Genomic DNA, 109,881 nt, shown 5'->3' with positions numbered 1-109,881 from the left:
TTCCTGGAAAAGTTTAATAAAAAACAAGTGATATTATGTTTTATCCAAAAACGCCTTAATCCCCGCAATCCATACGATATTTTATTTGTTTAGCCTATCTTGTACTTTGATGTACATAAAAACCAAGTATTATAAAGTAAAGTAAAGCAAAGTAAAATAAAGCTAAGCAAAGCAAGGTAAAGTAACATATTTTTAAATTTAAAAATATTAATTTAAAAATATGTAGTATCGCTCGCAGACGTTTCTGCATGATAAAAAACAAATTTAAGGTAAAGTAAAGTAAAGTAAATTTATTAATTAAATAAAAACACAAAATTTTACATACAGGCAATGTCCGGTGGACTACTAACTAGGCTAGGCCTGTATCTTGCAATTATAAAACATCAATATGAACCGAATATTGATTATTCAATAATTACCTACACCAAATACCTCCACCACTTCGAGAAAACTTGCTGCTACGGGCTACGAACTGCGTGCTCTATAGCGTAAGTAACTAATATAGGTAAGATATCTATTAAGAATACAGTTTCAAATTACCAATAAAAAACAAGTACACGTGGACACAGGATAGAATCATAGAATTATGTAATAACTATCTAGGACAACATACGAGGGACGTTAAAAAAGTAATGAGAATGGATATGTTCCTGTATCTTGATTTAATTTTTCTTAACTTGTCCATGTAGCAGTACTCATTAAAGTGAAATTGCATAATTCAAATTTTTACTACTTTCATTTGTTTTTCTTTGATATGTAAATAATTGACACAAGGTGGGGGATGAAAATTTTCAGTAAAATAAGAGCATGTTTTCATGAATATTTGACATGTCGTGAGTTCATTTCTGACATGAATATCAAAAATAATCATACTTTAAATTAAAGCTGGGTTTATCCTTTGTTAGTAACAGCAATAAAAAAAGTTCGTATAGATACATTTTCAAACGGTATGGTATCCAAAAAATAAAAAATAGGTGCTGTTTTGGGTCATGTTCACGATTTTTACAGATTATCACGAAAATTGAGAATATAGATTGGAAACAAAATGACGTTAGTATTAAAGAAGAACATACAATCATTTTAATATAAAAAAATGATTAGTTACAATAAGAACATTTTAAACAAACAAATAATAATGTTTTTGGCCTTCAGAATGACAGTCGACAGGGCCGAACCCTCAAATTGCCGAGGGTGCTGCTCAAGTTAGTGTAGTTAAAGCTACAAGTGACATACCTAATATTGAAGGCAATGTAAGGATTATTAATATTTTATACCCGACCTTTAAATAAAATTGTAAAATAATCGCTACTCTGAAGTATAATGAAGTGAAGTGCTTACTGACATGGTATTTAGACTATCGTTAAGATTTAAATTTTAAAGGGGGCAAAAAAATAATAATTGAAAATATTAAATATGTAAATAAATCACAAAAGAGTTACTTTTAATTATAAAAATATAAGGATACTTACATTCTTATGTTTTAATACTCATTATCATTACTTATTGAACGCCCTTCGTAGGTATTCGGAGTTTTTATGAACTTGCACTATAAGTACGGTATGAAGCTAATGTTTAGGTAAACGGGTCAAATTTTGCAAGTTACTTTCATTGTCATTTTTAAAGTCTCATTAAAATATAATAACCTGGCCTTCACATTTGACCCTTTTATTTACTTATTATCACAGGGGATTTTACGAGTTCATACTTTTGATACTTGCTAACCACCATTATTTGTAAACGTATTATAATCTCAATAAATACTGATTATTGGCTTAAACAGGCCAAATGTGAAGGTCAGACGCACTTCTCCTTATGGCATACTTATCCGTATTGACCTTACGAAGAAACTACCATCCTTCCTTGTCTGTTAGTCACTAAAAGTACGCGATTGCATTAAAAAGCTGAAATATTTGTCCAATAACGGCCACTTTTGCAGTACACGGTCATGTCCAATATAATTAATCTTGTACCGCCCGTGTCCGATCATAGTTTGAACTCTAACGAGCCAAGGAAAATGTAACAAAATACATTTCTAGAAAGCACATACATTTCCCCGTGTCACTCGCAATAATCTGTGACGTGATCGCGAACGGACGTCTAACAGAAAGGAAATAGAGGGAAAGCTTATTTTTATAGTGCAGGGGAAATGGAATCCAAACAGCTCGCCCTAATAGACGGATTGCGGAAATTGTTAAACTAATATTGGATATTCTGTATTGCAGTATTTAAGTTTAAGTCGTTGCTGAGTTTTCTTTGGTCTAATTAATAGGTGATTAAAGAGAAAATTCCGTTTATTTAGTCAATTTCTGTTCAGTCCGTATTAAAGGTGGATCAAACAATGCTTGAGAATTGACTAGGTACCTACATTAGTTATAATTACTTTGATATTTCTGACCGCAAACTGTACAGATTTATCTATATATTTATATACTAGTTATTCACGATATCGGATACTTTCGGAGTGTTGTTTCATTGATGCTGACATTGTTGACTGTACCCTCTAATTAGTTTTGTGAAGAATAATCTTCTTAATTTGATTATCCAGTGGATTTGCGGTAAATGAAAATTTACCATAATATGTGTAACATACATATTATGAATTAAATACGAATTATCAATGAGCTGTTTTCTTATTAAAATATATTGCATACTTAATGATTAACGACATCTAGGAATAAGAAAAAGATACAAAATAAGATATAGATATTTTCACCCCATGACACAAACGCACCCGCACATATTGGTACCTAAAATGCAAAAATCACAACCCTTCCAAGTACTCGATAAAGGCTTTAAGAACTAGACAGCCTAAGAGATAAATGATGAGAAATGTTCCTTCCACTCTCCCTTTAATATTACTAAAAACACGACTCTCTTCTAAAGGAAGATAAGTAATTCAATTTCGTTGGAGCTCTAAAAGATTTCACTCTATAAAGAGACTTTCTTTCTCAATCCACCAATATTATCTCAAATAACCTTAACCATTTCGTTTCTGACAAAAAACTGGGTCATTCTACTTTTTGGTGACCATTCATTTATTGTCAGAAAAAGAATGATAGGTTTTTCTTTTTATATGATATAGGCAGCAAATAATGGGAAAAGGGCAAGGGAATGATGATAGGCAGCAAACAAGAACAAGGAAGCAGTCATCGTAAGTCAGGTATTGAATTTGTATAAAAATGTAGTAATAGTAGTAGTATTAACTCTTTATTGTACAAAAACACATTAAAAATAACATTACATTGAGATGTGAAGTACAAAGGCGACCGTATCCCTTTGAGGAATTTCTTCCAGTGAACCTTTGAGTGAATGAGAGAAAAAAGTTAAAGAGGGTAAGAAAATCTAGCAATTTGTACAACAAGGTACAGTCACGAGCTTTAATTTGTGACCCATTTTCGTTAAATGTCGTTAGAACATTCATAATGCAATAAGGTCGAAACTGCAATAATGTTGAATGTCAAGCTATGACATAAAATGTCTTATCTAATCGACCCTTGAAATGATAACCTTTTTGCAAAAAGCTATTATTACCCTTAGGATCGGTTGCACCAAACCGTCTGGCACCATTAAAGCGTTCGTTAAATTTTATTGTATGAGAAGTTCCATAGAAATCTGCTGAGTGACGATGATGTGTCTGTCAAATGTGGTTGGTGCAACTGGCCCTTAGTCTATGATCATTACGATTTTCTAATTACGAACATATGTCGTGTCAGTGTCAGTCAAGAAAATAGTTTATTGTGACATTTTAAGAAAATATAATTTTGCAATTAATAAAATGCTTGCGGCTAATCGTGACCAAATACGACTACAAGTTATTGATTTGCACGAACAAGGAGTAGGAATCCGCGAGATATCACGACAAATAAATGTGACAAGGAACACAGTTCGCCGTTGGGTTCGACGTCACGGGAACGAGGAAAATATTATAGACTTACGTCGAAACAACCATCGCCCGCAAGTTATAACACAAGAGCAGAGCCGCCTGATGCAAATGCAATATATTATGGATGCCTTTACGCCAACGAGGCATTTTGCAGAAGCATTTGAAGTCCACCCTTCAACAATTAGAAGGCACCTTCACGCCATGGGCGTGCATCACAGGCGGCCTGCAAAAAAAATTGCTTTGACGGATGCCCATAAAGCTGCTCGACTTATTTTCGCACGTCGATATCTAAATTTTGATTGGACGACTACGGCTTTCATCGATGAAAAGACTTTTCAATCTTCCCAAACAGGCAGACTGCATTTGTGGAGGATCGACAGGACGCGATACACCGAAGACCACGTCTTAGCTAACAACGCGTCTGGTCGCATTACAGTTAACATGTCTGGCTGGATTAGTTCAGCCGGCATTGGAGAACTTGTCGATTTACCACCCAGGGCCACTGCTCAAGAATATGTCGATTTATTAGACGAGAGTGTCCTTCCAACATTGCAGCTATATTATCCACAAGAGGATGTTGCTCCAATAAACTTTGTTCAATATAACGCAACCATTCATACGGCAAGAATCGTTAGAAATTGGTTCCACAATAATAGAGCAAATATAAATCCTATTCCGTGGCCTGCAAAGAGTGCCGATTTAAATCCAGTCGAAAATTTATGGGGCTTAATGGTCCAAAAATGGTCAAATCGAAACGAAAGAACTAGAGAAGCACTTATGGATCATTGCCACATGGTCTGGGAAAGTTTTAGGGGTACTGACATATGTGTGAAATTGATTGGATCCATGCGTGACCGGCTCCAGGCTGTCATTGATAACTACGGTGGATATACGCGATTTTGAATATTTGGTTAAACATTTTACTGAAAAGATGTAAATTAATTTCGTTGTAGTCTTGCGTCATGTCTTAATAAATAATTATAAAGAATAAAAAAGTTTGTTTTGACAAAGATCTTAATATGTCAATTGATTTATATGAATATTATATCAATTGAAACTTTATTACTTATTGTTTATTTCCGTATCACAGATTTAAAAAAAAATAAACCACCGGACCAAAAAGTTTGTTGTTCGTTTGCCCTCGTTCCGGTTGACGTTTTTACACGGTTGCCCCTAGAAACGTAAAGAGTTGTCGATGGTAAACATTATGACATTGACATGATTGAGCTTTAAAATGTTAGCTCTAAATAGCGAAAGTTTGCTACACGATATTCAACCTTAGGTGGGTCCCAAATTAAAGCTCGTGACTGTACCATACCTAGTGAGATTAGACAATTAGACAACACACACACACACAGTTACACAATTGAGGACCATTGAGATACTGTTATTCATAATGTTTACAGTCGTTCAATTATTAAACAACATTGTTGATAGTTTATTAAAACCCTTTTTCGTCACAATATAAAACGAAAATAATGGCTATTCTAGTTACATGCCGATGAAAAATAGAATGACCCAAAATAGGACTACGTAAGAAATCACGGCCCATGAAACGTAAGAGCGGGCTTTTAACCGATGAGGAAATGTCCGCTTAACAGCCGCGAAGATGGTCACCCTAGTGTTTTGTCCCTGCTGATGAGGTGAAGATGGCCACTCTCGCGGCGCGGAGCTTTTGTATTTATAAGGACATGTTGAGAGTAATAGTTACGTTTAGAGATGTGTCGTTCGCGAGTGAGTGATTTAAAAGAACTATATCTTTTGACTGAACTCGTTCACTCTTCAACTCACCTATCTCAGAGTTACTTGCGCGCTCTTTCCCACTCATGATTCGAATGGCCGAACCAAAAGAGCGAAACGATGCAAATGTTTCGAATGACAGCTTTGGAGCGATTCGGAAGGATTCGCGGTTTGGCAATATGGCGGTATCGTATCTCACGATTCGCCATCTTGCTCAAAATAGTCTGACAGATTCACTGAGCGAAATGAGCGGAATGAGCGAAATGAGTGATATATATCACCGCGAGCGAAAGATATGAATCAATCTTTTCATCTCAGTGAAGCGTTTTGCGCATCTCTAGTTACGTTATGTTACCATAAAATAGTAACCAAATGGTAACATTAAATAATATTATGATCTATTTTCTGAATTTATAAATATAGTTAAAGGTTATATTGATTTAACTAACACGATCTTCACTCATATTATTAAATTAAAACGGGACTTAATCGCGTAAAAACTTACGTTTATATTTAACCCGACGTTTCGGACATGACATTATGTCCGTGGTCACGGGTAGACTGGCTGGGAGTTGTATCAACATCTTCTAGCTGTACGAGTTTTTCGAACTACCCGCACTTGATTGTCATCAGTCACTGTTACGCTAGGGTTGCCACTCTGCCTACATACAACACTCACGACATCCGACGAATAAATATAAACGTAAGTTTTTACGCGATTAAGTCCCGATTTAATTTAATAATAGTGAAAGGTTTAATGTCACATACAGGTCGAACGCGATTAATTAACATTATTTTTACCTTTTTTTCCCAACGTTTCGGCCAGGTTGCTGTTGCTGTTGCTGGCCGTGGTCGCAGAAGACTGACGTCCCAGCAAAGTGTCACCGGAGATGTAAACAACACTAAAACTACCCGATATTTATTTATATTAAATGTTACGGGATAAGACCTGTTTTAATTTAATAATAGTTAAAGGTTTGTACATAAGGCGCGAGAATTAAGTGTTATAGTTAAAGGTTGTTGTTAATAAGCTAATTACTATGATATTTAACTATGTATTTTGTTATCATTACACATTATTTAAATAAAATATATGGTATACATAACATCAAGGTAAAGTTAGGTCGGTCAAATAATAATAGCGTCTGCTTTAAATCTATATAGTACCAATTATAAATCCACTTTTCACTGCAAATACTCTTTTTAATGTGAAATATATATTTATGAATACATAGAAAGTAATAGATATATGAATACCGCGCCTTTTTTCCGGATAAAAACAATATGCTAAATTACATTTTAAAATCATACCTTAAATATTTTAATAGAAACAGTAGCGAGCAATATTTAGTATGTATTTCCGGGTATTTACATTATTTAAATTCAACATAATTTAGTAGAAACTTGGAACTAAAACCCGCTGTTAACCCTTCGTCGTGATTACCATAACAACATGTTTGAATAAAGTTGTATACTAATATTCACTTAAAACAAAGGGCAAGGTACAGTCAGCCAATTTGAATATTAGACTGATGTGTACCTTGGCTGTATCCATACTAATTTATTTATTTTATTCCAATATATTACACAGCATAACAGTAAGAACCAAAGCACTGTGTAACTAAAAATACATAACAAAATATTAACTAGATTTAGGTGACGACGTAACGTCGAGGCTTCGTTGCGTCGTCTGTCCCAGCGTAGAATTCGGCAGGTTGCCCCGGAACCCACCCTTCGGCCAGAAGTCTGCGCTTGCGATGCTTGCTAATATAGGCGTTACTAAAAAACTATTTAGTCAGTTAGATTATTTTAGTTAGTATTAAAAAAAAAAATAGACACAAATTTTATAACATAAATAGAATATTAAAACACCCGCGTAGAAAGAGCTAGATGTAATTGATAGTGGATACACCCCTCCAACTGAGGGGGGACTGAAATCTTCTCGAGGCTGAGGCGTAGGGTTAGAGCCGGCGTAGTTTTATTTGACGTTCATAAGCGCATTGTAATATGCCTAAATATTTCATTTCATTTCATTTACAATTTGAAATATAAATTCCCTAAGTAAAACAAATCTTAAACCACCGTTGTGCTGCTTTTACTAACATTGCCATTGGTCCAGAAATAGGTATCACAGACTTTTCTTACAGCTTTATTTGTTTTTTGTGCTTAAACTTCAAAATGGTCGTCAATGGTCGTTAGATTCACTTGTTGACCAGGGTACGTATAGCCGAATGACACAAACGCTCACGAAACGCTCACGGAACGAAACGCGAAACGATATCTATCTCTATCGCTCTTGCGTATTGGCGCGACAGAGCCATTGAATTAAACACATGTTCACTCCTTACACTGTAAAGACGTAGGTACACACATTACACTCCACAAATCATCACATGCACATATCACTCTCCTGGATCACACAAACACACACTCAGAAACAAAGCGTATACCGATAGCGCCGAGTTTCTGGTAAAAAACTACTACACAGGGTGGAGGGCTTTAGTCCGTAGGCGGCTAGGAGGAAACTTCCAGCATAACCGAGTCGGGCACATGCTATCGAATACCGGGCCAGCCGTATCCAATGAGGATTACCTCTACCTCTGAAAAGAAAAATACTACCTTTCGCGGCGTTTCATTTTTGTTTCGCGTCGCAGAAATGCCATTCGGCACCGGGAAGGAAATAGAATTGGCCAGATTTTTTTTTATTTTATTTAAAAGGTCATCTTATTTATGATAATGTTAAAGCCAACCAGATATAAGCAGTTTGAACTACTTTATTCCAACTTATTTCATAGAAAATACGAAAATACTTTTTCCCTGACGTAATACTATACTATAAAGTGGCTTTTTACTTTCAGACAAATTTACTTATTCCTGAAAATCTTTATCCGTCTATAAAAATAGTCCAACTTCCAACCCAAATTTAAAGTGCGATTACAACGCGAAACTTACTGCGCAGCAACCGGACTGTGACAAAATGAACCCGCTGACATTTCAATTTTGTATAAAATAATAGGCACCATTGCGATTCCGGGCCCGTCGAGCAGTGTGCCCCGCATACTGAGCACGACCAATTTGCGTACCAAGGAGGTGTGCCGAATAAATATACTTTACGTGTCGAAGCTGTGTTGAAATAGTGGGCGAAATTATTTTACGTGTTTAGCGGATATGGGTCTTCAGATGACAAAATGTACAGATGTAGTGCGAAAAGATTTGCCTTCGTATTGTTACGGAAACGTACGAACGTGTCATGCTATTTCAGTCAGTATCAGTACAAGATGTACTGACATAGACTGAACTAGCATGACAAAATACGAACGTTTCCGGAAAAATACGAAGGAAACCCTTTTTCACTACATCTGTACCTAATGTGCAACGTGCGTGACAGAATTGCGCTAATTATCACAAATACACGTCATCTTATAGTCGGCGGCCATTGTAACTAATATGACACCATACAATTTATAATGGAAAAGCCCACAAAATAAGGGCAGCACCAGTCAAGCACGTAGCGAATCGATGTTCATAAGTGAGTTGAGTTATTAATGAACCGCGATTAGTTTGGGATTGAAGTAGTTGTCACTTCACAAACTTTGACGTGTGTTATGTTTATAGCTCACCTGTCATCGCTAATCTCATTCTAATCACGATAGTGTAATAAACTTAATGGTTGAAAGTTATGTTGCCAGCCGGAAAACACAATGTCCTATACCTACAATGCACGGTAACAGTGGTATATTGGTAAGAATACTACATACAATACACATACACCATATTTAAAAGTAACTTAACCAAATTAGTTGACATGATTACAGTAGTTTGAATGTCAGGAGAAAACATTGTCATATCGATAATTGTGGACTGTAAAATCTTAACGGATTTTCACATAACCTTGTACTAATATGTATTCTGTGACATAACTAAGAAATTCACGAAACACAAGATTAATGTAGTTGAAGGCGTAATTAACTCTAAATCAAAAGATGGTACAGCCATGCTGCTTTATTTAATTTTGACAAGACAAAAGATATAATTATTGTGTAAAAGTATACAATTAAACCTGTTCATTTGATTTCCCAGTAATTACACACACCACAGTTTCAATGTTTTTAGATGGGCTCGGTTTATTGAAGATATCAAGAATTGACAATTCGTTAATTGAAAATACCGTGTTATATAGGCTGGGCTGGCAGAAGAGTAGAATTAAAAAGTGGCAACATCGTACTGTCGTCCCTTTCAAATCTATGTGTGTACAACCACAAGACCACACTCCGATGTTGCCACGTTTTTTATTTCTACTCTTCTTGCCTGTAAATGTAAGTAGGTATATAATGTCTTGTTTCCATTTAATATGGACTTTTAAAGGAAAAAAGCACGGTCCATATATCGCAGTCCTCGGTCCACTCACGTAATAACTCACTGTCCGGCGCTGGCACGGTAATCCCGGTGGCCAATGTTTGACGAATGTTGGTCCTGTGCCAGTTTCCAAGTGGACCTTCTGGTAAAATCTACTCTGTGGTCCCCGTATTATGAATTGAAAAATGAGTAATTATTTTAGGTCACTTATAAATCGAAAACGCGATTAATTAAGATTATGCTTTTTGTTGCGTCTTCTAGATTAGATTTCAACAAAATGTAGTTTCACGAAATGCTGACCTGTATCACTGAATTTGACGGAATAGATAAAGAAATGTAGAACTTAATTTCAGGCAATTCGTTTAATTATTCATTATTTTCGTGGTAGTGGTGGTATCTTTCGTGAGCACGGCTAGTGCAAACTTATTGAAACGTCAAAAAAGGTCAAATAATGTTTAATTAATCACGTTCAACCCGTAGGTTACATTAATTATAGTATGTGTATTGACTATTGATATATTGCAGCCAACTTTATTAGTTATGTACAAAAAGAAGAACATTTTATTTGCAAAAACACAAACGAACAACAATAAATCTACTTAAGTGTGACAACAAAAAGGCACTATAGCCATATGATAAAGTCTAGCAGAGCCATGTGATTCTAACAATTTATCTTAGTAATTTTAAATTACAGACAGAAAATCCTAAAAGGATATTTACTAAAAAGCCTAATAATAGAAAAAATAAAACTGATTAAACTATTATAATTAAAAATGTCTACTATATATCTGATTCTAGCAAGATTCAGTAAGTGCATAAAGTAGATACTTACAAAAAACGAATTAGTGCCTTGTTGCAAAGAAATAACCTCATAAGTAAAGCAAATTGAAATTCTCAAAGTTAAGACCTACATTTACCATTTGATCCTTCAAGAAAAATGATCTAACTTAGAAAACCTTAAGAACATGCAAACGATTTGAGACACTGGTCCAACATTTACATAGAGAACCCTTTGAGCGTTTCAATGTCAATGTCAGTTAAGGCGGCTCATATTTTCAGTCTAGTTTTTTAAATCGAAAAATGACTCTGAATAATTCTTTTTAGCTGGCAGTTAATTTACAATTGACTAAGGGCCCATTTACACGGTGCGAGAACGGAATTTTATTACATTGCGGTGTTTGATAGGTGTTCTAAATTTGAATGAAGCTTCAGCAGTTCGCAAAGTAACTAAAATCGCAGGCGATGTCGCGCGCCTTCTCATGAGTCCTTATGGTCAAAAAGTGTTTGATGCATGAATTGGCTCGTAATTATGTGTTTTAAATTTGACGACCGGTCTGGCGCAGTCGGTAGTGGCCCTGCCTGCTACGCCTCGGTCCCGGGTTCGAATCCCGGTAAGGGCATTTATTTGTGTGATGAGCACAGATATTTGTTCCTGAGTCATGGATGTTTTCTATGGTATTTATATATTATATATATCGTTGTCTGAGTACCCACAACACAAGCCTTCTTGATCCGTGGGCCTCAGTCAAGGTAAGAATGTCCTATAATATTTATTTATTTATTTATTTATTATTTATTTAAATAGAAAGTTATGGCTAATGTATGTTATATTGTTATAAGTAGGTACTACAGTCAAATCCGTAGGCGTAGGTAGTTGTTACAATTGTATGATATTACATAATTTCGCGTAAAACTTGCGTTTATATTTAGCCCCATAGGAGTGAAGATCCTGTAAGTTTAAATCAATTTACATAATATTAAATAATTTGTCCAGAAGTTTCATTTATTTTTGGAACCAAACTTTGTCCGAAATAACATCTGAAATTAATTTACATTTCCTTCCATTGCTCCAAACGAACAATAAAAAGGTAAGTAAATCAATGACCGCAGTAACATGAGATTCTTGACCATCGCCATTGCAATTGGAGAATGCACTTCATGTCAGGTGAATTTTCGTCGTCCCGTTTCCGATTCTCGGTAACCGATTGAAATGAAACCTCTGGAACACTATCACAGATCACTATTAACCGTATAACCCAGCATTTTTTAAGTTGACGGTCCTCGCTTCCGGTACTGGCGGCCGGTAACTGTTAATATTTACCTACTTAATTGAATAATAGTTTTACTCTTTTATGAGGGTTTTACTGGTTTGAATATTATTTAGATAAATGTATATGTAATATGATAATGCATAAGTTTTTCTGTCTTATGTATTGTATTTTTTTACTTCTAAATAAATAAATATTCTGTGATAAACAAGAAGTGCCCTCCGATAATTTAATCCCATAGTTCAAGGATTTCAAGAGATCGCTTTTTTAAAAAGAATGCGGACTTGACAGGAATTATTGTCAAGTTAGCCATAAAAGATAAATAATGTTGTGTCTACAAGTAACTGGGTAAGTTTTTCAGAAAAATAAGTCGTAAATCTTACAACGCGGATTCTAATAAGACAGTCTATGATCTTTTGTGCAAACCAAACAGTGGACAAACAATCACGGGGATCTGATTCCAAGTGTCGAGATAAATGTGAGAAATAGAAGCCATTCTTTGTTTTGCTCATTTTATGGAGAACTTTCAAAGAGAAAATTAATTTGTTTGAGACTTGACTTTTCCTCCGTCTAAAGTGCCTTTTATTGAAGGTTGCGAATCCGGAAAAAACATGGACTTGTCAATTTCACAGTTGTGTAATCTGGTCACCTAGACAGGAAAGACATCGACGTATTAACAGACTGACAGACGTAGGTATTCACTTAACTTATGAAATAATTAACGCAAAAATAAGTAACTGATCGACTAAGTACCTATACTATCCGCAAGTTTCCACAAACCGCTAAAGAAATGAGTATCGCCGCCCTTCGTATCATGATTAAATAAATTTAAAATATAGACCACGACTAAGCACTATCGGGGTAAGTTATCTACAAGGACACATTTATTATTAGTGGTATTAGATTACATAGTACTTTCGAGTCGAGTTAATAACGACAGCCGATACTTATTTACCATAATGAATTCATAATATTAATAAACAACGAGTTTTTCGCTATTTGTGCCGTTAATAAAAATACCTGACGTTTTTCTCTGAAATAGCATCATTTTAATATTCAAACAAAAGGAAATACCCATATCGAAACTCAACGATTCGGTGAAATTTTTGATTTTCATTAAATACCTATTAAGGGTCAAAGGCATTTCGTTCAATCATATTTTTTGATCATGATTCCTCGAATGCATGTGAATTGTGAATTTTATTTGAAAATGATATTTTATTTTCATCATTGAAATTGATAACACAATTAAGTAATCAATCCATGTATATGTCGCCGTAAAATAGTAAACACCGTTAGTTTACAATTTCACTAGCGAGATTATGATTCTTATGAACTAATAAATCTAATAATATTGTGAACCGTAACGGACAGTTCACAATTAGACGGATTATTTTACGTTAGTTCATAATCTCGCTAATGAACTTATAAACTAACGGTTTTTACAATTTTACGGTGACATATATATATTTATATTCGCTTCGTCAAACTACTGTTGAGTTTAAAGTTCAACATTTGTGGTCCAGTGTTGTTCAATTAAGTTATTCCTGAAGTATATTGACACTCATAGCATACGATAGTAGTGTCCAACAGTTCATAAGAGTGTCTTGTTTTATAAAGTTGATATTCATTTATTTTATTGACGTCAGGCTGAAACACATCAGTAAGAGCTACAATCCGCCGTGTATTTTTATTGGTGGTGAGCTCCAGTTTCTTACCTGTCTGTGTATTTCTAAATAATAATGAATACATCCTCTTCACATAGGTACAAATTTGATAATGCTGACAAAATGTTGACTTTCATATAAATATGACAAAATCAGCTGTTTCAATCAATGTTTTTTCATTATTCATTGAATGACCTCGACAAGAATTTCTAAATATTAACTTTTACAGCAAAATTAAACATTTTCAAATCCTCGCTACTCTCAAGTTTTTGAACTTATTTCCAAAGTTCAATGGTTTCCTTATACTGTGTATATTTAACAGTGATCTCTATAATTTACTTACCGCAGAAATTAATTATTAAACGAAAATTAATTTATTTTGGCGCATGTTCAGGATTGGAAAATACCCATTTAAGCCCGAAACTTAAATGCCAAAAACTTTGATAGCATCCACGTGTACCTACGTACAATCAGCCTCAAAATTAGCGGACCAAACTACGCGTCGAAACTATCTACCATCAAGGATGATTTAAATAAGGTGTTACCAAATTAGTCACGGATATTTTAAGGGACGTTAATTAACATAAAAAAACTTTCGTTATAAATTAAAACAAAATTTTCATAATTATGATTTTTTGCTATCATTTACCTACCGTAAAAAATGGGTTTAATTATTTTATCCGCTAATTTTAAGGATATGTTAGGAATACGCCTTTGTACCTTTAATTATGTTTTTACAATAAACAGATATTACCACTAATACTATTTATACTGACTGTATCTACTAAACAACAATAACTCTTCAGGGAATTTGTAAACGGAAATTAACTTTTCGGAGCATTGCCTATTATACCTACTGTTTACAGTAGGTATACCCGTGTAGTTTACTAGTTTATTTTGTGTTTAAGTCGCGGTACCTAGAAAGGATTAAGACGCTACGATACCCCTCATTTCTCCATACAAACGCTCTCGCCTGTTTCCTCTCTGGTTTTTGAAGCTAGATTAATGGTTTTTTCAACACAGACTTTTATTATCAATATCTGTGTCGGACCGTTTTGCTTTTTTTGATATTTTTGTTTTAAATCCAAATTTCGTAACGATTGGTTAAGTTTTGGAGGAGGAAACAGTCGAGAGCGGAACCTCGATTTTTGCAGTTTTTACGCGGGATTTCGCGCCTGAGCTGCAGTTGTCCCTATCGCACCAAATTTAGGGGCGGGGCTAAGTTTTTATATACGTACACTGAAATAAAGTGATGGGAAATACTCGACATCTAATGTCGATAATCTAGTGATGTGAAAAGTTATCGATATACTACGTCGAAATATCGACATACCGTGTTTGACGAACTTTTTAGTTAGAAATACGTACTATTATATGTTCATATTTAAAATTGGTGGTCCAAAAAAGACCAGTCTGCTCCGAGACCACGGGGACAATGCCGTCCTTGAAACGTCGGAGGTTAGTGTTTAAAACATAGTAATACGCGATTAACTCCCGTTTGCAATTTTAAATATGTGTAAAAATCGTGAAAGTTTGAATCTGTATTATATATTCTGTGGAAATACTAAGTCCATATTTTTATAAGTATAGGTACGTAACAATTGCATACAGGTATAGGTTTATTTTATACATGCATAACTTTTCTCGTCATTGGTTTACTAGTAACAATTATAAAGTTATGCTGTATTTTACGATAGATTCCACGAATATTAGGCAACTATTTGGTATTCGGTCTTTTCAGCCATTTTGCCGAAAATTTGGTATTCGGTCATCATTGTTTATTTATTACTATTCTGCCGAACACCAATTAGGTAAGTAGTTATATTAGTCATATTATATGTACTTATTTACACACAATAAAAACAGACATAATATTAATAATTTAAGTCATGTTTTAAAATATTTAAAAAAACGATGGGCCTTATTTAGTAATACATAGTTTGTTCAGGTTGGTACCAGTACCTGCCCTTAATAAGGCCCAGTGCTTATATTTCTTCTAAGTTTTATCAATCATGCCGTTTTGTATATTTTATTCGCAGACATAGAATCAAAAAATGCCCTAAATAGTTACTTCTCTAAATAAGGCCCATCGCTCGCTTCTTAAGTTTTATAACTTTGTGTAAACATTGTGTTCATGAATTCAATCATCAATTTTTGTGATAAGTATTTATACTACGGTCTGTCGTCTAAAACACATTTAGAAAGAAAGAAAAGAAAGAAAGAAAGAAAGAAAGAAATATTTATTAGCGCAAAGGTAAGTACATAGTAAGGACGATCAATATTTACAACACAACAGTTAATTGAGCTAATAGGTCCTCACTCAGCTTGATGTCCCGATGTGAGTCCTAGGACACACAACGTGACGCTGATTTTCAGTGAGGCCTGCTAAAACTAAAACTACAACTAAAACTAAATCTAAAGCTAGACAACACTAACATCCAAGATAACATAGCTAAATCTTTTTGTAATAAATAACTAAGTATTGGTACTTTATATAAATAATGGCAAACTTAACTTTATATATGTAGAACGTACTCTGTGTATTATTTTGTGTGTGTAGGAGTGTGTGTGTATGACGTGTGTGTGCGTTGGCACGGTTGCCTAAGTGCTACGCTTTTTGTTTATCCAGCAGAAAAAAATTAAGTTTGGCTTTGAAAGAGACGACCGACAAAGAGTTTCTTACTGGATTTATTCAGGACTATGCATTTAGGATATGGTACTCTAAATTAGAGGGGTTCAAGTCTTAACAAACAGTGCGTCAAGGTCAATGTGGTCAAGATAGGCAGACTTTATTTCATATTAAGTTTAAAGGGACAAAATTAGGTACTTAATTAAAGTAGTGTGGGGTAGCCTGCTGTCCTACGGGGCAATAAATATTATAATGTATTGTGTATCATAAGTACTGGGTGTTTGCGGGGTCACCTTCCACTCTGAGGCCACCACTCAAATACTGGCGCTGTTGATAGCTCATCTTTGAAGATTATATCCGATCCATCTCTATTTCCGCAGCGCTACTTCTTGGGTATCGAAGGTTGTGAACATGTGGACACATGTTTTTCATAGTTCATAGTTTTTCTGTTTAATAATACTTACTTTTTACTTTTTTACTTACTGCACGAAATTTTTGAACCATTTACACTTATCAAGTTATAAAATGTACATAACATTTCGAAACTTAATAGCCGGGCCTTGTTTGCATTGACATTACATATGCCCTTAGTAGGTAGATGAAATGAGTATTACCAACGTTTTAATTCTGCGGTAACAAAAATGCTTTGCCGAAAAGTATAAATAAGATCTAAATAATAAAAGTATATAAAGTATCTATACGTTTAAATAGCCTAGGTTTAAATTTAGCTGGCAAATTAGTTAAGCATTTTTATGGTTGGTATGCATGTTGGTAACCACGAAAAAATGCACATTTTATTACATTATGGTAAGTAATTAAATAATTAAATAAATATTGGGGACACCTTACACAGATCAACTTAGCCCCAAACTAAGCAAAGCTTGTACTATGGGTGCTAGGCGACGATATAGCGCAGGACACCATCGCGAGCGCAGACTTCTGGCCGAAAGGTGTGGTTTTTCGGCGATTCCGGGGCAACTTGCCGAATCCTACACCGGGGCAAACGACGCAACGGAGCCACGCTGTTACGTCACCGCCCAAATAAATTGTTTAGTTTTAAACTTTATTGTTTGCTTCTTTTTTTCATGTTTACAGTTACTTACTGTTTTTTTTTTCTTTTTTGTTATCTAAGTTTCGTGACGCATTGGTTTTACTGTAATGTCATGTAAACATGTTTTTACTAATAAATAAATAAATAATACATACTTAAATAGATAACATACATACATACAATCACGCCTGTATCCCATAAAGGGGTAGGCAGAACACATGAAACTACTAAAGCTTCAGTGCCACTCTTGGCAAATAAGGGGTTGAAAGAAAACGAAACTGTGACATTGCAGTGACAGGTTGCCGGCCTCTCGCCTACGCCACAATTTAACCCATATCCCATAGATAAATACAAAACCATACTTAAATAGATAAATACATACTTATATACATAGAAAACATCCATGACTCAGGAACAAATATCTGTGCTTATCACACAAATAAATACCCTTACCGGGATTCGACGAACGACGAACGACGACGGGAACCGAAGACAACATTAAAATTAGGTAGTTAATTAAAGTACTTTGAAGTAACCTGCTGTCCTACGGGATAAATATTATAATATATATAGGTATCCATATATTTTTATTCTTTTCCTTCCGGCGACCGTCCTTTGTCACCCATGTTTCACAACTAAAGAGTAAGACGAAATTGACGAGTGAAGATGCTCTGATTGAAACAATTACTTTTCATATTATTAATGTTTACCATTACACACAGAGCACAATCTCATCGGTGAATATTGCCAATTTTACTTTATTTCGACGTGCGTTTATCATAGCGCTCTTGAACTCAGATGTCATATATACCATAGATCAAGCAAACGTATCTGTGTTATTTACTCCTCCGTCTCAACACATATTTTACATGGCGCAGTCGGTAGGATAAATCTACGTGAAATTGGAATTAAATTGTACTAAATTACGGTCCGTGTCCGGTTTTATAAAAACAGTTAGTGTGAAGTTCATGCGAGAAGTGTATTATTGATGTGAAATTTAACTAACCTGTGAACAATGGAAGCCGTGTTACAACCTGTACATGATGGGTCTCCGATTCTGGTTTTATTGTACTGGCTTGTACTTGCGACATCTGGGTAAACATTTTAATTATTTATACATACTCGTATTTATTTAGATGTACCATCTATATCATTGGAAGTACTCTCCCAAAAACCACCTCCTCCGTCTCAACACATATTTTACAGTATCTACTTAGCGTGTCAAATGAACTCAGTGAAATCCACTGAGTTGTCCGTCTTTCTTTACTCGCAGCTTGCAGCTTTCGGTCGTCAATTTTTGTAAGTTGAAGTCAACCAAAACATAAAAAATGCCTCGTTACGTGATATTCAATTGCAACAACACAAAAATTATGAACAATGAAGAGCCTGAGAGATATTTAAAATTACAGGCAAGAATCAACTTCAGTACAAAATTGGACACGCTCGGCCCCTATACAAATATATGAATTTGTTTCTTCTATCTAAATTAAGTTCTGTGCTCTTGAATAAGACGATTTTGTAAAGAAAATATCTCCTAGATACATACTATCAATTGTGTCGCTTAGTTTCAAACTTGGGTACTTAAATCCATTCTGCTTTAAGATTGAATATATAAAAAATATATATTAACCTTGTAGCAGAATGGATTTATCCAGGTTTGAAGTTAAGCGACACAATTACGCTTAATTCGGTATGTAAGAAATACCTTATTTTTTGTTAAGTTACTGATGGGCCTTATTTCATACATGCAGCAATTTGGGAAAAGTGCACCTACTTAATGCACAATTGCACATGGACCCAATTTTTTGACCCATTTACACTTATCTAATTTTATAAAATGTACATAACATTTCGAGACTTTTAACCGGGCCTTATTTGTATGTAGATTACAGGATGCCCTTAGTTGGTAGATGAAATGAGTGTTATATACGTTTTAATTCTATGGTAACAGAAATGCTGATATCGATACCTTTGGGTTCAATTGGCGTAAAGGACAAAATGCAGGTTTTCAGGAGAAGCAAAAAACAACTTTTTTTTTAGAAAAATGTTTACCTATATCTTTTTAGTTTTTTGACCTACATTTGTGACGTATATAGAAAAATATGTAGATTTTTAGTATCCTTCACCTAGTGTAGCAACCGTAGTGATAAACTAAACGGTTTAGAAGTTAGATGGTGGACGTCCTTTACACCCACGATTTTTTTGAACAATTAGAGTTGATAGGGTCGTAAATGACGGTCTTAGATGATTTTTATACAAATTCGGGGCGTAAATGTAACCGGAATGGTACAAATGGCAACTGTTTTTAGCTTAGTTTACAATTGAGAAACTTGAAAAATGTATCAAAACGTAGTTAATATGGCATAGAATAGCCACATTAGTGTTACAGTGTATATTTATCTAAATATTTAGCAGAGACGAAGAACAAGACTATTTTATATCCAGTTTTGCAATAAAGAAACAACATTTGCTTAAAAACTATCTAGTATTTTGGAAAGTTATTATTTTAGTACTCGCCGCTGTCTCAACTCTCAATAAGTTACGCATTCAGTATTTAATTCTAGCAGGGAAACGCTTTCGTAGTTTAAGTAAATATAAAAACACTAATGGTAATCACGTAAACTTTAATCAGCAACTGTGAACAGTAGACTATATTAATACGACAGTAATTTTAAGTATAAAGTAGAAAGAAGTTCTAAGAATAACTAAGAGTTAAGTACCAATTTATAAACGCAAGTTAAGACGCGTATACAAACTGTGACCAACTAATAAATAATAGTAACTTTAGTCAAGACTACCTACTATGTTGATGCATATTTTTGATAATTTTAAAACAGAAGATTGTTATTTAGTCTTTAACCTGTTAAGTAAGAATAATCTTAATTATGAGTTCAATCCTAGAAATATTATAGTCAATGCTTTAAGTACCTGTGGGTACATAGCCAAGTCACCAAACGCTAACGCTCATTCGCTAGCGAAACGCACCTGTTATTGTCGCACTAAATGTTAGTATAGTCTACTGTTAAAGTTTACTGGCGGCGTAGCTGAATGGCAATCGTCGACGCCAGACGCCGACAAAAATGCAGTCTGGTGCAATACGCAAGAGCGATAAAGCTATAGCTATAGCTACGAAAAAAATATATAGCTACGAAATAGATATTATCGTGAGCGTTTGTGCATACGTTGTGGGTACGTACCCTGATTACCATAGTGTTTTTTTTAAATTACCTACATCTCGTCGCAGTATAATAATACTACGAAAGCGTTTCCCCGCTAGAATTAGAGGCTGAATGCGTAACCTACTGACTATTCAACAGCGGCGAATACTAAAAAAATTACTTTGAGCTTGTTGCCAAAGTATTAGTAGATCGTTTTTAAGCAAATTTTGTTTCTTTATTACAAAACTGGATATAAAATAGTCTTGTTCTTTTTTGTTTCTAAGATAGCTTAGATAAATAATACACTGCATTAAACTAATGTCTATTCTATGCCATATTAAGTACGTTTTGACACATTTTTCCAGTTTTTAATTGTAAACTTAGCACATTTGTACCATTTCGGTTACAATTACGCCCCGGTTTTGTATAAAAATCATCTAAGACCGTCATTTACGACCCTATCAAATCATGGGTGTAAAGGACGTTAATAGCTTTTGACGTGTCCTTTACAACCATCTATCTTCTAAATCGTTTCGTTTATCACTACGGTTGTTACACTAGGTTAAATATACTCGTAATCTGCATATTTTTCTTATACACGTCACAAATATAGGCCAAAAAAACAAAAAAGTGGGTTTATCTTTCTCTTGGAAACCTGCATTATATGTCCTTTACGACAATTGAACCCAATGATATCGATTACAGTTGCGGATAAAATATTTTTAGTGCTGGTCGTAAAGGACGAAGAACAAAAAAACTTGTCCTTTACGCCCAACTTTACCACACTACTATAGAAAGTGATCCTTAAAAAGTAAGGGCTTAAAGGGCAATAATATATATCAAGGTGACTTACGACTATATTTTTATTTGTAGATTTCCTTTACGACACAAATAATAATTTATAATTAACGACTTGATATTTACGCCCCTTCAGAAAAGCTATTTTTGCAAGTCCATAGTAGAAAATCTTGGTCGTAAAGGCAACTTTTTAAGAGATATCGAAATTTTAACTACACAGATCGATAGCGCTTGAAATTCTGAACAAAACTGTATATATAACTCATTTTCGCCAAAATGTCCTTTACGCCAATTGAACCCAGAGGTATCGATATGTAAGTATAAATAAGTTTTAAATAATAAAAATATCAAAAGTATCTATACGTTTAAGTACCGATACCTAGGTTTAAATTTAGCTGGCAAATTAGTTAAGCATTTTTATGGTTGGTCTTGTTCTGTGCTAAGCATTGTATTTCTAATGCTAGGTAGGTAATATGTATACACAACCCTAGAAAATTAGAAATATAAGATGCATATGTAGCTTTCCATAAAGGTCCTTATGCTTCATATGCAATAAGATTTTGTTTGGCAGATTTTTTGTTAGAATTCTGCTAAAAAGTTCTAATTACCTTGGAACATAATCCGGTGTCTGGTAAGTATAATAGGTACCAAATTGTTACCTAGTTAAATTTTCCTACGCTGTCACTTCTGTCAAACATGTGCAAAAAAAAGAATAAGATTCACATACATTTTTGGTAGGTAGATACTGTCAACCAATTATGTAGAATCCTAGGCCACTCTAGAACCCTGTCGTATTGACACCGTCCTTTATTTGCTACAGAAGTCAGTTTTACTTTTACTGTGAAAGGGTCTAGATTGGCCTATGACCTAGGATTCAGATTAATTGGTTGATTGTACGTACCTACTCCTATACTTAATATGGCTTCTCTTTGAAATCGAAAAGGTTTTAGCTTTTTACATACCGAATAACTTTATTTCGCTAACAATGTGACTATCTTAAAAGAAATCATCTTTTAAGATAATCACATTATGTATAAGATAAGGAATTGTTTCTACCATTCCTTAAAACATTACAAATTTGCATTTTAGTCAAATCAGTACACTTAATATCTTCACGGAGTCCAAAACATTATGCATCAAGTCCGAAACTAGACAAATATAGAGAGTTGAGCGCGAGTAAGTACTTGCGCCGACGGCGGATGTGGGTGTGTGCGTGCGCCACGCGCACGCACACAGGGCCTCTCTGTGGGTGCCGCCCCCGTCAGCGCGACGGCGATAAAGACCTAAAAATCTCAAATTTGAATTCGTGCTTCGGTATCGTATCCTCTTAAATAGTACATTACCTTCCATTTAGTCCATTTCTTTTTCGCATGTGTATCGTACTGTACCTACTGAAAAACGTCGCACGATACACTTGCGAAAAGGAAATTCGTATCGTATTTCAGTACAGATGGTACTTTTTTTACGCACTAGTGCAAGAAGTGGTTCATTTCATGTGAGGTTGAAACTTCGGAGGGCCATCTGTAAAATGTAAAATGAGGAATTTCGTAACTCGTATCGATTTAAAACACTCTTTTTAGGGTTCCGTAGTCAACTAGGAACCCTTATAGTTTCGCCATGTCTGTCTGTCCGTCCGTCCGTCCGTCCGTCCGTCCGTCCGTCCGTCCGTCCGTCCGTCCGTCCGTCCGTCCGTCCGTCCGTCCGTCCGCGGATAATCTCAGTAACCGTTAGCACTAGAAAGCTGAAATTTGGTACCAATATGTATATCAATCACGCCAACAAAGTGCAAAAATAAAAAATGGAAAAAAATGTTTTATTAGGGTACCCCCCATACAAGTAAATGGGGGCTGATATTTTTTTTCATTCCAACCCCAACGTGTGATATATTGTTGGATAGGTATTGAAAAATGAATAAGGGTTTACTAAGATCGTTTTTTGATAATATTAATATTTTGATGCCTGTGTGGTGATGGGTTAAGAATTTCACCACCCCCTTTCTTCCCGTGGGTGTCGTAGAAGGCGACTATGGGATATGGGTTAAATTGTGGCGTAGGCGAGAGGCTGGCAACCTGTCACTGCAATGTCACAGTTTCGTTTTCTTTTAACCCCTTATTTGCCAAGAGTGGCACTGAAGCTTTAGTAGTTTTATGTGTTCTGCCTACCCCTTTATGGGATACAGGCGTGATTGTATGTATTGTATGTATTAATATTTTCGGATATAATCGCTCCTAAAGGAAAAAAAAGTGCGTCCCCCCCCCTCTAACTTTTGAACCATATGTTTAAAAAATATGAAAAAAATCACAAAAGTAGAACTTTATTAAGACTTTCTAGGAAAATTGTTTTGAACTTGATAGGTTCAGTAGTTTTTGAGAAAAATACGAAAAACTACGGAACCCTACACTGAGCGTGGCCCGACACGCTCTTGGCCGGTTTTTTTTTTTAGTTTTAATACAGATGTACTGATTTTATGAATAAAATAAATTGTATACTAGTTTTTAATATGTATTTACACAAAATTTCCCACTCTATCCTCAATTCCTCATATGCACAATTTACCAATGACCCTCAGTTTAGCAGACATGGTCACTACCGACCACGCCAGACCGGTCATCATATATACCTACACATCAAAGTATTTTCCTAAAGGTGAAAGACTACTTCTTTCCTTATACTCTGTTTATTTCTCGGCTAATAAATCGTCTTGATTTCCCCTGGCCGCTCGGCTCATTATAATGTTTTCTCTTGTGATCGGGATCAAATCGTGTACCACCTGAAGACTTAATGTACCACTGCGTTCATCGGCTTGTTACAATGATTGAATATGTCTGGATGAGTACAAGGTCTGTGAATAAAACTTATCTTTCTTAATTTGAACTGTAGGTAAGTTTATAATTCTGTCCTAGACTAAGAGAATTTTTAGCTTTCTGCTAGTCGTTCATTTGGGAGTTAAGTAAATGATTAATCGTGCAGGTATCTTATTTAGTTGTACTTTACTGCTTAAAGTCGTTTTCTTGGAATTTAAATAAATTATTGACTATGTATTGAGGCTTATAGTCATAATTTTATTGTGAATTTCAAAGGCAGCAATTACACCGAAAATATTATCTACTATAATTTTTAACGTGTTTACTTCATAGGTGTATTCCACGTAAATATTCATTTTATGCTATTCTTTATTAAAATATTGGTTAAGGATATTTTTTGCAACAAAGTAGATTATCAAGCTAATACTGCTCCTGTGGCGTATTAAGATACGATCTCGTCTACGTCTTCTCGATAGGTCTTCGAAGAGACTTCGAGCGCAAAGGCCCCACGGACCAAGGGTTTGAATGGAATAAAATTATATTCTGTACCCTGTACCCGGTTTCCCTGGTTCTTGCCATGCCTTGAATGAGCCATGTGACGAAGCATTTAAGCGCAAATTGAGAATTCTTTTGATAGATAACCTTCTGTACTCTGTAAATGAGTAGGTACATGGAATTGAATTGTGATAGCATGCATTTGATTACACAGACTTTGGATTTTATTTCATTTGTTAATTGTATTGTGCTTTGTGTATTTCTCTTTGTAAATGACGATCCTTATTGGGAGAAACTATTCATTTTATTATTTTCAATTTATAATGTAACTTTTGACTATCATGATGAGAAGATAAACATAACTTTGGCATGTAAAAAAATTATAGAGTAATTTTCTAAAACCTAAATCTAAATCTTGCTGCTAAGAGTTTGGTTCATCCGTCGGTATTGTCATCAGATTCTTCTAGAAGGAAAGTCACTACCGTTATTTTACATACAGTAGATACCAGACCTTGTTTTTTTTTTCTTTATCGTGGTTGAGGCGCCTCTCTTTGATACAAAAACATTTTACGTATAATACGATCACAACAATGCTAATAAAAAGTTTTAAAAGACAATCAAACATAACATAGGCCTAACATTTTGAACAAGATAAAAATATCGCATTGCAAACAAATGATGCCATTAAAATGCGATTTGAAAACTTTTCGCAAACGGTTCGTTTTACGAAAAGAACGAACATATCGCAAGGTGATTCATTATTTTTCCTCGATTACGTTTCAACAATTTACGTTGTCTGATTTATCTAAGAAGATGAAAGAAATGGTGGCCAATTCTGTTTCCACAATTTGATATGGGTTCCATATTATTTAGTAATTTATCTAGGTACACTAGATTTAATACGAACTTGACCGTTATAATAGGTGATTGGCGCGCACCTATCGCGCGACTGTTACTTTTTCAATATTTTAAAAGCGGAAGTACATGTGTCTGTTTGAGTGTCCGTCTGTCACGGCAAAACGGAGCAACGAATTGACGTGATTTTTTGAAGTGAAGATAGTTGAAAGGATGAAGAGTGACATAGGATACTTTTTGTCTCTTTCTAACCCTCCACTTCCCTAAAATGGGGGTGGAAGTTTGTTGCATTCCGCAATTTTAGAATTTAACGCGAACGAAGCCGCGGGCAAAAGCTAGTAAAGTTCATAATTGTTACAGTAAGACCTCACATATCAGGTATCCAATCAACATATTATACCGTTACTACTTACTTACGACCGCTCGCCACTGATTGCGATCTGCGCATGCAGCTCTCTACAGGTTTTTACCTGGAGCTCGTGCAGAGCATCAAATCATTATCTAGGCCTGACACAGACAGGCTGACTGTTTCCCTTGAACGAATCTAAACTGTGGTTGTTTATGTGACTAACTGTGTGTAACTTTAAAAATTATCCTAACAAACATCTTTTTAAATCAGTTTCTCATGGCATAACAAAAGGTACTCGGTAATTATAACAAAATACAGTAAGATCAAAACCATATCGAAATCTCGAAATATAACCTATTTTAAGGTATTTTTTTGCAATTCCCTCAACGACCCACTTCGAGGTATTATTGCATTATTCAAATTGGCATCAAACGTGTTTGCAGAGCCGAATAGAATTTCATTCTGGAAGAAATTCAAAATAAATGCACTCCATTTAAAGATATAATAACCATTGGACTGAGTTTCTTTGGCGTTTTAGGAGGGATTTTGGTACTTCGAAAAGACGTTAATATTTAATTATTTGTTTTTGTGTTTAACTTTTACAAAGTTATATTTTTGAAATAAGTGACATTTGGAAAGCTTATTCCTTACATGTACCTACAGACTGAAGTCGATTGAAACAATAATCAGGAAATGTCAATAAATTGTTTTTTTTTTTACGAACGGTCTGGCCGATGGTCCTGGAAACACTTTACAATAATCAATACTTAGCTATGATTCAGGGTGGTTTTCTATGTATACAGGATGTATTTTGATATTGGGCGAGGGCAGCTACCATATCTCTTGCTGCTAGGCGAAAACGGAGTTCAAACTTTGCAGTTTTTGCATAAAATACAGGGTGCAAGAAATTTGTTTCTGTTTAATTCGATGGTTAACTGGTAAATAGAGAATGCCATTTAGAAGTAATTCCGCCATTTATACTTTGTATAAGTAGGTGCAATTAAAATAATAATAAAATAAAAATAAAATAAAATTTGTTTATTTCCAAGAAAATACAGTCATGTATGTATACAATAAACTGACCTCCAGTCTAGGCAGATGCCTGTCCCGTGGAGGAGATGGTTCAGTCTTAGGTATCAATTAATTATTAAAAGGATCACCTTTTAATAATTAATTGATACCTAAGACAGGCATCTTTCGAAGATAACAATGAAAACAACATCAGTTGTTTTCATTGTTATCTTCGAAAGATATTAAACCAAGAGGCCTACCAGGTCTTCCAATCCAAAGTTCTACAGGAGTTGCATTAGTAGTAAGTGAGAGTAACTGAGAATAACTTCTCATCACTCCGCCCATCCATAACACCCATCAGTGCTAACTGTACATCATCATTGCGTCCTGTCAATTTTTTTTTTTTAGTATGGATAGGTAGACGTTTGACCACGATCACACCTGATGGTAAGTGATGATGCGGTCTACGGTGGAGCACGCTTACCTATGAGATACCTATTTACTCTTGCTTTAAAGATACCTGGATTGTACTCGTGCGGAAACACAGACTCAGGCAGGGCATTCAAATCCTTGGCGGTTCGCAAAAGAAATGTTGAAGCGAAACGCTTAGTGCGTATTTTTGGAATACTGACCATGAAGCGATGCCGCATTGCCGATTGTCTGGTGGTCCTATGGTGAAATGGGGACGGAGGAACAAGGTTGTACAGTTCCTCAGCGCACTCTCCGAAATGTATCCTGTAAAATACCGATAAACTGGCAACCTTCCGACGATGCTCCAGGCTATGTAGTCGAGAATTGGTCAGCTCGTCGTCATTGATGATTTTCTTGGCCCTCCTCTCGACTGACTCGAGCGCCGCAAGCTGGTATTTCGCTTAACCATCCAGCAGGTGAGAACAATATTCTACACACGACCGGACTTGCAAGTTTTTAAACACGTAAACATGTTTCTAGGGTACCGGGTACCCATAATCCTTTCCACTTGTCCGTTAGCTCTACTCGACCCTGTTGCTATTGTATTAGTTACAGAATATCATTAGTTTGACCGAATTGCTTGAATTACTTGTAATTCACCTTAAACACCTCCCTTGATCCGCAGTCAAACGAGCAGGCGCTCCAAATAAAGTTACACGTTACTGTACTTGACAGCTTTTAGGCATATAGTAAAACATATTTCGTAAACGCGTCGATTAAAACTACTTATGACGTACTCTTTAGAATCATTTTTCCCGCTGAATTTTCCGGTAATATAGATATGTGATTTGTTCCAAGGAACATTTAATTTTATTTTGGGTATAGGATCAGTTCGGTCTTAACCTTCTTGAGTTACACTTAGAAACACTAGAAACTAAAAATCCTAATAAAACATCATCATAATATCATTCGCTTGCCCACACTAGGCTGAATGATTCGCTCTTACTTTTTTTTGTACGCCTGCTGGAAAGCGGTCACCGTACCCTATGGACGCTTGCAACTCAAGGTGTGTCTAGAGATGGGTAGGGGTGAGTAAATACTGAGTATTTACCCGTAATTTACTCAAAGCACCGAGTAAATACTCGTATTTACTCATTTGGGTGAGTAGAAACTGTTGCCTAAAAATAATTTAAAAAATGACATTTAAGTACTTAGTCGTGTTTATTTTAACTGTGTGGACATGTTTAAATGATATTTATATTATTAGAAGCTTATGGGAGTCTTAGTTTGTCTAAAAAGAGGTAATCATTGTGAGAAAAAAATAGTGATAATGTTTACCCAACAAACAAAATATCCTTATAAAATCAATCTATAAGGGCTAAACACTCATAGTAGTTTTAAAATAGCATTTATTATGCCAGAGTTCCTTATAGCGGCTCATTATAAGAGAATTTGGCCTAATAGTACATTTACTCTTATAATTTGGCCATGTACATGTTAATAAGTCAAATTTATATGACTGCAATAAGGGTTTAAAAATATTTACTCTTATAGTAGCTCATTATAAGAGGATTTGGCCAATAGTACATTTACTCTTATAACTTGGCCATGTACACGTTAATAAGTCCAATTTATATGACTGCAATAAGGGTTTAAAAATATTTACTCTTATAGTAGCTCATTATAAGAGGATTTGGCCAATAGTACATTTACTCTTATAACTTGGCCATGTACACGTTAATAAGTCCAATTTATATGACTGCAATAAGGGTTTAAAAATATGTATTCTTATAGAAGCCATTTAAAATGCCTTTTCGCTGTATAATATTCAAAGCACTATAAAAGCTTTTGTTATGGTCAATTATTCTTATAAAAGTAATGCATAAGATAACTATGATGCTTTATGCCTCATAGGAGCATATTATAAAACGACTATCCAGCAAACAAATTATAGCATTTTATAAAGTGTTTAAAAGAATTAAAGCAATACATTTTCTCATATACAATAATTATAAAGGCATTATTCTTGAAAGTGTCGTATTAAAAGTTTTTATAAAACTTGATTCGTCATTTTGAAAATCCAGCGAATGTGAACAATCTGATCCCAACTTATCGATTAGTGGTTCCGTAGAGGATGCCATTATGGAATAATTATAAGAATATGCAGGCAAGCAGCAGTGACAGTAATACAGGTATATCGTTAAATGATGAATTGAGTTTGGATTTAGCTTAATAATTATATTTTTTTGTTCTTATTTAAGGTGTCTGTAGCTCTGCGGTGAAAAATGTTAAGGTATATACAGCGGGGCCGCGGGGCAGATCTCGACTGGAGGGCAAATGTAACTGGTCCATTGTTTCCATGTTTTACAATGTTTACATTATTAAATAGAGTGTCCACCGGTTATATCAGACTAGCATGCACTCGGAGGTGGCCAATTATACATAACTGAGCGTATAAGAGACTACTAGCTTTTACCCGCTGCTTCGCCCGCGTACTAAAAGTATTTTTATTCAAACGTATACAAAAATTAAGATTTTCATTTGGATCCGTAGGTTTCTCTGTAGGTACATTTGTCTGCGATTATTTCGATTACACATAATACTATTGTTTTTAAAGAAATGCTTGCAATGATTGTAGAAATGTTACCACAGCGTAGGTAGTAGGTATGAGTAGGTATGTATTCTATATACGCTGGGGAAACCTTTATAAACAACCCACATAGCCCGTATTTCGACACTAATGATCGGTGGGTAAAAAGTACTTTCTTGCATTATCCCTTACAACAACGATCCCTTCCCACTGAGCCGCCTGCTTTTTGCACTGCGTTTTACACTGCCTGCATATCCCTCTAACGATACCCATATTATCCCTATCCCTATCCCTGTCCCTGTCCCTGTCCCTGTCCCTGTCCCTGTCCCTGTCCCTGTCCCTGTCCCTGTCCCTGTCCCTGTCCCTGTCGCTGTCCCTGTCCCTATCCCTATCCCTATCCCTATCCTTATCCCTAACCTTATTCCTGTCCCGGCCCGTCCCGTCTCGTCCCGTAGCGACTACATTATATAAGGAACCTACATGCCAAATTTGGAATCTCTAGGACCAGCGGTTTCGGCTGTGCGTTAATATGTTAGTCAGCCAGTCAGTCAGTCAGTCAGTCAGTTTCTTCTTTTATATATTTAGATTTAGAATGTTCGGGAAAGTTCTTATATTTTCTAGAATGTTCTAGAACGTTCCAAAACGTGTAAAACTTAATGTTGTTCATAAGAATGTTCTGGCCTGTTCTAAAAATTTCTGAAATGATCTATAATTATGATCTATGATCTAGAACATTCCAGATCGATTGAAACATTTACACAAATTCTGGACTTTTATAGATCATTCCAGAAATTTTTAGAACTTTCCAGAAGTACAGATGCACTTACCCACATTTTTTATATTGCGTGACACATTTAAAATTATATTGCGTGATACAGAAGTAGAGATGTACAGTACAGAAGAAGGACAGATATATATATTTTTTAACATTTTCGCCACCCACAGCCACCCACTTCCACCCACCGCGACCAAACTCCCTTACTTTCATCTAGAGACCAAGGCGTATTTACCACCCCAACAGGGGGTTGATTGGAATTGATCGTGATAGAGAAAACCCCGGACATACGTACATTAGCGTTAGCATTTTATATATGTATATAGATTACCAAGGCACTCAGTTTTTTTATCCATCAGTACCTACTAATATTAATTTTTAAGATTAACTTTATTAGAATAAGTTCCAAAAGTGTATTCCTTACTTTATGGACTTTGGTCTGAAATAAAAAAAATCTTTTATTGCGGATTATCATTGTGAATGTTGGACGATCTGAATAAGTGAATACAATGTTCGGCTATTTTAAAAGAAACCGATTTTATATGTAGTCCTTTTGGGACTAAGACAGATTAAAATTGAGGACAAATAAAGACAAACTCACTGTTTTTAAGATATTTATTTATGTGCAACGAAACCAAACCGATACAAGTAACTTTATAAGATTAATATTTTCAGTTCTATTGCTCACGATGTTGCTGTTTCAATGAGTCTACATACTTCAAAATATTAATATATTCTTCAGAGCGCCTACACGGTGGTAGAAATTGTCATTAACCTATCAGTATATTTCTAAAATAATAAGTAGTTTCCTTTATCGAGGTCTTCATCAAATTCACAAAAGATATATTGATTTTCGTTTTCTTGTTTTGAATTATCAGCGCCATCTTTGCTTGGTGTGATTTTCTTACAACCTAAACTATTTCCTGCGTCCTCTTCCATTTTGCATGTTTTTTGATCCACCACTCCGGGCTTATTTTTGGGTGTAAGTAATGATTGTGACTGATTTTCTCCATCAGAATATGTGCCGTTTTGTAGTTCATCTGTAATAAAAAAAAATATTTGAAGTCTTAGGCTAGGCTGTTTATAGTTATCGACACAAAGTCCATTGTGATGGCGGTACTGAAATCGTCTGTGGTTTTCAGTAGCACTTACTTATTAAGAGGAGGAGAAGAGTTGTCATCTTCACGTCACTAAAAACGGCTGACTATGTATCTCATCCACAGATTCTGTAACAATAACCATAATAATAAATATCAAATAGAGTATTTGACTCAGCATTTACAATAAATCAATAGGAAGTAAAATAAGGCACCAGAAGATTAAATATTCCGAAGCACAAGTTTGTTTTAAATTGAAAATTCTAGGTATAACTTCCTAATGAAATATTGAAAATATCAGTATTACCTGACATGCTGCGGACTACACGGTTTTATTTTGTTCTATGCCGGTTAATCAAACCAAACCTTTATCAAAGCGTTCCCCAAAATACCGGTTTAAAAAGAACGGTCTTTCGAACAAAAATGCAATTTCAAAGTTTTGCGCCAAATACATGATAACTAGACAGCGGATTTCAGGTAGCGATTTAAATATTAATATGGATATGACTAGTGCAATTTTTTAAATACATGTCATGTGGTTTATAATCTATTATTATTACCTACATCGCACACCACAAACTTCACTGAATAATTAGATTAAATTAATGTTATTTTTTCAACAAACTACATTTAAAAAAAAGTATTTTATTCTAAATAATGGACTTTCAATTTAAATATATATAAGAAGCGAATTATTTTCATTTTTATTTTCTTTGAGCCATAATAGAAGTTTTTACTGTGCAATGCGCAGAAGAAATATTAAAGAAATAAGTATAAATAAATATTTTTTTTATTTTTATTTATTATCATTATAATTTTTGCCCAATATTCACAAAAGCATCCAAAAAGGGTTTTACTTTTATGTTCCCATACATTTTTTCGTGTGTAGAAAAAATAATAAATATTGTATGCGAGTCATATTCATATTAATATTTAAATCGCTACCTGAAATCTGCTCTCTAACGATAACGTTATGAATTTTTAACTGGTATCCGTTACAAATATTTAACTAGATGGTAAGGTTCGGGATTTCACTAATTGTGAGAAGGAACCCTAAAGATATATAAAATGGCGAATCTTAAGTAACACCGGTGGCTATTATAAAGTGTTTACTCTTATAGAGTATTTGTAAATGATGTGCTTACTGCTTTTACTCTTATAACAGCCTTGCTTAAGAAATGTCAAAATTAATTAACCGCATTTTTAGTACAAAACCGTTGAAATACAAGGGCGCATTAATAATACAACACATTTTATATCACATTTCACCATGAAATTGGATTCCCACACAGTTTTCATAATAAATAAGCAAATAATTGTAATATGTAAAAGTTAACTTACCGTTTACTAACTTGCAAAATGGATGACTTTATGATGATGTACACATAAATCACTACGAAAAGCACAATAAACTTTTAAAACAGCATCCTGTTTCGCCGTTATGAGTTTTACTCCCTTATATCTGATGATCACAAAACGTGTACAAGAGCTATTGCCCTTATAAAAGCTTTGAATATGATTCTTACAAGTATAATTGCCTTTATTAAAGCTTTAAATATGATTCTTATTAGTACATTAGCCTTTTAAAAGCACTTTTCTTGCCATTATAAGGTTAACTTTCTTATTGCATGCCATAATAAAGCACGTACAAGATAAGAAAGCTAATAATATAGCAACTACAAGGGGGATATAAGGTTTTTGGCCTTATAAGGTGTGCCCAAATGCCCTCTTGTAAAGGGTTTACAAGGTTATTATAAGAGTACTATTTTTGGCATTATAAGCCACTATAAGACTAATTTTTGTTAGTTGGGTAGTTAGCAGTTCTGTTTTAAAAAAGCAGGTGTTTACAGTAAAATTATGAGACTTAAATTAAATTGATGTTCTAGTTAACGTCATGACGTTCGGAAGTGATTGTTAATGTGGCACTTACGACCTTTTATTAAGGGTTTTCTAAAGAAAACTCAAAAATGGCTCAGCTGATGACGTTTTAAAGTACTAGTTTTGTGTTTTGTGTTATATGGGAAATAATTTGACGGTTTCTGGATATTTTTCCAACAACGAATTCGAAAGTTATAAAGGTATAAACATTATTTCGCCCTTAATTATCGTTTTATTCCAAAACTGTTCATATTATTAAAAAACTTTTTTAGAAACATTCAATTAATTTTTAAAGACCTATCAAATGATGTTTAACACACTGGTAATTTCTGAATTTTATTTTTGTGAAAAATAGTTACATGTATGGAGAGCACGTCTTTAAAATAAAATTCATATAAATTTGATTACTTAACTTAGTAGCCGATAACAAAATACACCAATATTTCTAATTTGTATTTCCATTTCAGCACGCTAAATAGTTTATACCCACCAATTTGAGTAAAAACGAGTAAATACGGGTATTTTGAGTAAATACTGAGTATTTACTCGATATTTACTCTTGAGTATTTACTCAGTACCCATCTCTAGGTGTGTCACATGCGCGTTGCCGACCTATTAGAAACTTGTAAGTACACTCCTTTTTTGAGGAATCACTACTTTTTCTACTAATCTCAATAAAACATCATTCATGTCAGAATGAACTTAAACTGAAGTTAGTTAGATTGTTACTGCGATAGGCTTAGTAGGTATTCATTCGCTCTTTAGTCGAGTAACATTAGAATTCCAACCGCGATGTTACTGCTTCTCTGAGATTCAATTGTCGGGAGCTGGCTGCTTTTAAATTCAGTTTAAAATACTTTAGCAGCTCGATTAATCTTACTAACTGTGACGTCACGGTTGAGTAAATAAGCTAGTTGCTGGTTTATTTTACTGTCGACGATAGTACTCTTTGAGGCAAACGATAATAATATACAAATACTTATATGTATATATGAAGTTGATGATGTCGTCCGCGCGGTCCCGGCCGCTTTACTCTGAAACGCTCCCAGAAGTTTTTTCATTTATTTATTTATTTCATTTACTTATTCAACATTACACGTCATGTTCATTACAAAAGATGTTAATAATTATAGGTAGTCAGTACATGACACCCTGTCAGGGCACAAAATGTTGATAAGTAAGAGGGTACACTGGTACAGTCACAGACTTTAATTGTTGATCCACTTCTAGCTCATTTTATACTGGAACGTCATAGCTTAACTACGCTTAACTGTGATATGTCCAGTATAAAATAAGCTAGAAGTGGATCAACAATCAAAGTCCGTGACCGTACAACACCAACACCCATAATAGGGATTATTAATTTATTAGTATGACGACCGGTCTGGCGCAGTCGGTAGTAACCCTGCCTGCTGCGCCGCGGTCCCGGGTTCGAATCCCGGTAAGGGCATTTATTTGTGTGATAAGCACAGATATTTGTTCCTGAGTCATGGATGTTTTCTATGTATATAAGTATTTACATATTATATATATCGTTGTCTGAGTACCCACAACACAAGCCTTCTTGAGCTTACCGTGGGTCTCATTCAATCTGTGTAAGAATGTCCTTTAATATTTATTTATTAATTTATTTATTTATTTATTAGTTAACACGTACCTACCTATACATAATAAACATCACACAAATAAATTCCATTACCGGGATTCAAACCCAGGACCGCGGCTCGGCAGGCAGAGTCACTACCGACTGAGCCAGACCGGTCGTAAAAAAAAATAACTATTATACATATTTATTTTTAGTTCTTAAACAAATACAATCATATAATGAGTGGGTGAGAAGTGGCATCTCAGAACATTTTACGATATTCCATTTTGAGCGTTAATCGATAAAACTAGCATCTTTAGTAAAAATAGTCCATTACAATACAAGACAAGTGCGTAAAAAAGGAAGTTCGAAACGAGTGGCGATAAATTAAACCCATCGTAGGTATCTAGTAGCAAATAAATAATTCTACAGGACGAGTTTCCAGACATGTTTTTTTTTTTTTGAGCTTAAATCAAACATATTCAGTTTTAGATTCAATAACAATACGAGCAGTTACTGTACCCATCAATGACACGTCATACTACCTATATTTTTAACCCCCGACGCCAAAACGATGGGGTGTTATAAGTTTGACGTAACTGTCTGTCTGTCAGTCAGTCTGTCTGTCAGTCAGTCTGTCTGTCTGTCTGTTTGTCTGTCTGTCTGCCTATCAGTCTATGTCTGTCAGTCTGTCTGTCTGTTTGTCTGTCTGTCTGTGTGTGTGTCTGTCTGTGGCATCGTAGCTCCCGAACGGATGAACCGATTTAGATTTAGTTTTTTTTTGTCTGAAAGCTGAGTTAGTCGGGAGTGTTCTTAGCCATGTTTCATGGAAATCGGTCCACTATGTCGCGGTCGGGGGTTTTTCAAAATTTTAATTATGTGGTTAGGTTATAGTTTCTCTTTTTAGGGTTCCGTAGTCAACTAGGAACCTTTGTAGTTTCGCCATGTCTGTCTGTCCGTCCGACCGTCCGTCCGTCCGTCCGCGTATAATCTCAGTAACCGTTAGCACTAGAAAGCTGAAATTTGGTACCAATATGTATATTAATCACGCCAAGAAAGTGCAAAAATAAAAAATGGAAAAAAATGTTTTATTAGGGTACCCCCCTACATGTAAAGTGGAGGCTGATATTTTTTTTTCATTCTAACCCCAACGTGTGATATATCGTTGGATAGGTATTTAAAAATGAATACGGGTTTACTAAGATCGTTTTTTGATAATATTAATATTTTCGGAAATAATCGCTCCTAAACTTTTTAAAAAAAAGTGCGTCCCCCCCCCCTCTAACTTTTGAACCATATGTTTAAAAAATATGAAAAAAATCACAAAAGTATAACTTTATAAAGACTTTCTAGGAAAATTATTTTGAACTTGATAGGTTCAGTAGTTTTTGAGAAAAATACGGAAAACTACGGAACCCTACACTGAGCGTGGCCCGACACGCTCTTGGCCGGTTTTTTTCTTCTTATCATGTACATTTTCTTCATAATTAGTACCTAAATTTCTGCAAATTGTGAATAAAATATTTATGTACCTACTTACAGAAATGGAATTCTGTTCTGCCACATACCATTTAATGGATTTTTTTAACTTGTTCTTAGCCCCACTTAGCAACGATTAAAGATGGTAACAACTCTAAAGATAAATATTTTAGTGTATTTAACTTTACTTTCAGGTCTAAGTGCCATAAATATTTTATTCATCACCATTAGACGACATCTTAGCGCATCAATCCTCATTAAACAGCCTGTTGGAGAAAGTCTGCGATTTTTCACATCTTTTCAGTGCTAATGTCTATTTGCAGTCCCAAGTGACTCTTCGTCCTTCTTGGGCAGCTTTTGGGCTTTATAAATCTGACCTTGGTTTGATATTCAGTCGTATACTTATTAATTCGAGGTAATGGGCTGCATAAATATTAAAATTTCGAGAAAATAGCGAAGGTATAGCTACTCAAAGGCGCATTAATAACCCAACTTTTGAGTAACCTATGAAAATGTTGTATGCGGGAGACGTTACTAAAGTACGTTATGGTAGTTAGGTTAGTTAGGACAATGTCGATATGGACGAGATGTAAGACAATTACCTACTGGTGAGCTACAGCCGTGGTGTTGCGCTGTAGCCGATAACATGGATTTCCCCGTATGTAGCGAATATCCTTCATAGAGGCAGGACGACAGCGTGTGTCAAACTTGGACAATTAAAAAACAATTTTTAAGAAAAGAAAAAGCGCCCCTTTTGGATTACTACTCGCGGAGGTTTTAGTATCTGAGCCTGTCACTGCTTATTCCCAACACGCTTGCTCTGTGTAACAAAACCAATTTCGCATCTAAATCATCTAACCCATTAAATTAAATGCCAGAACAACGAATATTGCATTAAATTTAACTACGTAAGTCAACGTGAAACTTCTCAGATATGTGGTTGCAGTTACAGTGAATTCAGATTTCAGTGTAGTAAACAAACCCAATTCATAACGTGTCGTGGAATCTAGGGTTGGAATAGGAATCTATACACTTGGGTCGTCTCGTTCGTTTTTCGTCACGTTCCTAAATTTGTCCGATTCTGCTTTCGTCCGCCTTTCTTTATTCGTCACGATCGTCGATGGTCTTTCTCAACTACGGTTAATTTCGTTTTCGTCTTTATCTTAATCCGTCTCGTTCTTCACTCGTCATAATCTTGCTGTTAAATCTATGTTTTTCGTGTTTTTTCGGTCTTAGGTCGGTACCAACTTAGGATATTACCAAATACGAAATTACGAAGAACGATTGAGTCGAAATAAGAAAAAGGTCAACAACGCGTTATGGTCAAAGACGATAATGACTGCAGACTAAGTTGACGAATGAAGAATGGCTGGCGAAAGCAGAATCGGACAAAAGGACGTGACGAAAAACGAACAATCGACCCAAGAGTATACCGAATCTAGACGTTTTAGTACGGTATAAATATCTACTGGTAGTTTTGTGAGTATTTCGCGGAATGACAGATTGCCCAGCAGAGCTAAATGGACGGTTGTCTATCATTTGTCACCATGTCTGTCACGTTCTAACAAGTGCGAATGTGATGCATAATTGACAAATGACAAAAACACGACCATGATACGGCCACAGCACTGATTCCCTTTCACCGATGTGGTTTTCTTTACGTTATTTACCAATTTCAAAAGCCAGTAGATGAAAGAGCAAACAGGTCACGGGAATCAATCACCCTTGATATGCAAATTAGAGGACGGAAGGGCCCGAGTGGCTTTCAAATATTTCAGATTTTGATTTTGATAGGTTTCATATCGAGTGGGAAAACAACTAAACAGATTGATTTCCTGAGGGGGCCAACAAGCAGACATCAGTATGAAGGTAAGTCATTTCCGATGCCTATGAATACCAGCCACAACGGAGGGGTTGTACTTATAAATGCGCTGCCGGTCGTTAAACAGTTTAATAACTTGTTGCCTTCATTATTAGATGAACTACGTGTTAGAAGTTTTTTATAATGTAGCATTTATTTTATCTACATCCTTAGGTACCATAAGTTCTCTATAATAAGCTTAAGAGCGAAAAGCAAAAGGCCTATATTAAGTAATCTGTATCTGCTAGGGCATCTTAATTTTTACTTTATGTGACTGGTGCACAATGAGAGGCATTTTGTAACTCGTGAATGCATAATTATTAGCTCGGAAAACAAGGGTCAAATGTAATTTGCAATATTTGATCCGTAGCCACTTATAGATAATATTGTTCTCAGATGTCCATGCCCAATCTAAACTCAATAGCTAAAATAAATGCTATCCTCCGTGTGGTGACGGGTTAAGAATTTCACTACCCCCTTTCTTCCCGTGGGTGTCGTAGAAGTCGACTGTGGGATATGGGTTAAATTGTGGCGTAGGCGAGAGGCTGACAACCTGTCACTGCAATGTCACAATTTGGATTTCTTTTAACCCCTTTTTGCCAAGAGTGGCACAGAAACTTAGTAGTTCATGTGCTCTGCCTACCCCTTTATGGGATACAGGCGTAATTATATGTATGTATGTAATTTTGAAAAGCTGTCAATAGAATCAAAAATTCATGATGCATATACATCACTATGCGTTTAAGGGTTACGGTTGATATACTTTTCAAAATTGCAAGTGAAACAAAAGCTTGTGAAATCACATTTGTGAAGTTCTAAAGCCGCTTCCGAATTAATCCAGATTTGTTTGACTTGAGGTTTGTCCGTGTTTTGTTTACGGATTCCGATGTATGATTAAGTCGAAATCTAATTAGTTGGCTTCGGGATAACTTCATTTGTTGCGGGTTTCGTTACATTGACCCACTTCAAATCATGCTGACTGGGAAATCAGGTTGGTAACTATACACTGAAGTAGATATATTTATTATTAAATATGACTTGATCGCCTTTAATTTAGTTTTAAAATTTATCTTAGACGTTCTTAGAGTCGTCTCCGTGGTCTCGGACAAGCCATGAAACAGTTGAATCTTTTAGCTTGCGGGAGTTTCTTGAATCAATCAATCAATCAATCAATTATTTATTCGTGATAACTACAAAATACACAAGTAAGAAAACAGAAACAGCAAATAAAAGAAATTAATAAACATACAAGTTACCACGAAATGGTCCTGACTCAGCACAAAATGCTAACCCGAGGATCAGCGCTGGTCTTCCGTCGGGACCATTTTGTTGGTCACGAACGCAGCTGTACGACGCGGACCTGTGACACAGTGAACGCAGCGCAAAAATAAAACTAAACGCAGCGGCGAGCGCCATCTTGTTGCCGCCACAGAATTACAGTTAAACCAGAATGAGTAGTTAGGTCAAAAAGTGTGTCCACATGAGAGGTCATTGTTTGGGCTGGTGTCCCTCTCGCACTTACTGACAATGTCAACATTATTCAGTGACGTCATCAATGTCATACATTGGGGATACCAGTCAATTTTCAAAGTTACTACCAAATCTACTAATACCCATTTGAACATATTTTTTAATTATACAAATCTTTGATTTATTGGCATCATTATAATTATTTTCCAATTCTTTGAAATATATCGAAACCCTACTTTGAATATAACCCTCAAATAATATAAGAAGTTATAAAGTCAGGTAATATACAGATAAAAATACTACTACTATGGTAACCTCATTAACACTGGCAACACTTTAACTTGGTTCTGTTTGTTTTGTTAGTTTTCTGCACAAGTGGTCAGGTAGGCAAGACTATTTAGTCATGTAGTCATAATATCATCGAGCGATTACCCAGGCTGGAATCGAACCGGCGTCCTCATTTGCTATTAATTAGGTGCATTGTACGTTAGTACCTACAATTTATAGATCGTTTCCTACCCTACACCTCATAGTTAGGTAACGTCTTATTTAGTCTTCCTAAAATATTATTGGATATCATTATTTTGGCCGGTGCCCATAGTATTTTGGTATTTTTCAGCGTGCTCCTGTTGGTATCAAGGTCGTTTGCGTCAACTTATATTTGCCTTTAAAAGCAATATTTGTATAAATTTCAATCAAATTCCTCATAAAACAAAGACAACTAAGACGAGTACCAATTTAAAACATAAATATAAGACGATATGCCAAAGTATACATTACAAATTAAATACAAAACACTTAAACTCCTCCAACAAACACAAGCAATAGAAGTTTTAACCTCGTAAGGCCCAACGTCCTATTTTTAGGACTGAGAAAAGTCGTCCTTCCGGCCCAAGCTAGTATTTAAATCTATCAATTAGCGGCCCAAGGTCCTAAAATTAGGTCATACGCTTCTAACACGTACCGATCCCTAATATTTGCGTGAAACGAAACGTTTGTGGCTTAAATATGGCGGAACTGAACGCAGCCACTTGATGGAGCTGTCAGTTTGACATTTGACAATCAAATGTCAGTTCTTTGACACGCGGAAGTTGAGAAGATGGCATCCTCGCGTAAACGTGGTAAGTAAATCCGTTTTTTTCATCATAATCTTGAGTTATTTTAACTTAAATTTAATTAAAAATACTTATTTAAGCTTTATACTATATGAATGACTTAAAATTTATCTCCGCTGTGGTTTATTTCGAGAAGGAGATGAGAGCAAACTTCGATGTCCTAGAATTAGGTCGATGGGTCGTTATTGCAATAGTAGTATATTATTGCTATGTCATAAATTTAGGACTTTGGGCGGTTATTCCTAGTGTTGTATTGTTACAGGTTTGATGGATGCAGAATTAGAAAAATATTTAAATCTAAACGAGTCCGACTTAGAACTTCGTGATTTTGATGATGATGCGGATTTTCAACCCTCAAGCCATTATCTTCAGTCATTTCAGCCTCATCTTCGTCATCTGAAGATGAAAATGAAGTAGTACCTCCAGAGACTCAGACAGTTACTAGTCCGATTGGAAACAGAAATGTTGCATCTGCAGAATCTCACATTTCACGCCGTTCTCGTGGAGTTCCAAGGACTCGAAGCTGTTCACGTGGTCGTGGTCGGGGAAGGTCATCGCGTGGACGCGATGTTTGATGATTTTTTGTTGATGTTTAGATACATATATAAGTTTTGATTAGTCATTGGTTAAGTGCAATGTACTACCTACGTTTACTTAAATAAACATGATTATACGATAATGTTCGTTTTTATTTCATTATTTCTTTAGTTTAAGGAAATGTACAGGAATAGACTACAAAATATTTCAAATACTTGCTACTTTTATGTATGTAATGTTTACATAAAAGTAACACACATTCATAAAATACCGTCCCAGTAACCTAAAAATAGGACATTTCTTTTTCGACTTATTTTACATTAATATTGTTCATAATACTTACCTTTAAAGTATACAATAAGACTTTACCTAAAAACATGCAGGTTTCAGATTTTACAGCAAGTGGAAGGTCTGGGCCGCTAGTATAAGTGCCTAAAATTAGGACACTGGGCCGTTACGATAAATGTCCTAAAAATAGATTGGGCCTTACGAGGATAAATACACTTAAGGCGTGAAAATAAACATTTGCTTTTATAAATTAGCTGGAAGGAGCAAAGTCCTTGACACTTACAAAGACAAAGTGCGAGCGAGCCAATCCATTAATCCGATTTCCACCAGCCAATAGGAACTGTTTACTGAAACTGCAACCGTGTTGAAAGAATATAAAGTCTACGGTCAGTTAAAAGTGTTGCTAATACTCGCAATAGGTTGCATGTATGAAAAATATATTTTTCCGTTTAAATGGTGTTTTTTGTCTACAGTAGTGTGCAAAGTGGTTGATTTTTTGTCAGGTCGAAACATCAGAGGGCCATCTGTACAAAAAAAACGCCGTACGATTACGATACATGTCGGAAAAGAAAATTCGTAACTAGTGTAGATTTTATCATTTATCGCTATACGTTTCGATCTTCCTCTTTTCCGCAGTTGTATTACAATGTACTATTTCAGTAGGTACCGATGGTGTTTTTTGCCCACAGTATTGTGCAAAGTGGTTTAAGTGATTCGTTTTTGGCGGGTCGAAACTTTAGAGGGCCATTTGTATTAAAAAACGCCGTACGATACATGTGCGAAAAGAAAATTCGTAACTCATGTAGATTTATAACACTCCCTTCGGTCATGTCTTAATTTATCGCCACACATTTCGATTTCGACCTTCCTCTTCCGCAGTTGTATCGTAATGTACTATTCCATCGCACTGTCGTATCTTTATATTGGGACAGTTCGCTAAACTGGGAACAGTTTGTTAGCGAATAAATGACTGTGCTCAAAAATATTATGAGTATTTCCTTTACACCTACATTACGCTTGACGAGTAAAATTTATTAACTTAATCTAATAATTGATTTTAACTCGCTTGGAATTTTTACTCTAATATCTTATACTATTAAACGAGCAATTCTTGTATATTTATTTATTTATTTATTTATTTATTTATATATTTATTTATATATACCGACGATCTTGGAAACCGCTCTAACGATTTCGCTGAAATTTGTTTTGTGGGGGTTTTCGGGGGTGAAAAATCGATCTAGCATAGCCTTAGATCCCGGAAAACGCGAATTTTCGAGTTTTCATGAGTTTTTCTTTCGCATTTGTAAACGTAAAATATGGTCCTTAATTTCGCCGCGCGCGCATCGATTCCGCTTAGCTCAGTCGCACGAGGTCGGTCTAATGTACGCAGATAGATCGTAGGTGTCAGGGTTTCGAATCCCGGTCAGAAATTAAGTTTTTGTTTTTTGTCTTTTTTTTTGTTTTTGTATTTATAAGAGTTTTTTTTTTATCTAAAGATGTGATATATTAAAATAGAACCGAGCGAAGCTCGGTCGCCCAGATATTTTTATACATATATAAGCAAGTGTTAACACAAAACTGTGTTAGTATTTATGCAATACTAGCTTTTGCCCGCGGCTTTGCTCGCGACAGAAAGAGACAAAAAGTAGCCTATGTCACTCTCCACCCCTTCAACTATCTCCACTTACATCACGTCAATTCGTCGCTCCGTTTTGGTATGAAAGACGGACAAACAAACAGAACAGACACACACACTTTTCCATTTGTAATATTAGTATGGATTCAACACTTTAAGTTCTCGCGCTTTGTATACATATTTAAAGTCACACACAGGTCGAACGCGATTAATTAACGTTATTTTTACCTTTTTCCCAACGTTTCGGCCAGGTTGCACTGAACGTTGGGAAAAAAGGTAAAAATAATGTTAATTAATCGCGTTCGACCTGTGTGTGACTTTAAATATAGTATGGATTCAATTTTAAAAGAATATTTTTTTAAAGATCAGAATACTCTGCATGTGTGTAATTAAATTACGAGCCGTGAACCACGAAAGCGCCTGAAACAGCCCATCATCGCTTTCAATTTCTAACTCGCTACTTCGGAGTAGTTCGGCCTAAGTACTTAGAAACTCGCGCCCGTAACGAAATCATAACTTGGGAACTAGGTCAAGTTTGATGAATATCGATACTTGGCTGAAATAACACGCATTTTCACCGTATTTCAATGAGATAAGTTCAGAGGGCTTATTAGGATTTTTTTGCAAGATACCAATACATTTTCCCGTGGATTTTAAGAATGATCAACGCACTTTCAACTCTTCTGCAGGCAGGCAAGTATGGTCGCGCGATAAATGATAAGAGACATCAGGCCGTCCCTATCGCACTATTTTTTTTTTACACTACGTCGGAGGCAAACAAGCATACGGCCCGCCTAATGTAAAGCGGTCACCGTAACCTATGGACGCCTGCAACTCAAACAGTGTCACATGCGCGTTGCCACCCTATTAGAAACTTGCACATTCCCTTAATAAATGCGATAGAGACGGCCCGATATTTGATCATTAATTATCGCGCGACCATACTTACCTGCCTAGCCTATCACATGATGCTTGTAATTTTATCACTTATGTATCTATCTAACTTGCGACTTTCGATCCGGAGGTCGCGGGTTCGAATCCCGGCTCGTACCAATGAGTTTTTTGAAACATATGTGCGAAATGTCACTTGATATTTGCCAGTCGCTTTTCGGTGAAGGAAAACATCGTGAGGAAACCGGGCTAATTCCAATAAGGCCTAGTTACCCTTCGGGTTGGAAGGTCATATAGCAGTCGCTTTCATAAAATAACTAGTGCCTACGCCAAATCTTGGGATTAGTTGTCAAAGCGGACCCCAGGCTCCCAGGAGCCGTGGCAAATGCCGGTATAACGCAAGGAGGATGATGTATCTATCTACCGTCACGCTCCGTCACGTTCTGGCAAGTATGTCAGTGTGAGAGTGACAGCCACATTCAGACTCTCACACTGACCTGTCACTGGGTAATTCTCAAAATAGTGGCATCGTACCCTGCCATCACGTTTTTGAATAGAAAGTATGCGAAATATATAATTTTCACATATAATTAAAATTTTCATAAGTAAGCATTAACGTGACACATCGAGGCCAACACATATTTTTTCTATAAATATAATACTTTTGTAAAATAAAAATAAAGAAGACCGTTTTCTACTGTACCCTGCCTTGTCACAACGCGACACTGCTCAAGTTTTCGCTCTATAGATTATTAAATTGCAGTTTTATGATAATAAAATATCGTTTTTTGTAGAGAATAGACTACTATATTCTTAAATATACGTTGCACGGGATGTTTCGATTACTTTTGAACACTAATTTTCACCTTCAAAGTTTGTCCAGCGATATTTTCTCCATATCCTGTGCGTCCGCGGTATTGCACCTCACTCACACACAGAAAGTCTTATTGAGGCCCTAATATACGTAAAACACGTAGCTAGTATGGTTCTAGCCGCCGGTGTAAAGGTTTGTGTGTGAGGTGCTGCGGTCTTGTGGTTAGAAGTTTTCAAAGTGTGACGTTCGGAGTTTGTAACAGGTATGTCCACTTTATTCTGGCATGATTATTTTAAAATATTAATACGGCAGTTTTTTTACCAATAACATTTTAATGTTGTATTGAAGTATAACTATGTATATTAAAATTATGACAGTTGTATTATCAACAGTTTCGGAGATAATATCTAGTTAATCGGATTTTCACTACACCCTGTGTAACTTTATCCTGCCATCACTCTGCAGGGTAAAGTGACTGTTGACAGGATAAAGAAACACAAGTAAAAAAAAAGCTATTTTGACATGGTTTTTACTAACTTGCAATGTATGTATGTATGTATGTTTGTATGTATGTTGAGGTCAAATCTTACAACCCAATTTGAAGCAGAAATATTCAACCGACTGAGCTGAAATTTTGTATACACGCTGCGGATGACGTTCGCATATAAGCGCCGACATGGGGCATTGGGTCCTTCGATATTGGGCAATAGTCTGCTCAGCGCCGAAGCAGTCCCGACGAGGCTAGGAACCAATTTGATAAAATGTTCCTCGGAGTACCAATTTTGGTTTGAATTTAAGCCCAAGTACTAAATTTGGGGCGTAAGAGGGACCGCCTCACCGCCAATAGGCGAGGCAACATCCCTATCGCTCTTGCATATAGGCATTACAGAACCAGATTGCATTTCTATCAGCGTATAGCGTCAACGATTATCATTTTGGCTAGGTCGGCAGCAATCACTTTCTTCGGGCAAAAGCCAACCTTTCCTTCGAAAACCACGTCATCGGTCGTGGCAAGTAACACCGCAAGCCCAAACAAATTAATGCGCCTAACTGTGAGCTCAGTTGCCACTGTGGCTCTCCTTATTGTCCTGGTACTTTCTTCCCCTCACGGCTACTATTGTGTCATCGGCATAACAAATGGTGATCATGCGGAGAAGTTGGACTACTCTGATAGCCAAGTCAAAGCCAATGCTCCAGAGCAGGCGCCCAGTACCGACCCCTGTGGAAAACTGTGGGTAGGTTATGATTATTATGAATATGCATGTGGGTAAGAAGAAGAATAAAGAAGTCAGTCTTGATTTGAGCACATAGTCTCATTGACCTGTCCCTATACGTTTATATGGCGCAGCCGGTAGGAACACCACACTCCATTCGTCTTTCTAGGCATCTTCCTCCTGATTCATTGAGCAGTACTCTATCTGCAAGGTAATGCCCTATGGTGAATGATGATCTTCAAACAGAAAGGCGCATCGTGGAAGCAATGCGCCTATTTTATTACCACATAAGGAAGAAAGCCGAAGTAATTGGCAATGTCAAGAGATACTGCGATAGCTCCCTGCCTTTTCTCTGCTACCAGACCGCTGTATTTATGCAGCGAATCAATTGCGTCTATCGCTCCTCCCAGAACCCGATCTCTGATGTTTGGGCACGTGTCTTTCAAAATGCGTGCACAGCAGTAGATGAGACTTACGATGATGCGCTCAACATCGTGCCAGTTTCATCTAGGAGGGCAATGGGACGGTATCCTAAGGGACAGTCAGCTGGACTATCCTTTTTTCGAGAGGCACAGTCTGCCCACCTTCCAATGAGAATTTATACCCTCTCGGAGGCAGTCGTCAATGTGGCCACGTAATCTACTTCCAAGATGTTTAAAGAGCCAAGGCACACCGTCCGGCCCTAGAGTGGCCCTCATTTAAATACTGACCTCATTATCTCGACATCTGTTACCAAGGAGACATCAAGGAGACGAACCAACTCTTCCACTGGGGCAGCCATTGCAGGCATTACATGCACAAGTACAACTCACATTGTGAATCATGATATGTGCTTTGTTGTTTTACAAGACTGTGATTGTAGGTACTTATTTATTTATTCTTTATTGCACATAAAAAAGTACAAAATGGTGTACATAATGCCTTAAGGCATTCTCTACCAGTCAAACACTGCAGGCATCGTGACTGAAAATAATAATCAGATATCACTTACTGTACTTCAACTGTTTTGAATAAAAAATAATGGATATTGTTTAAAAAAATACTTTTTTTTTGCTTTTGTTTCTACTTAAAGAAAAAAAATTGAATCCTAACGAAATCATAATAGTCGATATACGTTGAATTATTAGTGGTAAACTTGTTTTTTTATTCAAACTCTCTTTATCCTGCCAGGTTTTCCCTGCTACCATGTCTATTCACTTTCTCCTGTATGTCTAAAATTTCAACTCGCTATAAGTTCTACGTTTTTACGACTATTTCGTTCCCTCCTGCAAATTCCGTATCATTGACGCACTCAAAAACATATTTAAATCCAAAAAGGTACAAAAAACCATTTTCATTTTTTTTCATTCACTTTACCCTGACGGTGCCACTTTTTTGAGAACGAACCCACTATGACAATCCATACTCCATACTATACTTACTATACTATATGTCTGTCTGTCTGTCTGTCTGTCTGTCTGTCTGTCTGTCTGTCTGTCTGTCTGTCTGTCTGTCTGTCTGTCTGTCTGTTACGCTTTCCCGCTTAAACCACGCAACCGATTTTGATGAAATTTGGAACAGACAATCTTTAGACCCTGAGACAGAACATAGGCTACTTTTTATTTCGAAAAAAAGGGATGAAGGGGTTGAAAAAGAGGTTGAAAGTTTGTATGGGATTTCTTAATTTTAAATGATAAAACCATGAAACTTTATATTTTAGCACTTGATAAGAAATCATTAAACATATATTTAAAGTCTTTAAAATAAACATGGTGGGAAATAAACATTAACTAAAAGCGGGTAGATTATATTTATTTGTCTACCCCGAACATTTATATAAATTAAAATATCGGGTAGTTTTGTGTTGTTTACATCTCCGGTGACATTTTGCTGGGACGTCAGTCTTCCGCGACCACGGCCAGTGCAACCTGGCCGAAACGTTGGGAAAAAAGGTAAAAATAATGTTAATTAATCGCGTTCGACCAGTATGTGACTTTAAATATGTGTACAAAGCGCGAGAACTTAAAGTGTTATTATCATTAAACATCTTGATAAGGGATAGGGATAGGGATAGGGATAGCGACAGGGATAGCGATAGGGATAGCGATTGGGATGGCGATAGGGATAGCGATAGGGATAGCGATAGCGATAGCGATACGGATACGGATACGGATAATATGGGTATCGTTAGAGGGATACGGATAATCGGTCGGCGGTCTCTTACAATCAAGGTGCTCTAAGACGATCGTTGTTTGCTTGCTTGAAGATTACGTTTGCGATAAGTATAAGCAAAATGTAAAAAATTGTAAGGGATAATAGAAAAAAGTACTTTTTACCCACCGATCATAGTGTCTAAATACGGGCTATGTGGGATGTTTATAAAGGTTTCCCCAGCGTATATAGAATTACCTACGCTGTGGTCGATGTGTAATATTTCTACAATCATTGCAAGCAAAAGTATTATGTGCAATCGAAATAATCGCAGATAAATATACCTACAGAGAAACCTACGGTCCCTACGGATCCAAATGAAAATCTTAATGAATACTTTTATTACGCGGGCGAAGCCGCGGGTAAAAGCTAGTAAGTGATAAAATTGGAAGCATAATACTCCGCCGGCTGGTGTCCATGCGCGGTCAAAAATGGATCACGAATCTCTCTCACCGCGATATCTGATCGGATAATGTGAAAACGCACTTACCACCGTCAGGCCAGGCAGGCAGCACATCGCGTGATAAACGATATAACGTCGTCCTTTTCGCACTATTTGTAAGTGCGATAGGTACACGCCGATAAAGTTTATCACATTACTATTACTTAGCGTATGGATGGTTATTCTGATTTTAAAAAATATGCCAAATATACTTATGCCAATCAATTTTATTCATAAACACAATCGGCGTAAACAGTATCATGCGAACTTATTTTCGGACAAAGTAATATTCGTATTATTTTAGATCATGACAAATATTTTTCTGCCAAATGACCATTCGTCTAAAACTGATTATGCGAAAATCGTTTCGGACAATCAAAGGTGTGTCAAATAGAGGAAACCCATTTTTAGAAGGCGTTTTAAATAAAGTTAGATAGATAACTGATAAGAGATAGATATCTAGATGTCGAGGTACGGTCCTGATTGGGAGCGTCTGACTTAGATGAAGTTAGTTACTTAGTTCCGATCCACAAAGGACGGCTTAATTAATAATATATTGTGGTAGAACTTTGTTGGAGCATATAATATTCTAGAGTTAGTTCTTATCGGAGCTGGGCGTTAACATTCATTGTTTAACATGAACATTGAACTGTGGTAATATTTTTTTTTATTAAATATTACAAATATTAAATGCAGATGAATATGATAAGTAACTATACAAATATATTAATAACCTAGCCACAAAATTAAAATTTTGAAAAAAACCCCGACATAGTGGACCGATTTTCATAAAACATGGCTAAGAACACTCCCGACTAAATCAGCTTTCAAACAAAAAAAAAACTAAATCTAAATCGGTTCATCCGTTAGAGAGCTACGATGCCACAGACAGAATACACACACAGACAGACAGAGAGACAGACAGACAGAGAGACAGACAGACAGAGAGACGGACAGACAGAGAGACACGTCGAACTTATGACACCCCGTCGTTTGCGTCGGGGTCGGGGGTTAAAATGGGTACTGTTGAATTCACCATATAGGTAGAATAAAGAATTCCTTCTTAATAAAACAGCCGAGTGAACTTACAAATTTAAAGTTTTGTAAACTGAACGTAATATTATTAATGTCAGTTTAATTAAGAAAATATATTTTTATATAGGTAATAAGCATACTGAAAACGAATATACAAATTGTACAATGCCTCAAGGGCCTATTTTAGATATAAGCTAGCTTTTAGTTTTAGTCTTACTTTCTTATAATTATGTAAACAAATAATTATTTTAATAATAAAAAGCAGAAGGTACGATGGTCTATCTATAATTTTAAAAAATGTGAACTTTTGATATTCAAATAAACAAACTTTACGATTAGTTCAAATTAGCTTTAAAACGTCTCTTAAATTGCAGCTTAAATTTGAATACAAACGATATCGTATATTAATTTAATTTTCTTCCCAAAACATTCACAATTCAAAAATACGGCTTCCAAAGTAAACCGAGCCCGTAGGGAGCTAAAGTCCTTAAACGCTTCCCGCTGCAAATATTTCATTGCCCGGTCACAGGTTCCCAAACTGTAACTTGAACCCCCGAGCGTCGCGGTATTGTTTTCAAGACGTTGGAAACCTACATGGCCTTTTTACCAACCTTGTATACTAATAAGGTGCATTCGTATATCATCTTTTTTTTCTTTTAAAAATTTTGCAACGCCATCATTTAATGATAAGCATACAAATTAGTGACACTGTGAGCTGTAGACCTCGCGATATGCTTTGAGCACGTAAAAAAGAAAAACATAGGTAGTTCATCGACTTCGGTTATTAGCGCGATAGTTACTCATGAAATAAAACTATGGATACGGATACTGGTTCGTGACTGAAGTTGACCACTAACGTCAAACGAAACGTCGGGATGTATTGTTAATTCGGATTTATACGCGATATAATCCGTTTCCATAGTTTTATTTCACAGTTCATCGAGTCATTTTCACAGTCAACTCTCGATGGCCGTAAGATAACATACTTTTATTATACTGACGCTAAAGTCCTTTTCACGAATGCACTGGCAATTCAAGCAGTTGAAAAATCTCTTAAAAGTAGGTAGATAGTCAAAAAAATCACGTCTAGAATATTTACGAATTTTGGTTGTGATTTCCGGACATCCGGACATTTACAAATCGAGGTAATCTGTAAACTGCTATCGCAGTCAAAAAAGGGTGTTGCATTACGTAAAAGTTTAAGAACCACTGGCCTAGGTCAAACAGTGCCTATTCATTTATAACTGCAAAGTCAACTGTGTGGAACGACTACTGCTTGACAACAGAACCTGGTATCTGGATTTGGATGGCATTGTTCGCGATTTGAAACCGCCGTGCAGCAAATATACTTGGGTTATTGACATTTTGTATTCGTTACTCGTAGTTCAAAAATATATTTAAAAATATTCAAGTGGATAAATTTAGTAGAATATAAAAACAAACGTATTTTTGATTCATTTGGCAACAAAATAAGTATTAAAAAAAATCCTATGTTTTTCTTAGGGACTCTTACTTCATGATAATATTTGTAAGACCTAGCTATTTTTATTTGATTCTACCTCTATGTTGCCTGAGTAGCCCAAAAGTTGATAATTTAATTTACAGAAAATAAATATTACACGTGTAATTTTAGTGAAGTTACACTCAGTTGGCCTAGTTCAGCACAGAAGGACAGTGCCACCATGATGTGGCCATACATTTATTAATTGTTATTTTCAATCGAATTATATAATTTTTATGTGTTTTTTTTTTTAAGAAATTGTCAGGTAAATGAAATTCTAATTTTAGTCTCTATCACACCCATCGTTACCCATCCAACCCGGTATTTACTAGTTAAACTTGTCATATACCTACTTCTAGCCCAGCACAGCACAGAAGGAAGGCGCCATAATGTGGCCATACATCAGAAAGCGCTCCTCACGGCCCCATTCATAAGTCGCATGATAAAAAGCTTCCAAGTTTACCCCTTCAAGGAATCGAGGATTTTGAAGTTTTGCTTTAACGCCGATTTTTGTTCTGACTAAGGAGTGGGTATATACAGGGTGAATTCCTACTTAAATACTTTTAAAATACCTAGTAGTTCTTGTAGTCACTTTACCGTCAGGCCACGTATTCTTTTTTGGTGTTGGTACTAAATTACTACATGGCCATTTTGTTTGCAGTTGAGAAGTGGAAAGAGAAGAAGAGAAGAACTTGCAGAACATGCAAGTTATGGAATGAGCTACCTTCTGAGGTGTTCCCCTTGCGCTATGACATGGGGTTCTTCAAGAAGCAGGTATTTAGGGTTCTTAAAGGTCGGCAACGCATAGGTGACTCCCCTGATGTTGCTTATGTCCATGGGCGGCGATGACTGCTTTCCATCAGGCGGCTCGTCTGCACGTTTGCTGCCTATTTCATTAAAAAAAAAAAGTTTTTAATTAATTTCCTGTAAATATGTTCCTTTTTCATTTCGCATGCATAGATTATTTTATATAGCCTAATAATAATACTCCAGTGGATATAAAGTTCTCTAAGAAAATTCACAAACTCTAAAAACTAGGTTTTACCCTCAGGCATTTCAAAGTGGGGCCTAACAGTCAAGTTTATTTCAACTCAAGCCAAGTCAATAACGACTGAGTTTCTCGCGAGTTTCTTTAAGTAAAAGTTACTTTCGAGAGTTTTACTTCGATATTTATGGCTTAATAAACGATGAGAGTTTAAGAAAAATACGAGGTGTATTAAGCCTGAGGGTGGCACTTAAGCTTTAAATACTGGCTGTTTTGGTGCCATGAAATGTATTTTTAAACTTTGTCTACGGAAAAACGTAGTAATAATAATGCTACCTTTTATAACACTTAGTTTTCTCGTTTAGTACCTACCTACACATGTTTAAAGTCACTAAGGCGGCCGTTGTATAACAAAAAAATGGGTGCGCCAAAGTTCATATAAAATTGGTATATAGATTATTGGTAGTCCGAAAATGTTTCTCATACAATTTTACATTATAACGATCATTATTTATAACAATTTTATGATAATAACTATCGTAACTTCGAATGACGTATGTTCATAATGTCATTCATCATAAATACATTTTATACTAATGTTAATGTTTATATACTTATTGATCATAACGATTACGAGTAATATAATTTATCGTTATATGATTGTTAACAGAACAGAAATCACATGTGACAGTCCAGGCCCCGTAGCCGAATGGCATTTCTCCGACGCCAAACGAAAGCGATACGCCGCTGGCTCTGTTTCGTGAGCGTTTCGTGAGCGATTGTGCCATTCGGCTAGCCACCCAGTTAGGTGCGACGACGAGCGTAGCGAGGAGAAGCGTGTTAGGCTGACCGTGAGCAAACCAGAAACGACTTTTTAATGTAAATTGTATATTATGTCACTGTAAAAGCTCCAGGCGCGTTTCTATAAATGGCACAAGTTTTTCATAGAACTTCCCCAAAACTTTTTAAATAATTTTATGATAAATAATTTTCTTAAACACAAATTTATGAATGTTATTAAATATTTGTATAGAATTTATGATTAAAAATTTTCGGCTAAATGATTATTATGAACAGTGATAGTAGTACTATTGATAATAATGAAATAAAATTATGATAAGTAAAATTATGAGAAATGATCATTCGGAGCACAAATCGGTATAAACAATAATTTTATAACATATAATTTTATATGAGCCAATATGGACCCCAAAAAAATACCTTAAAGAAAATTTAACAAAACAGAAATTTAAGAAAAGTCGTGTCACCAGTCGTGCTGCGTGCGTCGCTACCGAATAGATAAGGTTGCTATAGGTCTGATCGAGGTTTTATGAAATCTGGCATAGATATTAAGGTCAGTGTGGGGAAGACCGTCTACCCGGAAAGACCGTCTATTGACTATAACTTTTGTGTTTATATATCTACGTCTCTCACACCTCCGGAGGTATACCAGTTTTTCATCCTTAATCCATTGGTCTTCAATACCTATCTCTAGGACGAACACTAGTTAACATAAAACTTGATTCGTGTTTCGAACTCGAACATCGAGTTCAACAAGGTTCCGCAAAAAATTAAAATAAAATAGAAGCAGTCGGAATATTTGTATATTGTGTATGTAACGTAGTCATTTAATAACCGTTCTTTCTGACTACTACTATTAATCTACTGAAAACGCGCTCAATTTCTAGTTTTATGTTCTGAAATATGTAACTTAGAAATTGTGCCTACTCAGAAAGTCCGGCATAAAAGAGAAAGGCAAGACCGGCATATGATAAACAAGGAGTTGCCAACCTTTTTTAGGCTTTATTGGAAATAAGTCGAGTGTAAACAATATCAATATATAAGTACGTTTTTGGCTTATGATAGTTGTGCCATTTTTGATTTTAACTTCGAAATACAGTTTTGATAATGATTCGTATGGTGTTACAAAAATCATTCGAAAGCATTAAGTAAAAAAAAAATATATGTGACATAGTTGTGAAGAATAATAAGAGGTGAAGAGAAGTAAGCCTACACTGCATTATTCATCATCGTATTTAAGTTGGTAGAATTATCGTAAGTTCTACCCGTTTTTTATTATTTTTGTTTAAGTATAATTATGTAGATTGTGCAACATGCGACGACAAATATTTCCAAAGAGAGTAAGGTTTCGAGTTGGTCATTATTTTTATGATCAGCATTACCCAACAGGGACCGTATGGGTACCCTTTAAAACGGTTTTGACCGAGTATTTTACGGCTACCCGACCGTTAATTGACATTGCTGACTGTCACTTTGACATAAAAGTTGTCATACGGTCAACGGGTAATGGGTCAGGGTGTCATGGGTCAATTATCGTGACTAAATTGGATTCGAAGGTGTTCGTTGGAAAAACAGTATTATGCAATATCTGGACCTGAAAAGAAAAGGTTATGAACCCCATCTACTTGCCTTATAAATAGAAAAATGCTTATATGTTCAAAATTTCAACGTTATTTTATTAATTATCTAGCACATTCTGCTCTGTTATTACGTAAAATAACAATGATCATGATTTTGGAACCTAGTCTCATATGAAATTACGCGACAACAAGCACTAGACGGTCTTTCCGAGCACATCGCGGGAGGACGGTCAACCCGCCGAGCCTTAAAAAATGTGATTTTTATCACTTAAAAGTACCTTAATTCACCAAAATGTTGTAAAAGCTTTGTAAAATATAATATTTGCTATCCCATAGGACCATGCGCATAACGCCAGACTACATTAATTATAGAGTTTTATCCACTCAAACTTTAATTCAAATAAACTATGCCGGTCTTGCCCGCACTGACCTTACCTGCTTTTTATCGAAGTTTCATCTCCTAGCCCGGAACATACCATGAGGTTGCCAGGTTTTCCTCATTGTAAGAGACATGCACGCATGAGGCTGCAGACCTCCATCTAACCCCCTACCACCTGGGCAAGCATACACCTGCCGCGTGTGTGGACACTCACGCATTGGGCTATACAGCCACGAACGCAAGTGTGTTTTGGACGCTACTTAAATCATCTGACATAGTGGAAAGGCCTGTTATTGTTATTGCTTGGAAAGGTGTTTCCTGAACAAACATTTCACAATTCTGCATAAAGCTGCGAAGGCAGAAGTTGCGAATCCTTTTATTTCCAGCCGGGATTGGCACGGCCGGCGTGAGCCCGCGGAGACAAAACTGATTTAACTTTAGCTGTAATAGTTTCTGCGGCCCAGCTGGGGGTATCTTGGGGAACGATAGTTCCGGTTCCGGGAGATAAACAAGACATTCAAATTATTAAAAATTCCAAAAGAATTCCTTGCCAGTAACGCCTCACAATGGCATGATTACATAATTATTTCTGTTACCTATATAAAAATATACATACTGTGTTTTTGTACTACACAGTGACAATGAAGCATACTACCCGTCTGATGGTAAGCAGTCACAGTAGTCTAATAGAGGCCTGCAATACCAGAGGTGTAAGCTGTTTATTTAGCTAATGCAATAACTTGTAGGGTGGCACTTTATTTACAATGAGATCAACCACGAAATCTAGTTTAAGTTTATGTCAAATGTAGGAATGACATTTTCACCACCGTGACATCTGAGTATCATTATACCAGCTGATAAAATGTTACAGTAACTGACCTGTAGTAATGGTTCCCATTTATCACCTTTTTTAGGGTTCCGTGAGTTCCGTCACAAAAAGGTACAAAAAGAAACGCTTATGACGCGACTCGTCCGACTGCCTGTCAGTCACATTTTTTTCCTAGAATCTTAACAGTAAGTTCTCATATCACCAAGCCCTTGTCCCAATTACTTATGGTCAGCGCTGCATGTCTTTTTCTTCCATACCTCTCTATTGGATCTTATCATTCACTTGCGCTCGTTTCATATAATCTCTCACACAGTCCATCCACCTTTTCTTCGGCTTTTCTTTCCCATCCCCAGCTCTATAAATACAGTATTACGATAGCGATATAAATAGGTAAGTCAACGATTCGATTCAGATTATTTTCAATTAAGTATTTCGTCGTCTCTCTGGATCTGGCTGGTTGCCGTCCGGCGCGTCGACCCAGGCATCGCTGGGAGGACAGTGTGGTGGCGGATCTGCGTCGGCTTCGAGTCAGTGACTGGCAAGAGGCTGCGCAGGATCGGTACAGGTGGCGATCTCTCGTTTCGGAGGTCAAGATTCACTTTGGATCACAGCCAAAATATTTAGTTAAATATTTCGTCGACTTTAAAACTTTAAACTCCAACATCGTTCCTCTCCATCGCCACGGTACTGCAGTCTCAGTGGAACGTCGCGGCAAAGATTGCTACAACAAGTTTTTGAGACTTGCACAAATTAATCCGGATAAGTGACGTTGATGAATCACCCTGTATAACTTAACCGGCAATACGAAAATGTAATCGCGATAATTGTTTCACCAAAGTTGTAGGGTAAATACTTCCCGGCAAATGGATTGGAAGATTTAAGTAACAACTGTTTGAATAAAACTTTGTTGAAAAATGAACTACGTACCTACTTATATTCAAGTCTTAAATTTTTTTGGTCAGTAAAGAAACTGCAATAGAGCTGCCCTATATTATCTACTGTTATTTAGCCTACTGTCATTTTAAGAGCGACTTTTTAGGGATGTGGCTCACAAGTTTAAGATTTTAATCTAAGCAATAATACCTACACATAGGCAATAATTAAGTATCGACTGAAAATTAATCTACAATATAAACCTACTAGGTAAACGCATGAATTCAAAAATTGTCTTAATGTTAAAGGATTTTGATCAATATTTTTAAAGAAATATTTACCTAGTCTACTTTTATATTTTCTCAACACAACTGCACAATATTATTTTCCATTGTACTATCTCAGGATAGCAACTGTCTTTCAACTACAAAACTTCTCGGAGTCACCTACTTCTTGACTATAAACAGTTGCTAATTTTCACAATGACAAGTCGCTTAGACTTCCGGCTCCGTTCACCGGCGACCAAAAGTCGCACTTACAATTTAATTTGGTCGCGAAGCAGTAAGCTGAAAAGCTGGAATTAATCAGACGGAAGTGGTCTAAGTTATGAGCTGTAGGCGTTTTTCGCACTCACTAAAGATAACACCATTGAAATACCTCTAGAGGTTCGCGCGAGAGGCGCGTGAATTGACTCAAGATAACGAGATTATTTATAGTGTTGTACCTACTCGTATGTAACTATGTACGAATTTTTAAGTGCGGTAAAGTAGGTAGCACATCGAACATATGCGGGCGTAGCACACTAGTGGAATAAAGTTTATCGCATCGCTGCGCCCCTATCGCACTTACAAATAGTGCGAAAAGGACGGCCGGCCTGACGTTATATCGTTTATCACGCGACCGTACGTGCCTGAATGGTTCTCGGTAGGCCCTATGTTTTATGAAACTATTTGTTTCTCAAAGGGTGTGTTTTCTCTACATCTGTCGCTGGAATCGCTATTTGTATATATCTCTTCGCTCATGCCTTGTACCATCGGACTGTGAATAGTTTGCACTACTGAGACGTCGTTACAAGATGTTCTAATTCCTACTTCGCTCCTGAATTAAACGGTACGCGTTTTATGAAGACAATGACTCCTGAATTCACTTAACAAGTTAGTCGGTAATAAAAAAAGACGTTTTATCTATGATTGAAATCGTGTTTTAGTACAAGTAAAGATTGATAGGAGATCAAATTCAGGAGTGATTTGTAGGAGATGATGTTTGGACTTATGTCGAGTCATTTGCCAGTGGGATATGGGTTAAATTGTGGCGTAGGCGAGAGGCTGGCAACCTGTCACTGCAATGTCACAGTTTCGTTTTGTTTCAACACCGTCCCTTGTCCGCCATTTTTATAACATTCCAAGAGTGGCACTGAAACCTGAGTAGTTTCATGTGCTCTGCCTACCCCTTCATGGGACACAGGCGTGATTGTATGTATGTATGTATGTATGCATTTGCCAGTAAATTCAAGCAAGTTTTTATGTATTTGTGTTAAAAGTTGTAATTTGAAACAGATATCACTAAAGAAAAGGTGGCCAAATCCACAAACGGAGCCTAAGCCGAGAATCAAACACGACATATTACCCGGCTAGCGTCCTTACAACTGGACCACTTAGCCAGGGTACATATCTTATCTTATACCTTTAAACCAGCAATTCTTGTATATTTATTTAAACCGACGATCTCGGAAACCGTTCTAACGATTTCGCTAAAATTTGTTATGTGGGGGTTTTCGGGGGTGAAAAATCGATCTAGCGTAGCCTTACATCCCGGAAAACGCGAATTTTCGAGTTTTCATGCGTTTTTCTTTCGCGTTAGTAAACATAAAATATGGTCGTTAATTTCACCGCCCGCGCCCGCGCATTGGTTCCGCGTAAATCAATCGTACGAGGTTGGTCTAATGTTCGCAGACAGATCGCAGGTGGCAGGTTTCGAATCCCGGCCCGCAATTAAGTTTTTGTTTTTAGTTTTTTTCTCTTTATAAGACTTTTTTTTTATCTAAAGACGTGATATAATAAAATAGAACCGAGCGAAGCTCGGTCGCCCAGATATTGTAAGTAAACCAAAGTACCTACTTATTATTTATAACATCATTTTTTAACAGATGAGTTCGCGTATAAAACCGCAGGAGTTCACGCAGAAAACTGTAAAATTGTGTATGTACGATTCGATTCGTAGCAAAAATCGAAACCACTGCAGTACGTAGCAAGTTTTCACGTCGTTTCATCCATTTGATTCCGACGCGCGGTACAGTCAGACTTGCAAAACTGCCCAGCTTCATGCTCCAGCTATGAAGTTCCGAATTTGAATTTGAAAGAATCAAGTTCTGCTACATTCGTGTAGACTTCATATTGAATAATACTTGTGAATGTTAGACGACAGCGACATTTAGGCATATTGTAATACTAGCTTTTACCCGCGGCTTCGCCCGCGTAATAAAAGTATTCATTAAGATTTTCATTTGGATCCGTAGGGACCGTAGGTTTCTCTGTAGGTATATTTATCTGCGATTATTTCGATTGCACATAATACTTTTGCTTGCAATGATTGTAGAAATATTACACATCGACCACAGCGTAGGTAATTCTATATACGCTGGGGAAACCTTTATAAACATCCCACATAGCCCGTATTTCGACACTATGATCGGTGGGTAAAAAGTACTTTTTTCTATTATCCCTTACAATTTTTTACATTTTGCTTATACTTATCGCAAACGTAATCTTCAAGCAAGCAAACAACGATCGTCTTAGAGCACATTGATTGTAAGAGACCGCCGACCGATTATCCGTATCCCGCTAACGATACCCATATTATCCGTATCCGTATCGCTATCGCTAACGCTATCGCTATCGCTATCGCTATCGCTATCGCTATCGCTATGCCTATCGCTATCCCTATCGCTATCGCTATCCCTATCGCTTTCCCTATCGCTATCCCTATCGCTATCCCTATCCCTATCCCTTATCAAGATGTTTAATGATATAACACTTTAAGTTCTCGCGCTTTGTACACATATTTAAAGTCACATACAGGTCGAACGCGATTAATTAACATTATTTTTACCTTTTTTCCCAACGTTTCGGCCAGGTTGCACTGGCCGTGGTCGCGGAAGACTGACGTCCCAGCAAAATGTCACCGGAGATGTAAACAACACAAAACTACCCGATATTAATTTATATAAATGTTCGGGGTAGACAAATAAATATAATCTACCCGCTTTTAGTTAATGTTTATTTCCCACCATGTTTATTTTAAAGGTAAAAATACTGTTAATTAATCGCGTTCGACCTGTATGTGACTTTAAATATATGTTTAATGATTTCTTATCAAGTGCTAAAATATAAAGTTTCATGGTTTTATCATTTAAAATTAAGAAATCCCATACAAACTTTCAACCTCTTTTTCAACCCCTTCATCCCTTTTTTTCGAAATAAAAAGTAGCCTATGTTCTGTCTCAGGGTCTAAAGGTTGTCTGTTCCAAATTTCATCAAAATCGGTTGCGTGGTTTAAGCGGGAAAGCGTAACAGACAGACAGACAGACAGACAGACAGACAGACAGACAGACAGACAGACAGACAGACAGACAGACAGACAGACAGACAGACAGACAGAGTTACTTTCGCATTTATAATATTAGTATGGAGTATGGATGTCATGTCACGTCGAGCCGAGTATAAACGTTAGTGTCACGCGATTAAGTTACGTTTTCTTTTATAATATACGTGAAAATCGTGTTAATTTAAATGAAGAAATATTGCTATGCTACATAATTATGGTAACTGGAAGAGAACCCTGAAAATAATAGGTTTTCTTTTGTACTTTACTACTAATTGTATGTTATTTTCAATCCGTTTTTGTATAAAAAAATGATACTACTGTGAGTGTGCACGGGATAACGCCCCACTTTGTCGATTGCTATAAAGCCGCTTTGTCAGTTTATTCATATAAAGATACAAGTAAATCTCGTCTTAATGGTAACCGACAAAGTGGGACGTTTTACTAAACACACTCACGTATAAGTTTTAGTACTTATAGGTACTGTACAGAAAAATACAAGTATTAAAAGATGATATTTTTTGAAACCGTTGCCCTAAAAGTGTTAAATATTATTACTGTATTCAATACAAAAAATATTCTCTCCCGTAGGTTACGTCAATATTTACACCGTCAGATGATTACAGCCATGCGATAGAACATCAGTTACAGCCGAGCAATAACAAGTAAGTAACATTAAAAAATTTCAACATTATATACTGTCCCGTTTTTAACCGCCTTCCAAATCTCAAGGGAAGGGGTTCTTAATTCGTCTGTATTTTTTTTTTGTTTTTTTTTTTTAATTTTTTAATGTTTGTTCCTCGATATCTCCGTCGATTTTAAAAATTTTTTTTTTGATTGAATGTATATGCATACAGATTGGTCCCATTTTTCTCAGAACCCAGTTCTGGTGGTGGGATCCTGGAGAAATCGAGGGAACTCCTCAAATCTGAAAGGCATATATATGGTTATTTTTCCGTTTTTAAAGGAACAGCATGCATTTACGTACGGAACAGTGACATTTGGTGCAGTGGAACTCCTGATGATGGTCAGAATGGAACTCCTCAAATCTGAACGGCACACTTATAGTGAATTTGGTATTTTTATAAGAACAGCATGCACTTACGTCCAGAACAGTGACATTTGGTGCAGTGGAACTGCTGATGATGGTCAGAACGGAACTCCTCAAATCTGAACGGCACACTTATAGTAACTTTGGTATTTTTATAAGAATAGCATGCACTTACGTCCAGAACAGTGACATTTGGTGCAGTGGAACTGCTGATGAAGAGTGAGCCGCCCCTGGTTAGAGTTCCGTTCTGATAATCATTCTCATCTGTAAGTAATTTAGAATCATCCAAATTTCAAAATTGGTTCAGAAATGACGGAGATATCGAATAACAAACATTAAAAAATATACAGACGAATTGATAACATAATCCAACATTTGAAAGTATTTATCACCAGAACCCCAAAGGAAGGCGGTTTTTTTTTCTTAAAAATTATCTTACAACTACTTACTATGTTGTCAACTTTTTAATTTTTATTATTTTTTTGCCAAACATTAGACCTCTCCACACTATAGAGCTCTCCGAAATTTGTAAAGTAATAATGAATATTGCCAGCCGTTTTGTTTCACAGGTACGAGTAGGTACTGTACCTACACGTAGGTATATAATTAGTAAAACTTGGAACATTTCAACTTCGAAATTATCAAACTCATTTTAATTCTAACTTATGACCGATTTAGAATTTATGATAAATTAAGTTATTTAAGTACATTCAGCCTGGATAAAATTCAAACATAGCCTAACATGTCCAGACTTGATTCACAGCACTAAAACTCAAAAATGTGGGATCCAGTAAAGGTAATCTGCAATTCTGCAGCATTGAAACTCGTACCAAGGGAAAAACCTCCATTCTCCAGTGTACTCGCACTTGGCGCGTATGTTATGTTATGTTTTCCCCATTTCCTCAGGTAAGATACTTATCTTTTTCCTGTGACTTTACCGCCGGTTGTTTGAGGAAAAGTTGATAATGGTGTTTAAGCAGCAATTGTTTGGATTTACCGCTAACGGAGTACACGTTATGCTGGGTGGGAAAAATAAATAGGCCCTGGAGGGAAAGTGACTTGAAACCTTAAGGAAATGTATTTTTCAGTACAGATGGTGTTTTTTTTACGCACTAGTGCGAGAAGTGGTTCATTATAAATGTCAGGTCGAAACTTCGGAGGGCCATCTGTACTGAAAAACGTCGTACGATACACGTGCGAAAAGGAAATTCGTAACTCGTGTCGATTTAAAACACTCCCTTCGGTCGTGTTTTAATTTATCGCCACTCGTTTCGGACTTCCTTTTTTACGCACTTGTATCGTAATGTACTATTTTTCAGCACATGACGGGAGATCGCCGCGAGATAGACTGTCCTTATGTCATTAATACAGTTAGAGGAAGACGTGTCATCTATCTCGCGGCGACATACTCTCGCGGCCATCATGTGCTAGGCCTACTGATGGTGTTATTTTATCGTACTAGTGCGAGAAGTGGTACTTTATGTGCCTGTAGAAACTTCAAAAGGCTGTACTGAAAAACGTCGCACAATACACTTGCAAAGAGGAATTTCATAACTTGACTTGGACCGTGTTTTAATTTATCGCCACTAGCCATATCGACATTCTAACTTCCTCTTTTGCGCATTTGTACCTCCATTATAATGTCATCATCATCCTCCTTGCGTTATCCCGGCATTTCGCCACGGCTCATGGGAGCCTAGGGTCCGCTTTGACAACTAATCCCAAGATTTGGCGTAGGCACTAGTTTAACGAAAGCGACTGCCATGTGACTGCCTGAAAAGCGAATGGCAAATATCAAATGACATTTCGCACATAAGTTCCGAAAAACTCATTGGTACGAGCCGGGGTTCGAACCCGCGACCTCCGGGTATTATAATGTCCGGGTATTTGTATTGTAATGTACTACTTATTATTCATACCTACATTATTTTTTATTGGTTCCATTTTTCATTGACGCAACGAACTAAAAAAATGCAGTTTTGTTTTTAAGTATTTAAAAAAAATCCTATAACTAAAATTAACTTAAAGTTTGAAGGCCATTGTTGTCCAGGGCCTTGTTTTATGGCCGCCTTTAAAACATCACACAAAATGTGTTAAAACCGATTGTTCAAAACTGGATTTTCTTCGTCGCTGACTGAGTGATTCTAACTAAAATCCTAGTCCTTGAAGATTCTTGACGAACGAAACGCTAATGGTTTTTATAAGATAGAAAGCTATTCTACTCAACTAGAATGAACTTCATATGTTTAAGGTAACGAACCCAATCATGGACAGTTTAAGAAAAAATTCACCTGTTTTTGATATTTCACTGATAAATGTAAAAATTCTACCGCTAAGCGTGTTAAATATTGAATGTCCTATCCTTCTTTTACATTTCAAGCGTATTGCAGAACGGATACTCCTATTAGTTTCTTCATACTTAACAAATTAAAACTAGGTGTTTTTTCTCCAATTATGGGCAGTTCTCCAGTAATGGATCCCCCATTATGGACAGTGAAATAAGTTTAAAATTTTACTTTTAAAGCCAATTGATACTTAATTAGTCAATTTTATATACCCCAAATAAAATTAGTTTGTGTTATTTTAACACAGGATTGTTTCTTGTAAATTTTGGTTTTGTAAATTGTTCCTTGTCCATCATAGGAGGTAGGCAGTTTTTCGGTTCCAGTAATGGACACTCGCAAAATAACGCTATTTCTTTATATCTTTGGAGCAACAAACTAGTATGTTTTATACCTTATCTCATGCAGTTGATGCAGTAAGTGTGCATTCAAGTTTACATAGAGTATTATTTTTTTATTATTTTATACATGAACTCAACTCTCTTAGCAACATTACTAAGAATTCGTCTTGATATTTTTTTCAGTAAACTGATGAATTTTATCTTGTCGCCAAATCCTTCAGAAATAACCGAATTAATTGAAACTTCAAAATGAAACAGCTCTACAACTCTAGTTTATGCTACATAGCCGTCAGTTTTTAGAAACTAATTTTAGATACTTATTTTTAAGGATTTGTGTTTTTTTGTCCATAATGGCATCACCGTCTATTATGGGGTATTTCACCTTATAAAACATTTGGGTAATATTTAGCCACCATCCCGCCGCGGCGAAGGCAACAGGTATTCTCCACGGAGGCATCTCACGCCGTCCTCCTGCTATAAACTATGGATGTGCGAGACGGGAGCCCTGAGGGGCTTGCGGTGTTACGTAGTTTACTGTTATTAAGATGGGGATGATAGAATCTTCATAAAAACGTACACATATTTTTCTCTAGGTATTGATAAATAAATAAATAAATATTATAGGACATTCTTACACAGATTGACTGAGGCCCACGGTAAGCTCAAGAAGGCTTGTGTTGTGGGTACTCAGACAACGATATATTTAATATATAAATACTTATATACATAGAAAACATCCATGACTCAGGAACAAATATCTGTGCTCGAACCCGGGATTGATATAGGTACCTAGCTTTGCCCGCTTACGTTAGATTTTTTTTGAAATTTCAATTAGGTATATAACTAAGTAATTTTTCAGTACAGATGGTTTTTTTTACGCACTAGTGCGAGGAGTGGTTCATTATAAGCCAGGTCGAAACTTTGAAGGGCCATCTGTACTGAAAAACGTCGTACGATACACGTGCGAAAAGAATTCGGTCGTGTTTTAATTTATCGCCACTCGTTTCGAACTTCCTTTTTTACGCACTTGTATCGTAATGTACTATATTAATGCTCCGTATCATTAAACATTTGTATAAAATCAGGTCATTAATAATAAAAAAAATCGGCCAATGAGCGTGTCGGGCCACGCTCAGCGCAGTTTACCGTATTTTTTTTCAAAAACTAGTCATCCTATCAAGTTCAAAATAATTTTCCTAGTTACTCCTTTTTTCATATTTTTGAAACTTATGGTTCAAAAATTAATTTTAATTTTTTTTTTTTAACTTTAGGAGCGATTATTTCCGAATATATGAAGATTACCAAAAAATGATTTTAGTAAACCCCTATTAATATGTTAATATCCAGCCAGAAACGTAATCGTAACGTTGATGACCAACAGCAAGAAACGTAATCCAATTACAGTAGACGGGCAGCCCATACACTACGTTGACGAGTACATCTACCTGGGCCAGTTAGTCTCTTTCAGCAACAGGCAAGACAAAGAAATTGAGCGCCGTGTCGGAAATGCCTGGAAGAGCTACTGGTCCATGAAAGAGCTAATGAAGGGTAACCTTCCATTGTCACTGAAGCGAAAACTCGTCGACATGTGTATCCTGCCCGTCCTGACTTACGGTGCTCAAACATGGTCACTTACAGAGAGTCAGAAGTCCAAATTGAAGGTTTGCCAACGGGATATTGAGCGTAGTATTTTAGGTGTGAAGAGGACCGATCGTATCCGGAACACCACGCTGCGTTCAAAAACCCGCATTGCCGATGTCGGCGAGAGGACTGCCAGGCTCAAATGGGACTGGGCTGGTCACGTCTGCCGCATGCACCCTGACAGATGGGCTAGTATAGCCACCAAGTGGATGCCACAAATAGAGCGCGGACGCGGCAGGCCCAGAAGAAGATGGAGGGACGACCTAGACACCTTCCTCACCAACTGGCCGGAAGAGGCACTAAACCGGGAGTCATGGAGGTTAAGGGGAGAGGCCTTTGCCCAGCAGTGGGACACCATTATAGGCTAGATAAAAAAAAAAAGAAAAAAAAATATCCAGGGAGAAAAATTAAGACTTTGTGAAGAAAACAGAAGATTCGTGTGAAAACTTGGCTTTTGGTTTCGATTTCGGCTTAAGTGAGATAAAAATATACTTACATATAAAAAAGGTAGCGATATCTTTTAAATCGAACGTAGCAGATACAAACCTTAGCTCGATCGAATAAGTTTTTCAGAGCGCATTTGAAATAACCTCTGATATTTACCAGATACCTGGCAGGAAAGCAATTTGATAATAACGGACTTTTTCTTATACATAAACTAGAACGTTCCCTTTGCTAATCCGCGAATTGATAACGTGCAAGATTGACTTGCCCTTCTTAGCCCTTCACCACACAGGCACACATACTGTAGGTAAATACATATGTAATGAAAATCATATATCACTTTAGATAAAACAAGCAGATTTGCAATATTTAATTTAAGTAGGTACTAATACAAACAAATAAGTTGAACAAACGAATGAATTTAATAATATTAGAAAAGAAATAAACAAGGACAAAATATATACATTCTTAGTTATTATTAAACTTTATTTACTCAACAACCTTAATCTCTTTTTATATACAATCATTCTAATTATTTTATATTACAAGTTTTATATCGAGAAATACATCACACGCTTACCTTTCTAATTGTTATATTTTAGAAATAATAAGATATCTCTTTAATTTATTTTTAATACTAACTTATATCCAAAATACGTTTCAATTTTTTTAACGATAAGAAGGTATTTCAGTTTTACAATAGTTTGATTGTTCATTCATTATTATTTTAATTTACTGCATGATTTTACTTGTAAAATATAGAATTAACAACTAATGTTTAATTTGATACATTGTTAAAACTCATAAAATAATTAAATGTACACATTACATACTAAATAAATATGAATCTAAAATCGGTTTATTTAATGTGCTACGTATGTTTTAGAAAGGTCATATAAATTTAATTATTGCACATCCCTCTTTATTATTAAATTACAATTTGAATGAGATTTTGAAGTTTCAACAAACAATAGTATTTATAAATTGTGATTTCAGTAGCGTTTCTTTTACGAAAAATTTTAATAAACTGAAATTTTTGCATTTTTCAATGTGACTGAAGGATATGCGACCGCAATGCAGCTAAAATACATGATAGGCTCCCGCTCTGATTAATATAGTTAGAAAAGGAAGAGTATAGGTATCTCGCGGTCTCGCTTTCGCGGGACAAAATTCGCTCGTTAGTATAAACATGTGTACAAACGCGTTTTGCGATGACGACGCGTAACGGCCCAGCCACGACAGCGGTGAGCGGCAGCAATACGTGTGAATGAAAAATCCCATCCCTGTGTCTCGCTCCAATGTATGGCCGCCGCTCACCGCTGTCGCGCTTAGACCAATGTCGTGGCTGAGCCGTAAGCGTCTTTATACTAACGAGCGATTTTTGGTTGGCTAGAACCAATTCCTTCGGAGAAACCCATACTGTCGCGCCTACCATATACTAGCATTTTAGAGTGTCAAAATTGTCACCAAGTGGTTTTTCTAGATACTGCATTAGGCCTTAGAACGGACGCAAGCGAGAAAAGGGTATCATTGCACTCGATTACATGAACATGAGACCTTGATGCGCCACTTTCGTCCAATCGGCGGCCTTTAGCTACCCACGGGTTACCTTTACGCCGGACAATCTTGGACTGTCAATATTACTTTTTTTGATTAACAGGCTTCTCTGGCCGGGATGACTACAGAAACGCCAGTTGCGCTAGAATAATTTTTATACTTTATACAAACCGAGTTTGCGATCGAGTTTTTATGCTTTGTAGGAAACTAATATCGTCCGGCGAACTGATAATCTGTATTATATAGGTACCCCTTTCCTGATACTCGAATCCGATAGAACAGTCTATAGAACCAACTTCTCCTTATCAATCTTAACAGGATAGACGAAGGCTATATCGTTAGCTGGCTCAGCGCGGGCCTCCTCCAGTTCACGCTCAAGATGGACTGCGTAGATGTAGTATACCAGGATGAAGTAAGCTGCGAGACCTGTGGACAAGAATGAAGTTAGGCGATTTCTAAAATATCATTTCTTTAACCTTTTTGACGCCATCTTAAACTTGTGTTACTTGCACCAAAGAGGATCGAGTATTATAGAGAGTTACTGTCGAAGTGAAATGTGTAATCACAGTGCATAGACTGCCATCTCTTGACACAGAAAACTTTTGAACCTCAGTTTTGACAATTCGGCCCATATGTATCTCGGCCCAGCTTAGTATGTGTTAAAATGTCAAATATTAATATTAGCGCCATCTAGCTAAACGCGTACCCCAAAGGTGTAACGCCATCTAGGCCAACGTACTTTTTTCTGTGTGGTACTGAGGTACGTTTTTTTTAGACTTTATCTGTCTATGCGGAGTTATATATGTGTTATATTTGTCTTTGCTTGCACTGAGACATCACGTTATCGCAATGTCATAACTGACTTTGAACTTCATTTAGGACGTAAGTCATTCAACTGCTAATAATTAAGTTACATCTGCTCTTGGTTTTCCAATAAAAAAAATAGACATTCAAAAATCAATAAAAACAGACAATTGACATTTTGACGACGTTTAAATTGAATTATAGATTATTTAATTTTAATGAATATTTTACAGTAATCGAGCAGGGGCTGTTTGGCGTGGCAGTGATGACTAAAGAGCTCGCTTCTTCGTTTAAAGTATTCAAAATTCACAGAATTGCAATGCAACGAGGAAATGCTGCCAGTATCTAAGGATGCTACATCAGAAATAAAAGCCTAAAAGGGCGTATTTTAAATTTAAGACGATACGGTAGGGGTCAATTCTCCATACAAACGCTCTCGACTATTTCCTCCCTGGTTTTTGAAGATAGAGCAATGATTTTTTCAACACAGATTGTTATTATTTTTATGTGTGTCGGACCGTTTTGATTTTTTTGATATTCTGCTTTTTAAAGACTCTAGAGCCAATCAAAAATTTCCAAAAACGGCCTTTTTCATTGTGGCGCAAAAAAGGTGTGGTACTCAAGATTGGTAACAATTAACCAAAAAAGCTAAACGGTCCGACATAGATTATTTCATTGTTATTCAGATTCTCAAATTTCGTTCCGATTGATTAAGTTTTGAAGGAGGAAAGAGTCGAGAGCGGAACCTCGATTTTAAAGATTTTTTCGAAATATCTTTTGACTGAGTTGTTCTTAATGGACAATTTTTTTTCGATAAATCTAGTTAATAACACTTGTTTATTTAACTAAAATTCCCAAGTTGAAAGGGGGGGCTCCTTTCCATTTTAGCATTTTCGCTACCGTATCATCTTAAGATAGTTATTATATTGTACATTCTTAGTTTATCGGTAATGTGTAAATAAAAATAAGCGCAATTTAAGGGTTGTTGAAAAATAAAACATATTTCTGAGTTATCCAACCCCTATGAACCAATTCCCAGTGAATTTCTTGGTGATCAATATAACGAACGAAGTTAAAAGCGTTTCTAAATAAAATAAGCATTAACCATCAACACATAAAACATCTGCCACGAAATGCGATTCCAATATACAATGTAAGAGATCATAACTTGACCGGTCAATTCGAACTTTTACATTCATACAGTCGATCTCTTTAGGTATTAAATACATAAATATAAACAACAATCTACCCTTGAAAGGCTCCTTAAATCTCCGATAAGATTACATGACCAAATAAGGAAGTTAAAAACAGGTCGCTCAGAAAGTGCTTTTGGCGTTTTTTGGTTCTCGTCCCCTAAGAGGGTAAAAAAGAGGATGAAAGTTTGTATATGGATCACTTATATTTTTGAATTAGGAACTTGAAACTTAGTGAATAGATAATAAATACAAATAGAAGAAAAGTAATTAATCGATATACATATTTAAATAGATAAATACACACTTATATACATAGAAAACATCCATGACTCAGGAAAAAATATCTGTGCTCATCACACAAATAAATGCCCTTACCGGGATTCGAACCCAGGACCGCGGCTCAGCAGACAGGATCACTACCGACTGAGCCAGACCGGTTGTCAATTAACTAAGATAACGTGTATTTGTGACAATCAGCGCACCGTCACACACATAGCAAATGTAAGCTGGTGGAAAAGTCTTACTACTCAATTGCTGAATTTATGGAGGATAAGAATGTGTAAATTGTCCCCTAAATATTTAAATAATTAAGTAGATAAATGATAATAATAAGTAGATAAACTATTGATGTTATTACTTTCACTAAAATAATATATTTGAACAATTTGTAAAATTTGTCGTTATTACTAGTAATGTAAGATGTTTGTAAACAATGTTTTGCTACACCCTTTCCAGGGTCCATTATGTATATGCCCATGTAACATATTCGAATGCAAATAAAGATCTATCTATCTATCTCTATCAATATTGTTTTGTCACAGACATAATATTGAAAGAAAAACAATGATTAAAATATCATCCTGGTATCAGTCCACTTTCGAACTGACTTATGTGAGTGTGGACGTTATGACCATCCATTAAACGTGCTAGCCGAGTGCGAATAGAAAACAACAAATACAGAGAAAATATATTTTCGCTTTTTACGACTTTAAGTACTATAGTTTGCGCTCCGTTTCAAACTTTAACTTCTGTTACCGAGTTGTATTTTTAAACTTGTTCGCAATTTTGTTATGTAGTTTTGCTAACACTATTTTCTTGAACTGTTAATGTATAATGGTAAATGTTAGCAGTTTCTGTCGTTATATGCCAATATCTTGCTGAAGCGTAGGTAAGTCATTTGAAATAAAATTATTCCAAAAATAACAGATACGGTGATACATCAGTCCATTTTGTATACTTATAAGCAAATGTTGTATTAAATAATACTTAGCAAATTGTAAAATTATTAACATATACTCTGTCCACCAAGTCTGTCAGTAAATAAGAACAAAGAAAACTATATGCATCCTTTTCTTTAGGGTGCTAGAGAAAAGGATACCTACAGTTATCTTAGTTCTTATTTACTGACAGACTTGTTTGCCAGAATATACATATAGACTTAAATAAATACATAAAACAAAAGCATAGCATAGCATTTTAAATACTACCGATAATACACTATTCGTTTAATTAATTCCAGATACTACCCATTATTTACCAACTTGTTTTGAATACGAAAATATCATGTTATTTATTTACAAAACATTTTCGGACAGAGTGTAGCCCTGTAACCTGTATTAAAAATAATTACAAATTGAAAAAAAAAACGCAAATAACGTAGATGAAACCGTGCGCATTTGACCGTTAAATCGCATTTAAAAATACCCGTAACAAAGTTTTTTACGGCATTTAATACGTAAAATAATAACACGCGACAACATCCTGTCATTAAGAAATTACTGTAGAGTAATGTAAACCAGTTTAAAAAAAACTTTTGTTTCACAACAATAAGACATTTAATGCGTTGTTTTTATAAAGTTCTTTCAAGGATAAGAATAGGTAGGTGTAACAGTATATACTTCACACTCTTCACAGATTTGCTGTTTTGAAAAGTAAATAATTATAACCATGGCATTAGCTTCGTATTATTAAGATACACCGTGACTGTAAAATTACCGGTGATGAAGATTATTTATGAGATACGTAATTTATTTTGAACCGTGACTGTTTCCAAAATTAAAAACCAATTTTGTCTCACCTTGTGATGTTAAGAGGTTTTGAATAGTAGACTAAAACTAATAGTTTTTTTATAAAAAAATATTAAAGTTTGCCTATGACTTATTTAAATTTCAATTGAACCAGTTGATTAGGCATATAATACCTCACCTTTGTGCAATTTGTTGTTTATTTTCTCTTCTCTTCGTCTCTTCTACATAAGGAGAAATTTATGTATTTTTATTTTTATGTTTTCATTTTCTAATTCGGGAATAACGCCGTATTAGCACATGAAACCAAAACAGAACGATAGCTTACACGTGTCTTTATAAGCCATATTAAAATCACGTGCTAATTCCGCGTTAATCAAAAGATATCATTAATTTAAGTTTTAATTCAGGGCTGTCACCCTGAATACCCGGATGCTACTGAAAGTTATGATCCAGGTCTATAATGTTAAATGTTCATTAAATTACGTGTAAGAAGGCGTACTTTCTATCACCGCTTGTCACTTCCGTAAAAACTAGTGCCTACGTCATTCTTCGTTTTTATTTAACAAGTTGATGGCCATATTGTATAGCATTTCATTTTTCACACTGCAGTGTGTTTCTTATAAGAACATAAACTCAAGAAAAATGAAAACGGGTCACTTTGTATGGAAATCTACATTTATCAAAAAAGTGTAAGTTCTAATGAACATTTATTAGTAATATTAGTTTTATCACATACAGTTACAAAGCATTAATTGAAGAAAATTGAGATTAAACATGTGAATTATACACGATTTTTAGGTAATTTTTATAAGATAAAACAGTTACAAGGAAATGCATTACACAAAACTTAAAAAGATCAAGGACGATGTGATAAAGGAATTGATGTACCTACTACTCTTCATTCACTGAGCTTAAATTTTCTGAAGTTTAAAATTCGCGGCCAGACAGTTGCCCGATTTTGAATTATTTATTAATTAATTTCATTACTTTTTTTTAAATTAAACTGTATTGCAAAATATAACGTGTACAAAGGCGAACTTACAAAGGCATTCTCTACCAGTCAACTTTTGGATTATTGTGGTAAGTAACAAATTTTAAAAGTGATACTGGAAAAAAACAACAATGATCAACTGTAGTATTTTATAAAAAAATTGGTTCAGGTGGGATTTTAACCCACGACCTCCACGCTATCAATTCAAAAGAGCCGACCCTCCATCGCAATGATTTCAGTGAGTGTTGATGTTTCTGTCAAAGTGTAAGAATTATTTAAAATTGTAAGGCCTTATTAAATAATGACAGTAAATCGATCTACAAGCTTCAAGATTTTGAAACTGAGTTTGAAAAGTTAATAATCGAATCCGGATATAACTAGCCTAAAGTAACAACCCTAGTCACAAGAAATCCGGTTATAACTAATATCAGTTCTAACTTTTGATTAACGCGGAATTAGCACGTGATTTTAATATGGCTTATAAAAACACGTGTACGCTATCGTTCTGTTTTGGTTTCATGTGCTAATACGGCGTTATTTCCGAATTAAAAATTATAAACATATTAACAGAAATTCGTAAATTTCTCCTTATGTAAAAAGAGAAAATAAACAACAAATTGCTCAAAGGTGAGGTATTATACGCCTAATAAACTGGTTTAATTGAAATTTAAATAAGTATTATGGATTGTTAGAAATTATTATTTTTATGAATTTTATGTCCCGGGTATAGGCAAATTTTAATATTTTTTTATAAAAAAACTAGAAGCCGTGGCACCGTCGGAGTTTTAGTCTACTATTCAAAACCTTCTTAACCATAGAATTATATAATAAAAACAAGGTGAGACAAAATTGGGGTTTTTAATACACTGTGCATCACTGACTGTACGTTCGAATGGGTACGTTGACCGACGCTACGAATACTAATTCTCCGCGCGTTTGAACCCGAATTTGTACGCAAACACCTCGGCGGCCCGGAAAAAACGTCAAAGGCGAGCTTTTTGACGATTCACACTGAAATAGTACTATCAGGGTACATAGCCTAATGAACAACCGCAACTATAAATTAATATTAAAATAAGGTATTCCGGCCGGTGTTAGCCGTCGTCCATTCAAGAAAATTGTCTTTTTAGGGTTCCGTAGTCAACTAGGAACCCTTATAGTTTCGCCATGTCTGTCTGTCCGTCCGTCCGTCCGTCCGTCCGTCCGCGGATAATCTCAGTAACCGTTAGCACTAGAAAGCTGAAATTTGGTACCAATATGTATATTAATCACGCTAACAAAGTGCAAAAATAAAAAATGGAAAAAAATGTTTTATTAGGGTACCCCCCCTACATGTAAAGTGGGGGCTGATTTTTTTTTCATTCCAACCCCAACGTGTGATATATCGTTGTATAGGTATTTAAAAATGAATAAGGGTTTACTAAGACCGTTTTTTGATAATAATTATATTTTCGGAAATAATCGCTCCTAAAGGAAAAAAAAGTGCGTCCCCCCCCCCTCTAACTTTTGAACCATATGTTTAAAAAATATGGAAAAAAATCACAAAAGTAGAACTTTATAAAGACTTTCTAGGAAAATTGTTTTGAACTTGATAGGTTCAGTAGTTTTTGAGAAAAATACGGAAAACTACGGAACCCTACACTGAGCGTGGCCCGACACGCTCTTGGCCGGTTTTTTAAACTGGTGCTTGTTAGAATTGTTATAGAATTAAAATTTAATTCTTACCATAGGTACTCGTCAAAAACAAATCCAAATATCGTCACTATTTAAAAAAAAACTTATATCTTCGTCGGCCAATGAAAAGAAAATTGTAGTAATTAAGTATTGTATGGAATGCATATAACCTTACTGCGTTTTAACTTTGAAAAGCAGCGTGATACGAGATTTTTCAAAGTAGTGACGCTATGTCCCAATGAATAGTGACCTAAATATAATTAGAAGTCATTTGTACCACTGTTAGAACGGTGGGACGCCAGAGATTAAAATGGCTTCTATTTGCAAATCGTCTTTATTCATAAAGCTTTCTCATTCCAGTGCTCGGGCATCATTGTGCTCATGATTCATTGCATTCATGAATGTAAATTCTCTATTAGGGTTTCATTTTGAAAGTGGTTTTTAAATTACTGTATTAAAGTATTTCTTCATCATCAGTACCATAAATACATATATTATAAGTCCAAAGGGCACATGATTTTAGCTACCCTGCCGTAGCATGTTGCACTAAATTTTTTTCAGGTTTCATAACCGTATTTCCCTTTCGATACGCAATCGTAAACATAAGAATATACTTAAATTATTTACAGGATCATAAGTTTGAGAAACGTAAATAATAAGAATTCTCGTTCTCTGGAACCCTTTCAGAAAATCTTTGTGTAATTTCACCACGGACTAAACATTGTATATAATAATTAAAGATGATTTGAGTGCACTGTGCGTGTGCATACTTAAATAGCGGAAGACGAAGTTAGTACTAGCGAAAAATAAAAATATCTTTTTATTTTATCTTTTTTAGATAGCAAAAACGATGTGGATGCGAATCGAATCCAGACCTTTCTAGAATATTTTCGGCAAAATTAGATTAATGTAAAACTCACCATGGTCCAATCTATGGATACTGATGTTCTTAGTTCCAGCACTGCAAGACATGACGATAGACAAATGCAGCAAGAAACATTAGCAAAAAGTGGCGTAACCTTGAATCGAGTCCTAAATTAAATGTTAAAAATTGTGTTCCTTGAAAACTTACCGAGATCCATGCTGTGGATAATGATAGTTTGGGTACCAGCATTGCAAGACATCACGAGGTAGACGAAGCCAGCGAGAGACAACAGCAGTCGGACGGTGGCGAAGCCGATGTAGACGCGGATGGGGCCGAGACTTTTCTAGAAATTTAAAAATAAGTTTGTCATTACTTTAACGCAGGTTAACTTAGTCCCGCTGTAAGTACTATTATTACTACACTGTATTAGATTACTTACTTATATGAAAATACATAGCTGTAGGTACTTTGAGAAAAATAAAACGAAATGGGAAAGAAAACTCGTAATATACGACCTGGGTGGCTAGCCGAATGGCACAAACGCTCACGAAACGAAGCGCTAGTAGATATCTATCTCTATCGCGCTTGCGTATTGGCGCGACAGAGCCAGCGGCGTATCGCTTTCGTTTGGCGTCGGAGAAATGCCATTCGGCTACGGGGCCTGGAATTTTCTTCTGTTGTCAGTACGCTCCACTCGGGTGTATTCGGTGTCTAGCACGTAATTTGAGACCATGGCAGTATAAGCACAGTATAATAAAGAGTACTATCGTACAGTATGGCCACTCCCGCTCCCCGCTGAAAGTGCCGCCCACCCCCTCTCGGTTACCTCACAGTTACCGCCTGTCAAAAACGCGAACAGTCGACCTGTCATATTTCACTCATACAAGCATAGTGCGCGTTCACCTACACGAGCTTAGACTGTGTGCTAGGAACGCGCCTCTTTCATATATTTGATCGCCAGTGTCCGAGGTGTGGTATAAGCCAAGATCAATGTTACAGAAGATATATAATTTGTGTGGTCCAACAAAACACGTCACATTCATCATCATCACAGAGTACCACCGTAAGCAGATCCCCCACTTGATTGAGAAACGGTCTCTCAACCAGATTCGATGTCTGAAGCTTGGTATGAGACCATTGGGAATACAAACACAACAAAAACAATGTTGTATGTATTCGGAAAATTCACCTTATGTAGTACAACAAGACACGCCACATTGATTCTCAAACACGCAATATTAGCGCAGAGTACCACCATAAGCAAGACTTCCACTTGGTTAAGAAACGGTCTTTGAACGGACTCGATGTCCGGCACTTGATCTGAGACCATTGGAAGTTTAATAAAAACAAAATCAATGTTATGATTATTTGTAATTCTAATTACCTTATGTAGTCCAACAAGACACGCCACATTGATCAGCAGCCAAGCAATATTCGCGCAGAGTACAACCATAAGCAGAACTCCCACTTGGTTGAGAAACGGTCTCTCAACAGACTCGATGTCTGGGACTTGGTCTGAGACCACGCGGGGGCCGTCGGCGTCAAAGTGGTCGAAACCGTGGGTCGTGATGCCGATGTAGGTGGCCAGGGTTAGCAAGGCCAGGGTATGGTAGGTGTTGAAGACCTGGAAGGAAAGAAGACAAATTAGAATAGATTTTATCCAAAAGTAAGCAAAAGTCACAAATTCATTTCATGCTGATGAGTAACTCAACGCCCGAATATGACACTTTTTGGTCAAAACTCCTCATTAGTGAAGTTTCATGATTTATTGAAAAGAATACTAACCAGATTCAGGTATCCGAGGATGAAACATCCAAGCCTTAGTGGAATGCAGCAGCAGCATTTTGTAAACAAAGACTCCGTTCGTGACTGCGAAGCCGTAGAAATTCTGGAAATCACAAAAAAATCAAGTGAAAGATTTGTGCAAACCAACCCCAATAGTATTTTGCTAACCAGGAGGGATTGGTTATTTCCGATTACAACATGTTTGTATTAATTTAATGAACGTTTACCGAGTTTGCACACATTGTCTACTCGTAATCTAAATATATAAAAGAAGAAGCTGACTGACTGACTGACTGACTGACATATCAACGCACAGCCGAAACCGCTGGTCCTAGAGATTTCAAATTTGGCACGTAGGTTCCTTATATAGTGTAGAGGAGCACTAAGAAAGGATTTTCCAAAATTCACCTCCTAAGGGGGTCAAATGGGGGTTCAAAGTTTGTATGGGGAAACAAGATTAGTTTGACTATTTTATTCGAAACTTCACAGGAAGATTCCTTAAGACATATGACTGAATACGTGTTGCAGGTTTTTTGAAAATTTAACCCCTAAAAGGGTGAAAAGGGGGTGATAAAGTAAAAAAATCAATATGGGTATCGTTTTTATGGTTTATCGGGTCGCTGATCACGATAAATACAACGTTTTTAAAATCTAACGAGGCGGAAGTGAAATACGAGTACCTTCTCCCCTGTTGTGGTGCAATGGGGTTTAAATATATAAAAGAAGATATTGACTGACTGATTGACATATCAACACACAGCCGAAACCGCTGGTCCTAGAGATTTCAAATTTGGCACATAGGTTCCTTATATGGCGTAGAGGAGCACTAAGAAAGGATTTTTCAAAATTCTCCTCTTAAAAGGGTGAAATGGGGGTTCAAAGTTTGTATGGGGAAACAAGATTAGTTTGACTATTTTATTCGAAACTTCACAGGAGGATTCCTAAAGACATATGACTAAATACATGTTTCAGGTTTTTTGAAAATTTGACCCCTAAAGGGGTGCAAAGGGGGTAAAGTCAAAAACACAATATGGGTATCGTTTTTATGGTTTATCGGGTCGCTGATCACGATAAATACAACGATTTTTAAATCTAATGAGGTGGAAAAGAAATTTTCTCCCCTGTTATTGTGCAATGGGGTTAAAATATCCAAAATAGCCATAAGTATAGCTTTAGTTTTTATCTTTACTTCTGGTTCAAGAGATTTCAAATTGACACGGAAGTTCCTTAGAGGAGCACTAAGAAAGGATTTTTCAAAGTTCACCTCCTAGCATGATAATTTGACAGGGGCAAGGACAGGGACAGGGCCAGGGCCAGGGACAGGGACAGGGACAGGGACAGGGACAGGGACAGGGACAGGGACAGGGACAGGGACAGGGACAGGGACAGGGACAGGGACAGGGACAGGGACAGGGACAGGGACAGGGACAGGGACAGGGACAGGGACAGGGACAGGGACAGGGACAGGGACAGGGACAGGGACAGGGACAGGGACAGGGACAGGGACAGGGACAGGGACAGGGACAGGGACAGGGACAGGGACAGGGACAGGGACAGGGACAGGGACAGGGACAGGGACAGGGACAGGGACAGGGACAGGGACAGGGACAGGGACAGGGACAGGGACAGGGACAGGGACAGGGACAGGGACAGGGACAGGGACAGGGACAGGGACAGGGACAGGGACAGGGACAGGGACAGGGACAGGACAGGGACAGGGACAGGGACAGGGACAGGGACAGGGACAGGGACAGGGACAGGGACAGGGACAGGGACAGGGACAGGGACAGGGACAGGACAGGAACGGGATAGGGATAGGGATAGGGATAGGGATAGGCATAGGCATAGGGATTGGGATTGGGATTGGGATTGGGATAGGGATAGGGATACGGATAGGGTTAGGGATAGGGATAGGGATAGGGATTGGGATTGGGATTGGGATAGGGATAGGGATATGGATAGGGATAGGGATAGGGTTAGGGATAGGGTTAGGGATAGGCATTGGGATTGGGATTGGGATAGGGATAGGGATAGGGATAGGGATAGGGATAGGGATAGGGATAGGGATAGGGATAGGGATAGGGATAGGGATAGGGATAGGGATAGGGATAGGGATAGGGATTGGGATTGGGATAGGGATAGGGATAGGGATATGGATAGGGCTAGGGATAGGGATAGGGATAGGGATAGGGATATGGATAGGGATAGGGATAGGGATAGGGATAGGGATATGGATAGGGATAGGGATAGGGATAGGGATATGGATAGGGATAGGGATAGGGATTGGGATTGGGATAGGGGTAGGGGTAGGGGTAGGGGTAGGGGTAGGGGTAGGGGTGGGGATAGGGATCGGGATCGGGATCGGGATAGGGATAGGGATAGAAATAGGGATAAAAATAGGGGACGGGGACGGGGATAGGGATTGGGATAGGGGAGGGACGGGGACAGGGACGGGACGGGGACGGGGACAAATATAGAGATAGGGACGGGGATAATAGGGATTGGGGTCGGAATAATCGGTCGGCAATCGATATTTAGGCAGTGTAAAATGCAGGTGGCCCAGTGGGAAGGTATTAGTAAGTAGGCATCGGCGAGTATCCTGCATCCGTAAACTATTACATTCAATGTGCTGTAAGAAGATCGTTGTTTGCTTGCCATTTATATGTTTACGTTTGCAATAAGTATAAGCAAAATGGAAAAAATTGTAAGCGATAATGCAAGGAAGTACTTTTTACCCTACCGACCATAGCGTCGAGATACTGGCTATGTGGGTTGTATGAAGTTTCCCCAGTATAAATATTTATATAGGTAAAATACATACATATTCGCACCTACGCTGTGGTCGCTGTGTAACAATTCTACAATCATTGCAAGAATTTCTTTTAAAACAATATTAATATGTGTAAGGTACAGTCAGCCAAAACCGGACCGTACAGCAAATAGATCAGTTACAATGGCCCTCCAGTCGAGAATTGCCCCGCTTTACCTTAATCGAAATAATCGCGGACAGATGTACCTACAAAGAAACTTATTTTTTGTAAACGTTTCAATAAGAATACTTTTATTACGCGGGCGAAGCCGCGGGTAAAAGCTAGTGATACCTATATATTTCTCGCGTCAATAATGTCAAATCTTCTAACATGTGATTAAATCAAGTTCTTTGGTCCACGTAGCATTTCCTTGCTCAACTGAGCTGACTGGAGGCGACACGACCATGATACGGCCACTGAATTGGGTCGTAATGATCGTCTTTTCTGGCCTGGCCCCGTAATAGCCGAATGGCATTTCTGCGACGCGAAACGAAAACGAAACGCCGTAAAGGTAGTCTGGCTCTGTCGCGCTAATACGCAAGAGCGATAGAGATAGATATTTACGAGCGTTTCGTTTCGTGAGCGTTTGTGCCATTCGGCTGCGTACCCTGGGCTGGCCTGTTCTTGACTGGGCCGGCTATGTCTGTCGCACGCACCTACTGAGGTGGGCAAAGATTGCCACGATTTGTGCCACAAGACGGGCGAACCGGCGAGGATCTGGCAGACCCAGGCGGAGATGGCGGGATGACCTGGATGCATATATTAGCGACTGGCCTGAGATTGCTCAAGACTGTGATAGATGGCGATCAATGGAGGAGGCCATTGCCCAGGCCAGGCTATTAATAATAATTAAAAAGAAGGGCCCCGTGTGGTGACGGGTTAAGAATTTCACTACCTCCTTTCTTCCCGTGGATGTCGTAGAAGGCGACTGTGGGATATGGGTTAAATTGTGGGGTAGGCGAGAGGCTGGCAAGCTGTCATTGCAATGTCACAACTTGGGTTTCTTTCAACCCCTTTTTGCCAAGTGTGGCACAGAAACTTAATAGTTCATGTGCTCTGCCTACTCCTTTATGGAATACAGGCGTGATTATATATATGTATGTAAAAAGAATAGAAATACATAGTACGTTGACTACGATTCAAACTTCCAGAAAATTAATAAAAATATTCAATAGAATAGAACCAATGGCGTGGAAAATATCCAAAATTGTATACGCTCTTGAATATAATAAAAAAATCAGCATAACAATTAAAATGCATTTAAGATACACGTAAACTAGTGCACGGGTGTTAAAACATACCACATTTTACTGTACGTGCGAAATATGCATAATGTATGTTGTGTTATCAGCGTAACATTCTTTGTTGTCCAACAGCATTGTCTTGCGCAGTCGAGTTGTTTTAAAAACATTTCAATATTTCTAAACCGTGTTATCAAACAATATCGACGTTGGTATTCATTGCGTGATAAACGAAACTAATGTGCAATAAGCATTTTTTAACCTTGAATAATCTTCTTTGCTTAACCTATTAATATCTGGGCGACCGAGCTTCGCTCGGTTCTATTTTAATATATCACGTCTTTAGATAAAAAAAAACTCTTATAAATACAAAAACAAAAAAAAGACAAAAAAAAAACTTAATTTCTGGCCGGGATTCGAAACCCTGACACCTACGATCTATCTGTGTACATTAGACCGACCTCGTACGACTGAGCTAAGCGGAATCGATGCGCGCGCGGCGAAATTAACGACCATATTTTACGTTTACTAACGCGAAAGAAAAAGTCATGAAAACTCGAAAATTCGCGTTTTCCGGGATCTAAGGCTACGCTAGATCGATTTTTCACCCCTGAAAACCCCCACATAACAAATTTCAGCGAAATCGTTAGAGCGGTTTCCGAGATCGTCGGTATAAATAAATAAATAAATAAATATACAAGAATTGCTCGTTTAAAAGTATAAGATAATACAGCGTGTGTATTCCATACGGGCGAATATCTTAATAACGATTAGTATCGGACCTAAGGAGCCTAACTACATGTTTTTTTTTTGATGAGATTTTTTTTTCATACCCAATAATTCAGCACGCAATGTATTATGTCCACAATTCCTCATCAATAAGCCTACCTAAACGTCATTACGACATGACGTTCATGTCATGTCAAATTAAGTTGGACGGCGTACATTGCTGCTTGGTCAGATTTTAAATAAAAAATAATTACTCTTAATTAAAAACACTTTTTAACAAAATGATTATCCTATACGAGATTCGTATGATCAGATACTATAACTGGATACATTATTCACCCGTATGAAATCCACACGCTGAGTATAGGAAACAGGTTTTTTCCCAGCAGTGGGACACTTCAATAAACTAACAATAATCATTGACTGGAATATGTAAAAAAACGCCAAAATGTCGACTGGTGAAGAGCGAATGTAAAACATAACAGGTGCCGTAGCCGAATGGCATATCTGCGACGCGAAACGAAAACGAAACGCCGCGAAAGGTAGTCGGGCTCTGTCGCGCCAATGCGCAAGAGCGATAGAGATAGATATCTACGAGTGTTTTTCGTGAGCGTTTATGCCATGTGGCTACGTACCCTGAAGTGTTATTGTCGTTTCGTAATGTTTTTTCTTTTTTCTTCTCCCATCTTTATATGGCATCTTGACACTTGGCTAGACACACTGCCGCATGTCTAGAGATATACTGACTGTAACAAGTCCATTTTATTGTAACTGAACTAAAAGTCGAGATAGTATCGTAACATGCAGAGTTCATTCACTGAGTCTGTATATTTTAAAAGTATTTCATGATACCACACAATTCAAATGTAAATTCTATTTACTCGCGACAAGGAACATATTCAAACGTGCTTAACTTTGGACTTGTTACATTTTTCTTTTATAAAAGAAAATGAAAAGTATGTTTAAAAATGCTTATAATATCGTTATAGACTTACTAGCTTTTACCCGCGGCTTCGCCCGCGTATTAAAAGTATTCATTAAGATTTTCATTTGGATCCGTAGGGACCGTAGGTTTCTCTGTAGGTATATTTATCTGCGATTATTTCCATTGCACATAATACTTTTGCTTGCAATGATTGTAGAAATATTACACATCGACCACAGCGTAGGTAATTCTATATACGCTGGGGAAACCTTTATAAACATCCCACATAGCCCGTATTTCGACACTATGATCGGTGGGTAAAAAGTACTTTTTTCTATTATCCCTTACAATTTTTTACATTTTGCTTATACTTATCGCAAACGTAATCTTCAAGCAAGCAAACAACGATCGTCTTAGAGCACATTGATTGTAAGAGACCGCCGACCGATTATCCGTATCCCGCTAACGATACCCATATTATCCGTATCCGTATCCGTATCCGTATCGCTATCGCTATCGCTATCGCTATCGCTATCGCTATCGCTATCGCTATCGCTATCGCTATCGCTATCTCTATCGCTATCCCTATCGCTATCGCTATCCCTATCGCTATCCCTATCGCTATCCCTATCCCTAACCCTTATCAAGATGTTTAATGATAACATTTTAAGTTCTCGCGCTTTGTACACATATTTAAAGTCACATACAGGTCGAACGCGATTAATTAACATTATTTTTACCTTTTTTCCCAACGTTTCGGCCAGGTTGCACTGGCCGTGGTCGCGGAAGACTGACGTCCCAGCAAAATGTCACCGGAGATGTAAACAACACAAAACTACCCGATATTAATTTATATAAATGTTCGGGGTAGACAAATAAATATAATCTACCCGCTTTTAGTTAATGTTTATTTCCCACCATGTTTATTTTAAAGGTAAAAATAATGTTAATTAATCGCGTTCGACCTGTATGTGACTTTAAATATATGTTTAATGATTTCTTATCAAGTGCTAAAATATAAAGTTTCATGGTTTTATCATTTTAAATTAAGAAATCCCATACAAACTTTCAACCTCTTTTTCAACCCCTTCATCCCTTTTTTTCGAAATAAAAAGTAGCCTATGTTCTGTCTCAGGGTCTAAAGATTGTCTGTTCCAAATTTCATCAAAATCGGTTGCGTGGTTTAAGCGGGAAAGCGTAACAGACAGACAGACAGACAGACAGACAGACAGACAGACAGACAGACAGACAGACAGACAGACAGAGTTACTTTCGCATTTATAATATTAGTATGGATGGATGACGTTTTAAATATGTGCAATGTTTATTTTGATATGCGTACCATCGGCAACACTGTTAGCTGTACATTTGTAATCCTTATTACAAGGGCATAAAGTCTTCCGATGGTTAGTAAAGTCAGTAGCCAAATTGAGTTGGTAAAATAAATGTTGTTATACTGTAAGCGGTACGTACTGATTTTACATGACAATAAAATTTACACGGTAATGTATAAACTGTCATATTTAAGAATGTACGTACCTACAAAGGAACTAATGTATGTGTTTAAAAAAAAAGTACATAATTTTTATATACATTTTATGGTGAGTTATAAATTATAATATATTGAGGCTTTGTTTAAATATTTGTTGATACATCGGCTGTTCAGATATATCTAGCCACTGTGAGTAGCGATGCATGTCCGTTTCAGTGACGTCTATTATCAATTCGACCTCATTCAGCTCAAAGTGATTAAGTATAGAGCAGAACGGGCAAGGACAACGCTAATTGAAGTTGAGACGCTGTCCAATAATAATCTAAATGTCTAGATGTTAGTTAATACGCGCTTGTAACACCTCTAAAATTTCAAACTTCTATAGCATACGCTATGGAGCGCAGCATTTTAGGTGTCAAAAGGACCGATCGAGTCCGAAACACTACGCTGCGCTCCAAACACAAGACAAACATACACAGAAAGTGCTCCAAGTGAATTAAATCTTTAAAATTAATAAAAACATACCCATAACCTCCAAGTGCATACACAAGTTGGAATAAACAACTCGTGAATTAAACCACGCTATTTTTAACTGCACAGTGACACTATGTGGGACTTTACAACAACGGTAAGAACACATTTTTAGCCGTTGAACGTTTAAAATTATTAATGTAAACAAATAATCCCGTTAATTATAACGGTGCTAAGAACACTACGCACAGCTGATTGGACAGAGTGTTTGACAACTGACGGATTGAAGTATCGTGCTGCACAGATAAAGAATAGTGTTGCCAAGTAAAAAAGGTACGTTCAAACAGCAACCAAACATTGCCTAAAGGTGCGTTCAATATCTAGCTCAAAACAGTATAATTACAAAATACATATAATATAAATAAAATGTCATCCAAGAGACCGATCAAAGCGACCACAAGCAGCCGAAATATGTCGAATTCAGTAATTTGCTACAAGTGTAAATCGTATGTTGACCCAAAATCTACTATAGCATGTTCAGTTTGCAAAAAACGGTACGAATATGACTGCGCAGGCGTCTCAGAGAAGCTGCATCGACTGAGAACACTGGATACAAGGAAACAATGGAAATGTAAAGCATGCGCCGAAAGTACGGCTTTGAAGAATAAAGAGAAAGCGGGTGCATCTTCTACGACACATGAGACCCCTGACACTATTAAGTCAATAAAACAGTCAGCAACTCTTGAAATTGACGAAAATTTATACATGGCGCCAGAGCAATCACCAGCGCCTGAAATAAACCATGAAGAGGTAGAGGCAACAAAACAGCCAATGTCACAGACTGCGGGCCATGAATCACCTACAGAGCAAGAAGAGGTTCTTACCGATAATTCTTACTCACAAAATTCATCTCTAATTGGCGATGGTGACACCCTTGATGAGTCATCTATATCGCATACTATTTTAGACTTGCTATCAAAAAGTGCAGATACGTCCTTTAGAAGATCAAACGAACTTCAAGACGTTAAGGAAAAAAATGACCAACTATCAACCGCGCTCGATAGTACGCAGAATGAACTGGAAAACACAATATTAGAAAACAATGCATTACGTAGACAAATAGAGAAACTTACCGTAGAAAATAACACATTAAAACAATTATGCTATTCACCATCGCGATGCAAAGGAAAATCTGGGAGCACAAAAAAAACAGGCAAAACGCCTTTACTGATGACACCAAGTGGAAATTCAACCCCAACCCGTGTTTCTGCTAAAACTATGGATGAAGGCATAGATGACCAATACCTGCGACGAAAGATTATGCGGCTTGAGGAGCAGCTGAAAGATGCGGCTAATAAAATAGCAGAATTAACGAAGCAGATCGAGATACTGTCGCAAAAACTTCTATCCACTACTAACAGTACTAACCCTAAAGTGACATACATAGAAAACACCGATCCCAGATTGTCATCGAACAAAAGGGATCAAGATGGACAGACTCGTGCTACTTTTTCACATAACAGGAAAACTAAACTTTGTGTTGTGAGTAATCAAAGATATAATGGAACAATAGCAGCCATGAAAAACGCATTTGACCGTGAAGTTGAATACTGTCACTACACCACGCCAAACTTAGGAATAAATGACATACTGAAAGAATTGAGTAATAAGTTAGTCGATTTTACGTTTAATGATTTTTGTGTAATACTTCTAGGTGAAACTGATTTTAAAAACACGCAGAACACTGTAAAACTTGTTCGCGACATAAGGTCTGAAGTGCAAAAAATAACCCACACCAATGTAGTTATTTGTCTTCCCACTTACGTGTGTGGAGCTCCTATATATAACTATGTAATCGAGACTTTCGGAAAAGCGTTAATACAGGATGTGCAAAGGGACTACTATTGCCATATCTTTGATACAAACTTAGAATTATCACTTGACATGTTCTCCAATTACTCTGGCAAAATTAATAAATATGGTGTAAGAAATGTGTTCGTAAATTTAAAAAACTACCTGATTGACATCCAAACATGTTTAGAAGAAAGTCAGATATCTCAAAGCCAGCATTCCTTTCGTTGCAAATTGTTCTTATGAAACTAATAATAACAATTGTAATTTTTCTAAACTTTACGTTATGCATCAAAATATCGCCGGGTTACTGAATAAAATAGATAATATTAATATAGCCTTAAACGAACTTGAAACTGAAATGTGTACGTCGGTGGACGTCGTATGCCTCACTGAACACTTTATCAAAAGTGGAGAAGAAGAAAATGTAATACTTCGAGGATACACGTTAGCCGATATATATTGCCGCAGCCATAGTCGTCGTGGTGGCACATGTATTCTTATAAAAAATGGAGTTAGCTTTAAGGTACTAGATTGGATAAAGGGGCTAAGCATTGAAAGTGTATTTGAGTGTTGTGGTGTGATGCTCCAAGATTTGCAATGTATAGTTGTGTGTGTCTATCGAACTCCAGCAGCGGATATAGGCTTGTTCTTTCAAAAACTAGACGACTTGTTATTTAGAATTTCTAGAAACCATGCTCAAAAAATCTTCTTGTGTGGTGATTTTAACATTGACCGTCTCAAGCAAAACCCGACAAGCCTGGAATTCGAAAGAATACTACAGGAATATAATTTCTACCTCCAAGTCAACTGTCCTACTAGAGTAACTCTTAACACTAGCACTTGTATTGATAATATCGCTACCAACTTCAAAATTAAACAGCAAAAAGTGCAAGTACTTCCTCTTAAACTATCAGATCATACTGCCCAACTAATTGGTATAGGTATTGAACGGAAAAAAGCAGCAGTTAGTTGGTATAGTTGGAAACGCGACATGTGCCAATATAACAAAAATAAATTTAGAGAATGTATTAGTAACTTATCGTTCTCAGAAACGTATACTACAGACGAGACCAATGAAGCATTTACTAAATTCCATGATCTAATTGTTTTGTTTTTCGATCTCTGTTTTCCACTTATCAGAGTTAAAGAAAGTATTATTAATAAGCCAAAATGGATCACAACAGGCATAAAAATCTCAAGCCAAAACAAAAGACAATTATATCTTAAATATATACGCACACGAAATGGAAACCTAATAAATAGTTACCATGGATATACGAAGATCCTTAAAAAATGTGTCCAAACATCACAAAGAATCACAAATGCTACATACGTTAGAAAGTCTGATAATGTAACCAAAGCCACTTGGAATGTGATAAAGAATAATACTGTTGATAAGCAAATAAGCAAAAGCGTGGGCATAATTCACCAGAGCGACCTGGTTATTAGGAACCCAACTCAAATCGCAAACGCATTTAATGACAAATTCGTAGATGAGGCTAATGAATCTGCAGAGACCCCGAAAATAAATTGCCGCGGAACTGTTCGAGTTGCACATTCTATTTTCTTAGAGCCTGTGAGCCCTATGGAAATTTTTAAAATCATTAAATCACTACGAAATACTAGGTCTACTGGCTATGACAATATCCCGACATCATTAATAAAAGAAAATGCAGATATTCTTGTTTATCCTCTTTATCACATCGTAAATTTATCAATAAAAGACGGGGTATTTCCGGAAAACCTAAAAACTACCGTAACGAAACCAATTTTCAAAAAAGGCGATAAAAAAAATATTGATAATTACCGTCCTATTGCTCTGATTCCTATATTTTCCAAAATTTTTGAAAGAGTTATTTACAGTAGAATGATAAACTTTCTTGAAAAAAATAATGTAATCTCAGATGTTCAGTATGGATTTAGGGCAAAAAAATCCACGACACATGCTATATTTGACCTTGTTAATACTGTAGCCAAATGTAGAGATCAAAGAACTCCAGTATCAACGATCTTTTTAGACATGTCAAAAGCTTTTGACAGAATCAGTCATAATTTACTACTAAAAAAAATTTACAATTATGGTATTAGAGGCAATTGTTACCTGTGGCTGAAGTCATATCTTGAGAATAGAACGCAATATACGGAAGTAGTATCTTACTCTGACATTACAAGGTCACTAGAAATATACAGATCAAATCTAAGGAGCATTAAAACAGGCGTGCCACAAGGCAGTATTTTGGGACCACTTTTATTCATACTGTATATAAATGATTTACCTAAAGTTACGGATCAGAAGATGGTCCTTTTTGCTGACGATTGTTCTATTATCATTCAAGGAGGCACGGAGGAAGAGCATAATAGAGTAGCAAATAGTGCTTTTCATGATGTCATGCAATGGCTAAAAGCGAATAAATTGAAGGTTAATGTTACAAAAACAAAATACATGCAGTTTTATGCTCCACAAGGTACGCCTCCTAACGTTAACGTTAGGTATGAAGGCATTGAAATAGAAAATGTAAAAACGATAAAATTCCTAGGAATAGTACTTGATTGTCATACAACATGGAACGCGCATTCCGAACACATATTAAATAAGCTTAGTAAGTTCGTGTATCCCCTTAGAAGACTCAAAGAAGTATCTTCAGAGAAAACGGCACTTCTAGCTTATCACTCTTACGTCATGTCGAATCTTCGATATGGACTTGTGATATGGGGAAACTCATCCAACAGGGATACTGTGTTTAGGCGTCAGAAGCGATGTCTTAGATCCATATACGGATTAAGACAAAGAGATTCGTGTAGGCCACTTTTTAAAAATCTAAAATTGTTAACTTTGCCGTGCCTGTATATTAGCGAAGTTTCCATATTTGTTAAAGCCAATAGTCACCTTTTTGAACTCAAACAACCCAGGCTTAGGCTGCAAGCCAAGTATGGATTGGATAAAATTATCCCAAAACATAAATCAGCAACGTACAAAAATAGTGTCACGGCAATGGGTGTCAAAATTTTTAATCATCTTCCTTATGATTTAAAGAAGTTACCACTGGAGGCTTTCAAGAAGAAAATGTATGCTTGGCTAACAGATATGTGTTTCTATAGTCTTAACGAATATTTCACAAGTACTCATAATTAATTTAAGTTTGTATTTTGTCCTGCATGATAAGATGTGTACCTAACTATTGTATACCTTACACTGGTAGAAAATGGAGATACCTACTATGTAATACGACCATCTGTATAACCTGTTTTCATACAATAAATACATTTTACTTTACTTTACTTTACTTTAAAACTCGCATTGCTGATGTTGGCAAAAAAACCGCCAGGCTTAAATGGGACTGGGCCGGCCACGTCTATCGCATGCATCCGGATAGGTGGGCTAACATAGCCACCAAGTGGATGCCGACGAAGAAGCGTGGGCCGGGCAGGCCCATGCAAAGATGGCGAAACGATCTTGACGCCTTTCTGAAGAACTGGCCGGAGGAAACAGAGAACAGGGAGTCATGGAGAGCCAGGGAGAGGCCTTTGCCCAGCAGTGGGACACTCAAATAGGCTAACAAAAAAAAAAAGCATACGGGGACTGTTTGCCATCAGGCGGGCCGTATGCTTTTTGACATTGTGTGGTATTGTAAAGTCGGGTTAGATACCGAAGATGTGGAGATAGTTGAAGAGAGAGATAGGCTACTTTTTGTTTCTTTCTAACCGCCCACTTCCATATAATGGGAGGTGGAAGTTTGGATGGAGCATTCCGCTAAGTATCTACGTCCAAAATTGCCTGAGGAACCTTGCTGCCGTAACATTGCAACTATGTCATGTGTGTAATAATTAGACAAACCGACAATAATTAACGTCAGAAGAGACATAATATATATTATGCACTAAATAGCAGGTATAATTTATTCCGAATTATAACAGACCACAGATTACACAGACACTGCATTATAAATCGTTTACAAAGAGCGCGTGGTTACCAGGTATATAATATGTATATACAATTATACATTTTCGGGAGGTAGTAAAGGGGGCGGTGAAATTCTTAGCCCGTCACTGTGCAAGTATAATGATAATTTAAGTCCCGGTCAGCTGGCCACTGTGACACACACAACAAACAGCACACCAGCGGGAGCTGTGGAAATCATAGGCCTTTGCCAGCCAGTGGCACACATAAACAGGCTATTTAAAAAAAAAAAGAATATTTCACTGGGTCAAAAATCAAAACCGCAACAAATTGTTTATTGATTAACAAAACACAACTGGCCTCCAAAAGTAGTTATAAATTACTTCAAATTCGGCAAAACCAAGTTATATTTATTAATTTAACTCGGTTAATTAAGTCTGGATAATTACTTCGGCCTAATTAAACTGTTTTTGAGTGATTTGAGATGTATTTGTGGAAAAGGGAAAAGCTCAGTCATTTTGTTTTTCAGTTACTTCCTAAGTGGTTTGGAAGAATTTGGTAATGATAACATTTGTGAAATTATGGATTATTTTTTTTTCATATGTGCCAAATAAGCATAAGGTATGCATGACAGAATGTTGGCTTACTTGTTTGGAAATGTTTGACACTAACCTAAAATACGGGAAAACTAAAAATTTACACACACTATTTAAATATTCAGAAGAACATTTGGAGCTTACGACCTGTTTTTCATTAATAAATTAGTAAATATTATACTATAAATAAAATTAAAAATTGCCAGTCATTCCCGTCCCCAAAGTCCCGTGGTAAGCTTATTATTTTTAGGGTTCCGTAGTCAATTAGGAACCCTCATAGTTTCGCCATGTCTGTCTGTCCGTCCGTCCGTCCGTCCGCGGATAATTTCAGTAACCGTTAGCACTAGAAAGCTGAAATTTGGTACAAATATGTATATCAATCACGCCGACAAAGTGCAAAAATAAAAAATGGGGTACCCCCCCTACATGTAAAGTGGGGACTGATATTTTTTCATTCCAACCCCAACGTGTGATATATTGTTGGATAGGTATTTAAAAATGAATACGGGTTTACTATAATCGTTTTTTGATAATATTAATATTTTCGGAAATAATCGCTCCTAAAAGAAAAAAAGTGTGTGTCCCCCTCTAACTTTTGAACCATATGTTTAAAAAATATGAAAAAAATAACAAAAGTAGAACTTTATAAAGACTTTCTAGAAAAATTGTTTTGAACTTGATAGGTTCAATAGTTTTTGTAAAAAATACAGAAAACTACGGAACCCGACACTGAGCGTGGCCCGACACGCTCTTGGCCTGTTTTTATTTACTAGTATTCTAGATATTTCAAAAATTAAAGGAAAAATGGAAAATATCCTGGGAATTCAAAACGTCACAGATTCGATTCCAGCCGGAGGTGTGCAATTTTCTATTTTTCCTAATTTAATGAATAAAATATTTAACGTCGCTCGCATACGTTTCTGTATCCACACAAATAAGTTTATGATCCTGGATGTTCAAACACAAACTCTAAATAAATGTTCTAAATGAGGAATAATAAAAGAGTTAAAAATTCCGCTGAGCTACGGAATTCATGAGCAGAGCAACTAACAGAAAATAAACAATATAATTATGTACTTCGCACTTAGTTAGTCCTCATTTAAAACGGTAGAATAAGCGGTTTAACTAGCGACGAGCTGCGTTTGTCAGATTTTCCAGTTTTACTTTTTTAGTGATAATTATTTAAGGATATATTTTATTTAATAATATCAAGGATTTTTAACTAAGACGTATCAAACAATTTGTTGAGCTGACCTGACCTTGTATGTCTTAAACTATTTATTTTTAAACTGTCATTCAGCAGCAGTAGTTAAAATACTCAAACTATATGAAGAAGAAGGTAACAAAAAAATGTGTCTGCCTCTAATGATAGAAAATTATTAAAACCGGCTTTTGGCGTGGCTGTGTTGGGCCACGCTCAGTGTAGGGTTTCACAGTTTTTGAACTTATGGTTCAAAAGTTACAGGGGGAGGGGCACATTTTTTGTTACTTTTGGAGCGATTATTTCCAAAAACTTTGTCGGCGTGATTGATAATATATATATATGTATGGTACCAAATTTCACTATCAGCTTTCTAGTGCTAACGGTCACTGAGATTATCCGCGGACGGACGGACAGAAATGGCGAAACTATAAGGGTTCCTAGTTGCCTACTAGAAAATCCTAAAAAGAACTGCTATTGAACTAGACTTTGGATTTCAAGGCGCTAGATAACTGAAGTTAATTGTTTTGAATAAATACGAGTATTACCAGATTTAGGCCGCAAAATGAAATACAAACCAACCTACTGATAATACTGATCCCAATGCATATAATTATATGCCTGTATCAACAGTTTCATAATTACCTATCTTACGTTGTAATAATTAAATAGAATATAAACTAAAAATAAACATACATTTTATTTTTCAATTCGTAGTATGTACCTACGTAATTTTTACAATGCGCTTATGAACGGCAAAACTTTTTTACCCCAAAACAATAAAATAGGTATTAGGGTCCTCCCACATCTAGCGTCTCGCGAGCGTAGCGTCGGGCCAACTGTATGGAAAAAGACGCGTCGACGTCGACGCGACGCGACGTCTTTTTCCATACAGTACGACGTCTTTTTCCATACGACGCGACGTCGACGCGGCGTCAGGCTTTGCCCATACAGTTGGCCCGACGCTACGCGTGGGGGGATATTTAAAATTTCAAACGGGACTTAATCGCAAGTTTCAAGGACGGCATTTTCCCCGTGTAATGACTACCCACTGTCACGTATAACGTGAATATTTAGTAATTTGTTGTCTTGGATTATCCTTTTTTTTATATAGTATATACCTACTTACGTTCACTTAATTATGTATAAAGTTTCAAACTTATCTTCGTACTATATCTACTCATTAATATTATAGGTACTAAAATAATTCAACGCACAGACAGATTTCCTACTCTGTGCTAGGTATTTTATATATACGTACGGCGGACGTGGTTTGAACGTTTTAAAATAGGTATTGTACGTATTCTTACTTCTTAAATAAAGCTTAATATAAATAGCAAACGAAATTCCTCGATTTACTCGAATTATTATTCCCGTGGGTAGTTGGAGTGTGTAATTGAATGATTTTTAAATCCAATAAAATAAGCCTTTTTGGTTGAACATCAAACAGACGTTAAAAACATTTTATTCCGAATCAGTTACGCTTTATATTTGTTAGCTAAAAACTCGAATTAAATACAAAATTGTGAGATGTTTATAGGATATTGAACCTGAAATAAATGAATAATAGTAGATGTACAACAACAAGGGCATTTAGAGTGGACCCATTTCTACCCGAGGCAATTTAAAAAAAATAGTAGACGAGGGTAAAAATTTACAATTATCTCTCTGCTTTTTACTTCGATTGCGAGGAAAATAATTATCAATTGTCAATTTACACCATGAAATTGTCATAAAGCGAAAGAACAAAATATCGTACATAACCAATTCCCGCCAACTAACTTTTTTTTTTTCATGACATCAGAGTTTGGTTTTCTGCCAAGTCAAAAATTTTTGATTTACTTAATTTAATAACAGACAATACGGAATTCTAATAAATTGTAGGAAAAATAAAATAACAAGTTTTGTCCTCTACACAATTTTCTTGCTCAGTAAAATTGTGCAATATATACAATTATACATATATTGTGTTAATAACTGTTTGGCTCTTGAGACCGATTACCTTAGTGCAGCCACACTCAAAGTGTGCTCCGCGGAACCCTAGGGCTCCGTAAAGCCTCTCTGGGGGCTCCGTGTGAATATTGGTAACAAAGAAAAAAAAATCAAATAAACACCTCTCCTCTCTAGTCGCATAGTTCAACACTTAGGGCCACTTGTACCAACGAAAAAGAAGAGTTAACCCGAGGGTTAACCCACTATTTTATATGGAATTTGACAGATGACAGCCCACTGACCCTGAGTTAAGTGGTTGGTGCAAGTGGGCATTATTAAAATAAAGATTGCAACTATATACACCGTGTTTCCGGTATCACTCAAAACCTCAGACACCCCAACTGATTTTTATTTTTTTAAACGTATCTACAATGTTCATTTTTTAATCTGATGATTATTATTTTTTTAAATTGAATTTTTAATTTTCTGTGCAGCTCTACTCGGCTTTTAACTCTACACTCAATAAAATAATTGCTAGCTACCATCATAAACCTTCAAACTGTTTAATTGTGTATGTTACTGCAACGACATAAGGTTTACCAATAGACAGCTATGTCACTGTAAAGCACTTTAACCTGTGTCACAGTAAACTTCAAATTGGACAGGTGACGCAGTAAGCAAATTTAAACCTAACATTCAAAATGACAAGGTTGTAATTAGGAACGAGTTCAATTTGTTATGACTTAATGATAAACTTTAAAATTAAACTGACGCACAACGTCTATCTCGTAGCGGAAAAAATAATCGTCCAAGTAACCAGCCAGTATTAATACCCTTAAATACTGAAAAAGGTATACAACCTCTAACAATATGATATGCACAATGTTGTATTACGAATTTGTAGAATGGGCACGTAAACAATAACTAATAATACAAATTAAAACAAAAAATATTACCCCCATCAAGATATAGCTCAATCGATTCTACTCTCGATTCTGAACAAACAGTTTTCAGGTTTTTAGTGTTAAGTGAAACACGGTATATATTTTTTTCATTTATTTAATTTAAGGGTTCCGTCAGATATTTTGGTTTACAAAAGGGTTCCATGGGAACATAAGTTTGAGAACCGCTGCCTTAGTGTTAGAAGAAAATTTTACTTCTAGTGCGTTTTCACATTATCCGATCCGATATCGGATGTAGGAAAGATTTATCCGATATCGGATCGGATAATGTGGAAACACACTTATGCTCTACACCTACAGCATAAGATGGGATTTTATGTCGTCTACGCAACATAAAGGTGCACTTTCTGAGCATGACAAGTGAAAAATTTTTTGGGTTATTTTGTTGTTTATTTTAAATAGACTATAATTATTCGTCTCTAATTAAATTAGCGTTACTAGATACAATACAGGGTGTAAACCTAATACGGGCGAACCTCTTAACGGTGGTGAGTATAGGAAATAAAAAATGGAATTAGATAACTTTTACTGAAAATTGAAATATTTTTTGTATCCCTACAAAATAATTCGGCCCGCAACGTAATGCAAACATGCTCGCATTAAACGCTCGTTGACAGTTGTCATTGATTGTCATCGCAACCACGTTTACAAGTACATTGCTGCTGGGAAATTTTTCAAAAATTCATTAAGGGGTGAAAATTAAGAGTAACTCAAAAACACCTCTTAATTAATGATAACAATATTGAATTATATGCCTGGTTTCATTTATCGCCCTTATTAGGTTTACGCGCTGTATATAAAGATATTGAATCGTTTGGAAGATATCCGTTCATTGTACTTCCTGTGAGATTCATAATGTTTCTATTAAGTATATTTTAACTGTTTTATTTACCCCAGACATACATTTACTATTGTTTTCATATAGGTAACTAATTAAATACGTATCTATAATACACCTAGACGTGAGATACCTGTTAAAGATATTCTTTTTTTAAATTTTTAAGTGAATAGCAAACCTAAGTAGATACCAAAAATGATTTGGATGAACCTGCTGCAATTATCAGTCGCCGCTTCCTGTATAAATGTAGGATAGTTATATGTAAATACTACATAGTAAGCTATCATAAAATGTCACTCCAAATATTTCCTACAGTTAAAAATTACATAAATATTGTAAAACGAAAAAGCGTTTAAAAAATATAATAACGCAATAAACAGTGGAATTGTACCTAGCCCCGATGACCTTCCAAGAGATAGAAAACTGCGAAAAACCCCAACGCAAAATAACTGCTTGATAACAGGAAAACTCAGATATAAGATCAGAACTGACACAACCCAACCATATTTATTCGCAATTCACTTCCCGCAAAAAAATCCAGGCCAACTACTAATTACATAAACAAAAACGCAATACGAACTTTTCTTTTCAAACACGCGTTTAAAAAATAATAATATCGAGAAAATGCACTGGCCACTTACGTATCATATGGCAGCGTCATTGTGAAAACTATTTATTTAAAAACAAATAATTCGAATTTGGAACGCGGCGAATAAGTCGGTGCACTGGATGATACTGAGGACTGATTCGATGCGCCCGCGTCGCGATCGTGCGGTGACGTAATATCAGTTATTTGTAAAAGGTCGTATCTCCGTGTGTTTTGTAACTACATACGGTTTTTTTATAGTTTGGCGTTTTTATTGGTAGATGCGGTAATAAGCAAGTGCGAAGTTGTCGGTCTCAGTTGTTGTTGTTGCATTCATTGGTTTGCTTTGTTTATTATGTAGTAAAATATACATAGTATACAGGTTGTTTGTTTTAGTCGCCTGCAAAAATTATGGCTGATCCTTTTTACGCGAACAATAAACACTAGAGTCATGTCACTCCGTCAGTAAGGCCCACATGCACCAACCACTTAACTCAGGGTCAGTGGGCTGTCATCTGTCAAATTCCATATAAAATGGTGGGTTAACCCTTCCTTTTTGTTGGTGCAAGTGGCCCTAAGAAAGACGACATAAATATGAAAAATCCACTTTTTGCCATTTTGAGGCTGGCCAAGTAATAAAGGTGAAGAAATTCTACACTTAAGTTGCGTATTCATTATAAATATTTTTGTTTCGAAACACGGTTTATAAACATTGTAAACACACAAAAAAAAGTGTTTAAAAACCGAGTTTCAAAACAAAAATGTTTAGGTACCTATCATAATATTTTAACGATTTTTCGTTAATTTTAAACAAATCGAATAACAAGAGCTACTTTTTCAAGTGTAATTTATGTAGATAGATTAATAAAGACATGGATATAATAATAAAAATCAGTTTCCAAAGAATTACTCACGGTATAAACTTCCAACCCCAGACCACAGAAAGAGGCAATAAATTGGTGCTGGCAGGGCATATAAGGAATCTTGAAGAACATAGGAGTAATGGTAGAAGTTCTACGAGCGAGTGATATGGTATTCGCTAAACCTCCGTCCCGTTAATGCCATATAAAACAAATCTACTTAAACGTAAGTACCTAGTCATGTCCGCGGCCGCAGAAATATCCGACACGGGCCTATTCCCAGGCTAGGCCTGAATCTTTAAGCATAATCTTTTACGGTAGGAAAAATACTAAGAGCGTATAGAACAATATTAGGTAAACAAAGCTTAAATATAATTTATTATAATGTTTTGTTTTGACATGTCACTTACGTTTTCTTTTCACGGTAGCTAATATCCATTTAGTTCTTTGATCCAATTTCCAGTGTGCTCTAAGAAACGCATTGAACGTGCAACGACTATTTATGTCATTATTTTTACAATTAACAACGAAACAACATTGGTGCCCCATATCAAACATTACACATTGTATTATATTTTATGAGTTTTGATAGATGACAACCACAATCAGTGTCGATTTTGACCACCGCAAGCACTGCGATCGCTTTGCTTACCCCCTCCATGCACTTCGCACGAAGCCAATAGCAAACACGCACTTTTATCGGATAAAAGTGCGTGTTTGCTATTGGCTTCGGCTTATTCTATACTGAAGTCAGTAAACTATTTATTGTGTCTACTATTATTCTGATTGTTCAGTTCCACGGAACCGAAACGCAACGACTTCGTTCAGCGCAGCGCGCAGCGGTTTGAAAATTGACGTTTATTCTTCGTGCGGAAAATATTAATTAGCAATCGTCGGTGTAAGTAACTAACTTTACCATTCAACTAGGTACCTATCACAGAGCTTTTCTTTCAATTTTAAATAAAGTTATGCTACTACTACACACATTTACCTACGTACATACTCGTATTAGAGTTATAAAGCTTTGGCCAGGTATATTACTCGCCGTACTCCACAGGCATGGCTAATACATTGCCAGGTGCGTCCCTAACGCCCAACTTTGCCAGTTTGCCCAACAAGTTTTCTCATTACAAGCTAATATTGATTATCTTTGCCCTTATTTGTGCCCGTTTTATTGTATGTGTTGGGATTATGACATTTTTGGGTTCAGTTGGAGTTTGGACGTTTGTGTTGTTCATTTGGCTATTGTTTTGTCTCTAGGGATGTTAATGATGTTATGGGCGTGATAATAATGATACATTCAGTATGACTTTAGTTTTAACTAGTAAGTAGTAGGTACCTAACATAATATCCCAAAAATGCGCACTATTATCAAAACTGCCAAATAAGGTGAAATACCCCATAATGGACGGTGATGCCATTATGGACAAAAAAACACAAATCCTGAAAAATAAGTATCTAAAATTAGTTTCTAAAAACTGACGGCTATGTACCATAAACTAGAGTTGTAGAGCTGTTTAATTTTGAAGTTTCAATTAATTCGGTTATTTCTGAAGGATTTGACGACAAGATGAAATTCATCAGTTTACTGAAAAAAATATCAAGACGAATTCTTAGTAATGTTGCTAAGAGAGTTGAGTTCATGTATAAAATAATAAAAAAATACTACTCGGTGTAAACTTGAATGCGTTTTACTTACTGCATTAAGCATGAGATAAGGTATAAAACACACTAGTTTGTTGCTCCAAAGATATAAAGAAATGGCGTTATTTTGCGAGTGTCCATTACTGGAACCGAAAAACTGCCTACCTCCTATGATGGACAAGGAACAATTTACAAAACCAAAATTTACAAGAAACAATCCTATGTTAAAATAACTAAAACTAATTGTATTTATGGTATATAAAATTGACTCATTGAGTATCAGTTGGCTTTAAAAGTAAAATTTTAAACTTATCTCACTGTCCATAATAGGGGATCCATTACTGGAGAACTGCCGTCCATAATTGGAGAAAAAACACCTAGTTTTAATTTGTTAAGTATGAAGAAACTATTAGGAGTATCCATTCTGCAATACGCTTGAAATGTAAAAGAAGGATAGGACATTCAAGATTTAACACGCTTAGCGGTAGAATTTATACTTTTATGAGTGAAATATCAAAAACAGGCGAAAATTTTCCTTAAACTGTCCATGATTGGGTCCGTTACCTTACACTAATCTAAAATAGAAATACACCTACTCGTAAGTTCTGTTACATTATAGTTCATTACGATACAAATGCGAAAAAAGGGCGAATTTCCTTTTCGCACATGTCCCTCGACGCACGATGGCCCTCCGAAGTTTCTACCTGACAAGAAATGCACCACTTCTCGCACTAGTGCGTAAAAAAAGCAACACCTATACTGAAAAAAAAAACTTAAAAATCTATTAATGTAGGTAGACTAGTGTTAGTTCGTTTTCTTATTTATACAAAAAAAACTGTCGAGAATATCGAGATTTTTTTTATATGTTTCAAGTAGATTTGACTTAGTATTGTTTTAATTTTGTCCTAGAATTTGTAATCTTTATTTTTTAATACTATTATCATTTCAAACATCCTTGCGTTTGTTGATTTTTTTTTCATCAAAGTTGCAATATGGCGTCATATTCATGACATTACAGTTTCAATACTCGGATATGTTTATCAATAACGTGTAATAATGTCATTTGATGATACTCGTATTGGAAATAATTCATGATATCATCTGTTTTGTAAAAACACAATGGATATTATTTAAATAATTGAGTGATTGCATTGCACGTGCCTTTTTACTGTGGTAAACTGTGTGATATTACTGATATTCATCCGTCCATCTGAAAGTGATCGTTTAGAATTTGTAGTGTTTATGGTTTTTAAAAATTACTTTATCGAAGTAGAAACTGAATGAAACTCACATTTCAATGCAAAACAACGTAAAGAAACCCAATGGGCTTTCGAATGTTATAGTATTCCTACACTGGCTGTTATACATTTTATATCACACGGTGTGACAAGAACAGCGCGATGACATTGACATTACGCTGTCCCAGTAACACCGTGTTAAGGTACAGCGGGGCAAATCTCGACTGGGGGGGGCAATTGTAACAAATCCATTTTTTCCATTATTACACTACGATGTTGAGTTCTACATGTATCCACTGAACACGCCTACCACACATAACCGGTGGACACTCTATTTAATAATGCAAACATGAGCCGACTGGCATAATCAGAGATGATGGCAAGAGGCCTGATGGAGTGTCCTTGGTCCCTTGGAGTATGGGACGAATGTAAGTGTGGGATGCTACCTGCGTAGACACGTTGGCACCGTCTCACCTCCAACGGACCAAGATAAAAGCGGGCGCAGCGGCAGAAAGTGCCGACATTTTAAAACGTAATAAATACAAAAGTCTTGGCAAAGAATACCTTTTTGTACCTTTTGGCGTAGGAACTCTAGGTCCATGGGGTCCCAGCGCGAACAAGTTGTTCACAGAAATCGCGAAGCGTCTGGTTGAGGTAACTGGTGACCGAAGAGCTGGCGACTTCCTCGCACAACGTATCAGCATTGCGATACAGCGAGGAAATGTCGCCAGTATCCTTGGTACAATGCTTCAAGGGCCTATTTTATACATTAGCTAGCTTTTAAGTTTAGTCTTAATTTCTTATACAATTATGTAAATATGTTCATGTAAAAAAAAAAATTTCTTCAACCTTAATGCAAACATTGTAAAACATGGAAAAAATGTAGGTATCAGTTACATTTGCCCCCAGTCGGGATTTGCCCCGCTCTCCCTTATATAAAATTTATAACAGCCAATGTGGGACCACCGTTAATGCCTCGAATGACCGTGACCACTGGTCTGGCCTAGTGGATAATGACTCAAAATAATAATTTCAATATTTTCATCGAATATTACAATCTCAAAGTATTATCTACTTAAAATATCATATTATGACATAATCTCATAATGCATTTAAATTAAGCAAGTCTAAAATTGTAATATATACGGTAGAACATCGACAAAAGAAATCTTAAGAAACGTTAGGAAAATATTCGATTCGATGAAATTAACCACACACGTGAAATATCAATTTTAATAGTATATTACGATACAAGGGGACCCCTTTCTTTCCCATAAACTTTTTGGTCAGAATTTCGTTAGTCATAAGTTGTTATTCATATATTTTGTGGTCATAAACATCACTATAAAAAAAAAAATAAAAAAAAGTTGCCCCCAACCAAAGTGACGAGCAGGGCAATAAAACGCTTGAGCTCGCGTTATCACTTTTCTATTGTCTTTCACGGAGTGAGCCGAGACCTACAATGCAAGTAGTAAACCCACATAAAGGAAAGTCGATATGGGTCTCGGCTCACTCCGTGCAAGACAATAGAAAAATGATAACGCGAGCTCAAGCGTTTTATTGCCCTGCTCGTCACTTTGGTTGGGGGCAACTATAGTCATAATTTTTGTTACGAATAATGCTTAATGGTACTAACATTAACAACCCATAATATTGGATGCCATAACCTTAAAAGTCATAAAGTTGATGAGTATAAAATTGAAAGGCATAACAATAATTATCCAGAAATATTACTAGGCATATTTTTTGAAGCCCTACTGATTGTTCTGCATACAGTTTTAAGGCATAAACCTCATAAGTCATAATCTTTGTTACGAATAACGTTTAATAGTTCTAACGTTAACAACCCATATTATTTTATTTTATTTATTTTATTTTATTTTATTTTATTTATTTATTATAGAATACTATAATCTTAGAATCAAGAAAGTTGATGAATATAACATTTAAAACGTATCCCTTTGTTAGCCAGATTATCATTAGTCATAATTCTGAAACGGTTTCATTAGGGTCACCTATAGATAGGTTAGGTTAGGTTTGTTTTATGGCAATCCTGAAAAGTTACGCGTTTTTGAGAAAAACCAAATTATGACTAACGAAAATGTGGACAATCGATACATTATACCTTATGACTTTATTGGTAGTCCGCATTTACCTCGCGTCCATTAGAACGGAAATAGGACCCCTGCCCCCCTTCTACTCGTTGACGAAGCCGAATACTACAAAAATCAGCATGCAAAGGAAGAAATGGCGGGAAAATCAGTGAGCTCATTAAGTATTTTAATCCTCATTTCTCAGCTAGGTTCGCTAGTTACCTTGTGTCATTCAGAGCAAAAATAGGAGCCCCGCATAGCGAGGCTCCGTCGAATCGCTGGCGGGGCCTAATACTTTTAAAAGCAACATGAAAAAATAAAACACATAACATGTAAAAGACGAAATGGCGGGAAAATTAGTGAGCCCAACGAGAAAATTTTCATTTCTCGGGTAGGTTCGTTAGTTACCTTGTGTCATTCAGAGCAGAAATAGGAGCCCCGCATAGCGGGGCTCCGTCGAATCGCTGGCCGGGCCTAATATTCTTAAAAGCAACATGAAAAAATTAAACACATAACATGTAAAAGACAAAATGGCGGGAAAATCAGTGAGTTTATTATTTTACCACTTTGAGATTATCCGCAGACGGACGGATGGACAGACAGACAGACAGACAGTTGACTACGGAACCCCAAAAAAGTATCTTCTGTGAAAAACTAAATTATGACTAACGATAGTGAACACGAACAAACATTATGACTTCAAACTTAATGAAAAATAATATAGATCCCATTGAATGTTATGTTTTAGTTTTAGTTTTAGTTATATTTATTTCATAATGATAAATTACATTATAAATTATGCTATGTTAACCTATACGAATTTACATTATGATCGTCAATATAATTATTTCACATGCATTCATTCAATTGTATAATATCAATAATAATAATCAAAACAAAAAGAGTTAACATAAAAACGAATTCAAACTAAAAAAATTAATACATAACGATACAAGTGCGTAAAAAGGAAGTTTGAAACGAGTGGTGATAAATTAAAACGCGATCGAAGGGAGTGTTTTAAATCGACACGAGTTGCGAATTTCCTTTTCGCACGTGTATCGTACGATGTTTTTCAGTACAGATGGCCGTCCGAAGTTTCGACCTGACAACAAATGAACCTCTTCTCGCACTAGTGTGTAAAAACAGTACCGAAAATTACTGAAAATTTTTCGTAAAAATGCCTTCGGTAATATACACAAAAGTTTTGTCAAAATGGAAGCAGGTTTTTGGCGACTATGGTACGATAGTGACATAGGCAGGTGAAAAAAAAAAGATTATACAGAGATTACATTTACTTTTCACATTATCTACCGTGTAATCGTTAGAAACACGCGCATCCAGCAAGTCGCAGACTAAAGGTAAAAAAAAAAAAACACAAATAGAGATAATTTCCCTTTATCAAGGTTCTACTGTATATAAACTAAGTTACGAACAGCTTAGCGATAACTGAAATGAGTTAAATTAAAGTGTCTCGGTCGTCGATTTATTTCACTTAGCTAAGGCTTAGGTTTTTATAAAAATATTAAATAGTACTACCGGACAGAAACCTTCATACAAATTTAAAGTTTCACGGCCGTTTTACTTCGGGTATTTAGTCAGGCAAGTATAATAATCATATCTAGGGAGCACTAGTGGCCTAGTGGTAAGAGTGTGCGACTTTCAATCCGGAGCTCGCGGGTTCAAACCTTGGACGGCTCGTACCACAGAACTTTATTTATATAGAAGAAACAAGTTCATCTATTTGTATAGGGGCCGAGCGTGTCAAATTTTGTATTGAAGTTGTTTCTTGCCTGTAATTTAAAATATGTCTCAGGCTGAGATTGTTCATAATTTTTGTGTTGTTGCAATTGAATATCACGTAACGAGGCATTTTTTATGTTTTGATTGACTTCAACTTACAAAAATTGACGCCCGAAAGCTGCAAGCTGCGATTAAAGACGGACAACTCAGTGGATTTCACTGAGTTCATTTGACACGCTAAGTAGATGCGTTTGCTTGATCTATGGTATATATGACATCTGTGGCTCGTACCAATGAGTTTTAAGGAACTTACGTGTGAAATGTCATTTCATCCATACTATAATATTATAAATGAGAAAGTGTGTGTGTCTGTTTGTTTGTCCGCCTTTCACGGCAAAACGGAGCGACGAATTAACGTGATTTTTTAAGTGGAGATAGTTGAAGGGATGGAAAGTGACATAGGCTACTTTTTGTCTCTTTCTAACGCGAGCAAAGCCGCGGGCAAAAGCTAGTATGATATAAAAACATCGTGTAGAAACCAGACTAAGGGCCAGTTTCATCAACCACATTTGAGACACATCATCGTCACGCAGCTGACGTCTAATGGAATTTCCCATACAATAAAATTTAACGAATGCTTTAACGGTGACAGACGGTTTGATGCAACCGGCCCTATACCAAACAGGGCCTAGACGGCTAGTATAACCCTGGGTGGAAAGTCAGATGGCATCAGTCGCTTTCGTAAAAAGTAGCGTGCACTCCAAATCCTAGTATTAGTTGCAAAAGTGCAACGTGCAAGTTGTGGAATGAGCTACCTTCTGAGGTGTTTCCCTTGCGCTATTACGATATGGGGTTCTTCAAGAAGCAGGTATTTAGGGTTCTCAAAGGTCGGCAACGCATAATTGGCTCCCCTGATGTTGCTTATGTCCATGGGCGGCGATGACTGCTTCCCATCAGGCGGCTCGTCTGCTCGTTTGCTGCCTATTTCATAAAAAAAAGTGGAGCTAAAGAACCAGCAGCAAGTCGTGGCAAAATGCCAAGACAACGCTAGGTAGAAGAAAGAGTGGCAGCAAGAAGTACAGTCAGCCAAGAAAGTGGTTTACCACGTTTCGACTCTGTTTTAAACACATAAGGTCGAAAAGTGATGGTAAACCACTTTTTTGGCTGACTGTACCTAAGATACAAGAAGAGTATATCCATACTCGCCGCTAAGTGTACCACCGATACAAATCTTTTAAAAGCCTTAACAAAGCTCCGGGCTGGCTCCCATTTATTGGATCCACTTATTGTTATTTTATTGGAAAGCGGAAGTTGCTGAATGATGTACTTCAATTATTGATATTTTGTATACTTACTTAGGTCAACATTTTACTGGGGCAGTTTATAGACGTTGTAAGAACAGCTTCTACTTTAAGGGTCGATTTACACGGCGCCCGTATTTATAATGTTATGAACTACATAGTTTAAACTGGTGGTTACATAGTTTAAAGTGTAAGATAAGATTATTGGCTAGGTGCACGATGACAACATCACCTAGCGGATACAACCTACGGCGGACTTTGAAACGCCAAATGGCGTTCTGTGAATACGAAGAGTTAGATTAAGAAAAATTGCTATGCCCTTGCAGGGCTCATGTTTGAAACATTATTTGTTATAATTTTTATACCTATTTGTACAACATGATTGCAACTAAAGAACTTGAACTTGAAGTAAATAAACAAATATTTTTTATGAAATAGCGTAATGTTTAGTTCGATCATATAAAATGTATATTGTCGATAATAACATTCACACACAATCAATAAATTTCAGGTAAGTACACACGGAGTTTTTCACAGTTGAGTTCGCGAAATGTAAATAAAGAAGTAAACCGATTTTGAGTATTAACGCATTTCATATATATTGGAGACGATTATGTATGCCTGTAGTGTCGTTAATAATGCAGAATTTTTGCCTATTTTAAAAGTATGTTAGTTTACTTACTTTTTCCTCTTACAGCGATTACCTATTTCATTTGTTGGTCTCGTTTCCAATTTGCTTGTGCATAAGTATTAAATTTTTCGTACAGTTAGCTACGTAGCAAGTATCGAAACGCATAATTATTGATTTTTACTTTAAATTCACGGATATGTAAATTTCGCTGTAAAAAGTGACAGAGGGTTCCTTTTTCGGCCACGGTGCGCGCTGCGATCGATTCGCGGTTCTCCAACCACCACAGAACTAAATCAAGATAGAAGGAAAAAGTGTCCGTCGAATCACTACTTGCGAAAAAGTTAAATAGCGAGCAACATTGTTCGCCGCGCACCGCGAGTGACATACATTGAAAAATACATGGGCGGTATTCGATAATTACTGTTCAAACACCACCAATAAAATCAGCTGCGCCTTGGCGTGGAGACTATAATGTATGCTGCGATTTCCTTATTCGATTTAAATCGATTTTGCGAAGCAGTGGAAATTATATCGTCACTACGAGTGAAAAGTAAATTTAACTTTAAAATAGGTTAAAGTTACGGTATTAACGTTGAATTTGTGGTCGGCAGAAAAACAAATACAAACATAATACGCTCTATATTTATTATGAATAAAAATAACTCTAAAAATGTGTTAATGGTTAATTATATTTTTTATATATTACTAAAAGTTGTAACAAATAACATGAGGATAATGCTGTGAGTACATGGTCAATTTTCTTAAAAATATTACGAAATATTAACTAGTATTAATATTTACCTACTAAAATCTTTGTTCCTGGCCTTAGGCAAATTATATACTTACTTCATTTCACAACGAAGATGAACATCCGATATTTTTAACTTCGGCGGGCATCCCGCACGCAACCTCCACAATCGATCGAATGGGTTACGCGGCGACAACGTTCCCATCACTAAAGTACACTCGTGACGTCATAGGCTCGACACAAAACGTTACACGCTCGGTTTCGCTGTTAATCGCCGAGCATTTTCCTTCTATCTTGATTTAGTTCTGTGCCAAACCTATGAAACTGCGCCGGGGAGACGGCTGATGGCAGATATAAAACCTAAATGCAATATGCAAGTGCCTGGAGTAAAGTGCAAATATGAAACTAAGAATTTTTTGACTGAAAATTCATGTAAGATTGCAAAATGAGGATGTATAATAATTATTGGTTTTAGTCTTTCTCTTCTAGTCTTTGAATAATGATTGCGTATTAATTAGGTGCTTATTTTATCAAAGTTAAAATATTCGATGTTTTTGAAAATTTTGATTTGTCATTAAAAAAATATTTTTATTTTTCGTTTAATTAAATATATTTGGTATTAAGAATTTTATTGTTTAAAGAAAAAAAAAAAAAATTAAATAGAATAAAAAAACATTTTGTATGGAGAATCAAAATTATCTATGTGAAGTCAGGGACCCCTAAAATGTAACGGAAAATTCTGAAAATAAAATACCTACGAGTACATACGTTTTTAGTGGCAGAAAACAATTTTAAGGCGATGAGACGTGGAACATTTAACATTTGAAAAAATAAGCAACACCCTATAGTATTAATAAATATTTGAGCACGACCGATGCCATTACAATTAAAGTGAGTTATTTTAAAGCAAATATTTTTTTTTTCTATTCTTTTACCTCTGTTTATAATAAGTATTTTTTTAATAGGAATCTACAATAAAAATATATATAGGCATCATTATAACAAAATATTCCCAATAAAATTTAGTAGGTATGCTCGTACCTGTAGTCCTACAGGACTGTACACAAAACAAGTATTTCAGCATTTTCCGCTCGCTGAAAACTGGGTTATGTCCATCACCTCGGGCTCGATCGGTGGTCTCAATAGTATTTTTTTCTTCTACTGCCCTGGATTGAAATCAACCAGGCTTCGGTATTTGTGGAGATACAAGGAAATTGGCCATTTTCAGTTTTAGTGGTTTGTACTCTGAAATATTAGCATTTTTTGCCTGGAACATTATAAAATACATTCTAATTATTTTCTTGAAAAATCCTGCATAAAACCATCACAACTTAAACATATTAACTAATAATATATACGATGATGATGATTATAGCCTGTTGTTCCTCATCAGGGGCATAGGGCTCTTAGGAAGGATTTCCACTGTTCCCGGTCCGATGCGGCCTCCTCCAGGCACGCCCAGCCGAGGCCCACTGAGCCGGCCTCCTTTTCCACCGAGCGCCTCCAGGTAGTTCGCGGGCGACCTCTCCCCCTTCATCTAAAACATAAACAATTTTACACTAATCAAATATCAATGAGTATTTTCACATATTCTTACACATTCAAAAGGGTATTGTTACATTATCAATTATTATCGAATCTTATTTCCTCACTGATTGGCAAAGATACCCGCATATTGAACATAGTAGTAAAAGTCTAACTATACAACTTGACTATGATCATTAACACTACATCTTTACACCTACCAAATATGAATAGCTATGGGTATTTTCACGCATTCTTACGGCCCTAAAAGGGGATTAATATATGGATTAGATTATATGTATATACATAATCATCTGACTTTATTTCCTTGCTGATTGGCAGAGATAACCGCATATACCTATACCTACACATACTAAAGTAATAGCTACATCTTGACTATCAACATTACTAACACAACACCAACTCTCACCAACCAAATATGAAAAACGATGGGTAGTTTAGCTACAAAATTACATGGAGAAATGATGAATGAATTCATTGATAAATTCGCCATGCACTTTTGCAGCCCAACGTACATCTTGACTACTTACACCATTAACATTGCTACTTCACAGTTACCAAATATGGGTATTTCCACGTATTCTTAAACACACAAAAGGGGATTGATACATAATCATCTGACCTTATTTCACCGCTGATTGGCAAAGATTTAGGGTGAAGACACATATATCAGCATCGAATCGCATTTAGCTGGATGATTTTAGACACACTATACGCATCGGAAGTTAAAGTATGCTGTTACATGTGTTCAGGTGCTAAAGGGAGCTAACGCACGTTTTTAAAGCTGAAGTATCATATAGCATGCATTTCATCTGCTAAAGCATGCGATCGCGTGCTATTGAATTGAATCGCTTGAATGTGCTAAAATATGGAAATTGTTGTCGTCCTAAAATTAGTCCTTTGCAAGGACACTGGTTAAATAAGCACCTATGAATATCAAAATTGCGTATTTTGCAAATATTTCTTGCCCTGCATTTTCCTTCCTTTGATGATCACTATATATTGGTGAAGCCTGTCATAAAGGCAAGGATATTTTTGCACTAGCATAATCAATTTATCGTCGTTCATTTTCGCAAGTAAGTAATTCTAAGAACAAATTAAATTATTTTCATAGAAAATATTTTA

The 109,881-nt window shown here is 36.3% G+C and overlaps 2 protein-coding genes across 2 annotated transcripts; one reads left to right on the top strand and one right to left on the bottom strand.

Moving 5' to 3' along the window:
- Positions 1 to 3,372: 3,372 nt before the first annotated feature.
- On the top strand, positions 3,373 to 68,230 carry LOC125235798. Its single transcript, XM_048142385.1, has 4 exons — positions 3,373 to 3,537; positions 3,668 to 4,418; positions 65,785 to 66,266; positions 68,183 to 68,230. Exons 2-4 carry the CDS (start codon positions 3,776 to 3,778, stop codon positions 68,228 to 68,230), a joined length of 1,173 nt encoding a protein of 390 aa, XP_047998342.1. The 5' UTR covers positions 3,373 to 3,537; positions 3,668 to 3,775.
- LOC125235982 lies at positions 66,926 to 97,130 on the bottom strand. Its single transcript, XM_048142653.1, has 5 exons — positions 97,012 to 97,130; positions 77,422 to 77,524; positions 77,021 to 77,260; positions 75,844 to 75,979; positions 66,926 to 68,505 (listed from the first exon to the last, which is right to left on the bottom strand). The coding sequence occupies exons 1-5, from the start codon at positions 97,029 to 97,031 to the stop codon at positions 68,363 to 68,365; spliced, it is 642 nt and encodes a 213-aa protein (XP_047998610.1). The 5' UTR covers positions 97,032 to 97,130; the 3' UTR covers positions 66,926 to 68,362.
- Between the last annotated feature and the right edge of the window lie 12,751 nt (positions 97,131 to 109,881).

This window comes from Leguminivora glycinivorella, chromosome 18 (assembly GCF_023078275.1).
Source record: "Leguminivora glycinivorella isolate SPB_JAAS2020 chromosome 18, LegGlyc_1.1, whole genome shotgun sequence".
Taxonomy (NCBI): Eukaryota; Metazoa; Arthropoda; class Insecta; order Lepidoptera; family Tortricidae; genus Leguminivora; species Leguminivora glycinivorella.
This window is presented reverse-complemented; position numbering and strand designations above follow the sequence as displayed.

What these genes read in the sequence shown, in the direction of transcription:
- LOC125235798 (XM_048142385.1), top strand. Translation starts at nt 3,776, where the DNA reads ATGCTTGCGGCTAATCGTGACCAAATACGACTACAAGTTATTGATTTG. An exon ending in TGTCGATTTATTAGACGAGA is followed by an intron (nt 4,419 to 65,784) that starts GTGTCCTTCCAA and finishes GTTAATATCCAG; the next exon opens with CCAGAAACGTAATCGTAACG. An exon ending in GCATGCACCCTGACAGATGG is followed by an intron (nt 66,267 to 68,182) that starts GCTAGTATAGCC and finishes TTTGATTAACAG; the next exon opens with GCTTCTCTGGCCGGGATGAC.
- LOC125235982 (XM_048142653.1), bottom strand. Translation starts at nt 97,031, where the DNA reads ATGACGCTGCCATATGATAC. An exon ending in ATGACGCTGCCATATGATAC is followed by an intron (nt 77,525 to 97,011) that starts GTAAGTGGCCAG and finishes TGTGATTTCCAG; the next exon opens with AATTTCTACGGCTTCGCAGT. An exon ending in TCCTCGGATACCTGAATCTG is followed by an intron (nt 77,261 to 77,421) that starts GTTAGTATTCTT and finishes CTTTCCTTCCAG; the next exon opens with GTCTTCAACACCTACCATAC.